The sequence below is a fragment of the Lithobates pipiens genome, unplaced genomic scaffold (assembly GCF_037356315.1).
Source record: "Lithobates pipiens isolate NorthernLeopardFrog02 unplaced genomic scaffold, aLitPip1_a1.2 Scaffold_10, whole genome shotgun sequence".
In the NCBI taxonomy this organism is placed as follows: Eukaryota; Metazoa; Chordata; class Amphibia; order Anura; family Ranidae; genus Lithobates; species Lithobates pipiens.
This window is the reverse complement of record NW_027507686.1, coordinates 100,468,953-100,606,780: the sequence shown is the minus strand read 5'-3', so window position 1 is coordinate 100,606,780 and position 137,828 is coordinate 100,468,953. Positions and strand designations below refer to the sequence as shown.

General features: G+C 47.1%; 23 pseudogenes; 21 read left to right on the top strand and 2 right to left on the bottom strand.

Annotated features, from left to right (window-relative positions):
* Positions 1 to 6,993: 6,993 nt before the first annotated feature.
* On the bottom strand, positions 6,994 to 7,112 carry LOC143943067 (5S ribosomal RNA; annotated as a pseudogene).
* Positions 7,113 to 15,809: 8,697 nt separating this feature from the next.
* LOC143951405 (5S ribosomal RNA) lies at positions 15,810 to 15,928 on the top strand (annotated as a pseudogene).
* A 322-nt stretch (positions 15,929 to 16,250) lies between these two features.
* Positions 16,251 to 16,369, top strand: LOC143954574 (5S ribosomal RNA; annotated as a pseudogene).
* Positions 16,370 to 17,117: 748 nt separating this feature from the next.
* Positions 17,118 to 17,236, top strand: LOC143948896 (5S ribosomal RNA; annotated as a pseudogene).
* A 2,011-nt stretch (positions 17,237 to 19,247) lies between these two features.
* Positions 19,248 to 19,366, top strand: LOC143955389 (5S ribosomal RNA; annotated as a pseudogene).
* A 7,357-nt stretch (positions 19,367 to 26,723) lies between these two features.
* On the top strand, positions 26,724 to 26,842 carry LOC143953262 (5S ribosomal RNA; annotated as a pseudogene).
* Positions 26,843 to 60,539: 33,697 nt separating this feature from the next.
* LOC143956616 (5S ribosomal RNA) lies at positions 60,540 to 60,658 on the top strand (annotated as a pseudogene).
* Positions 60,659 to 61,328: 670 nt separating this feature from the next.
* On the top strand, positions 61,329 to 61,447 carry LOC143954915 (5S ribosomal RNA; annotated as a pseudogene).
* Positions 61,448 to 62,012: 565 nt separating this feature from the next.
* Positions 62,013 to 62,131, top strand: LOC143945923 (5S ribosomal RNA; annotated as a pseudogene).
* A 974-nt stretch (positions 62,132 to 63,105) lies between these two features.
* Positions 63,106 to 63,224, top strand: LOC143948133 (5S ribosomal RNA; annotated as a pseudogene).
* Positions 63,225 to 63,324: 100 nt separating this feature from the next.
* LOC143955381 (5S ribosomal RNA) lies at positions 63,325 to 63,443 on the top strand (annotated as a pseudogene).
* A 321-nt stretch (positions 63,444 to 63,764) lies between these two features.
* LOC143946718 (5S ribosomal RNA) lies at positions 63,765 to 63,883 on the top strand (annotated as a pseudogene).
* Positions 63,884 to 63,983: 100 nt separating this feature from the next.
* Positions 63,984 to 64,103, top strand: LOC143946398 (5S ribosomal RNA; annotated as a pseudogene).
* A 98-nt stretch (positions 64,104 to 64,201) lies between these two features.
* On the top strand, positions 64,202 to 64,320 carry LOC143951383 (5S ribosomal RNA; annotated as a pseudogene).
* A 321-nt stretch (positions 64,321 to 64,641) lies between these two features.
* Positions 64,642 to 64,760, top strand: LOC143951108 (5S ribosomal RNA; annotated as a pseudogene).
* Positions 64,761 to 65,297: 537 nt separating this feature from the next.
* LOC143955374 (5S ribosomal RNA) lies at positions 65,298 to 65,416 on the top strand (annotated as a pseudogene).
* Positions 65,417 to 65,951: 535 nt separating this feature from the next.
* Positions 65,952 to 66,070, top strand: LOC143950830 (5S ribosomal RNA; annotated as a pseudogene).
* Positions 66,071 to 66,387: 317 nt separating this feature from the next.
* LOC143953649 (5S ribosomal RNA) lies at positions 66,388 to 66,506 on the top strand (annotated as a pseudogene).
* A 25,339-nt stretch (positions 66,507 to 91,845) lies between these two features.
* Positions 91,846 to 91,964, bottom strand: LOC143943065 (5S ribosomal RNA; annotated as a pseudogene).
* An 8,701-nt stretch (positions 91,965 to 100,665) lies between these two features.
* LOC143951372 (5S ribosomal RNA) lies at positions 100,666 to 100,784 on the top strand (annotated as a pseudogene).
* Positions 100,785 to 101,106: 322 nt separating this feature from the next.
* LOC143954563 (5S ribosomal RNA) lies at positions 101,107 to 101,225 on the top strand (annotated as a pseudogene).
* Positions 101,226 to 101,973: 748 nt separating this feature from the next.
* LOC143948884 (5S ribosomal RNA) lies at positions 101,974 to 102,092 on the top strand (annotated as a pseudogene).
* Positions 102,093 to 104,103: 2,011 nt separating this feature from the next.
* On the top strand, positions 104,104 to 104,222 carry LOC143955359 (5S ribosomal RNA; annotated as a pseudogene).
* The last annotated feature ends 33,606 nt before the right edge of the window (positions 104,223 to 137,828 follow it).

Here is a 137,828-nt window from a genome sequence, read left to right as displayed (position 1 = left end):
CGGGGGACTTCACTGATATTTTTTGGACCTGCCCGGCTATTGTCGACTATTGGAAGGAGATACTGAGGGTCATTGCACAGGCCACCTCCATATCGCTCCAGCCCTCCATAGAAATTTGCATACTGGGCCTGATAGATCATATTATTCCCACTGTGGCGCGACGCACCCTGGTTGGGCTTCTCCTGTTCTATGCCCGCAAGGTCATAGCCCTCAGCTGGCGTAAGCCAACTCCTCCTCCTCTCTCCCTGTGGAAAAAATTGGTCAACGGCAGCATGCCTCTTTACAAAGACTGCTATGTTAATAGGGGTTGCCCGCAAAAATATGACAAGGTCTGGTCCAGCTGGCTGGCCGACGCCTCCACAGCCTCTGACCCGCAGCCTACTTAACAAGTTACCTTTTGCTAGTAAACTGGAAACTGCACCAGTGGAAATGTTGTTTGTCTGAGTAGCATGTTTTAACTCCAAGTTGTCCTGCTGCACATGGAGTCAGCTATCTGTGGCCAATGAGGTGCCTTAGACTCTCCGTCATATTCTGTATGTACCAAACTGTCTTGTATTACAACTCTGTATACACCACGCCTGTAACTGTAGTCGTGACCAATGTATGTGTTCTTTTTTGTTTGTTAGTTTGCTTGCTGTTGTTTACTGCCTAAATCTTAATAAAAAGATTTGCAAAAAAAAGGGTATACAGAGAGGCTCGTGAATGCAGAAGACGGGCTTGTTTATACAGAGAGGCTAAAGTGTACAAAACACAGGCTAGTGTATATAGATAGGCTAGATTATACAGAACAACGTCCTAGGTATGCAGAGATGGAGGCTAAGGTATACAGAGAGAGAGGCTAGAGTATGCATACTTGCTAGTGTATACAGACGGACTAGTGTATACAGAAGACCTTTCTAGTTTATACAGAGAGGCTAATGTGTACAAAAGACAGGCTAGTTTATACAAATAGGCTAGATTATAGATAAGAAAGTCCTGGGTATGCAGAGATGGAGGCTAGGGTATACAGAGAGAGAGGCTGGGTTACACAAAGGCTAGTGTATGCAGACTTGCTAGTGTATACAGACGGACTAGTTAAGACTAGATAATGTATAAAGAGATGCTAGTGTATACAAAAGACAACCAAGAGTAGACAGTGAGGCTCGTGCATACAGAGGAACGGCTACAGAGAGGCTAATTTGTACAAAAGACAGGCTAGTTTATACAGATAGGCTAGATTATACAGAAAAACTTCCTGGGTATGCAGATATGGAGGCTAGGGTATACAGAGAGAGAGGCTGAGTTACACAGACTTGCTAGTGTATACAGACGGAATAGTGTATACAGAAGACCGGCTAGTTTATACAGAGAGGCTAATGTGTACACAAGACAGGAAGGTTAAACAGAGGTAGAGGCTTTTTTACACAGAGAGGCTAGTGTATGCAGACTTGCTAGAGTATACAGACAGACTAGTGTATACAGAGAGGCTATTTTATACAGAGAGACTAGGGAAAACAGAGAGGCTAGTGTACAGAGACAAGCTGACAGTGAGGCTGGGGTATAAAGAGAAGCTAGGTTATACAGTAGACAGGCTAGTTTATATAAACGACAAAATTGGGTAAACAGAATACAGGCTGGGGTATAATGAGAGGCAAGATTATACAGAGAGGATAGGGTACACAGAGAGGCTAGTGTATAAAGACGTATACACGAGACCTGGGTATACCGAGAGACTAGGTGTATAAAAGACAAGCTAGGGTATACATAAGACCGCCTGGGGTATACAGTGAGGCTATTATAATTGGAATGAGGCTGGGGTAATAAGAATGGTTCGGGTATACGGCGAAGTACAGCCTAGAAAAGAAACAGAAAACAGAAAAGTCAAACAAGGTAATACAGATAGGCTAATGTTATTCCCCTGAGCCTAGTGTATACAGAGAGGCTAGTGTGTACAGATAGGCTTGTGTATACAGAAGACAGTCTGGGGAATTCAGTGAGGCTAGCGTATGCAGAGAGGCTGGGACACCGAGACTATTGTAAAAAGAAGGCAGGCTAGTGTATATAGATTATGGGCACGGAGAGATTATTGTATACAGAAAGGCTAGCGTGTAAAGAAGACATGACTTTATTTTTTGCTAATGCAACTACTTCTGAATCATGTAAAGCGTTACAGTGCTTTTTTCATTCTTTGGTGCTGTTAAAAGTTCAGTGGTGTGTTGTCAGTGGTGATATCAATGTGACAGTTAATGTGGAGAACTACAAATATACAAAATAGAGCAAAAAAGTGCTAAGTTTATTTTGTTAAGTCATTGACTGATAGACGTTAAGTAATTGACCATTATTGGTTTGGCAGTACATTGTTTTTTGTTGTTCTGGTAGCACTGAGAAGATATTAGATGAGTGATACTATTGCAGAGATACCGGCTAATATCTTAATATGTGCTGCGTGTAAGGTAGAAATAAGATGGTTTTGTGTGAGTTGGTTTACCAGGATTTAGAGATAGTAATGTGTTTATTCTGATAATAAATATAGCAAAATTACTCAGATTAATATTGAGACAGATATACAGGTCGGGTTTAAGTGGAAATACACGAAATAACAGCAACGACGTGTGTAGGTTTTTATCAATCAGGTTCATTACGTGTCTTTAATCATGTAGTGAATATCCCCCACATATAGCATGAGAATGAGAAAGGATAATAACTGGCAGAGGATGACATGGCAAAAAGACAAACTGCATTAGAAATGTGAAAGTGAATTAGAGATGAAATGTCAATCCCCATTGGTTACTTACAGGTAACCATTAATACAGTTAACACGGCTACGTACAGAAAAGTGTGAGCTAAGCAGCTAAATATTACTTAATATTGCAGAGATTAAGTATTGCAGTTAAAAAGAGATCAAAAAGTTATCCCGGTAGCACAGAGTGGACTGATATTAGATGAGTGATCGTTGTAGTACAAATTCAGTTTCCTATAGCAGAGAGATACCAGATAATGTATAAAGAGATGCTAGTGTGTACAAAAGACAACCAAGAGTAGACAGTGAGGCTCGTGCGCGGAAGCCGCGGAACGGCTACAGAGAGGCTAATTTGTACAAAAGACAGGCTAGTGTATACAGATAGGCTAGATTATACAGAGGAAGGTCCTGGGTATGCACAGATGGAGGCTAGGGTACCCAGAGAGAGACTGTGTTACACAGAGTGGCTAGAGTATGCAGTATACACTAATACGTCTGTATACACTAGCAAGTCTGTGTAACCAAGCCTCTCTAGTGTATACAGACGGACTAGAGTATACAGAGGGCCGGCTAGTTGGTACAGAGAGGCTAATGTGTACAAAAGACAGGCTAATGTATACAGATAGGCTAGATTATACAGAAGAACTTCCTGGGTATGCAGAGCGCTCAGCTTTAAGGGATGGCCAACGTGAGTAATATAAGGGACACTACTCACCCCCCCCCCACATCTACTAGATCTGATTTTCATCCCCTTTCCCTCTCTGCCCCGGTCATCTGGTGGCAGTTTTATGGACTCCCTTGCCCCCACCCATTCATAATCCTTACCAACCTTTCCTTCCGCTGCTCACAGGAACACACTGGATGACTTGTCTAATTAACCAACTGTACAAGACAGCGCTATCATCCTGGAGGAGGCTTTACCCCTCACTGTTTGGGTGGTCCCTTCCTCCCCCTGGATGCTCCACATATACCCCGACGACATTGTCGGAGGGGCACCACTTGACAGGACATGGGGCTGTCATGCCAGTGGCATCTCCCATTGTAAGAAGGGATGATGGCCCCAACCCCTTAGCTGCAGGTTCTTTCATGTACAGACCAGGGCGGCTCATCTTCCCTTCTGGAATCTTGACCTTAGAGGGGGGGTTGCACTTTGGGGGGTCTGAGTGATACTTAGTGCGCTGTACTGGAAGGGCTTGACATTCCCGCATATGTGTCCCCAACCCCGGTTTGCGCCCCTCCCCCCCTCTGGCCCCCACCTACTCTTTGCCGACATTGCCTTCTGCAGCTTTCGGGAACACCCTGGATGACTTATTTATTGAGCCTATTGGTACGAGACACTGCTTCCCTCCAGTTTGACTCTGGACCCCCCTGGAGGATTTACCCCTTACTGTTTGGGCGGTCCCAGCCTCCCTCTGGATGCTCTACACAGCCCCCGATGGCGATGCAGGAGAGACACTAATTGGCGGGCCCCAGGACTGCTGCTCGGGTGAAGTCTCCCATTGGATGGAGGGACGGTGGCCCCAGCCCCTTGCCTGCCGGATTTTCCATGCACTAACCAGGGCTGCTCCTCTTTCATCTTGATGTGGTGACCATGGAGGGGAGGAGTTAAAATTTATGGGGTCCGGGTGGCTGCTGGTGTGAGTGCGCTAAAGGACTTGACATTTCCGCATGTTTGTCCCCTCTCCCTAGCTTCCCCGCCTTCCCTCCCCCCTTCCCCCCTCCCCCTCTTCCCCCCCTTCCCTCCTTCCATTCCCTCCCCTCCCTCCTTTCCCCCTTCCCTCCCCCCTTTCCCACCCCCTTTCACCCCTTCCCCCCGTTTTCCCCCCTTGCCTCCCCCTTTTCCCCCCGGGGCATGGACGGGGGAGAGGGGGTAAGGAGAGGACAATCTGCCAAAGGGAGAAATGCATTTGTTCGGGGGCTGCATGTACTTTTGGGGTATGGGACGGGGGTGGTGTATCCCATTCTGTGATGCCTTTTCTGTTGTGACGGGCTCCCTCGTGCATGCCTACGTTTAGGGCGAGCCAAGGAGACCCCTCAGTGCTGATAGTTATCTGCTCAACCTCGGTTTTGATTATACTATTGTTTTTTGGTTCTATGATGTTACTGATTGTCTTTTATTTGCATACCGGTATCAGACGTGACATTTACCACTGCCAGGACTGGGGGGACTGGGATCCGGGGGCTCCCTCTCCGACCTGTCTACCCACCAACCCAAGTAGGACGGCGCTTTAAACCCAGTGTACATCTGGTAAGCGCTATAGCATAATTGTGCTGTTTTAGTATACCCTTCCTGTACTGTTGAGTGCAGACAACCCTTAATTTCCCTCTCCCCCTGGGGTTGAGGTGCCCGGCCTCTTTTTCCCCTTACCTTTCCTTCCATTTGCCCTTCCTTTCTCCCCCTTAGTTCCCACCATCCATTATCTACCCAATACCTACCTTGGTTCAACTTTCTTTGCTTTTCTCTGACGTCCACCTCCCCCTCCCCGAGGAGCGATGGCAGACTCAGTCAAGGTCACCTCTCTAAACGTTAAGGGACTGAACTCCCCTGAAAAACGGCGGATCCTCCTGTGAGAACTGAAGACTTTCCGTACTGATGTGGCCTTTATACAAGAAACACATTTTAAAAATACTAGCCTCCCCTTTCTATGGTCGAGATCCTTCCCTCAGGCCGCGTACACACGCGGGGACTGTTCGCTCAACTTTGTCCGCTGAACAGTGTTTCGGCGCACAGTCCGCTCGTGTGTGGGCTTTCAGTGGACAGTTTCAGCGGACAGTCTGCTGAACAAAGTTTTTCGGAAATTCCGAAAAACTGTCCAGTCCCCTCGTGTGTAGGCTTGTTCGTCAAACTAAGTTCCGCGCATGCTCAGAAAGGATTTACACGCAGAAGTTTGCATTGCAGTGTATAGGACGTCGTTTTCTAGTCCCGTCGTACGTGCCGTTCACGTCATCGCGCACGGTTTCAGCGGACTGTTCGTTCGTCGTGTGTGGCCAAGTCCGTCCATGCTAATTTTGAGCGGACTGTCCGCTGTTTGACGGACAAAGTTGAGCGAACAGTCCCCGCGTGTGTACGCGGCCTAAGGTCTACCATTCTACTAACCCCTCCTCTAAGACCAAGGGAGTCTCCATTCTGATCTCTAGCAGGCTCCCCTGGGTTCTCCAGGATTCTCTGGTGGACCCTGGGGGTCGATATCTTTTTCTTAGGGGCCACATTGGAGAGCTCCTTTTTACATTTGCCACTGTGTACGCTCCCAATGATCACCAAGACACGTTCCTCAGAACTACCCTGCACAGATTATGTGACTTTCGGGAGGGCCAGTTGATATTAGGTGGGTTGACACTTCTGCCTCTTGCTCCTCGCTCCCCATTTCCTCTAGAAAGCAGATTACTAAGTGTTTATTGAATGACCAATTAGTTGATGTCTGGCGTCTGCAACACTCCGGGGAAAGGGACTACTCTTTTTGCTCTTCCCCTCACAAATCATACTTTAGGATAGACTTCTTCTTGATTCCACATGACCAACTGCACTTGGTGAGCTCTTCCTCCATCGGCCATATTACTTGGTCTGACCACGCTCTTGTAGCCCTTACCTACACCCTCTATAGGGCCATAGGTGATCTCTTTGGGCACTCTCAACCCTCTTGTTAAACACCAAGATGGTCACCTTGGGAAACAAGCGAAAATAAACAGGTCAACGCCAACAACATACACAGATGGTCTCCCATACAGGTATTAACCAGGCCGTACGCTGCTAGGCCTCTGAGATCAGATGAGATTGTACGCTTTCAGGGTGATGTGGCCAAAGGTGTTCTATTCAGACACTCTCAACCCTCTTGACAAATGATGGTCATCTTGGGAAACAAGTGAAAAAAAAACAGGTCAAAGCCAACAACATAGACCCTGGCGGTCTCCCATCTGGCCCTAACCCTGCTTAGCCTCTGAGATCGGGCGCTTTCAGGGTGATGTGGCCTTAGGCGACCGCTTCGGACATACTCAAAACTCTTGACAGATGCTAAAATGGTCACCTTGGGAAACAAGCGAAAAAAAAACAGGTCAAAGCCAACAATATAAAAAGATTCCTATAGCACCTGTAATTAGGTACTATCCAGGCCGGACCCTGCTTAGCCTCTGAGATCAGATGAGATCGGCGCTTTCAGGGTGATGTGGCCGTAGGAGATTTCTTTGGGCTCTCTCAGCCCTCTTGACAAATGCCAAGATGGTCACCTTGGGAAACAAGCGGAAAAAAAAACCATGTCAACGCCAACAACATAAAAAGAAGCCTACGGCACCTGGTATTCCCAGTCGTTCTCGCATCCAGTTACTAATCAGGCCCGACAATGCTTAGCCTCCGAGATCAGACAAGATCGGGCGCTTTCAGGGTGATTTGGCCGTAGGCACTTTCTTTGGGCACTCTCAACCCTCTTGACAAACGCCAAGATGGTCATCTTGGGAAAAAAGCAAAAAAAAAAACAGGTCAACGCCAACAACATTAAAAATAGGATTTTTATATACAGCTTACCTGTTAAATCCTTTACTTGAGAGTACATCACGGGACACAGGAGCTTCATTACATAGTGGGTTATATAGGCACCTCTGGTGATTGGACACTGGTTAACCCCCAATTAAGGAGAATTCCTCCCCTATATAACCCCTCCCATATGGGAGGCACCTCAGTTTTGTAGCAAAGCAATAGGAAACCACGTAAAATCCAAGAGGGACGGGAGCCCTGTGTCCCGTGATGTACTCTCAAGAAAAGGATTTTACAGGTAAGTTGTATATAAAAATCCTATTTTCTTGATCATACATCACGGGACACAGGAGCTTCATTACATAGTGGGATGTCCCAAAGCAATGCTCAGATTGAGGGGAGGGAGACAGAGATCATAATATATAGACCGCCAGGGGAGGGCTGGCAGCCTTAGGCCTGGGGGGCAAGTCTAGTCAAGTGGCCCATTAATCCACGAATCAGCTCACCATCAACAGTGCCCATCAATGCAGCCTCACCAATGCCCATCAATGCAGCCTCACCAATGCCCATCAATGCAGCCTTACTAGTGTCTATCAATGCAGCCTCATCATTGCTCATCAATGCAGCCTCACCAGTGCCCATCAGCTCAGCCTTGTCAGTGCCCATCAATGCAGCCTCACCATAGCCCATCAATGCAGTCTGTTCAGTGCATGGGGATTAGAGAGAGAAAAGCTGCTGGATAACACAGAGCGGAGATCTCCCGCTTACCCAGTGCGGCTTCTGTCATACGAAGTCGTGCCTCCTGGACCAGGTTCTATGATAGATGTCACCAGTGTGCTCTTTATCATAGGACATCCTTGGCTTCCTGGCGGTACACTGAGGTACACGTCACGAGGAGCCGATGCACGTACCCAGTTGCTGTGATGTCTGCCGGGCACCCGCAATCGCTCATGACAGAGCAGGAATGTGGATCTGTGTGTGTAAATACACAGATCCACATCCTGTCAGGGGAGAGGAGACAGATCGTATGTTCCTAGTATATAGGATTGGTCTCCTCCCTAGTCAGTCCCATCTCCCCCACAGTTAGAATCACTCCCTAGGTAACACATTTAACCCCTTGATTAACCCCTTCCCTGCCAGTGATATTTATACAGTAATCAGTGCATTTTTATAGCACTGATCGCTGTATAAAAGTCACTCGTCCCAAAATAGTGTCAAAAGTGTCCGATCTGTCCACCGCAATGTCACAGTCACAATAAAAATTGCAGCATTACTAGTAAAAAGAAAAAAATAATAAAAATTCCATAAATCAATAACTTATTACTGCTTATCGCAATTTTTTTTACCAAAAATATGTAGAAAATTACACATCAGCCTAAACTGTTAAGGCTTAAGTTGGCATATTATAGCAAAAAGTAAAAAATATTGTGTTTTTTTTAACCGGTTCCCGACCAGCGCACGCCGATGTACATCGGCACAATGGCACAGGCAGGCATATTGGCGTACAGGTACGTCCAATCTGGTTGGGACCCCTGTGAGTCCGGTCATGGGTCCCGCGGACTCAATCGCCGCGGGCATATCTGCGATCGTCTCACGGGGCGGCTGAACGGAGAGATGCCGTTGTAAACAGCATCTCCCCGTTCTGCCTAGCAACAAATTACGCTGATCTCTGCTCCGTGTGATTGGAGCAGAGATCAGTGTTCACTAAATGAAAGCCCAGCCCCCCCCCCCCACAGTTAGTAACACACCCCTAGGAACACTTAACCCCTACACTGCCACCCCCTGGTTAACCCCTCCACTGCCAGTGCCATTTACACAGGAATCACTGCATTTATATAGCAGTGATTGCTGTATAAATGACAATGGTCCCAAAAATGTGTCAAAAATGTCCGATGTGTCCGCCGTAATGTCGCAGTCACAATAAAAATCACTAATCGCTGCCATTACTAGTAAAAAAAAAATATTACTAAAAATGCCATAAAACTATCCCCTATTTTGTAAACGCTATAACTTTTGCGCAAACAAATCAATAATCGCTTATTGCGATTTTTTTAACCAAAAATATGTAGAAGAATACGTATCGGCCTAAACTGAGGGAAAATTTTTTTTTTTTATATATTTTTGGGGGATATTTATTATAACAAAAAGTAAAAAATAATGCGTTTTTTTCAAAATTGTCGCTCTATTTTTGTTTATAGCGCAAAAAATAAAAACCGCAGGGGTGATCAAATACCACCAAAAGAAAGCTCTATTTGTAGGAAAAAGAGAACGTCAATTTAGTTTGGGAGCCACGTCGCACGACCGCGCAATTGTCAGTTAAAGCGATGCAGTGCCGAATCGCAAAAAGTGGTCTGGTCTTTGGCCAGTAAAATGGTCCGGGGCTGAAGTGGTTAAAGTTGGCACTCTTTTTTTGTTTAAAGTGCAAATAATAAAAACCGCAGAGGTGATCAAATACCACCAAAAGAAAGCTCTATTTGTGGGAAAAAATTTATTTGGGTACAATGTTGCATGACCGCACAATGAAAACTGACCTGGGCAGGAAGGGATGAAAATGCCGGTAGTGTATTTCTTCCAAAAAAAATTGTATTTGAAAAACAGCTACATAAATACAGTGTGACGTAAAATATTGCAACAATTGGCATTTTATTCTCTAGGGTCTCTGCTAAAAAAAAAAAAAAAAATTATATATATAGTGTCAAAAAAGGTTTAGGCATGAAGGGGTTAATAATATCAGCTCCCAGCTTGAAACAATGGGAAAGAAGTGAGAAATCTTCATAGTGTAAGACTTTTCTTTTTAAGAAAAAATAAAAAAAACACATTCACCAAAAAACTTACATTATCTCTGCTCTGTCCTCAGGATCAGCCTCATGGGGTGACAGTCTGCTCCCCCGCAGCCTCTCGTTTGTTCTCTTCCTGTGGTCAGGCTAGGGAATTTTTTGCGCCCAGGAATTGCTATTAGGCCACCGGGACTACATGTCCCACAATGCTTTGCAGCTGCTGGAGGCTCTGATGGGCTCCCTCCCTCTACCAATGAGGAAGCAGGGGAGGGAACAGAGTGGGCGGACGCTCACACAGGCTGCAGTGTTCGGAGGAGAGGAGGGGGGGGGAATCCCCCACACGAACTGACAGGTCAGGTTGTCTCTCACTCCACTGTCAGTGGATTAGTGTGAGTGCGACCGACGGGAGGTGCAGGAACAGAGCGGCCTCCACTACATAAGTGAGTGTGAGTGTCTCTTGAGTTTCCGTGCCCCTCCCTCTGCCTCAGCTTGCAGCCCCTGCCCTGACCCGAAAAGGAAAAAAAATCGTGAGCAGTGGCCGCCAGCCATTATGCATATATTGTTAGGGCAGCCTAGGGGGAAATTGCCACCCTGCCCCCCGGCCCAGCCCGCCCCTGTAGACCGCCAAGGACCGGTGGACCTAAACTGCAGCCTGCAGTACACTGCACCCAAAGGTGATATCCTCTTGCCCTCTGACATCCACCTGATAGAATCTGGTGAATGTGTGGACTGATGACCAAGTTGCAGCCTTACAGATCTGAGCCAGGGAGGCCTGGTGATGCACTGCCCAAGAAGCACTTACAGCCCTAGTTGAGTGCGCTTTCACTTGAAAAGGAGGGATCTTCCCTTTAACACTATAGGCCTGAGAAATAATCTGTCTAATCCACCTTGAGAGAGTGGATTTTGATGCCTCCTGGCCCTTCCTAGGGCCTTCCGGCAAAATAAATAAGCAATCAGTTTTCCTTATCTGAGCAGTTGCCTGATGATAGATACTGATTGCCCTTACCACATGCAAAGTGTGCAAAGATTCTTATTCTGCGGACTGTGGGTCCGGAAAAAAGGATGGTAGGATTACATCTTGATTCAAATGGAATCCTGAAACCACCTTAGGCAGAAAGGACCTGTTGGGACGCATTACCACCCGGTCCTTATGAATAATTAGATACGGCTCTTTGCTGGAGAGAGCTGCTAGTTCTGACACTCTTCTAGTCGTGGATATGGCTACCAAGAAAACCAATTTTTTAGTCAAAAGAACTAACGAAGCCTGATGCAAAGGTTCAAAAGGTTGCCCCTGCAAAGCTGAGAAAACCAAATTCAGAACCCATGAGCACACCGGAGGTTTGACTGGCGGCCTTATCCGCATAGCCCCCTGGATGAAAGCCTGCACCAGGGAATGCGATGCAAGTGGCTTCTGAAAAAACACTGACAAGGCCGAAATCTGCACCTTGATAGTGCTTACGGCCAAATTCATTTCTAGGCCTGACTGGAGGAAGGCCAAGATCCTGCTAATGACATACTTTCTAGGATGCCATTCCCTGAGTTCACACCAGGAAACATATGCCCTCCAGATTTTGTAGTAAATAAGCCTGGAGGCCGGCTTTCTGGCATTGACCAGAGTAGAAAGGACTGGCCCCCAAAGCCCACGGTCTCTCAGAATGTGGGTCTCAGCAGCCAAACCGTCAAATTCAGACTGTGTAAAGCAGGATGGTAAATTGGACCATGTGAGAGCAGATCTGGCCGGAGAGGGAGGATCCACGGCCTGCCTACTGCCAACTTCATGATCTCTGCGTACCACGGTCGCCTGGGCCAAGCCGGGGCTACCAAAAGAACCAACTTTGTCTCCCTCTTGACTCTTCCCAGGAACCGCGACAGAAGCGGACACGGGGGGAAGGCATAAATCAAATTGTACTTATCCCAGGGAACTGTCAGAGCATCCGACCCCTGAGCGAGTGTATCTCTTGTCCTTGACACGACCTTGTCCAGTTTTCTGTTGAACCTGGACGCAAACAGATCTACGTCTGGAGTACCCCACCTGCGACATATGTTCCAAAATACGGCGCGGTGCAGATCCCATTCTTCTGGGCACAACTGCTGGTGGCTCAGAAAATCCGCCTGCCAATTTTCCACTCCTGGAATGAAGACTGCAGAAAGGCATGGTACATGCCTTTCTGCCCAGACAAGTATGCGATTCACCTCTTTTTGAGCAACCAGACTCCTGGTACCGCCCTGGTGATTGATATAGGCCACTGCAGTGGCATTGTCAGACTGAACCCGAACAGGGAGACCCCGTAGTCTGAAAGACCAGTTTATGAGAGCCATATAAACTGCCCGGATCTCCAAGACATTTATGGGCAATAGATTCTCGATCGCAGACCATTTCCCCTGCGAGCACGTCTCCTCCAACACTGCTCCCCAGCCTGTCAGGCTGGCATCTGTCGTAATAATCTTCCATGGAAGAGGAAGAAAAGTTTTGCTTTTCAGCGAATTCTCGTTTGTAACCACCAGACGACACTCTTGCGTGTCCCTGGGGATAGACGCATAGGAAGATCCAACGACTGGGGCTTCCTGTTCCAAGCCGCAAGGATGCATCTTTGCAGAGGCCTTCAGTGGAACTGGGCGAATGGAACGGCCTCGAAGGAGGCGACCATTTTCCCTAACAGTCTCATGCACAACCGAATGGGGGAAGATCATCTGCCCAGAATTAGGCGCACCAGATCCCCAATGGCCAAGGCTTTTGGCCTTGGTAGAAACACCTTGCCCTGAGCGGTGTCGATAACCATACCCAGGTATTCCAACCTGGTAGCAGGCTGTAGGGATGACTTTTTATAATCCAACCTAGACGTTCCAGGTGTTCTAGCGTTCTGGTAACACCGTGGTTCAGGAGCGCTACTGTTTTCTCTATGAGAAGCAAATCATCTAGATAAGCCACATGACACACAAAAATTGGCACATGGAGATATGCATCCTTGATGTCTATTGATGCCATAAACTCTCCCCCTTGCAGGGAGGAGACCACAGTGCGAATTGACTGCATTCGGAAGGACTGGATGCGTAAAAAACTGTTCAGATCCTTCAGATCCTGGATAGGTCTGACACTTCCATTTGGCTTTGGAACAGTGAAGAGATGCGAGTAAAACCCTGAACCCTGTTCTTTTGGGTCCACTTCTACTATCACCCCCTGGGATAGTAAGTGATCTAAGGCCAGAAATAGCGGTCTTTGCTTTACTGGGTCCCTGGGGATCCTTGACCTTAGAAAGCGAGAAGGTGGAATCTCCTGAAACTCCAGCTTGTAGCCCAGAGATACCGAAGAGACCACCCACTTGTCCCGGATCTCTTCCCGCCAGGCTTCCGCAAACTGCAGGAGCCTTCCTCCCACTCGGCCGAGCGGGGGCGCCCCTTCTCAAGGAAGCTTTTGGGCTCTGCTTGGCAGGCTTTTGCCCCCCGGATTTCTTCTGCGCCTGGGCCCGGCCTTGAGCCTTTCCTGTAGAGGGGGGTTGAGAAGACCGTCGCCACTGCTTAGAGCTTGATGCTCCGGGAGAGAGAGAACGCCTAAATGATGGACGTTTTGACTGCAAGGAGAGTAGATTTACCCCATGAAATTTTTTGGACGAATTTGTCTAATTCTTCTCCAAACAAACTTTCCCCTTTAAACGGGAACCCAATCAAATGCTTCTTGCATGATAGCTCAGCTGTCCAATTCTTTAGCCATAGGGCCCTTCACATGTGTACCAACAGGAGAGACAAACGAGATGCTTGTTGGACAGAATCCAAAATCGCATCAATCATGAAACACAGAATTTGAGGTATTTCTGCATAATTCTCCACTTCCTCACTGGGAAGGAGGCCAAGCATCTGCTTAACCTGTTCCTTGAGGAACTGACACAACCCCACAGCTGCGACTGTAGGTTGCACTACAGCGCCAGTCATGGAAAAGGAGGCTTTTAATAATGTTTCCAGCTTTTTATCAGTTGGATCTTTAAATACCTGAGCATTATCCAAAGGACAGGTCAGGTTTCTATTCACGCAAGAAACAGCCGTATCGACAGATGGGACCTCCCATTTCTTGGTGAAACTTTCCTCCAGAGAATAAAGCATAGAAAACCTTTTAGGAGGAGCAAACAGTTTATCGGGATGTTCCCAATCCTCATGCAACAATTTATCCATTAAGGGATGAATTGGAAAGGAAAAGGCAGTCTGTGGGATTTTCCTGACTCCCAGGGAAGAAACAGAGGACGTAGCGATCTCAGCAGCAGACATTCTGAATGTGGTACGCACCAATTCAGTATAATACTGCACCTGTTTTCTGAGCGCCTTGGAGGAGGGGACTCTCTCCTCTTCCTCTGGTTCATCCAACTGCTCAAGATCCCTGTCCCAAGCTAGGGATCTCTCCTCATTGTCAGAAGTGTCATCTGAAAGAGGAATCTCAGCAGAGGGAGGGGGTCTACCCCTTTTCCTGCTGTCTTTCAGGGAAGCTGAAACAATATGTTTCTCCCTTCAAAACCCTCCAATGTAGCCCTAAGGGAGTCCTCAGTGACGTATATCGGGGCTGAAATATTAGGAGAGGCTGCAAAACCTGACAGGGGCACTGACTCATCCTGTGAGGCTGGCTCCAGTCTTGCAGGAGGGGGGTGGTAACCTACAGGCATTTTTATAACCCCCTAGACCTAGGAAGTGACTTACCAGTGCCCTTGTATATCAAGAGGCTTCCGCGCTCTATGGCAAATAAGGTCAGAAGGCAAAATAACAACAGGAGCAGCAATCACTGTATGAGTTGGCTCTCAATGCTATATATACTTAAAACAGGGGGGGTTGTGTTGCGCTACCTTGAAAACCAAATAATATGAAAAATAAAAATAAATCATTAATACTAGCAAAAACGAGTATCGGTGCAACTGAGTTTGTAAACTAAAACAGTGCCAAGTGCTTAAAAGTTATATGAAAAGTGCATACATGCATTTATACATAAATTAACTATTTAAAGGTGTCTCTGTGCATCATCCAGGTGTCAAAAATTCAGGGTACATTGCTAAATGCAATAAAACACATATCACCAAATAAAAAAAAAAAAAAAAAAACAGTGTAAAATTGCAGTGTATATAAAATTAATTAAAACACGCAAAAAATAGACTAATTCCAACGGGAATCAATAGCAGCAAATTAGTGAGTTACGATAACATCAGTGAATCACACTAAAGTGTCCCATACATAGTCCAATCGTGCAATTTGAATGCAATAATCACAATCCAAAAATTAAAGTGCAATGTGCCAAACCAACTCTCTTCTGGTGATATTCCGTGCCAGTGATGCTTATGCTATATAATTACCTCGCAGCTGCAAGGTATGCAGCGAGAAACAAAGCAACTAAATTACAGAGAATGATCAAAGGGATGGCTGCAGAGCGGACTTCTGGAGATACCACAAACTCCTCCGATTTCCTCGTGGGTTATAAATGACAGGCAAGCTCAAAGGGATAAGTCAGAAAGGTCCACCATGGTGTAGTATTTCAAACCAACACTTTTATTTAAGATAAAACTTGTCTACTCACAAGAAAAACGGAACAGTACACAGTTATAACAATGGACCGGCGAGCGCCTTGCTCGGATGTAAACGTCACTTCCGGTTTCCTACGCGTTACGTCATCCAATGACTTCAACTGGGATCCCAGTTCTCATCTGATCTCAGAGGCTAAACAGGGTCGGGCCTTGTTAATACCCGGATGGGGGACCACCTGGGAATACTAGGTGTGGTAGACTTCTTCTTATGTTGTTGGCGTTGACTTGTTTTTTTTGTTTCCCAAGGTGACCATCTGGGCGTTTGTCAAGAGGGTGAAAAAGTGCCTGAAGAGATTGCCTACGGGCACATCACCCTGAAAGCACCCGATCTCGTTTGATGTTGGAGGCTAAGAAGAGTCAGGCCTGGTTAGTACCTGGATGGGAGACCACCTGGGAATACCAGTTATTGTAGGCTTCTTTTTATGTTGTTGGCGTTGATTTGTTTGTTTTTTTTCACTTGTTTCCCAAGGTGACCATCTTGGCATTTGTCAAGAGGGTTGAGAGTGCCCAAAGAGATCGCTTACAGCAGCAACACCCTGAAAGAGCCCTATCTCTTCTCATCTCTGAGGCTAAGAAGGGTTGGGCCTAGATAGTACCTGGATGGGAGACCGCCTGGGAATACCAGGTGTCGTAGGCTTCTTTTTATGTTGTTGGCGTTGACCTGTTTTTTTTTCGCTTGTTTCCCAAGGTGACCATCTTGGTGTTTGTCAAGAGGGTTGAGAGTGCCTGAAGAGATTGCCTATGGCCACATCACTCTGAAAGCACCCAATCTCATCTGATCTTGGAGGCTAAGAAGAGTCAGGCCTGGTTAGTACCTGGATGGGAGACCACCTGGGAATACCAGTTATTGTAGGCTTCTTTTTATGTTGTTGGCGTTGATTCGTTTGTTTTTTTCACTTGTTTCCCAAGGTGACCATCTTGGCATTTGTCAAGAGAGTTGAGAGTGCCCAAAGAGATCACTTACAGCAGCAACACCCTGAAAGAGCCCTATCTCTTCTCATCTCTGAGGCTAAGAAGGGTTGGGCCTAGATAGTACCTGGATAGGAGATGGCGTTGGAATACCAGGTGCCGTATTCTTCTTTTTATGTTGTTGACATTGACCTGTTTTTTTTTCGCTTGTATCTCAAGGTGATTTGTCAAGAGGGTTCAGAGTGCCCAAAGAGATTGCCTATGGGCACATAACCCTGAAAGCGCACAATCTCTTCTGATCTCAGAGGCTAAACAGGGTTGGGCCTTGCTAGTACCTGGATTGGAGACCACCTGGGAATACTAGGTGCCGTAGGCTTCTTTTTATGTTGTTGGCATTGACTTGTTTTTGTTTCGCTTGTTTCCCAAGGTGACCATCTTGGTGTTTGTCAAGAGGGTTGAGAGTGCCTGAAGAGATCGCCTACAGCCCCATCACCTTGAAAGTGCCCGATCGTGTCTGATCTCTGAGGCTAAGCATTGTCGGGCCTGATTAGTAACTGGATGGAAGACCGACTGGGAATACCAGGTGCCGCATGCTTATTTTTATGTTGTTGGCGTTGACTTGTTTTTGTTTTGTTTGTTTACCAAGGTGACCATCTTGTTGTTTGTCAAGAGGGTTGAGAGTGCCTGAAGAGTTCGCCTATGGCCACATAACCCTGAAAGCACCAGATCTCGTCTGATCTCAGAGACTAAACAGGGTCAGGCCTTGTTAATACCCGGATGGGAGGCCACCTGGGAATACTAGGTGCTGTAGACTTCTTCTTATGTTATAGAAACAATATGGTCCAACCTATCCAGTGACACCGTGCAGAGATAGGCACATCATCTCCTAATAAATATGAAAATTACAAAACGGGGAAGGGGGATGGGAAGGGGAAACAAGGGAGATTTTTAAGCGGTGCAATTATAAACACTAATAGAACGAAATATAATAAAAATTAATTTATTCATATACATTAAAAAGCACTATAGTGTCAAATATAGTACGTAGAAATACAAAGAACAATGTACGCATTTTTACTGGACTAGAGGGATCCCGGAAATGCAAGTTGAAAGACTGATAGCACTCGTTCCCAACATGTTTCGCAACAAGCTTCTTCAGGGGAATGTGCAACTAACGATAAATATAATATAGAATTAATATACAAAGTAACATAAATCTACAATGTAATTACAAAGATACATAGATAAATATAGATATATATAGCAACCCAGGCATATGTGATCTAAACAAAATGGCGCTTACCACCTATCGACCAGCAACCGCAAACCAGGAATCAACACTAGATGAAGATATGTGCAACCGGCGTCACCGGTGTCACCGGCGTCACCGGCGTCTGACGTCACCGGCTCGATGCGGACATTCTGGAGAGAACACCGCGCATGTGCAGAGCCAGTTACGCCGACTGCCAGACTACATTTCCCATCATGCCACTAAGCTGGAGGTGGAGCTTCCAGCTGGGCAGTTGCCAACAGGGTTAACAATAGAGAGATGGCCATAATGGGTCTCTGGTGTTATAGAGACGGAAGTAGACAAGCCTGTATGCAAACTAGCCCTATCCCCATAATAGGGGTAACAGCCAGTGATCCACCATAACGGGTGTCCCCAAAGTCAATGACTCAAGAGGCACCCTGGGTGTCCGTATGCCCCCCAACCAAAAGGAAAAGGCTAATGGACCCACTGATTTGTCCCAGCGATGCAAAAAAAAAGGTATCGATTAATCCCGGACACGGCGCTAGCGATCTGTGGAGCGCCGCCCTGTGAACGAGAGTCATAGTGAACAACAGAGATCCCAATGTTTGTGCAGCATGATCCGCGAACACAGATACAAACAAACCAGGGTACCATGATAACTAGTTTATTATTAGACACAAAAGGAGAAAAAAATATCAATTATAATTACAGCAATGATCAAGTCAATTCATATGGTGTTATAACAAATCCAATAATGAAATAATAAAAAAAAAAAAAAAAGGGGGAATGGGGGGAGGGGAGGAGGGGGAGAAAAAAAGAAGGAAATTTCTTCATCTAAGTCCTGTTGTCAGGGAAAACCCAGAATGGGGGTTAGGGGAAAAAGTGGAAAAGAACACTGTTATAAAAATGATCTAAAACTGATATTTTCATTGAACCCCGGGTACTGGGTATCTTTTAAAGTGAAAATCCATTTGGCCTCGGTTTGTAAAAGAAACTTGTCAACAGAACCACCTCGTGAATTCAAGGGTATATGTGCCAAAGCTGTAAAACGAATCCAATCAGGGTCAAAGGAATGGTAAGTCCCAATATGCCTACTTATGGCTGTGACTTATTTAGTATAGGTTTAATATAATCCTTAATGCGGATTGAAAACAGTCGTTTAGTCTTACCAACATAGAAGCCTCCGCATCGGCATTGCGCTAGAAATACGATGCCGGGGGTGGAACACGTAACATGAAACTTAGGAAAAAAACAACTACCATTGGGTAGTTTCACTTTACAAGAGTTATTAATATACGGACACGTGTCGCATTGACCACAGGAATATGTGCCGAATTGTTTCAAAGAAGTGGATAATGGATTGTCAATAAAATGACTTTTAACTAAACAATCTTTTAGAGATTGTGATCTCTTAAAAGTAATTGCAGGTGAGTCAGTTATGTATTGATTTACAATAGGGTCGGCCTGTAATAAAGGCCAAAATTGTTGCACGATGGTCCGAAAGCATTTTGTTTGTTTACCAAGGTGACCATCTTGGTGTTTGTCAAGAGGGTTGAGAGTGCCTGAAGAGATTGCCTATGGCCACATCACTCTGAAAGCACCCAATCTCGTCTGATCTTGGAGGCTAAGAAGAGTCAGGCCTGGTTAGTACCTGGATGGGAGACCACCTGGGAATACCAGTTATTGTAGGCTTCTTTTTATGTTGTTGACATTGATTCGTTTATTTTTTTTCGCTGGGCACATCACCCTGAAAGCACCCAATCTCCTCTGATCTCAGAGGCTAGAAAGGGTCGCGCCTTGTTAATACCTGGATGGGAGACCACCTGGGAATACTAGGTGCTGTAGGCTTCTTTTTATATTGTTGGCGTTGACTTGTTTTTTTTGTTTGTTTCCCAAGGTGACCATCTTGGCGTTAGTCAAGAGGGTTGAGAGTGCCTGAAGAAATCTCCTACGGCCACATCACCCTGAAAGAGCCCAATCTCATGTGATCTGAGAGGTTAAGCAGGGTTGGGACCAGTTTAGTACTTGGATGGGAGACCGCCTGGGATTTCCAGATGCCGTAGTCTTCTTTTTTTTTTTTTTCACATCAATAGCATTTATTGAAAATAAAGGTGAAACAATAACAGGAGTTATAACATTACAATTGCGTTTGGTGGTACATAAAAAATACTTTAAGAATCAGCGAAATCTTGTCCTCTTGGTACACCTATTTGCCAGAGGCTATAGCTTGTACAATAAAAGCTACTCGATCGTCTAAGGCAAACCCCCTTCGTCTAGTATTCTTAACCAGTGAGGAAAGAATGTGAGTAAGCTCGCAGGTGCCTAAACCGCCTGTACCATACAGCAAAATGAACTAATCCTCCAGATAAAATCTGTGATTAATAACTGAAAGAAAGATCATTCAGAGTTGAAGGGAGCAGAGAGGAAAGATAAAAGAGGAAAAGAGGAAAAAAGACAGAGAAGAAAAAAGAAAAAAAAAAACCAGAGAACAGAGGTGAGTAGTCTATGCAAGTATACCATGCCTCAGATGGTCTGGAGGATATCGGCATGTCTCTTAGAATATCTGAACACTACCCAAGGTGTTCAGGTGTCATGAAATTGGTCCACCACCTCATGGGCCTGAGCCACCGTTTCTTCCATTGCATAGGTATCAGCTACCTTAATCAACCATTCTTTCACCGTGGGGACTCTGGGGGAACGCCAGTGCAGCGGCACCAGTGCTTTAGCAGCATTCAGCAGATGTTTGAGCAACGAATTTTTATACCTCTTCCGAGGTATGTCGGTGATGTGCAGGAGACAACAAGCCACGTCCAATGTAATGGAGGTACGTGTCATTTGAGTGATTAATGATCTCACCTCATCCCAGTAGGGAGTTAACTTGGGGCAGCTCCACCAGATATGTGTAAGTGTCCCCACATCGCTTTGGCATCTCCAACACATCTCCGACACCTGTGGGAACCATCTGTGAAGTTTGTCTGGAGTGTGGTACCATTTTATCAGTAGTTTGTAGCATAACTCTTGGGTGGAAGCGCTAATTGAACATTTATGGGCCAATGCACAAGCGTCCCCCCACTGCGAGTCCGTAATATTTCTTTGGAGTTCCAGAGACCACTTAATCTTACAGTTGTCCTCAGAGTGCTTAGTTAGATTCTGCAGCCAGGAATACGCTACAGAGGTAGTCTTAATCTGTCACTCACCAGACGCACAGACCGACTCAAAATCCGTCAAGGGTCTATGAAATGCTTCCTTATGTCTCGGGGAATTAACAAAGCTCCTGAGTACGAAGTACGTCCAAAGGGGGATTTTGGGGGCTTCCCAGTCTCTCCTAAGTGTGTTCAGGTCTTTCATTCTGCCATGGGTGAAACAGTCCTTCACCAGCCTCGGGGCTTCGGAAGTCGCGTTATAGAAGAAAGTGTTTCCCGTCCCCGGAATAAAGTCCGGGTTGTCTCGTAGTGGAGTCAGGGGGCCATATGGGGTTGTTACAGCAAAATATTTTGTCGTCGCGTGTAGCAGTGCCAGTGTTGTCTCAGTCAGGGGGTTCAGGCTAATCTCTTCTTTTAGTCTGTTCAGGGGAATCAATGGAGAGAATCTTAATCTATTCTCAGACAGCATGTCTTCCAATCCCACCCAGTCCTTATCGCTCTTATGGCATTGCCAATCGACTATCCTGGTCAGGTGGGCCGCTAACTGGTATTTCTTGAAGTCCGGAAGCCCCAGCCCTCCCTTGACCTTGGGTTTCGTCAGAAGGGCGAATCTAATCCTCGCCCTCTTTTTGTTCCATAAGAAATTCAACACCAGTGAATTTAATTTATGGAAGAAGCTTCTCGGAATCCGGACCGGTAGCGTCCTGAATAGGTAAATCAGTCTAGGTAATATTGACATCTTCAGAATAGCGGCCCGTCCAAACCAGGAGAACCACCGCGCACCCCATGAACGCAAGTCTTCTTCAATTGTTTTTAGCAACGGGGGAAAGTTAAGATCAAAAACTTTACCAATGTCTGGCGCCACCCACACCCCTAGGTATTTAAGCGCTACCTTCTCCCAGCGGAACGGGCAGTTCCCTTCAAATCTAGTTAGGTCTTCAGGGTTTAAGTTTATATTTAAAGCTTCAGATTTGGAGAAGTTGATTTTTAAATTTGATATGTAACCAAAGTTCGTAAAGGCCTTAAGTAAATTGGGGATCGGCGTGTGTGGGTCCACTAGGTAAAACATCAGGTCATTGGCGTAAGCCGCTACTTTAAACTCCCTATCTCGAACCCTGAACCCTCTGATCGAGTCCTCCCCTTTGATCGTTCTAATAAACGGCTCAAGGGAGAGTATGAATAAAAGTGGGGACAGGGGGCATCCCTGTCTGGTCCCATTTGCGATAGTCACCGGATCCGACAAGGAACCATTAACCCTGACTCTAGCCAAGGGATTTTGGTATATCGCCGAGAGCCACGACATCATCCGCTCTCCCATTCCTACCCATCTGCATGAGGCCAGCATGTAATCCCACGCAACTCGGTCGAAGGCCTTCTCCGCATCCGTGGACAGGAGAAGGCCTCCGAGCTGCCCTGCACGAGCGGCCTGAGTCAGCAGAAGCGTTTTAATAATGTTGTCTTTTTCCTCCCTCCCCTGCATGAAGCCTACCTGCTCCGGACCAATCAGGTCCGATAGTAGGGGGCACAGTCTGCAAGCTAGGATTTTTGTCAGTATTTTTAGATCTAAATTTAGTAGCGATATCGGCCTGTAGCTCGAGCATAGGGAAGGGTCTTTATTGGGTTTGGGCAGCACCGCTATATGTGCTGATAGGAAGTCGGGGGTGACCTGTCTGGGTATGGACAGGGAGTTCAAGGCTTTCTTAAGGGGAACCGAAAGGATATTCAGGAATGTTTTATAATAAATGGCCATGTAGCCATCTGGCCCAGGGCTCTTCCCAGTCTTCAGTTCGTTAACAGCCCTTTTAATCTCTTCATCAGAAATCTGTTCGTCAAGGAGAGCTAGGTCTTGGTCCCCAAGAGATGGGAGTCCACTTTTTAGTAAGAAGTCCGTGATAATTTGGGATCTGTTGCCGTCCAGGTCGGGTGGTCTATGTTGTGGGGTAGGTTATATAACCCCATATAGTAGTCGTGAAAGTGTGCAGCTATAGTTTCGTTGTTGACCGCTAAGGAACCGTCCGCATTCCGAATCCCATTGATGGTCTGTCCTGAGTGGTGTTCCCGAAGGGCTGTGGCAAGCAGTCGGCCAGATTTGTTGCCCCCTTCATAATAAATATTTTTTTTGAAAAATAACATACGTTTGGATTTAATGAGAAGCAAGTCATGTAGGTGTTTCCTGGTTTCCAACAAGTCTGTGGCCGTTCGTTCGCATAGTGTGCGTTTGTGCAAAGTTTCAAGTCTATTTATTTTTTCCAATAGGCCCCTCGTCTCCTCTTCCTGAGCTCGCTTGCGTCTCAAACCTAATTTGATTAGTACCCCCCTAACAGTGCATTTATGTGCTTCCCAGAGTACCAGTGGGTCCGTGTCGGGTAAGTCGTTGGTCAAGAAATATTATTTAATCGCTTCCTCAATTTGAGGTAGAGTGTGGGGGTCTGTCAGGAGGGATGAATTTAATCTCCAGGTGTCGGATTTCTGTCTATGCAAATTAAGGTCCAGGGTCACCGCTATTGGAGCATGGTCTGAGATAACTTGTGTGCCTATTTTGGCGGCACTGATGACTGATAAATCGCGTTGGGACACAAACAGGTAATCTATGCGGGAATATTTTTTATGAGGTGCAGAGAAGTGTGTGTAGTCTCTACCCTCTGGATTCAATAAACGCCACGAATCTACGAGTTGTAAGGATTGCAGAAGCTTCTTGATCTGTCTCAGTACCTGAAACTGGACACATGACTTCCCCGTCGAGGTATCCGCTAGTGGGTCTAAGGGGATATTAAAATCCCCGCCCAAAATGATGCAACCTGACACGAAACCCTGTAATTCCTGCATTAGTTTTTTGCAAAATTGTAAGTGGTTCCTATTGGGAAAGTAAGTGTTGGCCAGGGTAAGAGGCCTGCCCTTGTAGGAGCCTTTTAGGAAAATATAACGTCCCCCCGGGTCGGAGACCGTCTCGGATACTTCAAATGGAGTATCTTTACCCAGAAGAATTGAAACCCCCTTTGTCTTGGATAAGGGATTAGTAGCATGGAAAGCTCTTTTAAAGAATCTATTAGTCAGTCTGTGCGTCTGGCGCGAGAGAAAATGCGTCTCCTGAAGGAAAACGCATTGTGGCCTACCTTTTTGCAGTTCTCTGAGGACCGTGGTTCTTTTTTCCGGAATGTTCAATCCCTGTATATTGTGGGAGACCACCAGGGGCGTGGAGCCCAACGTTGAGTATGCCATTCAAGAAATTCCTTAGGCCTATAACCCCAGGCTTGTGTTCAGACTGGTCTCGCCCTCTGTGGTCTGGAGATCTAGGAAATCAATAAAATAAAGGTAGAACTAAAAGAAAAAGAAAAGAAAAAAAAAACCCTCGGGTTATGGACAAAGTACGAAACTGTTGTACCCTTTAATAAAGCAAGTCAACGCGTGGGAGGTATTAGAATCTAGTAACAGATAGGAAAGAACAGTGGAGAAAGAAGGAGAGGGAGGAATGAATGAAGAGCTGAAAGGAATGAAAAAGAGGTAGGGAACAGCAGACAGAAGATAGCTGTCCCCGAGTGTAAGTGAACAGATATTTAACCTCTGTGAGCTGTACTCAGCCCACAGGATTACAAATTAGCCTCTCGCTGAATCCGGCAAAGCGCCCGATCCTGGAGGGCTTGGTAGGGTCGTGGGTCAGTCCAGAAAGCGTATCGCTTTTTCTGGAGTGCTGACCTGAATAAGCGACTAACCAGGACACTGTAAAAAAAAACAGAAAAATCAAAACAGAAGAAAATAAAGAACACAGTGTCTAAGAACAATCAATTAAACAGCACGCTGAAATGGGATAGAGAGTCAGCAATAATAAACCAATTATTTGTAAAAGAAAAAGCAAAAAAAAAAAGTCTGTCATCTTCGTTCTTCTTAACCTATAAAAGGAGAATACATTAAGGCCATCTAGGCAAGAGTCCGTGGGTCATCCTTCGTCTGACATTGTCTCCTCTGGGGTATGAACTTACATTACAATACCGGGTAGGGTCACGGCCACCTCTTGTTGGACCATCACTGCCCTGATAGAAGCTGTACAAAGTAATTGCTCACTGAGCACGAGGATAGACCAGTCTGTGGGTATGCTGGGGGCAAACAGTGAAGGAGATGCACACTAAAAAAGCCAGATGCACAGAGTTAGCCGGGAAACAAAGTTCATGCAATCCTCGAGGGGGCTGATGAGTGTGAAGCGTGTCCAAGCTTTACCCGCCTAAGACAGAAAGTGCAGCAATCCTCCCCCAGACTCCTGTGCCATGCCAAATCCTTCAAATAACTGGCTCTGCAAGGTTGCGCTCTAGGTACATGGACACAATAACACTGCTTGGGTAGTGGAAATTTCTAATATCGTCTTATCGAGTCATTACCTACCCACTAGTTGCACCCCAACCACAAAACAAGAGAGTTAGTATTTCACAGTATGAAAGGCGAGGTGTTCATTACCAGGGGTGGGCTAATGTGTGTCTTCCATAACATCAATCTCTAGCCCGCCCAAGACATACCCCTCGAAGCCATACGTTTTGCAGGGGTGACCCAAAGAATTCCCACGTAGAGCACACTGTGGGATAGAACAAATCAATCTAACCCTGGTCCCCCTCTCTAGCTCTAGAAGGGGCACGGCGGGAGTCAGGGGTTCCCATGGCTGAGTGATTCCCTGGGTTGTTCCTCATGTGCTTCGGGAGGTGTTTTTCCGGCGTTGAACAAGCTGAACCAGGGGGCTCCTGGGGCCCTACCGATGGCAAGAACTCCTGGTACCAGTCCGGTAGTGACAGTGGTTCTATGTGCAGGGCCTCGCAGAATTCCGGAAGGTCTTGCGGGGTACGCAGGGAAAGCTTCTTACCTCCGTGTGTGACTACCAAAGCGAATGGGAAGCGCCAGGTATAGCGAATCTCCCTCATCCTGAGGACATCTAATAGAGGGCGCAGGGCTCTCCTATTGCGCAGTGTGATTTGTGATAGGTCTTGGAAAAGCATGATGGCTGCTCCGTTAAAGACAATGCAGTCATTCCTCCTGGCTCTTCTCATTATATCCTCCTTAAGGGGGAAGCTCTGAAGACAGCAGATTATGTCCCTGGGGGGGGCAGAGTCCGGTCCCTTCGCTCTGAGTGCTCTGTGGGCCCGTACAAAATCTATGGCGGTGTCTTCCTGTCTATCCAAGAGGCTATTAAAAAGTCTTCGTAGAGCAGGGACTATTTGATCCGGTTCCACCGACTCTGGGATCCCCCGTACCCTAATGTTATTCCTCCTCCCCCTATTGTCCAGGTCCTCTAAATGACGGTTCATTTCTATGAAATGTGAAGAGTGGGCCACCGCCACTGATTCCAGTGCACGGATGTCTTTGTCTCTCCGTTTCCCTGCCGCCTCTGCTGCTGTGATATTCTCTGTGAGAACCAGCAGGTTGGTTTTTAAGTCCGTAATGGCCGCTGAAAATGTGGACTTAATGTCTGCAGCAAAGCCCGACATGTGGTCGTATGTGAGGGGTTTGGAGGAGTGAAAACGACTCCTACCTGTGTCCTCCGGAGCGGACTGAGAGTCCTCGCTAAAATCTTCCTCCTCGCCATGCGCCCGCGCCATCTTGTCTGGGCCGCCGGTCCTCAGCATGGATTGAGATTTGAAGATTTCGGTGATATTCCTGGCTGCTCCGCCACTTGGGTTCCGCCGGGCACTCGAGTGAGGGGTGAGCTGTGTTTTCTTGCCCATCTCGAGCTGCTGGTGTGGGACAGACTGTGCTTTTTGCCGACTCTCTCCCCGGAGCTCAGCTAGTGCGCCGCCATCCTCGCTGCTGGCCAAGCCACGCCCCCAGTCTTCTTTTTATGTTGTTGTCGTTGACCTATTTTTTTCCGCTTGTTCCCAAGGTGACCATCTTGGCGTTTGTCAAGAGAGTTGAGAGTGCTTGAAGATATTGTCTACGGCCACATCACCCTGAATCTGTTCCATCTCGTCTGATCTTGGAGGCTAAGCAGGTTCGGGCCTGGTTAATGCCTGGATGGGAGACCGCCTGGGAATACCAGGTGTCGTAGGCTTCTTTTTTTTTTCAAATATAATTTTTTCTCCAAACGGGAAGATGGTCCCCCGAGTACATAATGCAACAGAGAAATACAGAGCAAAAAGCAGCTGAACAATACTTGATACTGGTATATTTGCAACTGTGAGTCTGCCTTCCATCAATCATAATGATTCGAGGCACGGATGAAGTACTGTACCAAGATCCAGGGTCACACAAACCCCAGGTCCCTCCGGCATAATCCATCCAGAGGGGGGTGTGGGGCCGTCATTCCCAATTTTCCACTTTTTCCAAAAGAGAGAGGGGGTGGAGGGGGTGAGAGATAGGGGAGGAAGGCAGAAAAGAGAAGGGGTGAAAGATCAGGAAAGGAGAAGAGGGGACAAGACACGATGGCAGCCACTGCCCAAGGGGCCAGTCAAAGAAAGCTCAGAGCACTAAGGCGATAGCAGGCTACATCCTTCCAGCGAGAATATAAAGGTATTCCAGATGTCCCAGGTTTGTTTAAAAAATTCTTGTTTACCTTGTGATGTGAGTCCTCCATTTTTATTTTTTTTATTTTTTTTCAAATAACAATTTATTTGGTTTTCGTGGTCGCATAACAAAAGTAATAGCACAGGCATACAGCAGTGGTAACATGGCTTCCAAAACACAGGAGGCCCATTGTAAATAGACAGTGCAGAAGAATACAGTACCGGGAAATGCAGCGGGATCAGACCAACCGACCCAGGGTGCACAGCAGGACGGAAGACACCAAAAGTCAGTTATCCGTGCTGGAAACCAAAAGGCCACCCAGGGCCTGCTGCCTAGCTTATATGCCAAACTTAAAACAAAACAAGGACCATCAGTAGTATGAGCGAGAAGAGTGGAAAAGAGAAGAGGAGAGAGAAGGAAAGAAAGAGGGAAAGACATAGAAAAGGGAATAGAGTGCCAACGGTCCACATCACCATGTCCACACCGGTTCACCATCAGTCCTCCAGCAGCCGCCATCTCCCCCAGACCAGGTCATGCTCCTCAAGCCTGTCCCTCACCCTGGCAGTCATTTTCTCCATGAGCTCAACATCCTTGATCCTGGAGTAAAGGGCCTCCCTAGACGGGGGCAATGGATTTTTCCAGTTAAGGGCTATCAGGCAGCGGGCCGCTGTCAGGATGTGCCTAAGGAGCTTCCGGCCCGGCCTAGTCAGAGCGGGTTGGGACCGGCCCATCAAGAAAAATTTGGGGGAGTGGGGCACAGGAACGTCGAATAGACGCTGGAGCAGCCTACGAGTCGTAAGCCAGTATGGGGCAATCAGGGGACAGGCCCAGTAGATATGGAACAGGGAGCCCCGCTCCCTCAGACATCGCCAGCAGCGATCCGAGGTAGAGGGGTATATCCTGTGGAGAATATCCGGGGTCTGGTACCAGAAGAAAATAATTTTGTAGAAATTCTCTTTGTACAATGTACACAGAGAAGATTTGGCTGCCTGGCGCCACACCCCCTGCCAGGTCTCAAGGGGGAGCTCCTCACCCAATTCCCCCTCCCAGCGTTTCATGTAGGAGTGCTTCCCCTTCGTTTGAAAGTGGTATGCGTTGAGGACGCGATAAATGTCTGAAATCAACCCTCTGCGATTCCATCCTGCCAGGATTATCAGTTCAAAGGGAGAGGGCGGGGAGAACCGTAGGTGAGGGGCCCTAGATTGTGCAAAGTGCCTAATTTGTAGGTAGCTGTAGAACGTCTGATGGGGGAGGTCATGCTTAGCCTGGAGCTCCGAGAAGGACAACAGCCGTCGTGTTCTGGGGTCCACCAGGTGCCCCAAGTGGAACAGGTCACGCGAGGCCCAAGGCCAGGACATCTGGTGGGTCAAGCTGGTCGGTAGAGTCGGGTTGTAGAGGAAGGAGGTCAGTAGGGAGAACTCAGAGTGGAGACTGTGGTCGCGGGAGAGCTTCCGCCAGAGGAGACGAAGCTGGGCCATCAGCCCCAGTAGTCGACCCGAATCTATATCGAACTTCGCTTCCCATAAGAAACTGTTCGGGTGTACAGGAGCCAGCCAGATCTTTTCAATCTCTGACCATCTATTATAAGACTTCTGCGGAAACCTGGAGGCTATGGCCCGCAGCTGACCAGCCTGGTAGTAGCGGACTAAGTCGGGGAACGCCAAACCGCCGTCAGAGCGCAAGGCCGTCAGGACAGAGCTCGGGACCCGGTGTTTTCTGTAGTTCCATACGAATTTCAACAGATCCTTCTGGAGCCCGCGTAACTGTGCATACGGGACCGGGATTGGCAGTGCCTGGAACAGATACAGGAGCTTGGGGAGGATCACCATTTTAATAGACGTGATCCGTCCTATGAGTGATATGTGGTAGGCCTTCCATTTACGTAGTAATTCCCTAATCGCCCGAAAGAGAGGGGGGAAATTAGCCTGATATAGGGAGTGGAATGATGGCGTAAGGAGGACCCCCAAATATTTAAGGGAAGAGCTTTCCCATTTGTATGGGAAAGCGGCGCGTAGGCGGGTCGTCTCAGTCGCCCCCATGTTTAGTGGGAGGACCACCGATTTGGACGGGTTAATTTTGTAGCCGGAAAGTTCCCCATATCGGTCTAGCTTGGAGTGGAGGTTGGGGAGTGAGATCCCGGGCTGAGCCAAGGTGAGGATAACGTCATCTGCGAAGAGCGAAATCTTGAATTCCTTGCCCCTGACCGGGATCGCCCGAATATCGGGGTTGCTTCTAACGGCAGCCGCCAGAGGCTCCACACATAGAGCAAAAAGGAGAGGAGAGAGCGGACAGCCCTGGCGGGTGCCATTAGTGATAGAGAAAGTTGAGGACGTGGCGAAGGGGGTTTTAACCTGCGAGGAGGGGGTGGTGTAGAGGTGCCGCACCGCTCGCAGATATGGGCCCCGGAAGCCCATGCGGTGTAACGTGGCCTCCATAAAGGGCCAGCTGAGGCGGTCAAACGCCTTCTCGGCGTCTAAACTGAGAACCAAAGATCCTAGGTTATCCCTATTCGCCACGTCAATAAGATCAATGATCTTTCTAGTGTTATCCCCTGCCTGTCTCAAGGGGACAAATCCCACTTGATCCTTGTGTATTAGGGAAGGGAGGATTGTGTTAAGGCGATTCGCTAGCAGCTTCGTAAAAAATTTTAGGTTATAGGTCGGTAACTAGCGCAAACAGTCGGGTCTTTGTCTGGCTTGGGAATAAGGGAAATAAACGAGCCTAGCATGTCGGTCGGGACCGGGGTCTGTTGGAGAAAGGAGTTAAAAAGCTTGGTCATGTGCGGGCTTAAGAGGGGTATAAACGCCTTGTAGTATTCGTAGGGGAGCCCGTCTGGTCCCGAGGACTTGTGGGCAAGGAGGGTCCTCACAGTCTCCAAGAGCTCCTCTTCAGTGACAGAGGCGTTCAGTTCTCGGAGGTCCGCGTCTTGCAGTCGGGGTAGAACTATATTGTCCAAGTACTGGGTAATGCGGGCGGACTGGTCCGAGGTTGGGGGATTGTGGGGGATGTCCGGTCTGTTGTACAAGTCAGTATAATAGTCCGCGAACGCATCCACCATCGCTTGGGGGTGGGTCAAAAGGTCCCCCCCTTATTTTTAATTTGGGCGGGGGCAGAGGTCGCCGTACGGTCCGCCAGTTTCCGGGCCAATAGTGACTGTGCTTTGTTCCCTTTGTCATAGTACAGTTGTCGTAAGCAGACTAGAGCTTTCTCAACCGATCCCAACGCCAGGTCCCGAAGTGTCTGCCTAGTCTGGACGATTTGCTTAAGGGTGGGGACGGAGGGGGAGACCAAGAGACGGGCCTCAAGGGTCTTAAGTCGTTTTTCAGCCAGTAACCTGGCGGTCCGTGCGTCCCACTTTAAGGCTGAAGACAGAGCTATACAGCGCCCCCAGATGACAGCCTTGTGGGCGGCCCAGAGGGTAGTGAGGGAGACGTCTGGAGTGTCGTTCTCAACAAAATAGTGCCGGAGCGAAGACTCCAGCTCCGCCTTTGCCGGAGCATGCTGCAGGAGATAGTTATTCAGCCTCCAGGTGCAGGGCTTATAAAGGGGGGAGTCCAGTGCTAGAGTTAGAGTTATGGGGGCGTGATCTGACCAGGAGATGGGGAGTATATTTGCAGATTGGACCGCCCGCAGTGTCGCGTTGTTAACAAAAAGTGATCGATGCGCGAGTGTGTGCCGTGGGGAGCGGAGAAGAAGGTGTACTGGCGGTCTTGCGGGTGCAGAGCTCGCCAGGCGTCAAAAAGACCCCGCCTTCTGGTAATTTGGCGGAAGAGCCTGGAGTCTCTCAAGGTCCTAGCCTGAGGCATCCGGAGGCCCACTGCTAGGCGATCTCGGAGTGTGGACTGAGTAAGGTTAAAATCTCCCCCTATCACCAGGAGCCCGGGGGGCGTCTTAAACAAACGGGAAAACACCTTAGACAAGAATTTATGTTGATGGACATTGGGGGCATAGAGGACGCATAAGGTCAGTGCCTGCGTACGCCACAGACCACGGAGTATAATGTAGTGGCCCCGTGGATCTAGGTGCACGGAGGTACAAGTAAAGGGGACTCCCCGCCGGAAAAGAATGGCCACTCCCGCTCTCTTCCGTGGGTTGAAGGCCTGATAAACCTGAGGGAAATGCCTGGAGGCAAACGCAAAGGAGTCTCCCCGGTTGAAATGTGTCTCCTGAACCATTACTATATCCGCCCCCGCCTGTCGGAACTCCCTAAGTGCCAGGTGCCGCTTTTTGTTGGAGTTTAGGCCATGAACGTTAAGGGACAGGATCCTAGCCATGGTCAAGTAGGGGTGGAGCATAGGGCATACTTAGCTCGGTCCATTGGAGGCCCAGGTGCCTCGGGAGGAGCAGCGACCACTGGAGGAGATACGGCAACCGGGAGAACCACTGGCATAGCACTTCTGAGGAGGCAAGAAGAGGAAAAAGCCTAGAAAGAGAGGAAAAAAGAGAAACAAAAACACAGTACAAGATAAAAGAAAACATTATCAAGTAACAGGTCCGGAGGTCCTATAGGGACACCGGATCTGTACGGTTCCTTATCGACTCCCCAACCCAAAAAGAAAAAAAAAAAAATCGGGTTAGGGAGGCACCAACAGTCCACTCCACCAAAGGAACCAACAAGTGCAAAACCACAGGGGGGGCAGTAACCCGGGAGTCGATCAGGTTCGAGACTCAACCTAGGCCAGCCCGAGGAAGAAAAACTGGTAAAATATGTAGCTCCGGCAATCGGGGGGAAAAAAAGTAACAAAACCCCAAAAATAGGGGAAAAGAAAAAACTGTAGAGGGGAGACGTCCGTTGGACAGGGCCAGTGCTTCAGTCACGCTTGGGTGACCCACGGTGGGGATCCGGGCCTCTGCGCCATTTGGCTGAAGGGACTTTCTGCCAGAGCACCGGCATCGGAGGGGGAGAGGCGACCAGATCCCAATCAGGCAGCTGAGGGACAGGAATGTCAAGAGTGTCACAAAAGGGGACAAGATCTTCCGGGTAGCGGAGAGTTGCCGACTTTCCTTGATGTCTCGCGGTCAGGCTGAAGGGGAAGCCCCATCTGTAGAGAACGTGCTTATCTTGCAGGGCTCGGAGAAGAGGCTGCAACAGCCTCCGTTTCTGAAGCGTGATCCAGGAAAGGTCCGGGTAAAGCTGAATCGGTGAGTTATCGAAGGCCAGATTTCGGATGGCGCGGGACTTGCGCATAATGTCTTCCTTAAGCGGGAAGGAGTGAATTCTGCAAATAACGTCCCTGGGTTTGGAGGCCGGGCCTTTGGGTCTCAGGGCCCGATGGGCTCTATCCATTTCAATGTGCTTGTCCGGATCTTCCCCCAACATCTCGTTGAATAGCGTTTGCAGTGAAGACTGAAGGTCCTCGGCGCCCTCCGACTCAGGCAGACCGCGAATGCGGATGTTGTTTCTGCGACCTCTATTGTCGAGGTCTTCCACGTGGCGTTGCATATCCCGTAGCAAGAGGCGGTGGTCAGAGGTCTCCACCTGAGCACGATGGACCGCCAGCTTGGTCTCCTGGACCTCCTCTTCCACCATCTCCACACGGTCAGATAGATGTTTGAGGCCAGTGTGCAGGGACTGGATCTCAGCGCGGCAAGTGGCCTGTACCTCCGTGATAAGCTGTTTAAAGTCCTCTTTCGTCTGCATAGATTGCAGGTACATCTGCCAGTCAGGGCGAACGGCCTCATGGCATCGGGTAGGGGAGGGGGGCCACGATGGCAAAGGTCCCCTGGGGTCAGCCCAGGAGGTAGCATGGGGGGGGCAGGGTGAGGGGTCCAGTTGGGCAGTTCCTCGGAGGCGGCCAGGGGCCCGGGCCACCTGGGCATAGGAGGGGATGGCATCTGAGCGGTCCCTGACTTCACTAGAGTCCCGAGAACGGGGGGGCCTCTGCGCCTTAGGGGAGGCAGGCTGCGGCCATGCCACCGGAGCCCCCCCACAGCCGCCAGGGGCGTTCCAGCATCCCCACTAGGGAGACAGTCCGAGCGCTCCCGAGAGTCCTCCATAACGCCCAAGGATGTGGGGGACAAGGAAGAGCTGAGGGCCTTGCTCGGGAGAGGAGCTGAGCGGAGAAGGCGGGGGAAGGTCTCTGAGCACTGGGTATGCAGCAGGGAAGGTGGTGGATCCATGGCCTGCTCCCCCCAGAGCACAGAGGGGGGGAGGGAGATGGGGAACCCTGGGTGGCCTCTCCAGAAGGTTGCCTGCCCTGCAAAAGGTCCTGGGAGAAGGCAGACAGGGACAGGGGCTGTGCAGTTGCAGGCAGGGGGGAGGGCTGGCATACCTGAGAGGACGCTGGGCGCCCGATCCGCGCCATCTTGCCGTTGCGGCCTAGCGCAAGGAGAGGATCCCTGGCCGGCCCATCCGGGGCCTCCTGGCAGTCCAAAGCAGGGTCCGGGGGGTGGTAGAAGGCATCCCGCTCCCCCGCAATCTCCGGGGGGAGCAGGGGCTGATATGCAACATCCGTCCGGAGGTCAGAGGGCGCCGAAGGAGGCCGTCTGTGAGGCTCCGCGCCGTCCGGTGCCATCTTGCTTCCTCCGCCCGGCAAGGCCTCGGGCGGCTGGAAGTAGCTTTTGAAGGCCGCGGCGGGTCCCGGCGGAGGCTGAGGCGTTCCCCGGAGTGAGGAGGAACGAGTGGCCCGTGATCTCCCCATGAGGTGCAGGTGGGGTCCCCGATTCAAGGCCTTGTAGCGGCGGGCTGGAGGAGAGCACTCACACTGTGCGTCCTTCCAGGTCGGCTGCCGGACACGCCCCCTATTTTTTTTTTTTTTAAACTTCTTTTTTTTTATTATTAGTAATTGGTACAGACAGGTATGATATAACAGACATTGTACATCAGGGTGTAATACAAACAGGACATCATGTATAGTATCAAGTCTTACGTTTTTAGCTTCCCTGTGCTTCATTTATTCAGTAAGTGTGTACTTTTTCTCCCCCCCCCTAAACCCCAACAACAATAAACAAACATACAAACAAACTGTTGCACGCATATGTAAGATAGTCAGGTGGCAAAAAGTTCGAAGCACAAACCCATTCCTCTGAGGTCAAGAGAGTCTCATGGTAGTATTCTCATATAATGTTAGGTTCACAATTCAGCAGTTCCACATGTTTCTACCTTTTCCACCCAATCTCCCCATATTTTAAGAAACTTTCCTGCCCTTCCCCTTGCCTCATATGTTATTTTGTATATCGGTATGTCCTGATTAATCAAGGCTTTCCATCTGTTTAAGGAGATCATTGCGGTTTGTGTCCATTGTAAGAGTACAGTCTTCCTAGCATAATATAGCAGAAAGCGCAAAAATTGCTTACGGTAACTACTAAGATCTACCTCCTCAAATACCGAGAGGAGACACCATTTAGGACTACATATATTGGGCAGGTCAAAAGTGACCGCAGCAAAGTGGGTCATCTGAGACCAAAATGGTCTTATCTTCTCACAGTCCCATAGCATATGTAACAAGTTTCCCTCCCCTCTACCACACTTATGACACACTGGGGTAGGTATTTTCCGCATACGAAAAAGACGTAGAGGAGTGTAGTATATCCTGTGAAAAATACGTATCTGTATCATTCTATCTCTGGCGGAGATAGCAGTGCTAAAATACGTATCCAGGAGTTCCTCCCAGTTACCCTCTGAAAGCTCAGGTATATCCCTCGTCCATTGTTGTTTCAGGATTTGTAATCTAGTAGCTCTAGGTTCATTCAGTACCTTGTAATAAGTGGAAACAAGTTTAACATGCTCTGGTCGTGCTAGCGCTCCCTCTAATGTAGAATTCTGAAAGAAAACATCCCTGAGTCCAAACTGAGAATCAGATGCGTGTTTCAGTTGTAAATATCTAAATCTCCAGGACTCAGGTATATCCAGCTCCTGTCGCAACGTTGGGAATGTTTTAAAGCCCCCCTCCTCGTACAGTTGGTGAACGTATTTTAAGCCTCTTTCAGCCCATCTGCCTGCAGCAGGTAAATCTCGAAAGTGTGGGAATGAAGGGTTGTTCCATATGGGCTGATTGGGTGATATCGTAGGGTGGGCTTCAGGCACCAGTGTCTGACATACTTTAAAGATTTTGAGAGAGACCTTGATCATGTCTGTACCACTCCTCCCAGCAACTCCCCCCCTAAATACAACGTTCGATAGTGCCTCATAGGAGGAAAGCAATGCTGCCTCTGCCGCAGTCGCAGCATTATTCAATTGTGGGAACAGCCACCAATGTACATATACCAATTGTGAGGCATAGTAGTACAGTCTCAGGTTTGGTAGTGCCAGCCCCCCCTTATTTATGGGTAATTGCAGAGTAGTCATTGCTATCCGTGGGTTTTTAGGAGACCACAGAAATGTGGATACTAAAGAGTCAATCTCTTGAAAAATCGCCTTGGGCACATATACCGGGCAGTTTGCTAAGATGTATAATAGTTTGGGAAAAAACACCATTTTAAATAAATTAGCCCTCCCCATCAACGTAAGGGGTAAGTTAACCCAGTTATTAAGTTTAACCTTAAGGGAAGCTATACAAGGGAGAAGATTATCTGGGATGTACTTTGAGATTGGTAGCCGAACCACCACCCCTAAGTATTTAAACTTTGTGGCAATCTGCAGAGGACAGTTTTGTGGTAATTGATCAGGGGAATCTGAGTCTATTGGGAATATAATGGATTTGATCCAATTAATCTTCAGCCCTGAATATGCGCCAAAAGCAGTGATCAACTGCAGCAACCTGGGAATCGTACATTTAGGATTCGACAAATAAAGCAGCACGGCATATAGTGATATACGCTCTTCCAACAGCCCTATCCACATGCCCTGTAGCTCCGCGGAACCCCTTAACAACCTTGCCAGAGGCTGCACTGCCAACGCATATAGAAGGGGTGACAGAGGACAACCCTGCCGGGTGCCTCTATGAATTCTAAAGGGTTTAGAAATTACACCATTAAGCCGAAGGCGTGCTATGGGTTGGTCATACAATATTCTAATCCAGGTAATAACATTGTGTCCGAAGCCAAATTTTTCCGTAACATATAGGAGATAAGGCCATTCCACTGAATCAAACGCCTTATGGGCATCCAGAGACACAATTGCTCTAGGGACTGTTATGCTGCGTACACACGAGCGGACTTTTCAACATCCAAAGTCCGGCGGACTGATTCCGTCAGACTATTCGATCGTGTGTGGGCTGCAACGGACTTTTGATTCGCCAAAGTCTGACGGACTTTAGAATATGGAACATGCTTCAAATTTTTCAGACGGAACTCCGCCGGACCCGGTCCCTTCAAAAAATTTGCTCGTGTGTATGCTATTCCGACGGACTAAAACCGACACTAGGGCAGCTATTGGCTACTGGCTATGAACTTCCTTATTCGAGTCCAGTCGTACGTCATCACGTTCGAATCCGTCGGAGTTTAGTGTGATTGTGTGTGGCCAAGTCCGCTCATTCGAAAAGTCCGTCAGAACTCTGTCGGAACTCTGGCAGAACTCCTTCGGAAGTCTGTCGGACATAAGTCCTCTCGTGTGTACGGGGCTTTAGTGGATTGGGGGTCTGTAGATTGGTATATAATCTGCGAACGTTACTATAGGTAGATCTTCCGGAGATAAAGCCGGTCTGATCCGGGTTAATTAGGGTGCTAATTATAGAATTTAATCGAGTGGCTAGAATTTTAGATAAAATTTTCAGGTCCGTATTAATTAACGAGATTGGTCTGTATGATTCACAGTAATGCGGGTCTTTGTTGGGTTTGGGAATTAATACAATAAGTGCTTCTTTCATGGATGGGGGTAGGCAGCGCTGTGCAAAAATGGTTGAAAAAAGTTTACACAGTCTGGGCACTGGATATCCTGATATTCTAGATACCATTCAATGGGGAATCCATCTGGACCCGGGGTCTTGTGTTTAGCAAAGTTTTTAATGGTGAGCGTTATCTCCTCAGCAGAAATGGGCGATTCCAGGGACATCTTCTGTTCTAGGGGCAACACTGGGAAGTCAATCGTATCAACATATTCATATAGTTCAGGAATGGTATAGTGGGCCTGGGAACGATATAAGTTTGTGTAGAAGCTTTGGAAAATCTCCATAATCTCATCCTGTGTATCTTTGAGTGTATTCAAAGTATCATAGACACAAGGGATGAAAATGGGGTCAGGGAGCGGTGCAGCCAAAAACGCCAGCAGTTTCCCGCTCCTATCGCCCATTTCAAAAATCCGCTGACGTTGGTATAGGGCTTTTTTTTGGGTCTTTGAAAGAAGTGCAAGTTCATATTCTCTACTAATGCTCTGTAAGTTCTGATAACAGAGGGGAGAGGGATCCCTGACATAGGAATCCTCCGCCAACTTTAGCTGAGAGGCCAACTTTCGTAGGCGCTCCCCATTTGCCCTCCTCAGATCCAGTACCCCCTTCATGTAGGCCCCTCTAGAAACCACCTTAAAAGCATCCCAAGTTATTAGTTCGGGGACCTCATCCCTGTTTTCCTGCCAAAAGTGTGTCACTGCGTCTTTGCAGGTATATGTCACCATGGGCTCCTGCAGCCAATATGAGCTCATCCGCCACACCCGGTCGCCCAAGGCAGTGCATGTTCTCATAGTCAATTGCAGGGGTGAGTGATCCGATATTGCCCTCGGTAAGTAGGAAATCTCCTCTACTCCGGGAAACGCAGCCCCAGAGAGGAAAAACATATCCAGTCTAGAAAGAGATCTATAGGATGCCGATGCACAAGAGAACTCCCACAACTCCGGGTGCTTCCAACGCCATACCTCCTTAAGGTCATAGGAAGCGGCCCAATCACTCAACACTGTGGACGACGGTCTAGTGCATCGGAGCCTATCTCGATCTGCGCTCATAACCTGGTTAAAATCTCCTCCTATAAGGAGGTGACCTTGTAACATGGGAAGCACCACCTTCATACAGGCCCTCAGCCTTTGCAAGTCAAACGGCGGCGGCATATACATATTTACTAAAGTATACAACACTCCTAGGTATTGTAAAACTACCACAACATAGCAGCCCTGCGGGTCAGTCTTGACTTCCAGTATCTGGACTGGTAGAGATCTCAGTATAAGTATAGACACACCTCTAGAGTAATTTGAATAAGTTGCATGAAAAGCATGTGCAATGTATCTCTTTTTTAGGGCCATGACCCGTGATCCCACCAGGTGAGTTTCTTGGAGCATAAGTATTTGCGCCTTAGTACGCTTTAAGTAATCAAAGACGAGTGATCTCTTAATCTTTGAATTTAGTCCTCTGACATTCCAAGTAATACAATTAAAACTCATCGGTGGGATGTAGAGCCCATATAACAGAAAAGGGGAGAGAGGACAGGCCAGAAAAAAACTAGCCCCCATCTCCCCCCCTCTACCAACATATCATGAACATTGTGTAAGGAATTCAAAAATCGATCATGTCTATTCCACCAGTATTTTCGTTGCCAGTTTGTGCGTGCATTGTCTATGCAAGAAAAACAGAACAAACAACCCAACCTTAACCATCCAGGTTCCCCCCTCCCCCCTCCCTGCTCATTGTCCCCAACTGTAACGAGCTTCATCCCAAAAACCAAAAAGGAAAAACAGTTCAGTCTAGGGAGTGACCAGACGTAGCTCCCAGGTTCAGTTAGTAGTAAAACCTTGTCAGGTCAGTTAAGGGGAATCTTGGGCATCCCCCGGCAAATCATAGCAAATAAAAGGCACCTGATGTTGTAACAAAATGAAAAAGTGCGCATCCTATGTTGGGTTATGGGCACCAAATCTAGGTCCGCCAGGTAAACGTGAGGGTAACTCAGCATTAAACATAACTCCTGGGTAGGAAAACACAGAGATACCTCACACGATGTTCGCCCCAGCCCGTAAACAACAAATCCATCCGTAATAATAGGTAAGGGCAATCTCCGCGATGTCTGTGCAATGCCTTAGAAAGATAGGTTTATTGCAGTCCATCTAACCATTCCGAAGCTTCTGTGGGTGAAAGAAAAAATTGTACTCTGCCTTCATTAACCACTCTCAGCTTAGCAGGATACATCATGCTTTAAGGAAGGTGTTTCTCTCGTAGACGCTTCTTAACGTGGAGGAAAGCTGCTCTTTGTTTTTGGGTGTTTGCAGAAAAATCAGGGAAAATGGAGATCTTCTTTCCGTTATATTGTATATCTTGTAAGTTCCAGGCAGTAAGCATAATGCATTCTTTGTCCCGAAAGTGGAGCAACTTTGCCAGGATGGGACGTGGGGGCGCTCCAGGGGGCATAGGGCGCATAGGTACCCTATGAGCCCGTTCAATCGCAAACAAGGGTGACAGGGCCTCCCGCCCCAGCAAAGTACCCAGCCATTGCTCCAGGAATTGCTCTGTGTCCCTGCCTTCCGGGAACCCCACGAATCGCAGATTGTTCCTGCGCATTCGGTCTTCAAGGTCTCCCAAATTAGTGGCATGCTCTTTAAGCTCCTGTTGGTGCATGCGGATAGTAGCAGACATAGGTTGTATACTGTCCTCCATATCACTGATTCTTTGCTCTGCAGTAGATATCCTAGAGCAAATCTTCTGCATGTCATGTTTAACAATGGATAAATCCAGTCTGACTGTTTCGATCTGTGTGGTTAGTGTAGTCTGGCATTGATGTATAGCCTCCATCACATGTTTTAAAGTAAGCTCTTCCTCTCCCTCCACCGTCCCCTCAGCCTCCATCCCCCGGTCCGCCCATGGTGTGGGATCGCCAGGGTCACTATCCTTTTTCCAGGCCCCATCCTCCTCCCATGGCTCCATGTCCTCCTCCGCCTGTGGCATCACCGGCGGAGGGGTATGCTGACTGTGCGGGGAGTCCGCAAAATGTTCCTTAATGGTCGTCGGGGGCTTAGGTTTAATGCCATTGCTAGAGGATGTTTGTGTACCGGCCGAGGGGCCGGATTCGTCTGCGGCTTGCATTTCGGCGGCTTACCATTAGAGGAGGATGCGCCGGCGTCATCTTTGGCCTTGTTCCCCGCCTGTGAGGCCGCTCGCTCCGCGGCGGATTTATGACTCGCCGGGCCATTCCGACCCATTCTAACGGGTCCTGGCGAAGGCGGTGGGTGTTCCGGTGGTGTCTGCGAGACAGGGACAGTGTCGGTGTGGTCGGATGCTGTGCAGGATTCTTTGGTGCCGGAGGAGCTCTCAAGACACGCTGTCTACATGTCCGCCGCTGGCCACGCCCCCATCCATTTTTTTTAATGTCCTCTATTTTCCTAAGCCAGTGAGTAATGAAAGGGGGGGGACATTTTTTCCAATAGAGAGGGATTCAGGATTTCGCCGCATTTATCACATGCCGTAAAATTGTACTTCTTAATGGGAATCTGTGAATGGTGCAAGAGAAAGAATGCAGCCTCTTCCGGGATGGAGAAGTCTGTGAATTTTTTTGTTATGCATCGGATCTCTGTCCAGAAGTCCACCAAGCTGGGGCAGGACCAAAAATGTGGAGCAACGTGCCCTCTTCTTCTCCAAACCTCCAGCATATGTTCGAGGAAGAGGGGAAACATTTATGCAGCTTTGATGGTGTCAAATACCACCCGGTGAGAAGTTTAAAATTTGTCTCCTGTATCTTCATGCACAGTGAGGTTTTGAGAGCCAAAGTGATAATGCGTTGTCTCTGTGCTGGGGAAAACGAGCAATTAAGGTCCTTTTCCCAGTTGGACAGACAGGTTAAGTGTGGGTGATCTGTTTGAGAGAGAATGTGGGCCAAAGGGTCTTCGCTCCTGCATAGAGTCTCAAACTCCGTCTGAGGGCGGGCGAAAGTTTGAGGATTGGGGATGGAATGGAGAAAATGATGTCGTTGCGCCGCTCTCCAAAAAGGCAGTTGGAAAAGCCCTGTCGGATCTCTTAGGGTTGAGAAAGAAGGCCATTTCCCATCAATGACGAATTTAGACGCATGGTCTAGGTTGGAATTTCTAAGTGGGTCCCCAGTTCAAAGTTCGGATGGCCACGTATAGGGAATAGGGGGAAAGTCAAAGACGTGAGTGTGTTTTGGGTAGCGATCAGGTGACTGACTTTCAACGAAGCCCATATAGTGGGATGTGACGTCAATTCTGTGGGTAAATCCATATAGCACCACATGGCGCTTCTTAGCAGAATTCGGGAGTGAGATTGTCCTAGTTGCACCCAGAGCTTAGAAAGTTTGTTTCAATGCCAGTCCAATACACGCCCCAGATGGGAGGCCAGGTAGTAGCGTCGCAAGTCAGGGAGAACCAACCCTCCCTGTTGTTTAGACAATGTCAGCTGTGACCGCTTAAGTCTGGGATTTTTGTGGGCCCAGTTAAATTGAGTGAGCAGGGATTGAGCTTGCTTAAAAAATGGGACTGGAATCTGGATCGGGAGAGCTTGGAAAAAATAGGTAAATTTAGGGAGTATGTTCATTTTAATGAGATTGCATCTCCTGAACCAGGAATGGAGGCCAGAATGCCACCCGGGAAGCAAACTGCGGATCTTACTGACAAGGGGTGGGGGGAAGTTCAACATAAACGAACGCGTGATGTCCAGTGGAATGTAAGTACCTAAGTACTTAAGGGCTGTATGGGTCCATTTAAAATGAAAATTGGACTGCAAGTCTAGTAATGTTTGCGGGGGGACTGCAAACCCCTTGGCCTCTAATTTCAAGAAGTATCCCGTATATCTGGAATTCCCGAAGGAGATTTGGCAAGGAAACTCTGGGATTCGTCAGCGAGAACAGCATGTCATCCACGTAGGCAGATATATCTTGCACTCAATAGTACCCATTAGGAGTCCCGTTATGTCTGAGTTTTGTCAAATTGTGGAGAAAAAGGGTTCCAATGACAGTGCGAATAATAGGGGCGACAGGGGGCAACCCTGTCTGGTCCCATTCCCGATGTCAAGGGGAGATGAGAGCACCCCATTCGCTTTGACTTGAGCTGAAGGGCGTGAGTATATCTTACTTATCCATGCCAGCATCCGTTCACTCAGACCTTTATGACGAAGGACCGAGAACATCCATTTGGATCAAAAGCCTTCTCGGCATCAGTACTCACGAAAAGACAAGGGGTCCCAGATGACTTTACTTTATGGACCAGGGTAAGCACCTTAATGGTGTTGTCCCAATCTTCCCTGGTGGGAATAAAACCTAACTGGTCAATCTGTATAAGGGACTGCAAGTGCTGTGCCAATCACGTGGCGAGGATTTTAGAGAATAGTTTTAGGACCGAATTTAGGAGGGAAATGGGTCTGTAGCTCCCACATAGGCCCGGGTCTTTGCCCTCCTTAGGTATCAACGAGATCTGGGCTCTAAGGGTAAATCCCCATTCGAGCTCAGAGTATTAAATAAATTCACCAAGCGCGGGCCGAGAATAGGGAGGAAGGTCTTATAGTATTGTGCGATATATCCGTCAAGGCCCGGAGGCTTACCCACCTTTGGAGGTCCCACGGCCGTCTGGACTTCTTCCAGTGTAATCGGGTCCTCCAAGTACTCCCGTGATTCCGATGAGAGGGTTGGTAGACCAGAAACGGTTACATATCTGTCTATATTGTCCTGTCCGGACCCTGAATCGGGCAGGTTGTAGAGATCAGAGTAAAATTTTTCAAAGACTTCGGCTATTTGGGTTGGGGTAGAGGCCCTCTGGCCATTCTCATCTATCAACTGTGGTATGTAAGAGGCAGATTTCAACTCCTTTACCGACCTGGCTAAGATTTTTCCGCATTTGATCCCTGACTCCTACGTCAGTTTACGACAAAACTGGAGTGCCGCTTTCGCTTTATAGTGGAGTAGGTCAGTAATCTGGGTACGGAATGTCCCCAATTCAATCTCTAAGGTCCGTGAGGGGGCATGTTTATGTTTCGCTTCCACAGAGGCAAGTTCACGAAACAGATTAGCAAGCTGTTCCTTCCGTGTTCGTTTGATGCGCGCCCCGTGCCTGATAAGTACCCTGCGGAATACTGACTTGTGAGCCTCCCAAATTATCCCCGGGTCGCAGTCCTGCGTTTAGTTTTCTTGGAAATAAAAGTCCAATTCCCTGGTCACATCTGCTAAAACTTCCGGTATCTGGAGGAGGCTCTCATTAAGGTGCCAGAATAGAGACCCAGGTGAGGGGTTCCTAGAGAGGGTGTAGGTAAGGGCTACAGGAGCGTGGTCGGACCAAGTAATATGGCCAAAGGAGAAAGAGCTCACCAAGTGCAGTTGGTCATGTGGAATCAAGAAGAAGTCTATCCTTAAGTATGATTTGTAAGGGGAAGAGCAAAAAGAGTAGTCCCTTTCCCCGGAGTGTTGCAGACGCCAGACATCAACTAATTGGACATTCAGTAAACACTTAGTAATCCGCTTTCTAGAGGAAATGAGGAGCGAGGAGCAAGAGGCAGAAGTGTCAACCGATGGCGAAAGGGGACATTAAAGTCCCCACCTAATATCAACTGGCCCTCCCGAAAGTCACATAATCTTTGCAGGGTAGTTCTGAGGAACGTGTCTTGGTGATCATTGGGAGCGTACACAGTGGCAAATGTAAAAAGGAGCTCTCCAATGTGGCCCCTAAGAAAAAGATATCGACCCCCAGGGTCCACCAGAGAATCCTGGAGAACCCAGGGGAGCCTGCTAGAGATCAGAATGGAGAATACCTTGGTCTTAGAGGAGTGGTTAGTAGAGTGGTAGACCTCAGGGAAGGATCTCGACTGTAGAAAGGGGAGGCTAGTATTTTTAAAATGTGTTTCTTGTATAAAGGCCACATCAGTACAGGAAGTCTTCAGTTCTCACAGGAGGATCCACCGTTTTTCAGGGGAGTTCAGTCCCTTAACGTTTAGAGAGGTGACCTTGACTGAGTCTGCCATCGCTCCTCGGGGAGGTATTGGGTAGGTAATGGATGGCGGGAACTAAGGGGGAGAAAGGAAGGGCAAATGAAAGGAAAGGTAAGGGGAAAAAGAGGCCGGGCACCTCAACCCCAGGGGGAGAGAGAAATTAAGGGTTGTCTGCACTCAACAGTACAGGAAAGGTATACTAAAACAGCACAATTATGCTATAGCGCTTACCAGATGTACACTGGGTTTAAAGCGCCGTCCTACTTGGGTTGGTGGGTAGACAGGTCGGAGAGGGAGCCCCCGGATCCCAGTCCCCCCAGTCCCGGCAGTGGTAAATGTCACGTCTGATACCGGTGTGCAAATAAAAGACAATCAGTAACATCATAGAACCAAAAAATAATAGTATAATCAAAACCGAGGTAGAGCATATAACTATCAGCACTGAGGGGTCTCCTCGGCTCGCCCTAAATGTAGGCATGCACGAGGGAGCCCGTCACAACAGAAAAGGCATCACAGAATGGGATCCACCACCCCCCGTCCCATACCCCAAAAGTACACATGCAGCCCCCGAACAAATGCATTTCTCCCTTTGGCAGATTGTCCTCTCCTTACCCCCTCTCCCCCGTCCACGCCCCAGGGGAAAAGGGGGAGGGAAGGGGGGAAAAAGGGAGGAAGGGGCAAAAGGGGGAGGGAAATGGGGAGGGAAGGGAAGGAGGGAAGGGGGAAGGGGGGAGGGGCATCTAGGGAGAGGGGACAAACATACGGAAATGTCAAGTCCTTTAGCGCACTCACACCAGCAGCCACCCGGACCCCATAAATTTCAACTCCTCCCCTCCATGGTCACCACATCAAGATGAAAGAGGAGCAGCCCTGGTCGATGCATGGAAAATCAGGCAGGCAAGGGGCTGGGGCCACCATCCCTCCATCCAATGGGAGACTTCACCCGAGCAGCAGTCCTGGGGCCCACCAATTAGTGTCTCTCCTGCATCCCCATCGGGGGCTGTGTAGAGCATCCAGAGAGAGGCTTGGACCGCCCAAACAGTAAGGGGTAAATCCTCCAGGGGGGTCCAGAGTCAAACTGGAGGGAAGCAGTGTCTCGTACCAATAGGCTCAATAAATAAGTCATCCAGGGTGTCCCCGAATGCTGCAGAAGGCAATGTCGGCAAAGAGTAGGTGGAGGCCAGAGGGGGGGGACGAGGGGCGCAACCAGGGGGAGGGGACACATATGCGGGAATGTCAAGCCCTTCCAGTACAGCGCGATAGGTATCACTCAGACCCCCCAAAGTGCAACTCCCCTTACACAGAGAGGCTGGTTTATGCAGACTTGCTAGTGTATACAGATGGACTAGTGTATACAGAGAGGCTTGGGTATACAGAGAGCTAATGTATAAAGAGAAGCTAGTGTATACAAAAGACATTCAAGGGTATACAGAGAGGCTCGTGTATGCAGAAGACGGGCTAGTTTATACAGAGAGGCTAAAGTGTACAAAACACAGGCTAGTGTATATAGATAGGCTAGATTATACAGAAGAACGTCCTGGGTATGCAGAGATGGAGGCTAAGGTATACAGAGAGAGAGGCTAGAGTACGCATACTTGCTAGTGTATACAGACGGACTAGTGTATACAGAAGACCTTTCTAGTTTATACAGAGAAGGTAATGTGTACAAAAGACAGCCTAGTGTATACAAATAGGCTAGATTATAGATAAGAACGTCCTGGGTATACAGAGATGGAGGCTAGGGTATACAGAGAGAGTGGCTGGGTTACAAAGAGAGGCTAGTGTATGCAGACTTGCTAGTGTATACTGACGGACTAGTGTATACAGTAGACCAGCTAGTTTATACAGGGAGGCTAAAGAAGACCGGCTAGTGTATACAGATAGGATAGATAATAGAGAAGAACGTCCTGGGTATGCAGAGATGGAGGCTAGGGTATACAGAGAGAGAGGCTGGGTTACAAAGAGAGGCTAGTGTATGCAGACTTGCTAGTGTATGCAGGCGGACTAGTATAAACAGAGAGGCTTGGGTATACAGAGAGATAATGTATAAAGAGATGCTAGTGTATACAAAAGACAACCAAGAGTAGACAGTGAGGCTCGTGCATACAGAGGAACGGCTACAGAGAGGCTAATTTGTACAAAAGATAGGCTAGTTTATACAGATAGGCTAGATTATACAGAAAAACTTCCTGGGTATGCAGATATGGAGGCTAGGGGACTTGCTAGTGTATACAGACGGAATAGTGTACACAGAAGACCGGCTAGTTTATACAGTGAGGCTAATGTGTACAAAAGACAGGCTAGATTATATAGAAGAACGTCCTGGGTATGCAGAGATGGAGGCTAGGTTATACAGAGGGAGAGGCTGTTTTACACAGAGAGGCTAGTGTGTGCAGACTTGCTAGAGTATACAGACAGACTAGTGTATACAGAGAGGCTATTTTATACAGAGAGACTAGGGAAAACAGAGAGGCTAGTGTACAGAGACAAGCTGACAGTGAGGCTGGGGTATAAAGGTTATACAGTAGACAGGCTAGTTTATATAAAAGACAAAATTGGGTAAACAGAATACAGGCTGGGGTATAATGAGAGGTAAGATTATACAGAGAGGCTAGGGTACACAGAGAGGCTAGTGTATAAAGATGTATACATAAAGGCCTGGGTATACCGAGAGACTAGGTGTATAAAAGACAAGCTAGGGTATACATAAGACCGCTTGGGGTATACGGTGAGGCTATTATAATTGGAATGAGGCTGGATTAATAAGATTGGCTCGGGTGATACGGCGAGGTACACCCTAGAAAAGAAACAGAAAAGTCAAACAAGGTAATACAGATAGGCTAATGTTATTCCCCTGAGCCTAGTGTATACAGAAGAATGGCTAGTGTATACAGAGAGGCTAGTGTGTACAGATAGGCTTGTGTATACAGAAGACAGTCTGGGGAATTCAGTGAGGCTAGTGTATGCAAAGAGGCTGGGACACCGAGACTATTGTAAAAAGAAGGCAGGCTAGTGTATATAGATTATGGGCACGTGTATACAGAAGACAGAGAGGCTAGTCTATATAGAGAGGCTGGTGTACACAGAGAGATTAATGTATACAGAAAGGCTAGCGTGTAAAGAAGACCGGACTCCAATGACTCCAATTATTGGACACCCGCAATTTGCTCCAGGCATGGTAGACCAGTCCTTTCGCCTCATTCCAGACCAGGATCTGATCATAGTTTCCCACTTCTTGGGCCCGAGGGCATGGAAGAGTGTCCTGACTGTTGATGAGCAGTTGGGGCACACTGCCCTGGGCAGGTGGAAACTGGCCCAATTCTCTCACTTTTTGAAGTCCTTGCCCAACAGTGAGAGCTTTCGCAGACCGTTAACTCCGTTCAAAGACCTGTGCTTGGGTGAGGGGCCGATCCGTGGGTCTCTTTCCCAATCGTATGGGATCTTAATGGACCTTCTATCTCGGGGAGACCCGACGTTTATAGGAAAGTGGAAGAGGGACCTTGATGTCAGGTTCTCAACGGAACAAAAGGCTCGAGTGCTTCTGTTTGCACACAAGTGCAGCAAGTATCAGGAAATCACATATAAGATCTTGACCCGCTGGTACAGGACTCCCACAGTCCTAGCAGTCATGTTCCCGGGACATAGCCCTGGGTGTTGGAGATGCAGTGCACATGCAGGTACTCTGCTCCATATATTTTGGGAATGCCCGCAATTGTCCCATTTCTGTGGGCAAGTTCTCAAGATTATACTTGATCTCACAGCTGTCGATCTTAGGAATGACCCAGCGGCAATCTTTCTTAACCTGACTCCACTTTCTGGTAAGAGGTTTCGTAAGTCACTTTTAAAACACCTTTTGAACGCAGCCAGGGCATGCATACCCAGTATGTGGAAGCAGCAGGCCGCCCCGACGGTGTCTCAATGGTTTGCGAGAGTTTGCGACATCTATCGAATGGAACAGCTTACAGCGTCCCTGCATGATAGAGAGGAGGAACACACCGCTCGATGGATGCCCTGGAGCCTGTTTAGGTATTCTGATGCATACAGAACTTACTTGTGATACTTGGCATGGGAATAGAAAGACAGTTCCGGTATGGGCTCACCACCGGGATCACCACAGTCTGTACCTCCACCTGAGGACCGTTAGGGTCCACACCACCCCCCCTTATTCCCCTTATACCTTTTAACCCAATTTAACACCCCCTCTTTTCTTCCTGTTCCTTAGCCTCCCCGCCCCCCACCCCACTTCCATTCCCTCTTCCACTCCCCACAATCTCGATAAAAATAACTAGTGATTGCGAGGGCTTTACCACGCTATTTACCCAGTTTTCTTTCTAAATGGCTGCTGGCCGTGGGAGTGGCCCCGACTGGGCTTCCCATTCTGCGAGTGACCCCAAGCTATTAACGAAGACCCCTCGGGGTCGGCCTAGAAGGGACCACCCCATGTGCCGCATTACTATAAAAGGAAGTACCGAGCGGGAGACTCAAAGAACCCAGTAAGGGTTGGGGCCTTGGCTACTCTAGGTCTGCTACAGATGTACTGTGATAAACTATCAAATGCTCCCCACCATGTACTGAATGTATTATTTGATGTAATGAGACGACTGGGCGTCTATTGTTTCTTTTACAGTTTGCTTCTGTATTACCTGCAATCCATAAATAAAGAATTAAAAAAAAAAAAGAAGACAGGACTTTATTTTTTGATAATGCAACTACTTCTGAATCATGTAAAGCGTTACAGTGCTTTTTTCATTCTTTGGTGCTGTTAAAAGGTCAGTGGTGTGTTGTCAGTGGTGATATCAATGTGACAGTTAATGTGGAGAACTACAAATATACAAAATAGAGCAAAAGCGTGCTAAGTTTATTTTGTTAAGTCATTGACTGATAGACGTTAAGTAATTGGCCGTTATTGGTTTGGCAGTACATTGTTTATTTTGTTCTGGTAGCACTGAGAAGACTGATATTAGATGAGTGATCTACACATTTCGTTTACTATTGCAGAGAGATACCGGCTAATATCTTAATATTTGCTGCGTGTAAGGTAGAAATAAGATGGTTTTGTGTGAGTTGGTTTACCAGGATTTAGAGATAGTAATGTGTTTATTCTAATAATAAATATAGCAAAATTACAAAGATTAATATTGAACCAGTATATACAGGTCGGGTTTAAGTGGAAATACACGAAATAACAGCAACGACGTGTGTAGGTTTTTATCAATCAGGTTCATTACCTGTCTTTAATCATGTAGTGAATATACCCAAAATATAGGATAAGGATGAGAAAGGATAATAACTGGCAGAGGATGACATGGCAAAAAGACAAACTGCATTAGAAATGTGAATGTGAATTAGAGATGAAATGTCAATCCCCATTGGTTACTTACAGGTAACCATTACTACAGTTAACACGGCTACGTACAGCAAAGCGTGAGCTAAGCAGCTAAATATTACTTAATATTCAGAGATTAAGTATTGCAGTTGAAAAGAGATCGGAAGCGTTAGTTGCTTCAAAATGACTGAGAAATCATTTCATTACTCTAAATGTAAAATCCCGGTAGCACTGAGTGGACTGATGATCAGTGATCGTTGTAGTACAAATTCAGTTTCCTATAGCAGAGAGATACGAGCTAAATGTGAGAAGAGCAATTAAACTGTTCACATCGGTAGCATTGTATTACTCTTAATATGTGCAGCGTGTAAAGCAGCAATAAGATGGTTTTGTATTATCCTATATAATTTTGTTACGCACGAAGACGGCTTACACTGACTGGTTATCGGCATAATGTATCAGTAACCCTGAATATTAATAGTGATAGACATTATGATGTATGCTTGATGTGAATGTAAAATAGTTGCATTATGTGTTATTAAATGTAATCAAACTTTATTGCTATCCTTTGCTACTGCAACCACTACTACAACAAGTAAACCGTCCCACTGCTTTTCTCACATTTTGCTGCTGTTAAAAAATGTGTTGCCAGTGTTATGTGTTACAAAAGGTTATCAGTGTGACAGTTAATGTGGAGAAGAAGTAATACACAAAATAGAGTCAGAAAGACAATCCTATTGCATAGAGGTAGCGAGAGATGGTTGCATTACTCTTAATGTGCAGTGTGTAAAAGGTTTTAAAAAGATGGTTTTGTGTGAATTTTGCTTTAACGTAAAATTAGCTGTAGACATTATAACTATGGTTAGTTTTACAATGATTTAGGAATAGCAATCTCTATAATATAATAATAAGTATAGCAAAACAAATTAGGAAAATATTGAGGCAGTATATATAGGTCGAGATAAAGTGAATACACAAAAGGGATCAAGGGATAGTTGCAAAGTAATATCCTCATTAAGGCAGAATGTCGGAATAGCAATGAGATTAAATGGTTGCAACATAACACGAAATATGAGCACGGCTAAAATACAGAAAAACAGTACATAATTTAAGAGTACAGTAGAATATAGTATAAATTATTTAAGATTAAATTGATTTAGCTTGAAAAAATCTATGTTTAAATCTTTGAGTAAATCGTACATTTATCAGATAAGTTAGCTCTGAGATTATGATTAATTTGACAGTTCAATTACGCGGTCCTTTTCCACTGGTATAATCATTATGTAATATCAGTTATTGCTATCAGTAAATGTTAAAATTGTAAGACGGTTTACATTAGGATGTGGAATTGATATGGATTTAAAAGCTAATTACTTTTCTGAAGCATATGTCAGAAAGACGGCTTAAACTGCTTTTCTCACATTTTGCTGCGGTAAAAAGAAATGTTTTGTCACTGTGTTTTAACTGTGAGAGTTAAGGTGGAGAAAAATTGTAATACAGAAAATAGAGTCAAACAGTGGAAACGTTTATTTGCTTGTGTAATGACAGCTGATACTGGTTGAGCAATAAAACTGTTTTATTAAGATGTAAGACTAGTTTTCTCTACATATATACTTTTCAGAGAGTTGTATAATATAGGCGACCAACAGGACATTTAAATGGCTTAATGTTGCAGGGAGAAAGTATCGCTGTTTCAACGGTAAGAGATTGAAAGCTTAGCTTGAGAATGGCAGAAAATAGTTGCGTTAGTCTAAATTTAAAGGATATGCCGGTACCATTGAGAAAGCTTATATTAGACTAGTTTGATCTTTGCATTACACAATCCTATTATTATTATTATTATTATTATTATTACAATCCTAGTGCAGAGAGATACTCAGTTAATGTCAGAGATACTCGGTTAATGTCAGAAAAGCAAAAAAAAATGTTTACATCGTTAGCAGCATGTCTGGTAGCAATTGGATGGTTTTGTGAACATTTTACATTAACGTACAATTAGCGGTAGACCTCATCGAAGTGAATAGATTTAACCGGATTTTGAGATAGTATTTCTAATAATAAATAAAGCAAAATAAGTCAGGATGGTGTGTCGTCAGTGGTTATATTAATGTGACAGTTGATGTGGAGAATTAAAAATATGCAAAATAGAGCATTAGAACATTAGTCTCTCTGTATAAACTAGCATCTCTATATACACCATCCTGTCTTCTGTACCCACTAGACTCTCTGTATACACTGTCAGCTTTGATGTATACCCAAGCCTGTCTTCTGTATACACTAGTTTCTCTATATGCACTGTCCTATCTGTATACCCCAGCCTCACTTTTTACTCTAGCATCTCTGTTTACTCAAGCCTATCTGCATACATGAGTCTGTATTCTGTATTCACTAGCCTTTCTTCTGTATACTGTAGTCTTCTATATATACTAGCTTCTCTGTATACCCTTGCATCTCTGTAAACACTGTGTAAATTAGCCAGTCTTATGTATACACTCGCCGACTGTATACACTAGACTCTCTGAATACACTAGACCCTCTGTATACCACAGCCTGTCTTCTGTATACACTAGCCTGTAAAAACTAGCTAGAATACACCAGCTTGTCTTCTGTACCCACTATACTCTCTGTATACACTACCCAGTCTTCTGTATACACTGTCAGCTTTGATGTATACCCAAGCCTGTCTTCTTTATACACTAGTTTCTCTATATGCACTGTCCTTTCTGTATACACTCGACCCACTCTATACACTAACCTCTCTATATACACTAACATCTTTGTATATACTAGCCTCTCTTTAAACTAGCCTCTCTGTGTACCGCAGCCTATACTGTTTACTCTAGCATCTCTGTATACTCAAGCCTATGCATACATGAGTCTGTATTCTGTATTCACTAGCCTTTCTTCTGTATGCTGTAGTCTTCTATGCATACCGGCTTCTCTGTACACCCTTGCATCTCTGTAAACACTGTGTAAACTAGCCAGTCTTATGTATACACTCACCGACTGTATACACTAGACTCTCTGAATACACTAAACCCTCTGTATACCACAGCCTGTCTTCTGTATACACTAGACTGTAAAAACTAGCTAGAATACACCAGCCTGTCTTCTGTACACACTAGACTCTCTGTATACACTACCCAGTCTTCTGTATACACTGTCAGCTTTGATGTATACCCAAGCCTGTCTTCTGTATACAATAGTTTCTCTATATGCATTGTCCTTTCTGTATACACTTGACTCTCTCTATACACTAACCTCTCTATATACACTAACATCTTTGTATATACTAGCCTCTCTTTAAACTAGCCTCTCTGTGTACCCCAGCCTCACGGTTTAATCTAGCATCTCTGTATACTCAAGCCTATCTGCATACATGAGTCTGTATTCTGTATTCACTAGCCTTTCTTCTGTATGCTGTGGTCTTCTATATATACCAGCTTCTCTGTACACCCTTGCATCTCTGTAATCACTGTGTAAACTAGCCAGTCTTATGTATACACTCGCCGACTGTATACACTAGACTCTCTGAATACACTAAACCCTCTGTATACCACAGCCTGTCTTCTGTATACACTAGACTGTAAAAACTAGCTAGAATACACCAGCCTGTCTTCTGTACCCACTAGACTCTCTGTATACACTACCCAGTCTTCTGTATACACTGTCAGCTTTGATGTATACCCAAGCCTGTCTTCTGTATACACTAGTTTCTCTATATGCACTGTCCTTTCTGTATACACTCGACTCTCTCTATACACTAACCTCTCTATATTTACTAACATCTTTGTATATACTAGCATCCCTTTAAACTAGCCTCTCTGTGTACCCCGGCCTCACTGTTTACTCTAGCATCTCTGTATACTCAAGCCTATCTGCATACATGAGTCTGTATTCTGTATTCACTAGCCTTTCTTCTGTATGCTGTAGTCTTCTATATATACCAGCTTCTCTGTACACCCTTGCATCTCTGTAAACACTGTGTAAACTAGCCAGTCTTATGTATACACTCGCCGACTGTATACACTAGACTCTCTGAATACACTAAACCCTCTGTATACCACAGCCTGTCTTCTGTATACACTAGACTGTAAAAACTAGCTAGAATACACCAGCCTGTCTTCTGTACCCACTAGACTCTCTGTATACACTACCCAGTCTTCTGTATACACTGACAGCTTTGGTGTATACCCAAGCCTGTCTTCTGGATACACTAGTTTCTCTATATGCACTGTCCTTTCTGTATACACTTGACTCTCTCTATACACTAACCTCTCTATATACACTAACATCTTTGTAAATACTAGCCTCTCTTTAAACTAGCCTCTCTGTGTACCCCAGCCTCACTGTTTACTCTAGCATCTCTGTATACACTAGCATTTCTGTATGCATCCCCCTATCTGTATTCACTAACCTCTCTGTATACCCCAGCCTGCCTCTCTATATACACTAGCTTTTCTTCTGAATATAAAAGTCTCAGTCTCTCTCTATAACCAAGCCTGTTTTCTGTATACATTAGAATGTGTCCTGTATACACTAGCCTGTCTTCTTTATTCTCTAGCCTCTCTGTATACAATAGCCTGCCATCTAAATAAAATACATACTTTGTATTCCCAACCTGTTTTCTGTATAATCTAGCCTACCTTCTGTATACCTTTAGCCTCTCTGTATAAACTAGCCTTCCTTCTATATACACTGCCATTTATGAGGTAAACAAGAAGTGTAGTGTACATAAATGAATGGCTAGAGTATAAAGAGAGGATAGGGTATACAGAAGAAAGCCTAGTGTATACAGAACACAGGCTAGTACCCTGAGCCTGGGTGAGAGAGGATGAGGAGCATTAGGAGGGCTTGGTCTTCCACATCCGACCAAGTGTTCGGCATGATGTGGCTCAACACGTCCAGCTGCCGAAAATAAGGACAAGAGTGGGAGGCACACAACACCCACTGTAACAGTGCTAGGTTCCTGTATTACAGAACCAGAACACCAGCAATAAGGGGTATCTTCAGGTTTATACTGTGCAGGAGGCACACAACACCCACTCTAACTTCTGCACCGCAGATGCCTGTATTGCAGAAATTGAACACCAGTAATAAAGGGTAGCTTCAGGTGTGTACTGTGCAGGAGGCACATAACACCCACTGTAACAGGTTTCCAAGAAGTAAAGACACTGTCCCTGACTATCGTCCTCTTTCCCTGACCGCCGCAATACACTATACAAGGCCGCCTGAGATATAATTGGCCACAGGAATCCTCCCTGTGGTCAATTGTGGCTCTCCTCTCAGAGGATGTCACATCTGTTCTTATTATATAGAACTTATTATGCTCCTCGTACACTTTTTCAATTTGGCCGAACGGCCGGACGCAAGTTGCCCCCGGTGCGGGAACATGGGGGGAGACATGATGCACATGTTTTGGAGATGCACGAAGTTGATCCGCTACTGGACGGAGGTCACAGGAACCATTGATCGAGTGTTTGGAACCTCCACCAGCATGGAGGCAAAGTATTGTCTCCTGGGATTAGTTGAAGGAGTTGGAAACCCGGGAAGCAGCCAGATGGCAGTTCTGAGATGCCTATTTCAGGCAAGGAAACTGATTGCCCAACCCTGCTTAGCCTCCAATGTTGGCAATGACTTGTTTTTTTTCGTTTGTTTCCCAAGATGACCATATTGGCGTTTGTCAAGATGGTTGAGAATGCCCGAAGAGATCGTCTATGGCCCCATCACCTTGAAAGTGCCAGATCTTGTCTGATCTCGGAGGCTAAGCATTGTCGGGCCTGATTAGTAAGTGGATGGAAGACCGACTGGCAATACCAGGTGCCGTTTGCTTATTTCTTGATCATACATCACGGGACACAGGAGCTTCATTACATAGTGGGTTATATAGGCACCTCTGGTGATTGGACATTGGTTAACCCCCAATTAAGGAGAATTCCTCCCCTATATAACCCCTCCCATATGGGAGGCACCTCAGTTTTCTCGCCAGTGTCTATGGTGGTTGGTCACGTAAAACATGTGCTATGAAGAAAGCTCTGTGCAGGTCCCTGCGGGGGCCTAAGGGCTACAACAAACCGGATCCATATCTCGGGCCGATATTTTGACTCCCAAGATGATATGGTACCCGGGCCTCATCATCCGAAGAAACAAGGTTTTGCCTGTAAGTCCTCTCCTATTGGAAGACTGGGCTCTGGGAAAACCAGACTTGGTGTACTATTTACATAGTGGCACGAAAATTTCTGGCAGAGTCTTTTACAAGGTCCAGGTAGGAGGTTCTTCTGAGAAGGAACCCCAAAAAAACCCTGAAGCTTTCCACAACTCTGCCCGCTGTGATGGGTGAAGGCTGGAATCTGTCTGTTTTCAGCAATTCCTGCGATGAGGACAGGTAAGGGAAGTTAATCCTCTATAAATTATATTATGGATTTCTTCATTGAGTAGTTGTATGTCTTACCTGGTTTCCACCACTAGAGGGAGTAAGAGCAGCCTGATGCATACTTACATGCCTTTCAGATACACACGCTCAGTGAAGCCTGGTTCTCCCAGATGATTCACGTCTCCACTGCAATCTCTGCCACAATGAAGGTAATACAGGGGTCCCACGTAGTCTAGGGGTCCCACGCAGCTCCGATGGCAATTCCCTTCCCCCCTGGATAGCGGCGGTCATCGTGCATGCGCGCTGAGCGCGCTCCCGTGCTAATGGAGGAGGGGGAGTGTGGTTGCGAGCCGTGCACGTCGGTGTGGCACCAGGCACCAGGCGGCAGTTTTAAAAAGCCCAGAGCGTCAGGGGGCTGTAAGTGGAGACACAGGAGCTGTGGGCAGTAAGCATCCCAAGGGATTGGATCCAGGCAAATCTAAGACACCTACTCAGCATCAGGTTGTGCAGTTTAAGCATATATATTTATTGTAAGACTTTAAGCACAACAGTGATTGCACTTTGTACTAGTACCTCTGCTTTGTAGCTTATGACTATGTCTCCTCGTAAGAGGGTCTCAGTGGGAGGTAACAAGGGCACTGGTAAGTCACCGCCTAGGTCTAGGGGTTCTAAAAATGCCTGTAGGTTACCATCCCCCCCTGCAAGACTGGAGCCAGCCTCACAGGATGAGTCAGTGCCCCTGTCAGGTTTTGCAGCCTCTCCTAATTTTTCAGCCCCGATATACGTCACTGGGGACTCCCTTAGGGCTACATTGGAGGGTTTTGAAGGGAGAATCATGAATTTTATTTCAGCTTCCCTGAAAGATAGCAGGAAATGGGGTAGATCCCCTCCCTCTGCTGAGATTCCTCTTTCAGATGACACTTCTGACAATGAGGAGAGATCCCTATCTTGGGACAGGGATCTTGAGCAGTCGGATGAATAAGAGGAAGAGGAGAGAGTCCCCTCCTCCCAGGCGCTCAGAAAACAGGTGCAGTATTATACTGAATTGGTGCGGACCACATTCAGAATGCCTGCTGCTGAGATCGCTACATCCTCTGTTTCTTCCCTGGGAGTCAGGAAAATCCCACAGACTGCCTTTTCCTTTCCAATTCATCCCTTAATGGATAAATTGTTGTATGAGGATTGGGAACATCCTGATAAACTGTTTGCTCCTCCTAAAAGGTTTTCTATGCTTTATCCTCTGGAGGAAAGTTTCACCAAGAAATGGGGGGTCCCATTTGTCGATGCGGCTGTTTCTTCTACGGCCTTCTCAACCCCCCTCCACAGGAAAGGCTCTATGCCGGGCTCAGGGGCAGAAGAAATCCTGGGGGCGAAAGCCTGCCAAGCAGAGCCCAAAAGCTTCCTTGTGAAGGGGCGCCCCCACTCGGCCGAGTGGGAGGAAAGCTCCTGCAGTTTGCGGAAGCCTGGCGGGAAGAGATCCGGGACAAGTGGGTGGTCTCTTCAGTATCTCTGGGCTACAAGCTGGAATTTCAGGAGATTCCACCTTCTCGCTTTCTAAGGTCAAGGATCCCCAGGGACCCAGTAAAGCAAAGACCGCTATTTCTGGCCTTAGATCACTTACTATCCCAGGGGGTGATAGTAGACGTGGACCCAAAAGAACAGGGTTGAGGGTTTTACTCGAATCTCTTCACCGTTCCAAAGCCAAATGGAAGTGTCAGACCTATCCTGGATCTGAAGGATCTGAACCGGTTTTTACGCATCCGGTCCTTCCGAATGCAGTCAATTCGCACTGTGGTCTCCTGCCTGCAAGGGGGAGAGTTTATGGCATCAATAGACATCAAGGATGCATATCTCCATGTGCCAATTTTTCCCGCACACCAAAATTATCTAAGGTTCGCGGTAGAGCGGCGCCATTTTAAATTTCTGGCCTTGCCGTTCGGGCTCGCTACAGCCCCTCGAGTCTTCACAAAGATTCTGGACCCTCTCTTGGCAAACCTAAGAGCTCAGGGTATAGCCGTCATGGCTTATCTAGACGATTTGCTTCTCATAGAGAAAACAGTAGCGCTCCTGAACCACAGTGTTACCAGAACGCTAGAACACCTGGAACAACTAGGTTGGATTATAAACCTAGAAAAGTCGTCCCTACAGCCTGCTACCAGGTTGGAATACCTGGGTATGGTTATCGATACCGCTCAGGGCAAGGTGTTTCTACCAAGGCCAAAAGCCTTGGCCATTGGGGATCTGGTGCGCCTAATTCTGGGCAGAAGATCTTCCCCCATTCGGTTGTGCATGAGACTGTTAGGGAAAATGGTCGCCTCCTTCAAGGCCGTTCCATTCGCCCAGTTGCACTCAAGGCCTCTGCAAAGATGCATCCTTGCGGCTTGGAACAGGAAGCCCCAGTCCTTGGATCTTCCTATGCGTCTATCCCCAGGGACATGCAAGAGTCTCATCTGGTGGTTACAAACCGAGAATTTGCTGAAAGGCAAAACTTTTCTTCCTCTTCCATGGAAGATTATTACAACAGATGCCAGCCTGACAGGCTGGGGAGCAGTGTTGGAGGAGACGTGCTTGCAGGGGAAATGGTCTGCGATCGAGAAGCTATTGCCCATAAATTTCTTAGAGATCCGGGCAGTTTATATGGCTCTCATAAACTGGTCTTTCAGACTACGGGGTCTCCCTGTTCAGGTTCAGTCTGACAATGCCACAGCAGGTGCCTATATCAATCACCAGGGCGGTACCATGAGTCTGGTTGCGCAAAAAGAGGTGAATCGCATACTTGTCTGGGCAGAAAGGCATGTTCCATGCCTTTATGAAGTCTTCATTCCAGGAGTGGAAAATTGGCAGGCGGATTTTCTGAGCCACCAGCAGTTGTGCCCAGGAGAATGGGCTCTGCACCCCGACGTGTTTTGGAACATATGTCACAGGTGGGGTACTCCAGACATAGATCTGTTTGCGTCCAGGTTCAACAGAAAACTAGACAAATTCGTGTCAAGGACAAGAGATACACTCGCTCAGGAGTCGGATGCTCTAACAGTTCCCTAGGATCAGTACAATTTGTTTTATGCCTTTCCCCTGTGCCCGCTTCTGTCGCGGTTCCTGGGAAGAGTCAAGAGGGAGACAAAGTCGGTTCTTTTGGTAGCCCGGCTTGGCCCAGGTGACCGTGGTATGCAGAGATCATGAAGTTGGCAGTAGGCAGGCCGTGGATCCTCCCTCTCCGGCCAGATCTGCTCTCACAGGGTCCAATTTACCATCCTGCTTTACACAGTCTGAATTTGATGGTTTAGCTGCTGAGACCCACATTCTGAGAGACCGTGGGCTTTCGGGGCCAGTCCTTTCTACTCTGGTCAATGCCAGAAAGCCGGCCTCCAGGCTTATTTACTACAAAATCTGGAGGGCATATGTTTTCTGGTGTGAACTCAGGGAATGGCATCCTAGAAAGTATGTCATTAGCAGGATCTTGGCCTTCCTCCAGTCAGGCCTAGAAATTAATTTGGCCGTAAGCACTATCAAGGTGCAGATTTCGGCGTTCTCAGTGTTTTTTCAGAAGCCACTGGCATCGCATTCCCTGGTGCGGGCTTTCATCCAGGGGGCTATGCGGATAAGGCCGCCGGCCAAACCTCCGGTATGCCCATGGGATCTGAATTTGGTTCTCTCAGCTTTGCAGGGGCAACCTTTTGAACCTTTGCATCAGCCTTCGTTAGTTCTTTTGACTAAAAAATTGGTTTTCTTGGTAGCCATATCCACGGCTAGAAGAGTGTCAGAACTAGCAGCTCTCTCCAGCAAAGAGCCGTATCTAATTATTCATAAGGACCGGGTGGTAATGCCTCCCAACAGGTCCTTTCTGCCTAAGGTGGTTTCAGGATTCCATTTGAATCAAGATGTAATCCTACCATTACTTTTTCAGGACCAACAGTCCGCAGAAGAAGAATCTTTGCACACTTTGCATGTGGTAAGGGCAATCAGTATCTATCATCAGGCAACTGCTCAGATAAGGAAAACTGATTGCTTATTTATTTTGCCGGAAGGCTCTAGGAAGGGCCAGGCGGCATCAAATTCCACTCTCTCAAGGTGGATTAGACAGATTATTTCTCAGGCCTATAGTGTTAAAAGGAAGATCCCTCCTTTTCAAGTGAAAGCGCACTCAACTAGGGCTGTATGTGCTTATTGGGCAGTGCATCACCAGGCCTCCCTGGCTCAGATCTGAAAGGCTGCAACTTGGTCATCAGTCCACACATTCACCAGATTCTATCAGGTGGATGTCAGAGGGCAAGAGGATATCGCCTTTGGGCGCAGTGTACTGCAGGCTGCAGTTTAGGTCCTCCGGTCCTTGGCGGTCTATATATTATGATCTGTGTCTCCCTCCCCTCAATCTGAGCATTGCTTTGGGACATCCCACTATGTAATGAAGCTCCTGTGTCCCGTGATGTATGATCAAGAAAATAGGATTTTTATATACAGCTTACCTGTAAAATCCTTTTCTTGAGAGTACATCACGGGACACAGAGCTCCCGCCCCTCTTGGGTTTTACGTGGTTTCCTATTGCTTTGCTACAAAACTGAGGTGCCTCCCATATGGGAGGGGTTATATAGGGGAGGAATTCTCCTTAATTGGGGGTTAACCAGTGTCCAATCACCAGAGGTGCCTATATAACCCACTATATAATAAAGCTCCTGTGTCCCGTGATGTACTCTCAAGAAAAGGATTTTCCAGGTAAGCTGTACATAAAAATCTTATTTTTTATGTTGTTGGCGTTGACCTGTTTTTTTTCGCTTGTTTCCCAAGATGACCATCTTGGCGTTTGTCAAGAGGGTTGAGAGTGCCCAAAGAAAGTGCCTACGGCCAAATCACAAGTAAAGTGCCCGATCTTGTCTGATCTCGGAGGCTAAGCATTGTCGGGCCTGATTAGTAACTGGATGGGAGATCGACTGGGAATACCAGGTGCCGTAGGCTTCTTTTTATGTTGTTGGCGTTGACATGTTTTTTTTTTTCCCACTTGTTTCCCAAGGTGACCATCTTGGCATTTGTCAAGAGGGCTGAGAGAGCCCAAAGAAATCTCCTACTGCCACATCACTGATCTCAGAGGCTAAGCAGGGTCCGGCCTAAATAGTATATAATTACAGGTGCCATAGGAATCTTTTTATATTGTTGGCTTTGACATGTTTTTTTTTCCGCTTGTTTCCCAAGGGGACCATTTTAGCATCTGTCAAGAGTTTTGAGTATGTCCCGAAGCGTTAGCCTAAGGCCACATCACCCTGAAAGCGCCCGATCTCAGAGGCTAAGCAGGGTCAGGGTCAGATGTGAGACCGCCAGGGTCTATGTTGTTGGCGTTGACCTGTTTTTTTTTCACTTGTTTCCCAAGATGACCATCTTGGCATTTGTCAAGAGGGTTGAGAGTGTCTGAATAGAACACCTATGGCCACATCACCCTGAAAGCTCTCATCTGATCTCGGAGGCCTAGCAGTGTACTGCCTGGTTAATACCTGTATGGGAGACCATCTGTGAATACCAGGTCCCGTAGGCTTCTTTTTATGTTGTTGGCATTGACCTGTTTATTTTCACTTGTTTCCCAAGGTGACCATCTTGGTGTTTAACAAGAGGGTTGAGAGATCCCAAAGAGATCACCTATGGCCTCATCACCCTGAAAGCACCCGATCTCATCTGATCTCAGAGGCTAAGCAGTGTCGGGCCTGGTTAGTACCAGGATGGGAGAACGTCTGGGAATAACAGGTGCCGTAGGCTTCTTTTTATGTTGTTGGCCTTGACCTGTTTTTTTTTTTCACTTGTTTCCCAAGGTGACCATCTTGGCGTTTGTGAAGAGGGTTGAGAGTGCCCCAAGAGATCACCTATGGCCCCATCACCCTGAAAGTGCCCAATCTCATCTGATCTGGGAGGCTAAACAGTGTCGGGCCTGGTTAGTACCTAGCTTCTTTTTATGTTGTTGGCTTTGACCTGTTTTTTTTCGCTTGTTTCTCAAGGCGACCATATTGGCGTTTGTCAAGAGGGTTGGGCATTTCTTGAAGAGAACACTTACGGCCACATAACCCTGAAAGCACCCGATCTCGTCTGATTTCAGAGGCTAAACAGCGTCAGGCCTGGTTAGCACCTGGATGGGAGACTGCCTGGGAAGACCAGGTGCCATAGAAGGATCTGGCCTGGTTAGTGTCTTGATTGGGAGATCGCCTGGGAATACCGGATGCCGTAGGCTTTTTTTTATATTGTTGGCTTTGACCTGCTTTTTTTAGCTTGTTTCCCAAGGTGACCATCTTGGCCTTTGTCAAGAGGCTTCAGAGTGCCCAAAGAGAGTGCCTACGGCCAAATCACCCTGAAAGAGCCCAATCTCATCTGATCTCAGAGGATAAGCAGCGATGGGCCTGGTTAGTACCTGGATGGGAGATAGCCTGGGAATACCAGGTGCCGTAGGCTTCTCATTATGTTGTCGGCGTTGACCTATTTTTTTTCCCTTGTTTCCCAAGGTGACCATCTTGGCATTTGTCAAGAGGGTTGAGAGCGCACAAAGAAATTGCTTATGGGCACAACACCCTGAAAGCGCCCAATCTCGTCTGGTCTCAGAGGCTAAGCAGGGTTGGGCCTGGTTTGTACCTGGATGGGAGACCGCATGGGTTTTCCAGATGCCGCAGGCTTCTTTTTATGTTGCTGGTGTTGACCTGTTTTTTTTCGCTTGTTTCCCAAAGTGATCATCTTGGCATTTGTCAAGAGGGTTGAGAGTGCCTAAAGAGATCGCTTACAGCCACATCACCCTGCAAGCATCCTATCTCTTCTGATCTCGGAGGCTAAGAAGGGTTGGGCCTAGTTAGTACTTGAATGGGAGACGGGCTTGGAATACCAGGTGCCGTATTCTTCTTTTTATGTTGTTGGCGTTGACCTGTTTTTTTTCGCTTGTTTTCCAGGGTGACTATCTTGGCATTTTTCAAGAGGGATGAGAGTGCCCAAAGAGATTGCCTATGAGCACATCACCCTGAAAGTGCCCAATCTCCTCTGATCTCAGAGGCTAGAAAGGTTCGCGCCTTGTTAATACCTGGATGGGAGACCGCCTGGGAATATTAGGTGTTGTAGGCTTCTTTTTATGTTGTTGGCGTTGACTTGTTTTTTTTGTTTGTTTCCCAAGGTGACCATCTTGGCGTTTGTCAAGAGGGTTGAGCGTGCCTGAAAAAAATCTACTATGGCCGCATCACCCTGAAAGAGCCCAATCTCATTTGATCTCAGAGGCTAAGCAGGGTTGGGACCTGGTTAGTACCTGGGTGGGAGACCGCCTGGGATTTCTCAATGCCATAGGCTTTTTTTTTAAGTTGTTGGCATTGACTTATTTTTTTTTTGCTTGTTTCCCAAGGTGACCATCTTGGCGTTTGTCAAGAGGGTTGAAAGTGCCTGAAGACATTGCCTACGGGCACATCACCCTAAAAGCACCCGATCTCGTTTGATGTTGGAGGCTAAGAAGAGTCGGGCCTTGTTAGTACCTGGATGGGAGACCGCCTGGGAATACCAGGTGTCGTAAGCTTCTTTTAATGTTGTTGGCGTTGACCTGTTTTTATTTCGCTTGTTTCCCAAGGTGACCATCTTGGTGTTTGTCAAGAGGGTTGAGAGTGCCTGAAAAGATTGCCTATGGCCACATCACTCTGAAAGCACCCAATCTCGTCTGATCTTGGAGGCTAAGAAGAGTCAGGCCTGGTTAGTACCTGGATGGGAGACCACCTGGGAATACCAGTTATTGTAGGCTTCTTTTTATGTTGTTGACGTTGATTCGTTTGTTTTTTTTCGCTTGTTTCCTAAGGAGACCATCTTGGCATTTGTCAAGAGGGTTGAGAGTGCCCAAAGAGATCGCTTACAGCAGCAACACCCTGAAAGAGCCCTATCTCTTCTCATCTCGGAGGCTAAGAAGGGTTTGGCCTAGTTAGTACTTGGATAGTAGATGGCGTTGGAATACCAGGTGCCGTATTCTTCTTTTTATGTTGTTGACATTGACCTGTTTTTTTCCGCTTGTATCTCAAGGTGACTATCATGGCATTTGTCAAGAGGGTTGAGAGTGCACAAAGAGATTGCCTATGGGCACATAACCCTGAAAGCGCCCGATCTCCTCTGATCTCAGAGGCTAAACAGGGTTGGGCCTTGCTAGTACCTGGATTGGAGACCACCTGGGAATACTAGGTGCCGTAGGCTTCTTTCTATGTTGTTGGCGTTGACTTGTTTTTGTTTTGTTTGTTTACCAAGTTGACCATCTTGGTGTTTGTCAAGAGGGTTGAGAGTGCCTGAAGAGCTCGCCTATGGCCACATAACCCTGAAAGCACCAGATCTCGTCTGATCTCAGAGGCTAAACAGGGTCTGGGCCTTGTTAATACCCGGATGGCAGACCACCTGGGAAGACTAGGTGCTGTAGACTTCTTCTTATGTTGTTGGCGTTGACTTGTTTTTTTTGTTAGTTTCCCAAGGTGACCATCTTGGCGTTTGTCAAGAGGGTTAAAAGTGCCAGAAGAGATTGCCTACGGGCACATCACCCTGAAAGCACCCGATCTCGTTTGATGTTGGAGGCTAAGAAGAGTCAGGCCTGGTTAGTACCTGGATGGGAGACCACCTGGGAATACCAGTTATTGTAGGCTTCTTTTTATGTTGTTGACGTTGATTCGTTTGTTTTTTTTCGCTTGTTTCCCAAGGAGACCATCTTGGCATTTGTCAAGAGGGTTGAGAGTGCCCAAAGAGATCGCTTACAGCAGCAACACCCTGAAAGAGCCCTATCTCTTCTCATCTCGGAGGCTAAGAAGGGTTGGGCCTAGTTAGTACCTGGATGGGATATGGCGTTGGAATACCAGGTGCCGTATTCTTCTTTTTATGTTGTTGACATTGACCTGTTTTTTTTCGCTTGTATCTCAAGGTGACTATCTTGGCATTTGTCAAGAGGGTTGAGAGTGCACAAAGAGATTGCCTATGGGCACATAACCCTGAAAGCGCCCGATCTCCTCTGATCTCAAAGGCTAAACAGGGTTGGGCCTTGCTAGTACCTGGATTGGAGACCACCTGGGAATACTAGGTGCCGTAGGCTTCTTTCTATGTTGTTGGCGTTGACTTGTTTTTGTTTTGTTTGTTTACCAAGTTGACCATCTTGGTTTTTGTCAAGAGGGTTGAGAGTGCCTGAAGAGCTCGCCTATGGCCACATAACCCTGAAAGCACCAGATCTTGTCTGATCTCAGAGGCTAAACAGGGTCTGGGCCTTGTTAATACCCGGATGGCAGATCACCTGGGAATACTAGGTGCTGTAGACTTCTTCTTATGTTGTTGGCGTTGACTTGTTTTTTTTGTTAGTTTCCCAAGGTGACCATCTTGGCGTTTGTCAAGAGGGTTAAAAGTGCCAGAAGAGATTGCCTACGGGCACATCACCCTGAAAGCACCCGATCTCGTTTGATGTTGGAGGCTAAGAAAAGTCAGGCCTTGTTAGTACCTGGATGGGAGACCGCCTGGGAATTCCAGGTGTCGTAGGCTTCTTTTTATGCTGTTGGCGTTGACCTGTTTTTATTTCGCTTGTTTCCCAAGGTGACCATCTTGGTGTTTGTCAAGAGGGTTGTGAGTGCCTGAAGAGATTGCCTATGGCCACATCACTCTGAAAGCACCCAATCTCGTCTGATCTTGGAGGCTAAGAAGAGTCAGGCCTGGTTAGTACCTGGATGGGAGACCACCTGGGAATACCAGTTATTGTAGGCTTCTTTTTATGTTGTTGGCGTTGATTAGTTTTTTTCGCTTGTTTCCCAAGGTGACCATCTTGGCATTTGTCAAGAGGCTTGAGAGTGCCCAAAGAGATCGCTTACAGCAGCAACACTCTGAAAGAGCCCTATCTCTTCTCATCTCGGAGGCTAAGAAGGGTTGGGCCTAGTTAGTACCTGGATAGGAGATGGCGTTAGAATACCAGGTGCCGTATTCTTCTCTTTATGTTGTTGACATTTACCTGTTTTTTTTCGCTTGTATCTCAAGGTGACTATCTTGGTATTTGTCAAGAGGGTTGAGAGTGCCCAAAGAGATTGCCTATGGGCACAAAACCCTGAAAGCGCCCGATCTCCTCTGATCTCAGAGGCTAAACAGGGTCGGGCCTTGCTAGTACCTGGATTGGAGACCACCTGGGAATACTAGGTGCAGTAGGCTTCTTTTTATGTTGTTGGCGTTGACTTGTTTTTGTTTTGTTTGTTTACCAAGGCGACCATCTTGGTGTTTGGCAAGAGGGTTGAGAGTGCCTGAAGAGCTCGCCTATGGCCACATAACCCTGAAAGCACCAGATCTCGTCTGATCTCAGAGACTAAACAGGGTCGGGCCTTGTTAATACCCGGATGGGAGGCCATCTGGGAATACTAGGTGCTGTAGACTTCTTCTTATGTTGTTGGCGTTGACTTGTTTTTTTTTGTTTGTTTCCCAAGGTGATCATCTTGGCGTTAGTCAAGAGGGTTGAGAGTGCCTGAAGAAATCTCCTATGGCCACATCACCCTGAAAGAGCCCAATATCATCTGATCTCAGAGGCTAAGCAGGGTTGGGACCAGTTTAGTACCTGGATGGGAGACCGCCTGGGATTTCCAGATGCCGTAGTCTTCTTTTTATGTTGTTGCCGTTGACCTATTTTTTCCCGCTTGTTCCCAAGGTGACCATCTTGGCGTTTGTCAAGAGAGTTGAGAGTGCCTGAAGATATTGGCTACGGCCACATCACCCTGAATCTGTTCCCTCTCATCTGATCTTGGAGGCTAAGCAGGGTCGGGCCTGGTTAATGCCTGGATGGGAGACCACCTGGGAATACCAGGTGTCGTAGGCTTCTTTTTATTTTTTCAAATATAATTTTTTCTCCAAACAGGGGAAGGCGGTCCCCCGAGTACATAATGCAACAGAAAAATACAAAGCAAAAAGCAGCTGAACAATACTTGATACTGGTATATTTGCAACTGTGAGTCTGCCTTCCATCAATCATAATGATTCGAGGCACGGATAAAGTACTGTACCAAGATCCAGGGTCACACAAACCCCAGGTCCCTCCGGCATAATCCATCCAGAGGGGGGTGTGGGGCCGTCATTGCCAATTTTCCACTTTTTCCAAAAGAGGGGGTGAGAGATAGGGGAGGAAGGCATAAAAGAGAAGGGGTGAAAGATCAGGAAAGAAGAAAATGGGACGAGACACGATGGCAGCCACTGCCCAAGGGGCCAGTCAAGGAAAGCTCAGAGCACTAAGGCGATAGCAGGCGACATCCTTCCAGCGAGAATATAAAGGTATTCCAGATGTCCCAGGTTTGTTTGAAATGTAATGAAAGGGGGGGGAACATTTTTTCCAATAGAGAGGGATGCAGGATTTTGCCACATTTATCACATGCTGTAAAATTGATTTTTTGTACTTCTTAATGGGAATCTGTGAATGGTGCAAGAGAAAGAATGCAGCCTCTTCCGGGATGGAGAAGTCTGTGAATTTTTGTGTTATGCATCGGATCTCTGTCCAGAAGTCCACCAAGCTGGGGCAGGACCAAAAAATGTGGAGCAACGTGCCCTCTTCTTCTCCACACCTCCAGCATATGTTCGAGGAAGAGGGGAAACATTTATGCAGCTTTGATGGTGTCAAATACCACCTGGTGAGAAGTTTAAAATTCGTCTCCTGTATCTTCGTGCACAGCGAGGTTTTGAGAGCCAAAGTGATAATGCGTTGTCTCTGTGCTGGGGAAAACGAGCAATTAAGGTCTTTTTCCCAGTTGGACAGACAGGTTAAGTGTGGGTGATCTGTTTGAGAGAGAATGTGGGCCAAAGGGCCTTCGCTCCTGCATAGAGTCTCAAACTCCATCTGAGGGCGGGCGAAAGTTTGAGGATTGGGAATGGAATGGAGAAAATGATGTCATTGCGCGCTCTCCAAAAAGGCTGTTGGAAAAGCCCTGTCGGATCTCTTAGGGTTGAAAAAGAAGGCCATTTTCCATCAATGGCGAATTTAGACGCATGGTCTAGGTTGGAATTTCTAAGTGGGTCCCCGGTTCAAAGTTCGGATGGCCACATATAGGGAATAAGGGGGAAGTCAAAGACGTGAGTGTGTTTTGGGTAGCGATCAGGTGACTGACTTTCAACGAAGCCCCTATAGTGGGATGTGACGTCAATTCTGTGGGTAAATCCTTATAGCACCACATGGCGCTTCTTAGCGGAATTCGGGAGTGAGATTGTTCTAGTTGCACCCAGAGCTTAGAAAGTTTGTTTCGATGCCAGTCCAATACACGCCCCAGATGGGAGGCCAGGTAGTAGCGTCGCAAGTCAGGGAGAACCAACCCTCCCTGTTGTTTAGACAATGTCAGCTGTGACCGCTTAAGTCTGGGATTTTTCTGGGCCCAGTTAAATTGAGTGAGCAGGGATTGAGCTTGCTTAAAAAATGGGACTGGAATCTGGATCGGGAGAGCTTGGAAAAGATAGGTAAATTTAGGGCGTATGTTCATTTTAATGAGATTGCATCTCCTGAACCAGGAATGGAGGCCAGAATGCCACCCGTGAAGCAAACTGCAGATCTTACTGACAAGGGGTGGGAGGACGTTCAACATAAACGTACGCGCGATGTCCGGTGGAATGTAAGTACCTAATATGGGTCCATTTAAAATGAAAATTGGACTGCAAGTCTAGTAACGTTTGCGGGGGGACTGCAACCCCCATGGCCTCTGATTTCAAGAAGTATCCCGTATATCTGGAATTCCCGAAGGAGATTTGGCAAGGAAACTCTGGGATTCGTCAGCGAGAACAGCATGTCATACGCGTAGGCAGATACCTTGCACTCAAAAGTACCCGTTATGTCTGAGTTTTGTCGAATTGTGGAGAGAAAGGGTTCCAATGACAATGCGAATAATAGGGGTGACAGGGGGCAAACCTGTCTGGTCCCATTCCCGATGTCAAGGGGAGATGAGAGCACCCCATTCGCTTTGACTTGAGCTGAAGGGCGTGAGTATATCTTACTTATCCATGCCAGCATCCGTTCACTCAGACCTATATGGCGAAGGACCGAGAACATGAATGTCCATTTGACCCGATCAAAAGCCTTCTCGGCATCAGTACTCACGAAAAGACAAGGGGTCCCAGATGACTTTACTTTATGGACCAGGGTAAGCACCCTAATGGTGTTGTCCCTATCTTCCCTGGTGGGAATAAAACCTAACTGGTCAATCTGTATAAGGGACTGCAAGTGCTGTGCCAATCACGTGGCGAGGATTTTAGAGAATAGTTTTAGGACCGAATTTAGGAGGGAAATGGGTCTGTAGCTCCCACATAGGCCCGGGTCTTTGCCCACCTTAGGTATCAACGAGATGTGGGCTCTAAGGGTATCCTCAGGAAAATCCCCATTCGAGCTCAGAGTATTAAATAAATTCACCAAGCGCGGGCCGAGAATAGGGAGGAAGGTCTTATAGTATTGTGCGGTATATCCGTCAGGGCCCGGAGGCTTACCCACCTTCGGAGGTCCCACGGCCGTCTGGAGTTCTTCCAGTGTAATCGGGTCCTCCAAGTACTCCCGTGATTCCGATGAGAGGGTTGGTAGACCAGAAACGGTTACATATCTGTCTATATTGTCCTGTCCAGACCCTGAATCGGGCAGGTTGTAGAGATCAGAGTAAAATTTTTCAAAGACTTCGGCTATTTGGGTTGGGGTAGAGGCCCTCTGGCCATTCTCATCTCTCAACTGTGGTATGTAAGAGGCAGATTTCAACTCCTTTACCGACCTGGCTAAGATTTTTCCGCATTTGTCCCCTGACTCCTACGTCAGTTTACGACAAAACTGGAGTGCCGCTTTCGCTTTATAATGGAGTAGGTCAGTAATCTAGGTATGGAGTGTCCCCAATTCAATCTCTAAGGTCCATGAGGGGGCATGTTTATGTTTCGCTTCCACAGAGGCAAGTTCACGAAACAGATTAGCAAGCTGTTCCTTCCGTGTTTGTTTGATGCGCGCCCCATGCCTGATAAGTACCCTGCAGAATACTGACTTATGAGCCTCCCAAATTATCCCCGAGTCGCAGTCCTGCGTTTAGTTTTCTTGGAAATAAAAGTCCAATTCCCTGGTCACATCTGCTAAAACTTCCGGTATCTGGAGGAGGCTTTCATTAAGGTGCCAGAAGAGAGACCAAGGTGAGGGGTTCCTAGAGAGGGTGTAGGTAAGGGCTACAGGAGCGTGGTCAGACCAAGTAATATGGCCGATGGAGAAAGAGCTCACCAAGTGCAGTTGGTCATGTGGAATCAAGAAGAAGTCTATCCTAAAGTATGATTTGTGAGGGGAAGAGCAAAAAGAGTAGTCCCTTTCCCCAGAGTGTTGCAGACGCCAGACATCAACTAATTGGTCATTCAGTAAACACTTAGTAATCCGCTTTCTAGAGGAAATGAGGAGCGAAGAGCAAGAGGCAGAAGTGTCAACCCACCTAATATAAACTGGCCCTCCCGAAAGTCACATAATCTGTGCAGGGTAGTTCTGAGGAACGTGTCTTGGTGATCATTGGGAGCGTACACAGTGGCAAATGTAAAAAGGAGCTCTCCAATGTGGCCCCTAAGAAAAAGATATCGACCCCCAGGGTCCCCCAGAGAATCCTGGAGAACCCAGGGGAGCCTGCTAGAGATCAGAATGGAGACTCCCTTGGTCTTAGAGGAGGGGTTAGTAGAGTGGTAGACCTTAGGGAAGGATCTCGACCATAGAAAGGGGAGGCTAGTATTATTAAAATGTGTTTCTTGCATAAAGGCCACATCAGTACGGGAAGTCTTCAGTTCTCACAGGAGGATCAGCCGTTTTTCAGGGGAATTCAGTCCCTTAACGTTTAGAGAGGTGACCTTGACTGAGTCTGCCATCGCTCCTCAGGGAGGGGGAGGTGGACGTCAGAGAAAAGCAAAGAAAGTTGAACCAAGGTAGGTATTGGATAGGAAATGGATGGCGGGAACTAAGGAGGAGAAAGGAAGGCCAAATGAAAGGAAAGGTAAGGGGAAAAAGAGGCCGGGCACCTCAACCCCAGGGGGAGAGAGAAATTAAGGGTTGTCTGCACTCAACAGTACAGGAAGGGTATACTAAAACAGCACAATTATGCTATAGCGCTTACCAGATGTACACTGGGTTTAAAGCGCCGTCCTACTTGGGTTGGTGGGTAGACAGGTCAGAGAGGGAGCCCCCGGATCCCAGTCCCCCCAGTCCTGGCAGTGGTAAATGTCACGTCTGATACCGGTATGCAAATAAAAGACAATCAGTAACATCATAGAACCAAAAAACAATAGTATAATCAAAACCGAGGTAGAGCATATAACTATCAGCACTGAGGGGTCTCCTCGGCTCGCCCTAAACGTAGGCATGCATGAGGGAGCCCGTCACAACAGAAAAGGCATCACAGAATGGGATCCACCACCCCCCGTCTGATACCCCAAAAGTACACATGCAGCCCCCGAACAAATGCATTTCTCCCTTTGGCAGATTGTCCTCTCCTTACCCCCTCTCCCCCGTCCACACCCCAGGGGATAAGGGGGAGGGAAGGGGGGAAAAAGGGAGGAAGGGGCAAAAGGGGGAGGGAAATGGGGGAGGGAAGGGGGAAAGGAGGGAGGGAAGGGAAGGAGGGAAGGGGGGGAAGGGGGGAGGGAAGGAGGGGCATCTAGGGAGAGGGGACAAACATACGGAAATGTCAAGTCCTTTAGCGCACTCACACCAGCAGCCACCCGGACCCCATAAATTTCAATTCCTCCCCTCCATGGTCACCACATCAAGATGAAAGAGGAGCAGCCCTGGTCGGTGCATGGAAAATCCGGCAGGCAAGGGGCTGGGGCCACCATCCCTCCATCCAATGGGAGACTTCACCCGAGCAGCAGTCCTGGGGCCCGCCAATTAGTGTCTCTCCTGCATCCCCATTGGGGGCTGTGTAGAGCATCCAGAGGGAGGCTGGGACCACCCAAACAGTAAGGGGTAAATCCTCCAGGGGGGTCCAGAGTCAAACTGGAGGGAAGCAGTGTCTCGTACCAATAGGCTCAATAAATAAGTCATCCAGGGTGTCCCCAAAAGCTGCAGAAGGCAATGTCGGCAAAGAGTAGGTGGGGGCCAGAGGGGGGGGAAGAGGGGCGCAACCAGGGGGAGGGGACACATATGCGGGAATGTCAAGCCCTTCCAGTACAGCGCACTAGGTATCACTCAGACCCCCCAAAGTGCAACTCCCCCCTCTAAGGTCAAGATTCCAGAAGGGAAGATGAGCGGAACTGGTCTGTACATGAAAGAACCTGCTGCCAAGGGGTTGGGGCCATAATCCCTTCCTCCAATGGGAGATGCCACTGGCATGACAGCCCCATGTCCTGTCAAGTGGTGCCCCTCCGACAATGTCGTCGGGGTATATGTGGAGCATCCAGGGGGAGGCAGGGACCACCCAAACAGTGAGGGGTAAAGCCTCCTCCAGGAGGATAGCGCTGTCTTGTACAGTTAGTTAATTAGACAAGTCATCCAGTATATTCCTGTGAGCAGCGGAAGGAAAGGTCGGTAAGGATTATGAATGGGTGGGGGCCAGGGAGTGCATAAAACTGCCACCAGATGACCGGGGCAGAGAGGGAAAGGGGATGAAAGGTGGTAGGTGGGGGGGTGAGGAGTGTCCCTCATATTACTCACGTCGGCCATTCCTTGAATCTGAGCGCTCTGCATACCCAGGACGTTCTTCTGTATAATCTAGCCTATCTGTATACATTAGCCTGTCTTTTGTACACATTAGCCTCTCTGTATCAACTAGCAGGTCCTCTGTATACACTAGTCCGTATGTATACACTAGACAGGCTTGGTTACACAGACTTGCTAGTGTATACAGACGTACTAGTGTATACAGAGGACCGGCTAGTATATATAGACAAGCTAGTGTATACAGATAGACTAGATTATACAGAAGAACGTCCTGGGTATGCAGAGATGGAGGCTAGGGTATACAGAGAGAGAGAGGCTAGAGTATGCTAGTGTATACAGACGAACTAGTGTATACAGAAGACTGGCTAGTTTATATAGAGAGGCTAATGTGTGCAAAAGAAAGGCTAGTGTATACAAATAGGCTAGATTATAGAGAAGAACGCCCTGGGTATGCAGAGATGGAGGCTAGGGTATACAGAGAGCGAGGCTGGGTTACACAGAGAGGGTGGTTTATGCAGACTTGCTAGTGTATACAGACGGACTAGTGTATATAGAGAGGCTTGGGTATACAGAGAGCTAATGTATAAAGAGAAGCTAGTGTATACAAAAGACATCCAAGGGTATACAGAGGGGGGCGTGTCCGGATGCGAAAGGCGACGGACGTCTAAGTGGAGAACTCCTGACATCCTGAACTCAATCCTTCTCAATCCTTCTTTTTCAAAGCCCTAAAACGGCCGGAGGCCCTACCTCCTTGCTCTGCTCCGTGGCCTGCTGCAGTCCGTGGCTCCATTGGGCGGATTCTGACCCGCGATCGGCTGGGAGCCTGCGTGCTAGTGGCAGCCGCCATCTTCCAGGCCTGTGCTCTGCAAGCAGCTCCTTTCCTGGACCAGCGGTGCGGTAAGGGACCCCCCCTTGTCCTCCAGCCAGCTTCCCTGCACCTCCGGTGGGGCCTCGTGGCCTGCGGGACCCCCAGTGCCGCCTGTCAAGGCCGCGGCCTGGTGGGGCCTAGTGCGGCCTAGTAGAGCCTCCAGCCTACCGGATTTTCCTACACCACCGGCCGCCGGACAGCGGCCGGCGTCGGTTGCTGGGACACGATCGCTGCCACCCTGCCAACCCTCCATCCTCCTGCTCCAACCGCTGTTTTGCTGGGCCTAGTCTTGGGCCCTGCACCCGGTCCGGCAGCCATCTTGGTACAACCGGCTGCGGCCTGGAATCCACCCCTAGCCTCCTGGACACCCTGGGCCTGTTCTCAGCTTCTTAGCCTCCCTCAGTGCCATAACCCCTCTGCAGCCCGTGCTTTGGCCCTCCTGCACAGCGCTCTGTGGCTCCGGCCGGACACTTGGCGGCCATCTTGCTACACCCGGGGGATCTCCTGCCTCCTCTGCACTTGCTCCGGACTCCTTCTAAGGACACCCTGGCCTGCCCGCAGTGCTGGGCATCAGCCTCCACTTCCAGACCTTTTGTGGCCTTCCTCCCTGACTCCGGTGCCACGTGCAGTGTCCATCTTGCTCCACCCAGCCGTACTGTGCACAATCCTGATCCCCCTGACTCCTCCCCTTGTAGCTCACTGCCACCAGAGCTGCCCCCCCGGCTGGACTGCCGCCCGCAACATCTACAACTGAGGCTCCGCCCCCCTTTTTTTTGGATTCACCAGGACATTGTCCGCACTGCCAGCCTTGCACGTAGCAGCCATATTACTACGCCATAATACCAACTGCTGGCCCTCCTGTCTCCACAGTCCCCGTCTCTTGCTTTGCTCCGGCTACAGAGATCTGCTGCCGGTCGAGAGCCCTATGATGCCTTCAAAGAAGCCTCCAAAGACTGTGCAACAGCCCAGGACACCGGCTGCAGCCCCATCCCCCCGCGGGGACCCCGCCTTACTCCAGAAACTGCAGGCCTTGTTGGTTGACATGGAGGACGGTCCCCTGGCTGACATTCCCACGCCCTCCTCACCCCAGCCTCCCACAGGTGACACCAACATGATCTTAGCAGCAATCGAAAGCAGCAGGACATCTGTATTGGTACGGATCGATCACCTGGCAGAGGAGTGCAACCTTATCCGCAACGATCTGGATAAAATACGGGGGCGTCTCTCGGAATCTGAACACCGGATCTCGGAGGTGGAGGATCGAACGGGACAACATGCCGACCAACTCACCGACCTACACAACACGATTAAAGCTTTAGTGGCGAAGTCAGATGATGCCGAAAACCGAATGCGTCGTAACAATGTTCTGGTCCTGGGCCTTCCTGAAGGATCGGAGGGAGACCACCCGGCAGACTTTGCAGAAACCTTCTTCAAAGATCTACTTGGTCTGACCGATATCCCCCCTACGTATGTGGCAGAACGTGCTCATCGGGTTCCGATGGGTCGACCTATCTCGGGTGCACCCCCACGTGCCTTCCTGGTGCGTTTCCTCAACTACCGTGATCGAGATCGCATACTCGCTGAGGCCAGGAAGCACCCGAATCTGCAATATGGTAATGCACGCATCATGCTGTTCCCCGATTTCTCCCCGGATCTACAGAGAAGACGACAGACCTTCACTGATGTTCGGCGCAGACTACGAGACCGCAACATTAAATATGGAATGCTCTATCCTAGTCGCCTGCGGGTCCAGCACGAGGGCACTGTCAAATTTTTCGACACGCCGGCCGAGGCGGATGCCTGGCTTACTGGGCAGTGCTGAGGTGGCGTGTATTACTCCATCGTGGGGGCCCGGGGGTTGTCTGGGGCTCACTGGGGGAAGGCAATGAACATGAATGGACACACTGAACTCTTATGTTATTTCAGGCCCAAGTATCGGCCCATCATCCTTACATGTCTGCGAACTCCTATGTTGAGTGAGCTATCCACACGGAACTTTACAAGATAAGTTGTTGCTCCCCCCCCTTCTGGCTTGTCTCGGTGACGATTGTAGCTGTGCCTGGGATATACCTCTCCATCCCGGCTGGAATACACCGTGGAAGCTATATTTCCCCCTTGTTTTGGGGGGGTTTTGTATTTTGTTTTCTGTTCCCCTTCTTCTCCCTTTTTTTTTGTTCTCTAAGTCGCACTCGAGGTACTCGGGTTAGCACGGAGTGTTGCTGCTAACCTGCAGCGGACTTCCCCCTGGAGGACTTTTACACGTTCTTACACGCGGCATTGCACTGTTGCCGTGCACAGTTTAAGGGGTTAAATTGTTATTTTTTGGGTATAGGCCCGATCTGATCGCTCCCCAGTTTCCAGGGATGCCACCAGATATGGGCAGGGTTGACCCCTGGCGGTCACCAAGGGTACTTTTGTTTTTTGTCTATGTATTTACTTTTTTGTTTGTATGGTTAATGTTTGGTCATGACTCTTTCTACAATGGGCTCTCTGGGTCTAGGCGGCTCTTGGTACATGATATTAACACACATGGGCGTCTCCTTGCAATATTAACGGAACCATCTGATGGCCACACGTGACATGTCCTCTTTTAATATCCTATCCTGGAATGTCCGGGAGCTCAATTCTAAATTTAAAAGAGCAGTTCTGTTTAAATATCTTAAATTGCACTCCCCCCATATGATACTGCTCCAGGAGACACACCTCATGGGCAGCAAACTGTTGGCACTAAAGAAGCCGTGGATCCAGAGAGCCTTTCATGCCTCCTATTCTACCTATGCCAGGGGGGTCTCGGTGCTGATCAGCAAATCCTTTCCCTGTGCAGTGGAGCAGATTCACACCGACTCTCAGGGCAAATACGTGATAGTAGTTTTCACAGTTTGGGGTACGAGATATATTGTGGTAAATGTATACCTGCCTCCTCCCTTTTCAGCATCCACCTTATACACTATCCTGGAAAAGGTTACTCCATACTGCCCCGCTAGGCTGCTACTTATGGGCGATTTTAACGCTATTCTAGCCCCAGACTTATACAGGCCGGTCCCCCCCAAACAATGATCCTCAGACCTACCCAATTGGGCACAGGCCATGGGAGTGACGGAGGTCTGGAGGTGGAAACACCCCTCGACTAGGGCCTACTCCTGCTTTTCCACCACCTATAAAACGTCCTCACGCATCGACTTAGCTTTTGCCAATCCAGCCATGCTATCATACATGCTAGACGCCACGTATTTGCCCAGCGGGCTGTCGGACCACTGCCCCCTCCTCCTTAATGTCCGCTCCCCCACTTCCCGAACCTCAGCCCTTTGGCGCCTGGGAACCCACTGGCTCTCCCACGCCGATTTGACCAACACTATCCCGCCCGCCTTGCCGAATACTGGCAAATTAATGCAGGGTCCTCCTCCCCAGGGGTTACTTGGGACGCATTCAAGGCCTTCAGTAGAGGTCATTATATTTCCTCCATAGCTGGGATCCGTAGAGAGCAAGCTGCCACCACGACTGAGCTACAGAGCAAGGTAGATACCCAGACTGAGGCCTACACAGCTGACCCCACCGACTCTAGTTTTGAAGCCCTTAATGCGGCGAAACGAGAATTACACCTCCACCTCACAGAGCTTACCAGACTGGATCTTTACCGCAATAAGCAAAGATTTTTCGAGCAGGGGGACCGGAACGGTCGCCTCCTGGCAATGTTAGCTCAACACGACCTGCCCATGACGGTGATACTAGGGTGTGGTGTCCCCTTCGGGTGAATCGGTCTCCTCTCTCCCAGACATATTGGACGCATTTCGGCAATACTATGGTTCCCTTTATACCTCTGTGCTTCCCTCGGATCTCATGCCACAGGACCTGGCGCCTTGGCTGGACCCCCTGGCACTCGGCTGGCTCTCGGACGCCGAGAGAAAAAATTTGGTGAAGCCCATTACCCCGGAGGAGGTACAGAGGGCAATTTGCTCCTTTCCTGCAGGAAAATCCCCGGGTCCAGATGGTCTCCCTATGGAGTTCTACAAAACCCACGGGGCCCTTCTTGCCCCCCAGCTGGCCCAGCTCTATACTCACTGTCTGGCAGAGGGCACCCTTCCCACCTCCATGAGCCATGCACACATAATACTAATCCATAAAGCCCCTAAGGACCCCACATCCTGCGCCTCATATAGGCCTATCGCCCTCCTAAATGCAGACTTCAAAATCCTTACCAAATTGCTCACTACGAGACTACAGCCCCTACTGCCATCTGTGATAGAGACGGACCAGACCGGTTTTATTTTTTTTATTTTTTTTTTTTAAAACATTTTATTGGGGGAAACAAGGGAAGTAACATAGGCATACAAGAAAGTACAGGACATTCCATCATATCTTACGGAAACACATATCTAGAGGCCGTAAAGCAACAAATAACATGAACAGTTATCAAAGTTAACAAATGAACACTTACATGCACAATCGAGAAAAAAAAAAAAAAAACAGACCTCAATTACTTAGTAGGTGTGGTGTAGCCAGATCGTGTGTGGTACTCGGGGAGGGGTAAGTCTAATCTCTTTACGTAGTTGGAATATCTTCCCCAGACAACTTTCAAAGAAGCCCGGTCTAATGGTGACAGGTAAAGAGTAAATAGTATCATGGTATAGAGTACACTACCTAAACTACTCCTGATAAGCTATCACCTTAGAGTTCTTCAGACGTACTTAATATAGAAATGTATCCGGTTTCCGTATTTTACACAGTGAGATGCACGTTTCCATATTCTCAGGAATGACTAAGTGTGGGATAGGTGAAGGGAGGGGGTAGGCAAAGGATTGGAGGTAGAAGAGGGGAGAGAAGGAAAGAGAGAAAGAAAAAAAAAAAAAAAAAGGGGGGGGGGGAGGGGGGAAGCCTGCACGCACTCAGGGGCAAACATAAAAGAGTAGGATGGTACAACCTTAAGGTGTGGAGAAGAATGTCGCTTTCTGCTACACCATCATTTCTGCCACTTCCCCCAACTCAGAGGCTGCTTTAATATGTTCGTGAAATAAACCAAGAAATGGCAGACCGGTTTTATGCCTAATAGAGCCACTGACATCAACTTAAGACGCCTGTTTACCAACATCCATGCACAACACTTCAATGAGGGTTCCCGGGTGGTGGCCTCCCTGGACATAGAGAAGGCCTTCGACACTGTGGAGTGGCCTTTTCTGTGGGAAGTCCTCCGTAGAATGGGGTTCCCCTTGGTATTTATTGCGTGGTTACAGACGCTCTACCAGCACCCCACATCAGCCATTAAGCTGGGGGGGGGTCTCTCACGGTCCTTCCCTCTGTCCAGGGGCACGAGACAGGGCTGCCCTCTTTCTCCGGCCCTGTTCGCCATCGCAATGGAACCCCTGGCGGAGGCCTTACGTACCTCCCTGCACATTAGGGGCCTGCGTGTTGGCTGGCTGGAGGAGAGGGTCACCCTGTATGCGGGCGACCTCCTTCTCTTCCTTAACGACGCAGACTCCTCTCTCAGAGGGGCATTACAAATTCTGAACTCATTCTCCACGATCACGGGCCTTAAGGTTAACTGGTCAAAATCACTTCTGTTCCCTATAGACCCAGCAGCCAGTGACACCGCCCCCCCCCCCCCCCCGATATACCTCTACAGTGGGTGGAGAGCTTCAAGTACCTTGGGGTGGTGGTCTCGAGGCTTCGGACTTCTTACCTCTGAATCTATCCCCAGTGGTTCAGGAGACACGGCTGCGACTGAAGGCATGGGAATCTCTACCCCTATCATTGCTAGGGCGGATAAACCTGATAAAAATGAAAATCCTGCCCAAATTTCTCTACCTACTTCGCCAATCCCCACAATGGATCCCTAAATCATTTTTCTCCCGACTGCATAGCCTTTTTACCTCCTTTATCTGGGGGGGCCAGTCCCCCAGGTATGGATGGTAAACGCTTACGCGTCAGTCCTCCCAGGGAGGACTGGCGTGCCCTGACCTGTACAAATATTTTTTAGCCACCCAGCTGGTTACTGCGGCTTGGTGGCTCACTCCTGATAGGACGAACCCTGCCACCTTGGTTGAGGCGGCGGTGGTGAAGTCACTGGAAGCGCTGAAATTTTTACTGTATCGTGGCCCAAAAGCAACATACCCGCTGACCCCCTCCATGCGCACCACGTTGCGTGCATGGGGGGCAGGACTTAAACTTGAAAAATACCCTGCCAATGCACTTTCTCCAGCTGCCCCCTTGTGGTTGAACCTCACCCTAGAGCAGTTTTACAAACTACCTGAACCCCATGCTTGGACTAAGTTTAACGTTAAAACAGCGGACCAAATAATTTCCGACCAATCGCTGGCCCCATTCCCCAAGTTGATTTCTGACTTCAACGTCCCGCATTTTTTTAGATATCTACAACTCTCCCATGCCTTCAGATGCCAGTTCTCCGGGTCTCCCCCCCAGGTTGTCCAGTCCGGACCTCCTCACGTCCAGATGTGAAAATAAGCCCACCTCGAAACTTTACTCCCATTTGATAACGACCTAGCTCCCTACCTTGGGAAAACTCAGAGACAAATGGGTGCGTGACATTCCCACCATTGATAATGATGATTGGGATGACATGTGGGACTTCCCTTTCAGATCCCTGGTCTCCCTGAGAGACCGGCTAATACAGTTTAAGATGGTCCACCGAGCATATTTCACCCCATATAGATTGCACAAAATGAACCCCGCTTCCCCCCCGGGGTGTTGGCGTTGTGGGACAATACCGGGGGACTTCACTGATATTTTTTGGACCTGCCCGGCCATTGTCGACTATTGGAAGGAGATACTGAGGGTCATTGCACAGGCCACCTCCATATCGCTCCAGCCCTCCATAGAAATTTGCATACTGGGCCTGATAGATCATATTATTCCCACTGTGGCGCGACGCACCCTGGTTGGGCTTCTCCTGTTCTATGCCCGCAAGGTCATAGCCCTCAGCTGGCGTAAGCCAACTCCTCCTCCTCTCTCCCTGTGGAAAAAATTGGTCAACGGCAGCATGCCTCTTTACAAAGACTGCTATGTTAATAGGGGTTGCCCGCAAAAATATGACAAGGTCTGGTCCAGCTGGCTGGCCGACGCCTCCACAGCCTCTGACCCGCAACCTACTTAACAAGTTACCTTTTGCTAGTAAACTGGAAACTGCACCAGTGGAAATGTTGTTTGTCTGAGTAGCATGTTTTAACTCCAAGTTGTCCTGCTGCACATGGAGTCAGCTATCTGTGGCCAATGAGGTGCCTTAGACTCTCCGTCATATTCTGTATGTACCAAACTGTCTTGTATTACAACTCTGTATACACCACGCCTGTAACTGTAGTCGTGACCAATGTATGTGTTCTTTTTTGTTTGTTAGTTTGCTTGCTGTTGTTTACTGCCTAAATCTTAATAAAAAGATTTGCAAAAAAAAAAAAAGGGTATACAGAGAGGCTCGTGAATGCAGAAGACGGGCTTGTTTATACAGAGAGGCTAAAGTGTACAAAACACAGGCTAGTGTATATAGATAGGCTAGATTATACAGAACAACGTCCTAGGTATGCAGAGATGGAGGCTAAGGTATACAGAGAGAGAGGCTAGAGTATGCATACTTGCTAGTGTATACAGACGGACTAGTGTATACAGAAGACCTTTCTAGTTTATACAGAGAGGCTAATGTGTACAAAAGACAGGCTAGTTTATACAAATAGGCTAGATTATAGATAAGAAAGTCCTGGGTATGCAGAGATGGAGGCTAGGGTATACAGAGAGAGAGGCTGGGTTACACAAAGGCTAGTGTATGCAGACTTGCTAGTGTATACAGACGGACTAGTTAAGACTAGATAATGTATAAAGAGATGCTAGTGTATACAAAAGACAACCAAGAGTAGACAGTGAGGCTCGTGCATACAGAGGAACGGCTACAGAGAGGCTAATTTGTACAAAAGACAGGTTAGTTTATACAGATAGGCTAGATTATACAGAAAAACTTCCTGGGTATGCAGATATGGAGGCTAGGGTATACAGAGAGAGAGGCTGAGTTACACAGACTTGCTAGTGTATACAGACGGAATAGTGTATACAGAAGACCGGCTAGTTTATTCAGAGAGGCTAATGTGTACACAAGACAGGAAGGTTAAACAGAGGTAGAGGCTTTTTTACACAGAGAGGCTAGTGTATGCAGACTTGCTAGAGTATACAGACAGACTAGTGTATACAGAGAGGCTATTTTATACAGAGAGACTAGGGAAAACAGAGAGGCTAGTGTACAGAGACAAGCTGACAGTGAGGCTGGGGTATAAAGAGAAGCTAGGTTATACAGTAGACAGGCTAGTTTATATAAACGACAAAATTGGGTAAACAGAATACAGGCTGGGGTATAATGAGAGGCAAGATTATACAGAGAGGATAGGGTACACAGAGAGGCTAGTGTATAAAGACGTATACACGAGACCTGGGTATACCGAGAGACTAGGTGTATAAAAGACAAGCTAGACCGCCTGGGGTATACAGTGAGGCTATTATAATTGGAATGAGGCTGGGGTAATAAGAATGGTTCGGGTATACGGCGAAGTACAGCCTAGAAAAGAAACAGAAAACAGAAAAGTCAAACAAGGTAATACAGATAGGCTAATGTTATTCCCCTGAGCCTAGTGTATACAGAGAGGCTAGTGTGTACAGATAGGCTTGTGTATACAGAAGACAGTCTGGGGAATTCAGTGAGGCTAGTGTATGCAGAGAGGCTGGGACACCGAGACTATTGTAAAAAGAAGGCAGGCTAGTGTATATAGATTATGGGCACGGAGAGATTATTGTATACAGAAAGGCTAGCGTGTAAAGAAGACATGACTTTATTTTTTGCTAATGCAACTACTTCTGAATCATGTAAAGCGTTACAGTGCTTTTTTCATTCTTTGGTGCTGTTAAAAGTTCAGTGGTGTGTTGTCAGTGGTGATATCAATGTGACAGTTAATGTGGAGAACTACAAATATACAAAATAGAGCAAAAAAGTGCTAAGTTTATTTTGTTAAGTCATTGACTGATAGACGTTAAGTGATTGGCCATTATTGGTTTGGCAGTACATTGTTTTTTGTTGTTCTGGTAGCACTGAGAAGATGTTAGATGAGTGATACTATTGCAGAGATACCGGCTAATATCTTAATATGTGCTGCGTGTAAGGTAGAAATAAGATGGTTTTGTGTGAGTTGGTTTACCAGGATTTAGAGATAGTAATGTGTTTATTCTAATAATAAATATAGCAAAATTACTCAGATTAATATTGAGACAGATATACAGGTCGGGTTTAAGTGGAAATACACGAAATAACAGCAACGACGTGTGTAGGTTTTTATCAATCAGGTTCATTACGTGTCTTTAATCATGTAGTGAATATCCCCCACATATAGCATGAGAATGAGAAAGGATAATAACTGGCAGAGGATGACATGGCAAAAAGACAAACTGCATTAGAAATGTGAAAGTGAATTAGAGATGAAATGTCAATCCCCATTGGTTACTTACAGGTAACCATTAATACAGTTAACACGGCTACGTACAGAAAAGTGTGAGCTAAGCAGCTAAATATTACTTAATATTACAGAGATTAAGTATTGAAGTTGAAAAGAGATTTGAAGCGTTAGTAGCCTCAAAATGACTGAGAAATCATTTCATTACTCTAAAATGTAAAAGTTATCCCGGTAGCACTGATTGGACTGATATTAGATGAGTGATCGTTGTAGTACAAATTCAGTTTCCTATAGCAGAGACTGTTTTCCGTTTCTACTGGTTATCGGCATAATGTAACAGTAACCCTGAACATTAATAGTGATAGACATTAGGATGTATGCTTGATGCTTTATTACAGAAATGCAAGGGTGTACAGAGAAGCTGGTATATATAGAAGACTACAGCATACAGAAGAAAGGCTAGTGAATACAGAATACAGACTCATGTATGCAGATAGGCTTGAGTATACACAGAGAGGCTAGTTTAAAGAGAGGCTAGTATATACCAAGATGTTAGTGTATACAGATAGGACAGTGCATATAGAGAAACTAGTGTGTACATAAAACAGGCTTGGGTATAAATCAAAGACTACAGACTGTATACAGAAGTATACAGTAGTATACAGAGAGTCTAGTGGGTACAGAAGACAGGCTGGTGTATACAGAGGTGTTAGTTTATACAGAGAGACTATTGTTCTAGTGCTCTATTTTGCATATTTGTAATTCTCCACATCAACTGTCACATTGATATAACCACTGACCACACACCATTCTGACTTATTTTGCTTTATTTATTATTAGAAATACTATCTCAAAATCCGGTTAAATCTATTCACTTTGATGAGGTCTACCGCTAATTGTACGGTAATGCAAAATTTTCACAAAACTATCCATTTGCTACCAGACAAGCTGTACATACGAAGAGCAATGTAAATATCGCTCGCTAAACAGTTTTATGGCTTTTCTGACATTAACTGAGTATCTCTGACTTTAACTGAGTATCTCTCTGCACTAGGATTGTAATAATAATAATAATAATAGAATTGTGTAATGCAAAGATCAACTAGTCTAATATAAGCTTTCTCAATGGTACCGACTTATCCTTTAAATTTAGACTAACGAAACAATTTTCGGCCATGCTCAAGCTAAGCTTTCAATCTCCTACCGTTGAAACAGCGATACTTCCTCCCTGCAACATTAAGCCATTTAAATGTCCTATTGGTCGCCTATATTATACAACTCTCTGAAAAGCATATATATAGCGAATAAAACTAGTCTTACATCTTAATAAAACAGTTTTATTGCTCAACCAGTATCAGCTGTCATGACACAAGCAAATAAACGTTTTTATTTCACTGTTTGACTCTCTTTTCTGTATTACTTCTTTTTCTCCACCCTAACTGTCACAGTTAAAACACAGTGACAAAACATTCCTTTTTACCGCAGCAAAATCTGAGAAAAGCAGTGTAAGCCGTCTTTCTGCCATATGCTTCAGAAAATTAATGTACCGCTTTAAAATCCATATCAATGCCACATACTAATGTAAACCATCATACAATTTTAACATTTACTGATATTAGATTACGATTATACTAGTGGAAAAGGACCGTATAATGGAACTGTCAAATTAATCATAATCTCATTGATTAATAATCTCATCAATCAGACGAGATGACACATCTGATAAATTTACGATTTTCTCAACGATTTACTCAACGATTTAAACTTAGATTTTTTCAAGCTAAATCAATTTAATCTTAAATAATTTATACTATATTCTACTGTACTCTTAAATAATGTACTGTTTTTCTGTATTTTAGCCGTGCTCATATTTCGTGTTATGTTGCAACCATCTAATCTCATTGCTATTCCGACATTCTGCCTTAATGATACTTTGCAACTATCCCTTGATCCCTTTTGTGTATTCACTTTATCTCGACATATATATATACTGCCTCAATATTTTCCTAATTTGTTTTGCTATACTTATTATTCTATTATAGAGATTACTATCTCTAAATCGTTGTAAACCTAACCATAGTTACAATGTCTACAGCTAATTTTACGTTAACGCAAAATTCACACAAAACCATCTTTTAAAAACGTTTTACACACTGCACATTAAGAGTAATGCATCCATCTCTCGTTACCTCTATGAAATGGGATTCTCTTTCTGACTCTATTTTGTGTATTACTTCTTCTCCACATTAACTGTCACACTGATAACTTTTTGTAACACATAACACTGGCAATATATTTTTTAACAGCAGCAAAATGTGAGAAAAGCAGTGGGACGGTTTACTTGATGTAGTAGTGGTTGCAGTAGCAAAGGATAGCAATAAAGCTTGATTACATTTAATAACACATAATGCAACTATTTTACATTCACATCAAGCATACATCCTAATGTCTATCACTATTAATGTTCAGGGTTACTGATATGCCGATAACCATTAGAAACGGAAAACAGTCAGTGTAAGCCGTCTTCGTGCGTAACAAAATTTATGGAACGATTTACACGTTGGAATTTTCAAGCTACAACAATTGACTCTTAAACAATGTATACCCTTTAGCTGCTTAGCTCACGCTTTGCTGTATGTAGCCACGTTAACTGTATTAATGGTTACATGTAAGTAACCAATGGGGATTGACATTTCAAGTCTATCTCACATCTCTAATGCAATTTGTCTCTTTGCCATGTCATACTTTGCCAGTTATTACACTTTCTCATCCTTAAAGACACGTAAGGATCCTGAAAAAAGATAGAAACCTAGTCACGTCGTTGCTGATATTTCATGATTACAGCAATCATCTCATCTAATTGCTATTCCGACATTCTACCTTGGTATCACTTTGCAACGCTCTATTGAACAATGTAAAGGTAAGCTAGATACTTTGTATATTTCCACTTAAACTCGACCTGTATATACTGTCTCAATATTATCCTTTCTAATTTTGCTAAATTCGATTATAGAGTTTGCTATGTCTAAATCCAGGTTACCTACTCACCTTTATTACGTATTCTGCAAATTTTAAGATAATACAAAACAATCTTATTGCTTCTTTACACGCCGCACATATTAGGAGTAATACAATGCTACCGATGTGAACAGTTTAATTGCTCTTCTCACCTTTATCTGGTATCTCTCTGCTATAGGAAACTGAATTTGTACTACAACGATCACTCATCTAATATCAGTCCACTCTGTGCTACCGGGATAACTTGTTGATCTCTTTTTAACTGCAATACTTAATCTCTGCAATATTAAGTAATATTTTGCTGCTTAGCTCACACTTTGCTGTACGTAGCCGTGTTAACTGTATTAATAGTTACCTGCAAGTAACCAATGGGGATTGACATTTCATCTCTAATTCACATTCACATTTCTAATGCCAGTTATTATCCTTTCTCATCCTTATGCTCTATTTGGGGTATATTCACTACATGATTAAAGACACGTAATGAACCTGATTGATAAAAACCTAAACACGTCGTTGCTGTTATTTCGTGTACTTCCACTTAAACCCGACCTGTATATACTGTCTCAATATTAATCTGAGTAATTTTGCTATATTTATTATTAGAATAAACACATTACTATCTCTAAATCCTGGTAAACCAACTCACACAAAATCATCTTATTTCTACCTTACACGCAGCACATATTAAGATATTAGCCGGTATCTCTCTGCAAAAGTAAACGTAATGTGTAGATCACTCATCTAATATCAGTCTTCTCAGTGCTAGCAGAACAAAAAAAACAATGTACTGCCAAACCAATAACGGCCAATTACTTAACGTCTATCAGTCAATGACTTAACAAAATAAACTTAGCACTCTTTTGCTCTATTTTGCATATTTGTAGTTCTCCACATTAACTGTCACATTGATATCACCACTGACAACACACCACTGACCTTTTAACAGCACCAAAGAATGAAAAAAGCATGAATGAAAAAAGCGCTTTACATGATTCAGAAGTAGTTGCATTAGCAAAAAATAAAGTCCTGTCTTCTTTACACGCTAGCTTTTCTGTATACATTAATCTCTCCGTGCCCATAATCTATATACACTAGCCTGCCTTCTTTTTTACAAATAGTTTCGTTGTCCCAGCCTCTCTGCATACAATAGCCTCACTGAATTCCCCAGACTGTCTTCTGTATACACAAGCCTATCTGTACACATTAGCCTCTCTGTATACACTAGCCATTCTTCTGTATACACTAGGCTCTATTATCTATCCTATCTGTATACACTAGCCGGTCTTCTGTAGACATTAGCCTCCCTGTATAAACTAGCTGGTCTACTGTATACACTAGTCCGTCTGTATACACTAGCAAGTCTGCATACACTAGCCTCTCTGCATACCCAGCACGTTCTTATCTATCATCTAGCCTCTCTGTATACACTAGCCATTCTTTTGTATAAACTAGGCTCTATTATCTATCCTATCTGTATACACTAGCCTGTCTTTTGTACTCATTAGCCTCTCTGTATAAACTAGCCGGTCCTCTGTATACTCTAGTCCGTCTGTATACACTAGAGAGGCTTGGTTACACAGACTTGCTAGTGTATACAGACGTATTAGTGTATACTGCATACTCTAGCCACTCTGTGTAACACAGTCTCTCTCTGGGTACCCTAGCCTCCATCTGTGCATACCCAGGACCTTCCTCTGTATAATCTAGCCTATCTGTATACACTAGCCTGTCTTTTGTACAAATTAGCCTCTCTGTAGCCGTTCCGCGGCTTCCGCGCACGAGCCTCACTGTCTACTCTTGGTTGTCTTTTGTACACACTAGCATCTCTTTATACATTATCTCTCTGTATACCCAAGCCTCTCTGTATATACTAGTCCGCCTGCATACACTAGCAAGTCTGCATACACTAGCCTCTCTTTGTAACCCAGCCTCTCTCTCTGTATACCCTAGCCTCCATCTCTGCATACCCAGGACGTTCTTCTCTATTATCTATCCTATCTGTATACACTAGCCGGTCTTCTATAGACATTAGCCTCCCTGTATAAACTAGCTGGTCTACTGTATACACTAGTCCGTCTGTATACACTAGCAAGTCTGCATACACTAGCCTCTCTGTATACCCTAGGTTCCATCTCTGCATACCCAGCACGTTCTTATCTATCATCTAGCCTATTTGTATACACTAGCCTGTCTTTTGTACACATTAGCCTCTCTGTATAAACTAGAAAGGTCTTCTGTATACACTAGTCCGTCTGCATACACTAGCAAGTATGCGTACTCTAGCCTCTCTCTCTGTATACCTTAGCCTCCATCTCTGCATACCCAAGACGTTCTTCTGTATTAATCTAGCCTATCTGTATACACTAGCCTGTGTTTTGTACACTTTAGCCTCTCTGTATAAACTAGCCCGTCTTCTGCATTCACAAGCCTCTTAAACCCTTTTTTAGCCGTCTGTGTAACCAAGCCTCTCTAGTGTATACAGACGGACTAGAGTATACAGAGGGCCGGCTAGTTGGTACAGAGAGGCTAATGTGTACAAAAGACAGGCTAATGTATACAGATAGGCTAGATTATACAGAAGAACTTCCTGGGTATGCAGAGCGCTCAGCTTTAAGGGATGGCCAACGTGAGTAATATAAGGGACACTACTCACCCCCCCCCCACATCTACTAGATCTGATTTTCATCCCCTTTCCCTCTCTGCCCCGGTCATCTGGTGGCAGTTTTATGGACTCCCTTGCCCCCACCCATTCATAATCCTTACCAACCTTTCCTTCCGCTGCTCACAGGAACACACTGGATGACTTGTCTAATTAACCAACTGTACAAGACAGCGCTATCATCCTGGAGGAGGCTTTACCCCTCACTGTTTGGGTGGTCCCTTCCTCCCCCTGGATGCTCCACATATACCCCGACGACATTGTCGGAGGGGCACCACTTGACAGGACATGGGGCTGTCATGCCAATGGCATCTCCCATTGTAAGAAGGGATGATGGCCCCAACCCCTTAGCTGCAGGTTCTTTCATGTACAGACCAGGGCGGCTCATCTTCCCTTCTGGAATCTTGACCTTAGAGGGGGGGTTGCACTTTGGGGGGTCTGAGTGATACTTAGTGCGCTGTACTGGAAGGGCTTGACATTCCCGCATATGTGTCCCCAACCCCGGTTTGCGCCCCTCCCCCCCTCTGGCCCCCACCTACTCTTTGCCGACATTGCCTTCTGCAGCTTTCGGGAACACCCTGGATGACTTATTTATTGAGCCTATTGGTACGAGACACTGCTTCCCTCCAGTTTGACTCTGGACCCCCCTGGAGGATTTACCCCTTACTGTTTGGGCGGTCCCAGCCTCCCTCTGGATGCTCTACACAGCCCCCGATGGCGATGCAGGAGAGACACTAATTGGCGGGCCCCAGGACTGCTGCTCGGGTGAAGTCTCCCATTGGATGGAGGGACGGTGGCCCCAGCCCCTTGCCTGCCGGATTTTCCATGCACTAACCAGGGCTGCTCCTCTTTCATCTTGATGTGGTGACCATGGAGGGGAGGAGTTAAAATTTATGGGGTCCGGGTGGCTGCTGGTGTGAGTGCGCTAAAGGACTTGACATTTCCGCATGTTTGTCCCCTCTCCCTAGCTTCCCCGCCTTCCCTCCCCCCTTCCCCCCCTCCCCCTCTTCCCCCCCTTCCCTCCTTCCATTCCCTCCCCTCCCTCCTTTCCCCCTTCCCTCCCCCCTTTCCCACCCCCTTTCACCCCTTCCCCCCGTTTTCCCCCCTTGCCTCCCCCTTTTCCCCCCGGGGCATGGACGGGGGAGAGGGGGTAAGGAGAGGACAATCTGCCAAAGGGAGAAATGCATTTGTTCGGGGGCTGCATGTACTTTTGGGGTATGGGACGGGGGTGGTGTATCCCATTCTGTGATGCCTTTTCTGTTGTGACGGGCTCCCTCGTGCATGCCTACGTTTAGGGCGAGCCAAGGAGACCCCTCAGTGCTGATAGTTATCTGCTCAACCTCGGTTTTGATTATACTATTGTTTTTTGGTTCTATGATGTTACTGATTGTCTTTTATTTGCATACCGGTATCAGACGTGACATTTACCACTGCCAGGACTGGGGGGACTGGGATCCGGGGGCTCCCTCTCCGACCTGTCTACCCACCAACCCAAGTAGGACGGCGCTTTAAACCCAGTGTACATCTGGTAAGCGCTATAGCATAATTGTGCTGTTTTAGTATACCCTTCCTGTACTGTTGAGTGCAGACAACCCTTAATTTCCCTCTCCCCCTGGGGTTGAGGTGCCCGGCCTCTTTTTCCCCTTACCTTTCCTTCCATTTGCCCTTCCTTTCTCCCCCTTAGTTCCCACCATCCATTACCTACCCAATACCTACCTTGGTTCAACTTTCTTTGCTTTTCTCTGACGTCCACCTCCCCCTCCCCGAGGAGCGATGGCAGACTCAGTCAAGGTCACCTCTCTAAACGTTAAGGGACTGAACTCCCCTGAAAAACGGCGGATCCTCCTGTGAGAACTGAAGACTTTCCGTACTGATGTGGCCTTTATACAAGAAACACATTTTAAAAATACTAGCCTCCCCTTTCTATGGTCGAGATCCTTCCCTCAGGCCGCGTACACACGCGGGGACTGTTCGCTCAACTTTGTCCGCTGAACAGTGTTTCGGCGCACAGTCCGCTCGTGTGTGGGCTTTCAGTGGACAGTTTCAGCGGACAGTCTGCTGAACAAAGTTTTTCGGAAATTCCGAAAAACTGTCCAGTCCCCTCGTGTGTAGGCTTGTTCGTCAAACTAAGTTCCGCGCATGCTCAGAAAGGATTTACACGCAGAAGTTTGCATTGCAGTGTATAGGACGTCGTTTTCTAGTCCCGTCGTACGTGCCGTTCACGTCATCGCGCACGGTTTCAGCGGACTGTTCGTTCGTCGTGTGTGGCCAAGTCCGTCCATGCTAATTTTGAGCGGACTGTCCGCTGTTTGACGGACAAAGTTGAGCGAACAGTCCCCGCGTGTGTACGCGGCCTAAGGTCTACCATTCTACTAACCCCTCCTCTAAGACCAAGGGAGTCTCCATTCTGATCTCTAGCAGGCTCCCCTGGGTTCTCCAGGATTCTCTGGTGGACCCTGGGGGTCGATATCTTTTTCTTAGGGGCCACATTGGAGAGCTCCTTTTTACATTTGCCACTGTGTACGCTCCCAATGATCACCAAGACACGTTCCTCAGAACTACCCTGCACAGATTATGTGACTTTCGGGAGGGCCAGTTGATATTAGGTGGGTTGACACTTCTGCCTCTTGCTCCTCGCTCCCCATTTCCTCTAGAAAGCAGATTACTAAGTGTTTATTGAATGACCAATTAGTTGATGTCTGGCGTCTGCAACACTCCGGGGAAAGGGACTACTCTTTTTGCTCTTCCCCTCACAAATCATACTTTAGGATAGACTTCTTCTTGATTCCACATGACCAACTGCACTTGGTGAGCTCTTCCTCCATCGGCCATATTACTTGGTCTGACCACGCTCTTGTAGCCCTTACCTACACCCTCTATAGGGCCATAGGTGATCTCTTTGGGCACTCTCAACCCTCTTGTTAAACACCAAGATGGTCACCTTGGGAAACAAGCGAAAATAAACAGGTCAACGCCAACAACATACACAGATGGTCTCCCATACAGGTATTAACCAGGCCGTACGCTGCTAGGCCTCTGAGATCAGATGAGATTGTACGCTTTCAGGGTGATGTGGCCAAAGGTGTTCTATTCAGACACTCTCAACCCTCTTGACAAATGATGGTCATCTTGGGAAACAAGTGAAAAAAAAACAGGTCAAAGCCAACAACATAGACCCTGGCGGTCTCCCATCTGGCCCTAACCCTGCTTAGCCTCTGAGATCGGGCGCTTTCAGGGTGATGTGGCCTTAGGCGACCGCTTCGGACATACTCAAAACTCTTGACAGATGCTAAAATGGTCACCTTGGGAAACAAGCGAAAAAAAAACAGGTCAAAGCCAACAATATAAAAAGATTCCTATAGCACCTGTAATTAGGTACTATCCAGGCCGGACCCTGCTTAGCCTCTGAGATCAGATGAGATCGGGCGCTTTCAGGGTGATGTGGCCGTAGGAGATTTCTTTGGGCTCTCTCAGCCCTCTTGACAAATGCCAAGATGGTCACCTTGGGAAACAAGCGGAAAAAAAAACCATGTCAACGCCAACAACATAAAAAGAAGCCTACGGCACCTGGTATTCCCAGTCGTTCTCGCATCCAGTTACTAATCAGGCCCGACAATGCTTAGCCTCCGAGATCAGACAAGATCGGGCGCTTTCAGGGTGATTTGGCCGTAGGCACTTTCTTTGGGCACTCTCAACCCTCTTGACAAACGCCAAGATGGTCATCTTGGGAAAAAAGCAAAAAAAAAAAAACAGGTCAACGCCAACAACATTAAAAATAGGATTTTTATATACAGCTTACCTGTTAAATCCTTTACTTGAGAGTACATCACGGGACACAGGAGCTTCATTACATAGTGGGTTATATAGGCACCTCTGGTGATTGGACACTGGTTAGCCCCCAATTAAGGAGAATTCCTCCCCTATATAACCCCTCCCATATGGGAGGCACCTCAGTTTTGTAGCAAAGCAATAGGAAACCACGTAAAATCCAAGAGGGACGGGAGCCCTGTGTCCCGTGATGTACTCTCAAGAAAAGGATTTTACAGGTAAGTTGTATATAAAAATCCTATTTTCTTGATCATACATCACGGGACACAGGAGCTTCATTACATAGTGGGATGTCCCAAAGCAATGCTCAGATTGAGGGGAGGGAGACAGAGATCATAATATATAGACCGCCAGGGGAGGGCTGGCAGCCTTAGGCCTGGGGGGCAAGTCTAGTCAAGTGGCCCATTAATCCACGAATCAGCTCACCATCAACAGTGCCCATCAATGCAGCCTCACCAATGCCCATCAATGCAGCCTCACCAATGTCCATCAATGCAGCCTTACTAGTGTCTATCAATGCAGCCTCATCATTGCTCATCAATGCAGCCTCACCAGTGCCCATCAGCTCAGCCTTGTCAGTGCCCATCAATGCAGCCTCACCATAGCCCATCAATGTTCAGTGCATGGGGATTAGAGAGAGAAAAGCTGCTGGATAACACAGAGCGGAGATCTCCCGCTTACCCAGTGCGGCTTCTGTCATACGAAGTCGTGCCTCCTGGACCAGGTTCTATGATAGATGTCACCAGTGTGCTCTTTATCATAGGACATCCTTGGCTTCCTGGCGGTACACTGAGGTACACGTCACGAGGAGCCGATGCACGTACCCAGTTGCTGTGATGTCTGCCGGGCACCCGCAATCGCTCATGACAGAGCAGGAATGTGGATCTGTGTGTGTAAATACACAGATCCACATCCTGTCAGGGGAGAGGAGACAGATCGTATGTTCCTAGTATATAGGATTGGTCTCCTCCCTAGTCAGTCCCATCTCCCCCACAGTTAGAATCACTCCCTAGGTAACACATTTAACCCCTTGATTAACCCCTTCCCTGCCAGTGATATTTATACAGTAATCAGTGCATTTTTATAGCACTGATCGCTGTATAAAAGTCACTCGTCCCAAAATAGTGTCAAAAGTGTCCGATCTGTCCACCGCAATGTCACAGTCACAATAAAAATTGCAGCATTACTAGTAAAAAGAAAAAAATAATAAAAATTCCATAAATCAATAACTTATTACTGCTTATCGCAATTTTTTTTACCAAAAATATGTAGAAAATTACACATCAGCCTAAACTGTTAAGGCTTAAGTTGGCATATTATAGCAAAAAGTAAAAAATATTGTGTTTTTTTTAACCAGTTCCCGACCAGCGCACGCCGATGTACATCGGCACAATGGCACAGGCAGGCATATTGGCGTACAGGTACGTCCAATCTGGTTGGGACCCCTGTGAGTCCGGTCATGGGTCCCGCGGACTCAATCGCCGCGGGCATATCTGCGATCGTCTCACGGGGCGGCTGAACGGAGAGATGCCGTTGTAAACAGCATCTCCCCGTTCTGCCTAGCAACAAATTACGCTGATCTCTGCTCCGTGTGATTGGAGCAGAGATCAGTGTTCACTAAATGAAAGCCCAGCCCCCCCCCCCCCCCCACAGTTAGTAACACACCCCTAGGAACACTTAACCCCTACACTGCCACCCCCTGGTTAACCCCTCCACTGCCAGTGCCATTTACACAGGAATCACTGCATTTATATAGCAGTGATTGCTGTATAAATGACAATGGTCCCAAAAATGTGTCAAAAATGTCCGATGTGTCCGCCGTAATGTCGCAGTCACAATAAAAATCACTAATCGCTGCCATTACTAGTAAAAAAAAAATATTACTAAAAATGCCATAAAACTATCCCCTATTTTGTAAACGCTATAACTTTTGCGCAAACAAATCAATAATCGCTTATTGCGATTTTTTTTACCAAAAATATGTAGAAGAATACGTATCGGCCTAAACTGAGGGAAAACATTTTTTTTTTATATATTTTTGGGGGATATTTATTATAACAAAAAGTAAAAAATAATGCGTTTTTTTCAAAATTGTCGCTCTATTTTTGTTTATAGCGCAAAAAATAAAAACCGCAGGGGTGATCAAATACCACCAAAAGAAAGCTCTATTTGTAGGAAAAAGAGAACGTCAATTTAGTTTGGGAGCCACGTCGCACGACCGCGCAATTGTCAGTTAAAGCGATGCAGTGCCGAATCGCAAAAAGTGGTCTGGTCTTTGGCCAGTAAAATGGTCCGGGGCTGAAGTGGTTAAAGTTGGCACTCTTTTTTTGTTTAAAGTGCAAATAATAAAAACCGCAGAGGTGATCAAATACCACCAAAAGAAAGCTCTATTTGTGGGAAAAAATTTATTTGGGTACAATGTTGCATGACCGCACAATGAAAACTGACCTGGGCAGGAAGGGATGAAAATGCCGGTAGTGTATTTCTTCCAAAAAAAATTGTATTTGAAAAACAGCTACATAAATACAGTGTGACGTAAAATATTGCAACAATTGGCATTTTATTCTCTAGGGTCTCTGCTAAAAAAAAAAAAAAAAATTATATATATAGTGTCAAAAAAGGTTTAGGCATGAAGGGGTTAATAATATCAGCTCCCAGCTTGAAACAATGGGAAAGAAGTGAGAAATCTTCATAGTGTAAGACTTTTCTTTTTAAGAAAAAATAAAAAAAACACATTCACCAAAAAACTTACATTATCTCTGCTCTGTCCTCAGGATCAGCCTCATGGGGTGACAGTCTGCTCCCCCGCAGCCTCTCGTTTGTTCTCTTCCTGTGGTCAGGCTAGGGAATTTTTTGCGCCCAGGAATTGCTATTAGGCCACCGGGACTACATGTCCCACAATGCTTTGCAGCTGCTGGAGGCTCTGATGGGCTCCCTCCCTCTACCAATGAGGAAGCAGGGGAGGGAACAGAGTGGGCGGACGCTCACACAGGCTGCAGTGTTCGGAGGAGAGGAGGGGGGGGGAATCCCCAACACGAACTGACAGGTCAGGTTGTCTCTCACTCCACTGTCAGTGGATTAGTGTGAGTGCGACCGACGGGAGGTGCAGGAACAGAGCGGCCTCCACTACATAAGTGAGTGTGAGTGTCTCTTGAGTTTCCGTGCCCCTCCCTCTGCCTCAGCTTGCAGCCCCTGCCCTGACCCGAAAAGGAAAAAAAATCGTGAGCAGTGGCCGCCAGCCATTATGCATATATTGTTAGGGCAGCCTAGGGGGAAATTGCCACCCTGCCCCCCGGCCCAGCCCGCCCCTGTAGACCGCCAAGGACTGGTGGACCTAAACTGCAGCCTGCAGTACACTGCACCCAAAGGTGATATCCTCTTGCCCTCTGACATCCACCTGATAGAATCTGGTGAATGTGTGGACTGATGACCAAGTTGCAGCCTTACAGATCTGAGCCAGGGAGGCCTGGTGATGCACTGCCCAAGAAGCACTTACAGCCCTAGTTGAGTGCGCTTTCACTTGAAAAGGAGGGATCTTCCCTTTAACACTATAGGCCTGAGAAATAATCTGTCTAATCCACCTTGAGAGAGTGGATTTTGATGCCTCCTGGCCCTTCCTAGGGCCTTCCGGCAAAATAAATAAGCAATCAGTTTTCCTTATCTGAGCAGTTGCCTGATGATAGATACTGATTGCCCTTACCACATGCAAAGTGTGCAAAGATTCTTATTCTGCGGACTGTGGGTCCGGAAAAAAGGATGGTAGGATTACATCTTGATTCAAATGGAATCCTGAAACCACCTTAGGCAGAAAGGACCTGTTGGGACGCATTACCACCCGGTCCTTATGAATAATTAGATACGGCTCTTTGCTGGAGAGAGCTGCTAGTTCTGACACTCTTCTAGTCGTGGATATGGCTACCAAGAAAACCAATTTTTTAGTCAAAAGAACTAACGAAGCCTGATGCAAAGGTTCAAAAGGTTGCCCCTGCAAAGCTGAGAAAACCAAATTCAGAACCCATGAGCACACCGGAGGTTTGACTGGCGGCCTTATCCGCATAGCCCCCTGGATGAAAGCCTGCACCAGGGAATGCGATGCAAGTGGCTTCTGAAAAAACACTGACAAGGCCGAAATCTGCACCTTGATAGTGCTTACGGCCAAATTCATTTCTAGGCCTGACTGGAGGAAGGCCAAGATCCTGCTAATGACATACTTTCTAGGATGCCATTCCCTGAGTTCACACCAGGAAACATATGCCCTCCAGATTTTGTAGTAAATAAGCCTGGAGGCCGGCTTTCTGGCATTGACCAGAGTAGAAAGGACTGGCCCCCAAAGCCCACGGTCTCTCAGAATGTGGGTCTCAGCAGCCAAACCGTCAAATTCAGACTGTGTAAAGCAGGATGGTAAATTGGACCATGTGAGAGCAGATCTGGCCGGAGAGGGAGGATCCACGGCCTGCCTACTGCCAACTTCATGATCTCTGCGTACCACGGTCGCCTGGGCCAAGCCGGGGCTACCAAAAGAACCAACTTTGTCTCCCTCTTGACTCTTCCCAGGAACCGCGACAGAAGCGGACACGGGGGGAAGGCATAAATCAAATTGTACTTACCCCAGGGAACTGTCAGAGCATCCGACCCCTGAGCGAGTGTATCTCTTGTCCTTGACACGACCTTGTCCAGTTTTCTGTTGAACCTGGACGCAAACAGATCTACGTCTGGAGTACCCCACCTGCGACATATGTTCCAAAATACGGCGCGGTGCAGATCCCATTCTTCTGGGCACAACTGCTGGTGGCTCAGAAAATCCGCCTGCCAATTTTCCACTCCTGGAATGAAGACTGCAGAAAGGCATGGTACATGCCTTTCTGCCCAGACAAGTATGCGATTCACCTCTTTTTGAGCAACCAGACTCCTGGTACCGCCCTGGTGATTGATATAGGCCACTGCAGTGGCATTGTCAGACTGAACCCGAACAGGGAGACCCCGTAGTCTGAAAGACCAGTTTATGAGAGCCATATAAACTGCCCGGATCTCCAAGACATTTATGGGCAATAGATTCTCGATCGCAGACCATTTCCCCTGCGAGCACGTCTCCTCCAACACTGCTCCCCAGCCTGTCAGGCTGGCATCTGTCGTAATAATCTTCCATGGAAGAGGAAGAAAAGTTTTGCTTTTCAGCGAATTCTCGTTTGTAACCACCAGACGACACTCTTGCGTGTCCCTGGGGATAGACGCATAGGAAGATCCAACGACTGGGGCTTCCTGTTCCAAGCCGCAAGGATGCATCTTTGCAGAGGCCTTCAGTGGAACTGGGCGAATGGAACGGCCTCGAAGGAGGCGACCATTTTCCCTAACAGTCTCATGCACAACCGAATGGGGGAAGATCATCTGCCCAGAATTAGGCGCACCAGATCCCCAATGGCCAAGGCTTTTGGCCTTGGTAGAAACACCTTGCCCTGAGCGGTGTCGATAACCATACCCAGGTATTCCAACGTGGTAGCAGGCTGTAGGGATGACTTTTTATAATCCAACCTAGACGTTCCAGGTGTTCTAGCGTTCTGGTAACACCGTGGTTCAGGAGCGCTACTGTTTTCTCTATGAGAAGCAAATCATCTAGATAAGCCACATGACACACAAAAATTGGCACATGGAGATATGCATCCTTGATGTCTATTGATGCCATAAACTCTCCCCCTTGCAGGGAGGAGACCACAGTGCGAATTGACTGCATTCGGAAGGACTGGATGCGTAAAAAACTGTTCAGATCCTTCAGATCCTGGATAGGTCTGACACTTCCATTTGGCTTTGGAACAGTGAAGAGATGCGAGTAAAACCCTGAACCCTGTTCTTTTGGGTCCACTTCTACTATCACCCCCTGGGATAGTAAGTGATCTAAGGCCAGAAATAGCGGTCTTTGCTTTACTGGGTCCCTGGGGATCCTTGACCTTAGAAAGCGAGAAGGTGGAATCTCCTGAAACTCCAGCTTGTAGCCCAGAGATACCGAAGAGACCACCCACTTGTCCCGGATCTCTTCCCGCCAGGCTTCCGCAAACTGCAGGAGCCTTCCTCCCACTCGGCCGAGCGGGGGCGCCCCTTCTCAAGGAAGCTTTTGGGCTCTGCTTGGCAGGCTTTTGCCCCCCGGATTTCTTCTGCGCCTGGGCCCGGCCTTGAGCCTTTCCTGTAGAGGGGGGTTGAGAAGACCGTCGCCACTGCTTAGAGCTTGATGCTCCGGGAGAGAGAGAACGCCTAAATGATGGACGTTTTGACTGCAAGGAGAGTAGATTTACCCCATGAAATTTTTTGGACGAATTTGTCTAATTCTTCTCCAAACAAACTTTCCCCTTTAAACGGGAACCCAATCAAATGCTTCTTGCATGATAGCTCAGCTGTCCAATTCTTTAGCCATAGGGCCCTTCACATGTGTACCAACAGGAGAGACAAACGAGATGCTTGTTGGACAGAATCCAAAATCGCATCAATCATGAAACACAGAATTTGAGGTATTTCTGCATAATTCTCCACTTCCTCACTGGGAAGGAGGCCAAGCATCTGCTTAACCTGTTCCTTGAGGAACTGACACAACCCCACAGCTGCGACTGTAGGTTGCACTACAGCGCCAGTCATGGAAAAGGAGGCTTTTAATAATGTTTCCAGCTTTTTATCAGTTGGATCTTTAAATACCTGAGCATTATCCAAAGGACAGGTCAGGTTTCTATTCACGCAAGAAACAGCCGTATCGACAGATGGGACCTCCCATTTCTTGGTGAAACTTTCCTCCAGAGAATAAAGCATAGAAAACCTTTTAGGAGGAGCAAACAGTTTATCGGGATGTTCCCAATCCTCATGCAACAATTTATCCATTAAGGGATGAATTGGAAAGGAAAAGGCAGTCTGTGGGATTTTCCTGACTCCCAGGGAAGAAACAGAGGACGTAGCGATCTCAGCAGCAGACATTCTGAATGTGGTACGCACCAATTCAGTATAATACTGCACCTGTTTTCTGAGCGCCTTGGAGGAGGGGACTCTCTCCTCTTCCTCTGGTTCATCCAACTGCTCAAGATCCCTGTCCCAAGCTAGGGATCTCTCCTCATTGTCAGAAGTGTCATCTGAAAGAGGAATCTCAGCAGAGGGAGGGGGTCTACCCCTTTTCCTGCTGTCTTTCAGGGAAGCTGAAACAATATGTTTCTCCCTTCAAAACCCTCCAATGTAGCCCTAAGGGAGTCCTCAGTGACGTATATCGGGGCTGAAATATTAGGAGAGGCTGCAAAACCTGACAGGGGCACTGACTCATCCTGTGAGGCTGGCTCCAGTCTTGCAGGGGGGGGGGGGGTGGTAACCTACAGGCATTTTTATAACCCCCTAGACCTAGGAAGTGACTTACCAGTGCCCTTGTATATCAAGAGGCTTCCGCGCTCTATGGCAAATAAGGTCAGAAGGCAAAATAACAACAGGAGCAGCAATCACTGTATGAGTTGGCTCTCAATGCTATATATACTTAAAACAGGGGGGGTTGTGTTGCGCTACCTTGAAAACCAAATAATATGAAAAAATAAAAATAAATCATTAATACTAGCAAAAACGAGTATCGGTGCAACTGAGTTTGTAAACTAAAACAGTGCCAAGTGCTTAAAAGTTATATGAAAAGTGCATACATGCATTTATACATAAATTAACTATTTAAAGGTGTCTCTGTGCATCATTCAGGTGTCAAAAATTCAGGGTACATTGCTAAATGCAATAAAACACATATCACCAAATAAAAAATAAAAAAAAAAAACAGTGTAAAATTGCAGTGTATATAAAATTAATTAAAACACGCAAAAAATAGACTAATTCCAACGGGAATCAATAGCAGCAAATTAGTGAGTTACGATAACATCAGTGAATCACACTAAAGTGTCCCATACATAGTCCAATCGTGCAATTTGAATGCAATAATCACAATCCAAAAATTAAAGTGCAATGTGCCAAACCAACTCTCTTCTGGTGATATTCCGTGCCAGTGATGCTTATGCTATATAATTACCTCGCAGCTGCAAGGTATGCAGCGAGAAACAAAGCAACTAAATTACAGAGAATGATCAAAGGGATGGCTGCAGAGCGGACTTCTGGAGATACCACAAACTCCTCCGATTTCCTCGTGGGTTATAAATGACAGGCAAGCTCAAAGGGATAAGTCAGAAAGGTCCACCATGGTGTAGTATTTCAAACCAACACTTTTATTTAAGATAAAACTTGTCTACTCACAAGAAAAACGGAACAGTACACAGTTATAACAATGGACCGGCGAGCGCCTTGCTCGGATGTAAACGTCACTTCCGGTTTCCTACGCGTTACGTCATCCAATGACTTCAACTGGGATCCCAGTTCTCATCTGATCTCAGAGGCTAAACAGGGTCGGGCCTTGTTAATACCCGGATGGGGGACCACCTGGGAATACTAGGTGTGGTAGACTTCTTCTTATGTTGTTGGCGTTGACTTGTTTTTTTTGTTTCCCAAGGTGACCATCTGGGCGTTTGTCAAGAGGGTGAAAAAGTGCCTGAAGAGATTGCCTACGGGCACATCACCCTGAAAGCACCCGATCTCGTTTGATGTTGGAGGCTAAGAAGAGTCAGGCCTGGTTAGTACCTGGATGGGAGACCACCTGGGAATACCAGTTATTGTAGGCTTCTTTTTATGTTGTTGGCGTTGATTTGTTTGTTTTTTTTCACTTGTTTCCCAAGGTGACCATCTTGGCATTTGTCAAGAGGGTTGAGAGTGCCCAAAGAGATCGCTTACAGCAGCAACACCCTGAAAGAGCCCTATCTCTTCTCATCTCTGAGGCTAAGAAGGGTTGGGCCTAGATAGTACCTGGATGGGAGACCGCCTGGGAATACCAGGTGTCGTAGGCTTCTTTTTATGTTGTTGGCGTTGACCTGTTTTTTTTTCGCTTGTTTCCCAAGGTGACCATCTTGGTGTTTGTCAAGAGGGTTGAGAGTGCCTGAAGAGATTGCCTATGGCCACATCACTCTGAAAGCACCCAATCTCATCTGATCTTGGAGGCTAAGAAGAGTCAGGCCTGGTTAGTACCTGGATGGGAGACCACCTGGGAATACCAGTTATTGTAGGCTTCTTTTTATGTTGTTGGCGTTGATTCGTTTGTTTTTTTCACTTGTTTCCCAAGGTGACCATCTTGGCATTTGTCAAGAGAGTTGAGAGTGCCCAAAGAGATCGCTTACAGCAGCAACACCCTGAAAGAGCCCTATCTCTTCTCATCTCTGAGGCTAAGAAGGGTTGGGCCTAGATAGTACCTGGATAGGAGATGGCGTTGGAATACCAGGTGCCGTATTCTTCTTTTTATGTTGTTGACATTGACCTGTTTTTTTTTCGCTTGTATCTCAAGGTGATTTGTCAAGAGGGTTCAGAGTGCCCAAAGAGATTGCCTATGGGCACATAACCCTGAAAGCGCACAATCTCTTCTGATCTCAGAGGCTAAACAGGGTTGGGCCTTGCTAGTACCTGGATTGGAGACCACCTGGGAATACTAGGTGCCGTAGGCTTCTTTTTATGTTGTTGGCATTGACTTGTTTTTGTTTCGCTTGTTTCCCAAGGTGACCATCTTGGTGTTTGTCAAGAGGGTTGAGAGTGCCTGAAGAGATCGCCTACAGCCCCATCACCTTGAAAGTGCCCGATCGTGTCTGATCTCTGAGGCTAAGCATTGTCGGGCCTGATTAGTAACTGGATGGAAGACCGACTGGGAATACCAGGTGCCGCATGCTTATTTTTATGTTGTTGGCGTTGACTTGTTTTTGTTTTGTTTGTTTACCAAGGTGACCATCTTGTTGTTTGTCAAGAGGGTTGAGAGTGCCTGAAGAGTTCGCCTATGGCCACATAACCCTGAAAGCACCAGATCTCGTCTGATCTCAGAGACTAAACAGGGTCAGGCCTTGTTAATACCCGGATGGGAGGCCACCTGGGAATACTAGGTGCTGTAGACTTCTTCTTATGTTATAGAAACAATATGGTCCAACCTATCCAGTGACACCGTGCAGAGATAGGCACATCATCTCCTAATAAATATGAAAATTACAAAACGGGGAAGGGGGATGGGAAGGGGAAACAAGGGAGATTTTTAAGCGGTGCAATTATAAACACTAATAGAACGAAATATAATAAAAATTAATTTATTCATATACATTAAAAAGCACTATAGTGTCAAATATAGTACGTAGAAATACAAAGAACAATGTACGCATTTTTACTGGACTAGAGGGATCCCGGAAATGCAAGTTGAAAGACTGATAGCACTCGTTCCCAACATGTTTCGCAACAAGCTTCTTCAGGGGAATGTGCAACTAACGATAAATATAATATAGAATTAATATACAAAGTAACATAAATCTACAATGTAATTACAAAGATACATAGATAAATATAGATATATATAGCAACCCAGGCATATGTGATCTAAACAAAATGGCGCTTACCACCTATCGACCAGCAACCGCAAACCAGGAATCAACACTAGATGAAGATATGTGCAACCGGCGTCACCGGTGTCACCGGCGTCACCGGCGTCTGACGTCACCGGCTCGATGCGGACATTCTGGAGAGAACACCGCGCATGTGCAGAGCCAGTTACGCTGACTGCCAGACTACATTTCCCATCATGCCACTAAGCTGGAGGTGGAGCTTCCAGCTGGGCAGTTGCCAACAGGGTTAACAATAGAGAGATGGCCATAATGGGTCTCTGGTGTTATAGAGACGGAAGTAGACAAGCCTGTATGCAAACTAGCCCTATCCCCATAATAGGGGTAACAGCCAGTGATCCACCATAACGGGTGTCCCCAAAGTCAATGACTCAAGAGGCACCCTGGGTGTCCGTATGCCCCCCAACCAAAAGGAAAAGGCTAATGGACCCACTGATTTGTCCCAGCGATGCAAAAAAAAAGGTATCGATTAATCCCGGACACGGCGCTAGCGATCTGTGGAGCGCCGCCCTGTGAACGAGAGTCATAGTGAACAACAGAGATCCCAATGTTTGTGCAGCATGATCCGCGAACACAGATACAAACAAACCAGGGTACCATGATAACTAGTTTATTATTAGACACAAAAGGAGAAAAAAATATCAATTATAATTACAGCAATGATCAAGTCAATTCATATGGTGTTATAACAAATCCAATAATGAAATAATAAAAAAAAAAAAAAAAGGGGGAATGGGGGGAGGGGAGGAGGGGGAGAAAAAAAGAAGGAAATTTCTTCATCTAAGTCCTGTTGTCAGGGAAAACCCAGAATGGGGGTTAGGGGAAAAAGTGGAAAAGAACACTGTTATAAAAATGATCTAAAACTGATATTTTCATTGAACCCCGGGTACTGGGTATCTTTTAAAGTGAAAATCCATTTGGCCTCGGTTTGTAAAAGAAACTTGTCAACAGAACCACCTCGTGAATTCAAGGGTATATGTGCCAAAGCTGTAAAACGAATCCAATCAGGGTCAAAGGAATGGTAAGTCCCAATATGCCTACTTATGGCTGTGACTTATTTAGTATAGGTTTAATATAATCCTTAATGCGGATTGAAAACAGTCGTTTAGTCTTACCAACATAGAAGCCTCCGCATCGGCATTGCGCTAGAAATACGATGCCGGGGGTGGAACACGTAACATGAAACTTAGGAAAAAAACAACTACCATTGGGTAGTTTCACTTTACAAGAGTTATTAATATACGGACACGTGTCGCATTGACCACAGGAATATGTGCCGAATTGTTTCAAAGAAGTGGATAATGGATTGTCAATAAAATGACTTTTAACTAAACAATCTTTTAGAGATTGGGATCTCTTAAAAGTAATTGCAGGTGAGTCAGTTATGTATTGATTTACAATAGGGTCGGCCTGTAATAAAGGCCAAAATTGTTGCACGATGGTCCGAAAGCATTTTGTTTGTTTACCAAGGTGACCATCTTGGTGTTTGTCAAGAGGGTTGAGAGTGCCTGAAGAGATTGCCTATGGCCACATCACTCTGAAAGCACCCAATCTCGTCTGATCTTGGAGGCTAAGAAGAGTCAGGCCTGGTTAGTACCTGGATGGGAGACCACCTGGGAATACCAGTTATTGTAGGCTTCTTTTTATGTTGTTGACATTGATTCGTTTATTTTTTTTCGCTGGGCACATCACCCTGAAAGCACCCAATCTCCTCTGATCTCAGAGGCTAGAAAGGGTCGCGCCTTGTTAATACCTGGATGGGAGACCACCTGGGAATACTAGGTGCTGTAGGCTTCTTTTTATATTGTTGGCGTTGACTTGTTTTTTTTGTTTGTTTCCCAAGGTGACCATCTTGGCGTTAGTCAAGAGGGTTGAGAGTGCCTGAAGAAATCTCCTACGGCCACATCACCCTGAAAGAGCCCAATCTCATGTGATCTGAGAGGTTAAGCAGGGTTGGGACCAGTTTAGTACTTGGATGGGAGACCGCCTGGGATTTCCAGATGCCGTAGTCTTCTTTTTTTTTTTTTTCACATCAATAGCATTTATTGAAAATAAAGGTGAAACAATAACAGGAGTTATAACATTACAATTGCGTTTGGTGGTACATAAAAAATACTTTAAGAATCAGCGAAATCTTGTCCTCTTGGTACACCTATTTGCCAGAGGCTATAGCTTGTACAATAAAAGCTACTCGATCGTCTAAAGCAAACCCCCTTCGTCTAGTATTCTTAACCAGTGAGGAAAGAATGTGAGTAAGCTCGCAGGTGCCTAAACCGCCTGTACCATACAGCAAAATGAACTAATCCTCCAGATAAAATCTGTGATTAATAACTGAAAGAAAGATCATTCAGAGTTGAAGGGAGCAGAGAGGAAAGATAAAAGAGGAAAAGAGGAAAAAAGAAAGAGAAGAAAAAAGAAAAAAAAAAACCAGAGAACAGAGGTGAGTAGTCTATGCAAGTATACCATGCCTCAGATGGTCTGGAGGATATCGGCATGTCTCTTAGAATATCTGAACACTACCCAAGGTGTCCAGGTGTCATGAAATTGGTCCACCACCTCATGGGCCTGAGCCACCGTTTCTTCCATTGCATAGGTATCAGCTACCTTAATCAACCATTCTTTCACCGTGGGGACTCTGGGGGAACGCCAGTGCAGCGGCACCAGTGCTTTAGCAGCATTCAGCAGATGTTTGAGCAACGAATTTTTATACCTCTTCCGAGGTATGTCGGTGATGTGCAGGAGACAACAAGCCACGTCCAATGTAATGGAGGTACGTGTCATTTGAGTGATTAATGATCTCACCTCATCCCAGTAGGGAGTTAACTTGGGGCAGCTCCACCAGATATGTGTAAGTGTCCCCACATCGCTTTGGCATCTCCAACACATCTCCGACACCTGTGGGAACCATCTGTGAAGTTTGTCTGGAGTGTGGTACCATTTTATCAGTAGTTTGTAGCATAACTCTTGGGTGGAAGCGCTAATTGAACATTTATGGGCCAATGCACAAGCGTCCCCCCACTGCGAGTCCGTAATATTTCTTTGGAGTTCCAGAGACCACTTAATCTTACAGTTGTCCTCAGAGTGCTTAGTTAGATTCTGCAGCCAGGAATACGCTACAGAGGTAGTCTTAATCTGTCACTCACCAGACGCACAGACCGACTCAAAATCCGTCAAGGGTCTATGAAATGCTTCCTTATGTCTCGGGGAATTAACAAAGCTCCTGAGTACGAAGTACGTCCAAAGGGGGATTTTGGGGGCTTCCCAGTCTCTCCTAAGTGTGTTCAGGTCTTTCATTCTGCCATGGGTGAAACAGTCCTTCACCAGCCTCGGGGCTTCGGAAGTCGCGTTATAGAAGAAAGTGTTTCCCGTCCCCGGAATAAAGTCCGGGTTGTCTCGTAGTGGAGTCAGGGGGCCATATGGGGTTGTTACAGCAAAATATTTTGTCGTCGCGTGTAGCAGTGCCAGTGTTGTCTCAGTCAGGGGGTTCAGGCTAATCTCTTCTTTTAGTCTGTTCAGGGGAATCAATGGAGAGAATCTTAATCTATTCTCAGACAGCATGTCTTCCAATCCCACCCAGTCCTTATCGCTCTTATGGCATTGCCAATCGACTATCCTGGTCAGGTGGGCCGCTAACTGGTATTTCTTGAAGTCCGGAAGCCCCAGCCCTCCCTTGACCTTGGGTTTCGTCAGAAGGGCGAATCTAATCCTCGCCCTCTTTTTGTTCCATAAGAAATTCAACACCAGTGAATTTAATTTATGGAAGAAGCTTCTCGGAATCCGGACCGGTAGCGTCCTGAATAGGTAAATCAGTCTAGGTAATATTGACATCTTCAGAATAGCGGCCCGTCCAAACCAGGAGAACCACCGCGCACCCCATGAACGCAAGTCTTCTTCAATTGTTTTTAGCAACGGGGGAAAGTTAAGATCAAAAACTTTACCAATGTCTGGCGCCACCCACACCCCTAGGTATTTAAGCGCTACCTTCTCCCAGCGGAACGGGCAGTTCCCTTCAAATCTAGTTAGGTCTTCAGGGTTTAAGTTTATATTTAAAGCTTCAGATTTGGAGAAGTTGATTTTTAAATTTGATATGTAACCAAAGTTCGTAAAGGCCTTAAGTAAATTGGGGATCGGCGTGTGTGGGTCCACTAGGTAAAACATCAGGTCATCGGCGTAAGCCGCTACTTTAAACTCCCTATCTCGAACCCTGAACCCTCTGATCGAGTCCTCCCCTTTGATCGTTCTAATAAACGGCTCAAGGGAGAGTATGAATAAAAGTGGGGACAGGGGGCATCCCTGTCTGGTCCCATTTGCGATAGTCACCGGATCCGACAAGGAACCATTAACCCTGACTCTAGCCAAGGGATTTTGGTATATCGCCGAGAGCCACGACATCATCCGCTCTCCCATTCCTACCCATCTGCATGAGGCCAGCATGTAATCCCACGCAACTCGGTCGAAGGCCTTCTCCGCATCCGTGGACAGGAGAAGGCCTCCGAGCTGCCCTGCACGAGCGGCCTGAGTCAGCAGAAGCGTTTTAATAATGTTGTCTTTTTCCTCCCTCCCCTGCATGAAGCCTACCTGCTCCGGACCAATCAGGTCCGATAGTAGGGGGCACAGTCTGCAAGCTAGGATTTTTGTCAGTATTTTTAGATCTAAATTTAGTAGCGATATCGGCCTGTAGCTCGAGCATAGGGAAGGGTCTTTATTGGGTTTGGGCAGCACCGCTATATGTGCTGATAGGAAGTCGGGGGTGACCTGTCTGGGTATGGACAGGGAGTTCAAGGCTTTCTTAAGGGGAACCGAAAGGATATTCAGGAATGTTTTATAATAAATGGCCATGTAGCCATCTGGCCCAGGGCTCTTCCCAGTCTTCAGTTCGTTAACAGCCCTTTTAATCTCTTCATCAGAAATCTGTTCGTCAAGGAGAGCTAGGTCTTGGTCCCCAAGAGATGGGAGTCCACTTTTTAGTAAGAAGTCCGTGATAATTTGGGATCTGTTGCCGTCCAGGTCGGGTGGTCTATGTTGTGGGGTAGGTTATATAACCCCATATAGTAGTCGTGAAAGTGTGCAGCTATAGTTTCGTTGTTGACCGCTAAGGAACCGTCCGCATTCCGAATCCCATTGATGGTCTGTCCTGAGTGGTGTTCCCGAAGGGCTGTGGCAAGCAGTCGGCCAGATTTGTTGCCCCCTTCATAATAAATATTTTTTTTGAAAAATAACATACGTTTGGATTTAATGAGAAGCAAGTCATGTAGGTGTTTCCTGGTTTCCAACAAGTCTGTGGCCGTTCGTTCGCATAGTGTGCGTTTGTGCAAAGTTTCAAGTCTATTTATTTTTTCCAATAGGCCCCTCGTCTCCTCTTCCTGAGCTCGCTTGCGTCTCAAACCTAATTTGATTAGTACCCCCCTAACAGTGCATTTATGTGCTTCCCAGAGTACCAGTGGGTCCGTGTCGGGTAAGTCGTTGGTCAAGAAATATTATTTAATCGCTTCCTCAATTTGAGGTAGAGTGTGGGGGTCTGTCAGGAGGGATGAATTTAATCTCCAGGTGTCGGATTTCTGTCTATGCAAATTAAGGTCCAGGGTCACCGCTATTGGAGCATGGTCTGAGATAACTTGTGTGCCTATTTTGGCGGCACTGATGACTGATAAATCGCGTTGGGACACAAACAGGTAATCTATGCGGGAATATTTTTTATGAGGTGCAGAGAAGTGTGTGTAGTCTCTACCCTCTGGATTCAATAAACGCCACGAATCTACGAGTTGTAAGGATTGCAGAAGCTTCTTGATCTGTCTCAGTACCTGAAACTGGACACATGACTTCCCCGTCGAGGTATCCGCTAGTGGGTCTAAGGGGATATTAAAATCCCCGCCCAAAATGATGCAACCTGACACGAAACCCTGTAATTCCTGCATTAGTTTTTTGCAAAATTGTAAGTGGTTCCTATTGGGAAAGTAAGTGTTGGCCAGGGTAAGAGGCCTGCCCTTGTAGGAGCCTTTTAGGAAAATATAACGTCCCCCCGGGTCGGAGACCGTCTCGGATACTTCAAATGGAGTATCTTTACCCAGAAGAATTGAAACCCCCTTTGTCTTGGATAAGGGATTAGTAGCATGGAAAGCTCTTTTAAAGAATCTATTAGTCAGTCTGTGCGTCTGGCGCGAGAGAAAATGCGTCTCCTGAAGGAAAACGCATTGTGGCCTACCTTTTTGCAGTTCTCTGAGGACCGTGGTTCTTTTTTCCGGAATGTTCAATCCCTGTATATTGTGGGAGACCACCAGGGGCGTGGAGCCCAACGTTGAGTATGCCATTCAAGAAATTCCTTAGGCCTATAACCCCAGGCTTGTGTTCAGACTGGTCTCGCCCTCTGTGGTCTGGAGATCTAGGAAATCAATAAAATAAAGGTAGAACTAAAAGAAAAAGAAAAGAAAAAAAAAACCCTCGGGTTATGGACAAAGTACGAAACTGTTGTACCCTTTAATAAAGCAAGTCAACGCGTGGGAGGTATTAGAATCTAGTAACAGATAGGAAAGAACAGTGGAGAAAGAAGGAGAGGGAGGAATGAATGAAGAGCTGAAAGGAATGAAAAAGAGGTAGGGAACAGCAGACAGAAGATAGCTGTCCCCGAGTGTAAGTGAACAGATATTTAACCTCTGTGAGCTGTACTCAGCCCACAGGATTACAAATTAGCCTCTCGCTGAATCCGGCAAAGCGCCCGATCCTGGAGGGCTTGGTAGGGTCGTGGGTCAGTCCAGAAAGCGTATCGCTTTTTCTGGAGTGCTGACCTGAATAAGCGACTAACCAGGACACTGTAAAAAAAAACAGAAAAATCAAAACAGAAGAAAATAAAGAACACAGTGTCTAAGAACAATCAATTAAACAGCACGCTGAAATGGGATAGAGAGTCAGCAATAATAAACCAATTATTTGTAAAAGAAAAAGCAAAAAAAAAAAGTCTGTCATCTTCGTTCTTCTTAACCTATAAAAGGAGAATACATTAAGGCCATCTAGGCAAGAGTCCGTGGGTCATCCTTCGTCTGACATTGTCTCCTCTGGGGTATGAACTTACATTACAATACCGGGTAGGGTCACGGCCACCTCTTGTTGGACCATCACTGCCCTGATAGAAGCTGTACAAAGTAATTGCTCACTGAGCACGAGGATAGACCAGTCTGTGGGTATGCTGGGGGCAAACAGTGAAGGAGATGCACACTAAAAAAGCCAGATGCACAGAGTTAGCCGGGAAACAAAGTTCATGCAATCCTCGAGGGGGCTGATGAGTGTGAAGCGTGTCCAAGCTTTACCCGCCTAAGACAGAAAGTGCAGCAATCCTCCCCCAGACTCCTGTGCCATGCCAAATCCTTCAAATAACTGGCTCTGCAAGGTTGCGCTCTAGGTACATGGACACAATAACACTGCTTGGGTAGTGGAAATTTCTAATATCGTCTTATCGAGTCATTACCTACCCACTAGTTGCACCCCAACCACAAAACAAGAGAGTTAGTATTTCACAGTATGAAAGGCGAGGTGTTCATTACCAGGGGTGGGCTAATGTGTGTCTTCCATAACATCAATCTCTAGCCCGCCCAAGACATACCCCTCGAAGCCATACGTTTTGCAGGGGTGACCCAAAGAATTCCCACGTAGAGCACACTGTGGGATAGAACAAATCAATCTAACCCTGGTCCCCCTCTCTAGCTCTAGAAGGGGCACGGCGGGAGTCAGGGGTTCCCATGGCTGAGTGATTCCCTGGGTTGTTCCTCATGCGCTTCGGGAGGTGTTTTTCCGGCGTTGAACAAGCTGAACCAGGGGGCTCCTGGGGCCCTACCGATGGCAAGAACTCCTGGTACCAGTCCGGTAGTGACAGTGGTTCTATGTGCAGGGCCTCGCAGAATTCCGGAAGGTCTTGCGGGGTACGCAGGGAAAGCTGCTTACCTCCGTGTGTGACTACCAAAGCGAATGGGAAGCGCCAGGTATAGCGAATCTCCCTCATCCTGAGGACATCTAATAGAGGGCGCAGGGCTCTCCTATTGCGCAGTGTGATTTGTGATAGGTCTTGGAAAAGCATGATGGCTGCTCCGTTAAAGACAATGCAGTCATTCCTCCTGGCTCTTCTCATTATATCCTCCTTAAGGGGGAAGCTCTGAAGACAGCAGATTATGTCCCTGGGGGGGGCAGAGTCCGGTCCCTTCGCTCTGAGTGCTCTGTGGGCCCGTACAAAATCTATGGCGGTGTCTTCCTGTCTATCCAAGAGGCTATTAAAAAGTCTTCGTAGAGCAGGGACTATTTGATCCGGTTCCACCGACTCTGGGATCCCCCGTACCCTAATGTTATTCCTCCTCCCCCTATTGTCCAGGTCCTCTAAATGACGGTTCATTTCTATGAAATGTGAAGAGTGGGCCACCGCCACTGATTCCAGTGCACGGATGTCTTTGTCTCTCCGTTTCCCTGCCGCCTCTGCTGCTGTGATATTCTCTGTGAGAACCAGCAGGTTGGTTTTTAAGTCCGTAATGGCCGCTGAAAATGTGGACTTAATGTCTGCAGCAAAGCCCGACATGTGGTCGTATGTGAGGGGTTTGGAGGAGTGAAAACGACTCCTACCTGTGTCCTCCGGAGCGGACTGAGAGTCCTCGCTAAAATCTTCCTCCTCGCCATGCGCCCGCGCCATCTTGTCTGGGCCGCCGGTCCTCAGCATGGATTGAGATTTGAAGATTTCGGTGATATTCCTGGCTGCTCCGCCACTTGGGTTCCGCCGGGCACTCGAGTGAGGGGTGAGCTGTGTTTTCTTGCCCATCTCGAGCTGCTGGTGTGGGACAGACTGTGCTTTTTGCCGACTCTCTCCCCGGAGCTCAGCTAGTGCGCCGCCATCCTCGCTGCTGGCCAAGCCACGCCCCCAGTCTTCTTTTTATGTTGTTGTCGTTGACCTATTTTTTTCCGCTTGTTCCCAAGGTGACCATCTTGGCGTTTGTCAAGAGAGTTGAGAGTGCTTGAAGATATTGTCTACGGCCACATCACCCTGAATCTGTTCCATCTCGTCTGATCTTGGAGGCTAAGGTTCGGGCCTGGTTAATGCCTGGATGGGAGACCGCCTGGGAATACCAGGTGTCGTAGGCTTCTTTTTTTTTTCAAATATAATTTTTTCTCCAAACGGGAAGATGGTCCCCCGAGTACATAATGCAACAGAGAAATACAGAGCAAAAAGCAGCTGAACAATACTTGATACTGGTATATTTGCAACTGTGAGTCTGCCTTCCATCAATCATAATGATTCGAGGCACGGATGAAGTACTGTACCAAGATCCAGGGTCACACAAACCCCAGGTCCCTCCGGCATAATCCATCCAGAGGGGGGTGTGGGGCCGTCATTCCCAATTTTCCACTTTTTCCAAAAGAGAGAGGGGGTGGAGGGGGTGAGAGATAGGGGAGGAAGGCAGAAAAGAGAAGGGGTGAAAGATCAGGAAAGGAGAAGAGGGGACAAGACACGATGGCAGCCACTGCCCAAGGGGCCAGTCAAAGAAAGCTCAGAGCACTAAGGCGATAGCAGGCTACATCCTTCCAGCGAGAATATAAAGGTATTCCAGATGTCCCAGGTTTGTTTAAAAAATTCTTGTTTACCTTGTGATGTGAGTCCTCCATTTTTATTTTTTTTATTTTTTTTCAAATAACAATTTATTTGGTTTTCGTGGTCGCATAACAAAAGTAATAGCACAGGCATACAGCAGTGGTAACATGGCTTCCAAAACACAGGAGGCCCATTGTAAATAGACAGTGCAGAAGAATACAGTACCGGGAAATGCAGCGGGATCAGACCAACCGACCCAGGGTGCACAGCAGGACGGAAGACACCAAAAGTCAGTTATCCGTGCTGGAAACCAAAAGGCCACCCAGGGCCTGCTGCCTAGCTTATATGCCAAACTTAAAACAAAACAAGGACCATCAGTAGTATGAGCGAGAAGAGTGGAAAAGAGAAGAGGAGAGAGAAGGAAAGAAAGAGGGAAAGACATAGAAAAGGGAATAGAGTGCCAACGGTCCACATCACCATGTCCACACCGGTTCACCATCAGTCCTCCAGCAGCCGCCATCTCCCCCAGACCAGGTCATGCTCCTCAAGCCTGTCCCTCACCCTGGCAGTCATTTTCTCCATGAGCTCAACATCCTTGATCCTGGAGTAAAGGGCCTCCCTAGACGGGGGCAATGGATTTTTCCAGTTAAGGGCTATCAGGCAGCGGGCCGCTGTCAGGATGTGCCTAAGGAGCTTCCGGCCCGGCCTAGTCAGAGCGGGTTGGGACCGGCCCATCAAGAAAAATTTGGGGGAGTGGGGCACAGGAACGTCGAATAGACGCTGGAGCAGCCTACGAGTCGTAAGCCAGTATGGGGCAATCAGGGGACAGGCCCAGTAGATATGGAACAGGGAGCCCCGCTCCCTCAGACATCGCCAGCAGCGATCCGAGGTAGAGGGGTATATCCTGTGGAGAATATCCGGGGTCTGGTACCAGAAGAAAATAATTTTGTAGAAATTCTCTTTGTACAATGTACACAGAGAAGATTTGGCTGCCTGGCGCCACACCCCCTGCCAGGTCTCAAGGGGGAGCTCCTCACCCAATTCCCCCTCCCAGCGTTTCATGTAGGAGTGCTTCCCCTTCGTTTGAAAGTGGTATGCGTTGAGGACGCGATAAATGTCTGAAATCAACCCTCTGCGATTCCATCCTGCCAGGATTATCAGTTCAAAGGGAGAGGGCGGGGAGAACCGTAGGTGAGGGGCCCTAGATTGTGCAAAGTGCCTAATTTGTAGGTAGCTGTAGAACGTCTGATGGGGGAGGTCATGCTTAGCCTGGAGCTCCGAGAAGGACAACAGCCGTCGTGTTCTGGGGTCCACCAGGTGCCCCAAGTGGAACAGGTCACGCGAGGCCCAAGGCCAGGACATCTGGTGGGTCAAGCTGGTCGGTAGAGTCGGGTTGTAGAGGAAGGAGGTCAGTAGGGAGAACTCAGAGTGGAGACTGTGGTCGCGGGAGAGCTTCCGCCAGAGGAGACGAAGCTGGGCCATCAGCCCCAGTAGTCGACCCGAATCTATATCGAACTTCGCTCCCCATAAGAAACTGTTCGGGTGTACAGGAGCCAGCCAGATCTTTTCAATCTCTGACCATCTATTATAAGACTTCTGCGGAAACCAGGAGGCTATGGCCCGCAGCTGACCAGCTTGGTAGTAGCGGACTAAGTCGGGGAACGCCAAACCGCCGTCAGAGCGCAAGGCCGTCAGGACAGAGCTCGGGACCCGGTGTTTTCTGTAGTTCCATACGAATTTCAACAGATCCTTCTGGAGCCCGCGTAACTGTGCATACGGGACCGGGATTGGCAGTGCCTGGAACAGATACAGGAGCTTGGGGAGGATCACCATTTTAATAGACGTGATCCGTCCTATGAGTGATATGTGGTGGGCCTTCCATTTACGTAGTAATTCCCTAATCGCCCGAAAGAGAGGGGGGAAATTAGCCTGATATAGGGAGTGGAATGATGGCGTAAGGAGGACCCCCAAATATTTAAGGGAAGAGCTTTCCCATTTGTATGGGAAAGCGGCGCGTAGGCGGGTCGTCTCAGTCGCCCCCATGTTTAGTGGGAGGACCACCGATTTGGACGGGTTAATTTTGTAGCCGGAAAGTTCCCCATATCGGTCTAGCTTGGAGTGGAGGTTGGGGAGTGAGATCCCGGGCTGAGCCAAGGTGAGGATAACGTCATCTGCGAAGAGCGAAATCTTGAATTCCTTGCCCCTGACCGGGATCGCCCGAATATCGGGGTTGCTTCTAACGGCAGCCGCCAGAGGCTCCACACATAGAGCAAAAAGGAGAGGAGAGAGCGGACAGCCCTGGCGGGTGCCATTAGTGATAGAGAAAGTTGAGGACGTGGCGAAGGGGGTTTTAACCTGCGAGGAGGGGGTGGTGTAGAGGTGCCGCACCGCTCGCAGATATGGGCCCCGGAAGCCCATGCGGTGTAACGTGGCCTCCATAAAGGGCCAGCTGAGGCGGTCAAACGCCTTCTCGGCGTCTAAACTGAGAACCAAAGATCCTAGGTTATCCCTATTCGCCACGTCAATAAGATCAATGATCTTTCTAGTGTTATCCCCTGCCTGTCTCAAGGGGACAAATCCCACTTGATCCTTGTGTATTAGGGAAGGGAGGATTGTGTTAAGGCGATTCGCTAGCAGCTTCGTAAAAAATTTTAGGTTATAGGTCGGTAACTAGCGCAAACAGTCGGGTCTTTGTCTGGCTTGGGAATAAGGGAAATAAACGAGCCTAGCATGTCGGTCGGGACCGGGGTCTGTTGGAGAAAGGAGTTAAAAAGCTTGGTCATGTGCGGGCTTAAGAGGGGTATAAACGCCTTGTAGTATTCGTAGGGGAGCCCGTCTGGTCCCGAGGACTTGTGGGCAAGGAGGGTCCTCACAGTCTCCAAGAGCTCCTCTTCAGTGACAGAGGCGTTCAGTTCTCGGAGGTCCGCGTCTTGCAGTCGGGGTAGAACTATATTGTCCAAGTACTGGGTAATGCGGGCGGACTGGTCCGAGGTTGGGGGATTGTGGGGGATGTCCGGTCTGTTGTACAAGTCAGTATAATAGTCCGCGAACGCATCCACCATCGCTTGGGGGTGGGTCAAAAGGTCCCCCCCTTATTTTTAATTTGGGCGGGGGCAGAGGTCGCCGTACGGTCCGCCAGTTTCCGGGCCAATAGTGACTGTGCTTTGTTCCCTTTGTCATAGTACAGTTGTCGTAAGCGGACTAGAGCTTTCTCAACCGATCCCAACGCCAGGTCCCGAAGTGTCTGCCTAGTCTGGACGATTCGCTTAAGGGTGGGGACGGAGGGGGAGACCAAGAGACGGGCCTCAAGGGTCTTAAGTCGTTTTTCAGCCAGTAACCTGGCGGTCCGTGCGTCCCACTTTAAGGCTGAAGACAGAGCTATACAGCGCCCCCGGATGACAGCCTTGTGGGCGGCCCAGAGGGTAGTGAGGGAGACGTCTGGAGTGTCGTTCTCAACAAAATAGTGCCGGAGCGAAGACTCCAGCTCCGCCTTTGCCGGAGCATGCTGCAGGAGATAGTTATTCAGCCTCCAGGTGCAGGGCTTATAAAGGGGGGAGTCCAGTGCTAGAGTTAGAGTTATGGGGGCGTGATCTGACCAGGAGATGGGGAGTATATTTGCAGATTGGACCGCCCGCAGTGTCGCGTTGTTAACAAAAAGTGATCGATGCGCGAGTGTGTGCCGTGGGGAGCGGAGAAGAAGGTGTACTGGCGGTCTTGCGGGTGCAGAGCTCGCCAGGCGTCAAAAAGACCCCGCCTTCTGGTAATTTGGCGGAAGAGCCTGGAGTCTCTCAAGGTCCTAGCCTGAGGCATCCGGAGGCCCACTGCTAGGCGATCTCGGAGTGTGGACTGAGTAAGGTTAAAATCTCCCCCTATCACCAGGAGCCCGGGGGGCGTCTTAAACAAACGGGAAAACACCTTAGACAAGAATTTATGTTGATGGACATTGGGGGCATAGAGGACGCATAAGGTCAGTGCCTGCGTACGCCACAGACCACGGAGTATAATGTAGTGGCCCCGTGGATCTAGGTGCACGGAGGTACAAGTAAAGGGGACTCCCCGCCGGAAAAGAATGGCCACTCCCGCTCTCTTCCGTGGGTTGAAGGCCTGATAAACCTGAGGGAAATGCCTGGAGGCAAACGCAAAGGAGTCTCCCCGGTTGAAATGTGTCTCCTGAACCATTACTATATCCGCCCCCGCCTGTCGGAACTCCCTAAGTGCCAGGTGCCGCTTTTTGTTGGAGTTTAGGCCATGAACGTTAAGGGACAGGATCCTAGCCATGGTCAAGTAGGGGTGGAGCATAGGGCATACTTAGCTCGGTCCATTGGAGGCCCAGGTGCCTCGGGAGGAGCAGCGACCACTGGAGGAGATACGGCAACCGGGAGAACCACTGGCATAGCACTTCTGAGGAGGCAAGAAGAGGAAAAAGCCTAGAAAGAGAGGAAAAAAGAGAAACAAAAACACAGTACAAGATAAAAGAAAACATTATCAAGTAACAGGTCCGGAGGTCCTATAGGGACACCGGATCTGTACGGTTCCTTATCGACTCCCCAACCCAAAAAGAAAAAAAAAAAATCGGGTTAGGGAGGCACCAACAGTCCACTCCACCAAAGGAACCAACAAGTGCAAAACCACAGGGGGGGCAGTAACCCGGGAGTCGATCCGGTTCGAGACTCAACCTAGGCCAGCCCGAGGAAGAAAAACTGGTAAAATATGTAGCTCCGGCAATCGGGGGGAAAAAAAGTAACAAAACCCCAAAAATAGGGGAAAAGAAAAAACTGTAGAGGGGAGACGTCCGTTGGACAGGGCCAGTGCTTCAGTCACGCTTGGGTGACCCGCGGTGGGGATCCGGGCCTCTGCGCCATTTGGCTGAAGGGACTTTCTGCCAGAGCACCGGCATCGGAGGGGGAGAGGCGACCAGATCCCAATCAGGCAGCTGAGGGACAGGAATGTCAAGAGTGTCACAAAAGGGGACAAGATCTTCCGGGTAGCGGAGAGTTGCCGACTTTCCTTGATGTCTCGCGGTCAGGCTGAAGGGGAAGCCCCATCTGTAGAGAACGTGCTTATCTTGCAGGGCTCGGAGAAGAGGCTGCAACAGCCTCCGTTTCTGAAGCGTGATCCAGGAAAGGTCCGGGTAAAGCTGAATCGGTGAGTTATCGAAGGCCAGATTTCGGATGGCGCGGGACTTGCGCATAATGTCTTCCTTAAGCGGGAAGGAGTGAATTCTGCAAATAACGTCCCTGGGTTTGGAGGCCGGGCCTTTGGGTCTCAGGGCCCGATGGGCTCTATCCATTTCAATGTGCTTGTCCGGATCTTCCCCCAACATCTCGTTGAATAGCGTTTGCAGTGAAGACTGAAGGTCCTCGGCGCCCTCCGACTCAGGCAGACCGCGAATGCGGATGTTGTTTCTGCGACCTCTATTGTCGAGGTCTTCCACGTGGCGTTGCATATCCCGTAGCAAGAGGCGGTGGTCAGAGGTCTCCACCTGAGCACGATGGACCGCCAGCTTGGTCTCCTGGACCTCCTCTTCCACCATCTCCACACGGTCAGATAGATGTTTGAGGCCAGTGTGCAGGGACTGGATCTCAGCGCGGCAAGTGGCCTGTACCTCCGTGATAAGCTGTTTAAAGTCCTCTTTCGTCTGCATAGATTGCAGGTACATCTGCCAGTCAGGGCGAACGGCCTCATGGCATCGGGTAGGGGAGGGGGGCCACGATGGCAAAGGTCCCCTGGGGTCAGCCCAGGAGGTAGCATGGGGGGGGCAGGGTGAGGGGTCCAGTTGGGCAGTTCCTCGGAGGCGGCCAGGGGCCCGGGCCACCTGGGCATAGGAGGGGATGGCATCTGAGCGGTCCCTGACTTCACTAGAGTCCCGAGAACGGGGGGGCCTCTGCGCCTTAGGGGAGGCAGGCTGCGGCCATGCCACCGGAGCCCCCCCACAGCCGCCAGGGGCGTTCCAGCATCCCCACTAGGGAGACAGTCCGAGCGCTCCCGAGAGTCCTCCATAACGCCCAAGGATGTGGGGGACAAGGAAGAGCTGAGGGCCTTGCTCGGGAGAGGAGCTGAGCGGAGAAGGCGGGGGAAGGCCTCTGAGCACTGGGTATGCAGCAGGGAAGGTGGTGGATCCATGGCCTGCTCCTCCCAGAGCACAGAGGGGGGGAGGGAGATGGGGAACCCTGGGTGGCCTCTCCAGAAGGTTGCCTGCCCTGCAAAAGGTCCTGGGAGAAGGCAGACAGGGACAGGGGCTGTGCAGTTGCAGGCAGGGGGGAGGGCTGGCATACCTGAGAGGACGCTGGGCGCCCGATCCGCGCCATCTTGCCGTTGCGGCCTAGCGCAAGGAGAGGATCCCTGGCCGGCCCATCCGGGGCCTCCTGGCAGTCCAAAGCAGGGTCCGGGGGGTGGTAGAAGGCATCCCGCTCCCCCGCAATCTCCGGGGGGAGCAGGGGCTGATATGCGACATCCGTCCGGAGGTCAGAGGGCGCCGAAGGAGGCCGTCTGTGAGGCTCCGCGCCGTCCGGTGCCATCTTGCTTCCTCCGCCCGGCAAGGCCTCGGGCGGCTGGAAGTAGCTTTTGAAGGCCGCGGCGGGTCCCGGCGGAGGCTGAGGCGTTCCCCGGAGTGAGGAGGAACGAGTGGCCCGTGATCTCCCCATGAGGTGCAGGTGGGGTCCCCGATTCAAGGCCTTGTAGCGGCGGGCTGGAGGAGAGCACTCACACTGTGCGTCCTTCCAGGTCGGCTGCCGGACACGCCCCCTATTTTTTTTTTTTTTTAAACTTCTTTTTTTTTATTATTAGTAATTGGTACAGACAGGTATGATATAACAGACATTGTACATCAGGGTGTAATACAAACAGGACATCATGTATAGTATCAAGTCTTACGTTTTTAGCTTCCCTGTGCTTCATTTATTCAGTAAGTGTGTACTTTTTCTCCCCCCCCCTAAACCCCAACAACAATAAACAAACATACAAACAAACTGTTGCACGCATATGTAAGATAGTCAGGTGGCAAAAAGTTCGAAGCACAAACCCATTCCTCTGAGGTCAAGAGAGTCTCATGGTAGTATTCTCATATAATGTTAGGTTCACAATTCAGCAGTTCCACATGTTTCTACCTTTTCCACCCAATCTCCCCATATTTTAAGAAACTTTCCTGCCCTTCCCCTTGCCTCATATGTTATTTTGTATATCGGTATGTCCTGATTAATCAAGGCTTTCCATCTGTTTAAGGAGATCATTGCGGTTTGTGTCCATTGTAAGAGTACAGTCTTCCTAGCATAATATAGCAGAAAGCGCAAAAATTGCTTACGGTAACTACTAAGATCTACCTCCTCAAATACCGAGAGGAGACACCATTTAGGACTACATATATTGGGCAGGTCAAAAGTGACCGCAGCAAAGTGGGTCATCTGAGACCAAAATGGTCTTATCTTCTCACAGTCCCATAGCATATGTAACAAGTTTCCCTCCCCTCTACCACACTTATGACACACTGGGGTAGGTATTTTCCGCATACGAAAAAGACGTAGAGGAGTGTAGTATATCCTGTGAAAAATACGTATCTGTATCATTCTATCTCTGGCGGAGATAGCAGTGCTAAAATACGTATCCAGGAGTTCCTCCCAGTTACCCTCTGAAAGCTCAGGTATATCCCTCGTCCATTGTTGTTTCAGGATTTGTAATCTAGTAGCTCTAGGTTCATTCAGTACCTTGTAATAAGTGGAAACAAGTTTAACATGCTCTGGTCGTGCTAGCGCTCCCTCTAATGTAGAATTCTGAAAGAAAACATCCCTGAGTCCAAACTGAGAATCAGATGCGTGTTTCAGTTGTAAATATCTAAATCTCCAGGACTCAGGTATATCCAGCTCCTGTCGCAACGTTGGGAATGTTTTAAAGCCCCCCTCCTCGTACAGTTGGTGAACGTATTTTAAGCCTCTTTCAGCCCATCTGCCTGCAGCAGGTAAATCTCGAAAGTGTGGGAATGAAGGGTTGTTCCATATGGGCTGATTGGGTGATATCGTAGGGTGGGCTTCAGGCACCAGTGTCTGACATACTTTAAAGATTTTGAGAGAGACCTTGATCATGTCTGTACCACTCCTCCCAGCAACTCCCCCCCTAAATACAACGTTCGATAGTGCCTCATAGGAGGAAAGCAATGCTGCCTCTGCCGCAGTCGCAGCATTATTCAATTGTGGGAACAGCCACCAATGTACATATACCAATTGTGAGGCATAGTAGTACAGTCTCAGGTTTGGTAGTGCCAGCCCCCCCCTTATTTATGGGTAATTGCAGAGTAGTCATTGCTATCCGTGGGTTTTTAGGAGACCACAGAAATGTGGATACTAAAGAGTCAATCTCTTGAAAAATCGCCTTGGGCACATATACCGGGCAGTTTGCTAAGATGTATAATAGTTTGGGAAAAAACACCATTTTAAATAAATTAGCCCTCCCCATCAACGTAAGGGGTAAGTTAACCCAGTTATTAAGTTTAACCTTAAGGGAAGCTATACAAGGGAGAAGATTATCTGGGATGTACTTTGAGATTGGTAGCCGAACCACCACCCCTAAGTATTTAAACTTTGTGGCAATCTGCAGAGGACAGTTTTGTGGTAATTGATCAGGGGAATCTGAGTCTATTGGGAATATAATGGATTTGATCCAATTAATCTTCAGCCCTGAATATGCGCCAAAAGCAGTGATCAACTGCAGCAACCTGGGAATCGTACATTTAGGATTCGACAAATAAAGCAGCACGGCATATAGTGATATACGCTCTTCCAACAGCCCTATCCACATGCCCTGTAGCTCCGCGGAACCCCTTAACAACCTTGCCAGAGGCTGCACTGCCAACGCATATAGAAGGGGTGACAGAGGACAACCCTGCCGGGTGCCTCTATGAATTCTAAAGGGTTTAGAAATTACACCATTAAGCCGAAGGCGTGCTATGGGTTGGTCATACAATATTCTAATCCAGGTAATAACATTGTGTCCGAAGCCAAATTTTTCCGTAACATATAGGAGATAAGGCCATTCCACTGAATCAAACGCCTTATGGGCATCCAGAGACACAATTGCTCTAGGGACTGTTATGCTGCGTACACACGAGCGGACTTTTCAACATCCAAAGTCCGGCGGACTGATTCCGTCAGACTATTCGATCGTGTGTGGGCTGCAACGGACTTTTGATTCGCCAAAGTCTGACGGACTTTAGAATATGGAACATGCTTCAAATTTTTCAGACGGAACTCCGCCGGACCCGGTCCCTTCAAAAAATTTGCTCGTGTGTATGCTATTCCGACGGACTAAAACCGACACTAGGGCAGCTATTGGCTACTGGCTATGAACTTCCTTATTCGAGTCCAGTCGTACGTCATCACGTTCGAATCCGTCGGAGTTTAGTGTGATTGTGTGTGGCCAAGTCCGCTCATTCGAAAAGTCCGTCAGAACTCTGTCGGAACTCCGGCAGAACTCCTTCGGAAGTCTGTCGGACATAAGTCCTCTCGTGTGTACGGGGCTTTAGTGGATTGGGGGTCTGTAGATTGGTATATAATCTGCGAACGTTACTATAGGTAGATCTTCCGGAGATAAAGCCGGTCTGATCCGGGTTAATTAGGGTGCTAATTATAGAATTTAATCGAGTGGCTAGAATTTTAGATAAAATTTTCAGGTCCGTATTAATTAACGAGATTGGTCTGTATGATTCACAGTAATGCGGGTCTTTGTTGGGTTTGGGAATTAATACAATAAGTGCTTCTTTCATGGATGGGGGTAGGCAGCGCTGTGCAAAAATGGTTGAAAAAAGTTTACACAGTCTGGGCACTAGGATATCCTGATATTCTAGATACCATTCAATGGGGAATCCATCTGGACCCGGGGTCTTGTGTTTAGCAAAGTTTTTAATGGTGAGCGTTATCTCCTCAGCAGAAATGGGCGATTCCAGGGACATCTTCTGTTCTAGGGGCAACACTGGGAAGTCAATCGTATCAACATATTCATATAGTTCAGGAATGGTATAGTGGGCCTGGGAACGATATAAGTTTGTGTAGAAGCTTTGGAAAATCTCCATAATCTCATCCTGTGTATCTTTGAGTGTATTCAAAGTATCATAGACACAAGGGAGGAAAATGGGGTCAGGGAGCGGTGCAGCCAAAAACGCCAGCAGTTTCCCGCTCCTATCGCCCATTTCAAAAATCCGCTGACGTTGGTATAGGGCTTTTTTTTGGGTCTTTGAAAGAAGTGCAAGTTCATATTCTCTACTAATGCTCTGTAAGTTCTGATAACAGAGGGGAGAGGGATCCCTGACATAGGAATCCTCCGCCAACTTTAGCTGAGAGGCCAACTTTCGTAGGCGCTCCCCATTTGCCCTCCTCAGATCCAGTACCCCCTTCATGTAGGCCCCTCTAGAAACCACCTTAAAAGCATCCCAAGTTATTAGTTCGGGGACCTCATCCCTGTTTTCCTGCCAAAAGTGTGTCACTGCGTCTTTGCAGGTATATGTCACCATGGGCTCCTGCAGCCAATATGAGCTCATCCGCCACACCCGGTCGCCCAAGGCAGTGCATGTTCTCATAGTCAATTGCAGGGGTGAGTGATCCGATATTGCCCTCGGTAAGTAGGAAATCTCCTCTACTCCGGGAAACGCAGCCCCAGAGAGGAAAAACATATCCAGTCTAGAAAGAGATCTATAGGATGCCGATGCACAAGAGAACTCCCACAACTCCGGGTGCTTCCAACGCCATACCTCCTTAAGGTCATAGGAAGCGGCCCAATCACTCAACACTGTGGACGACGGTCTAGTGCATCGGAGCCTATCTCGATCTGCGCTCATAACCTGGTTAAAATCTCCTCCTATAAGGAGGTGACCTTGTAACATGGGAAGCACCACCTTCATACAGGCCCTCAGCCTTTGCAAGTCAAACGGCGGCGGCATATACATATTTACTAAAGTATACAACACTCCTAGGTATTGTAAAACTACCACAACATAGCAGCCCTGCGGGTCAGTCTTGACTTCCAGTATCTGGACTGGTAGAGATCTCAGTATAAGTATAGACACACCTCTAGAGTAATTTGAATAAGTTGCATGAAAAGCATGTGCAATGTATCTCTTTTTTAGGGCCATGACCCGTGATCCCACCAGGTGAGTTTCTTGGAGCATAAGTATTTGCGCCTTAGTACGCTTTAAGTAATCAAAGACGAGTGATCTCTTAATCTTTGAATTTAGTCCTCTGACATTCCAAGTAATACAATTAAAACTCATCGGTGGGATGTAGAGCCCATATAACAGAAAAGGGGAGAGAGGACAGGCCAGAAAAAAACTAGCCCCCATCTCCCCCCCTCTACCAACATATCATGAACATTGTGTAAGGAATTCAAAAATCGATCATGTCTATTCCACCAGTATTTTCGTTGCCAGTTTGTGCGTGCATTGTCTATGCAAGAAAAACAGAACAAACAACCCAACCTTAACCATCCAGGTTCCCCCCTCCCCCCTCCCTGCTCATTGTCCCCAACTGTAACGAGCTTCATCCCAAAAACCAAAAAGGAAAAACAGTTCAGTCTAGGGAGTGACCAGACGTAGCTCCCAGGTTCAGTTAGTAGTAAAACCTTGTCAGGTCAGTTAAGGGGAATCTTGGGCATCCCCCGGCAAATCATAGCAAATAAAAGGCACCTGATGTTGTAACAAAATGAAAAAGTGCGCATCCTATGTTGGGTTATGGGCACCAAATCTAGGTCCGCCAGGTAAACGTGAGGGTAACTCAGCATTAAACATAACTCCTGGGTAGGAAAACACAGAGATACCTCACACGATGTTCGCCCCAGCCCGTAAACAACAAATCCATCCGTAATAATAGGTAAGGGCAATCTCCGCGATGTCTGTGCAATGCCTTAGAAAGATAGGTTTATTGCAGTCCATCTAACCATTCCGAAGCTTCTGTGGGTGAAAGAAAAAATTGTACTCTGCCTTCATTAACCACTCTCAGCTTAGCAGGATACATCATGCTTTAAGGAAGGTGTTTCTCTCGTAGACGCTTCTTAACGTGGAGGAAAGCTGCTCTTTGTTTTTGGGTGTTTGCAGAAAAATCAGGGAAAATGGAGATCTTCTTTCCGTTATATTGTATATCTTGTAAGTTCCAGGCAGTAAGCATAATGCATTCTTTGTCCCGAAAGTGGAGCAACTTTGCCAGGATGGGACGTGGGGGCGCTCCAGGGGGCATAGGGCGCATAGGTACCCTATGAGCCCGTTCAATCGCAAACAAGGGTGACAGGGCCTCCCGCCCCAGCAAAGTACCCAGCCATTGCTCCAGGAATTGCTCTGTGTCCCTGCCTTCCGGGAACCCCACGAATCGCAGATTGTTCCTGCGCATTCGGTCTTCAAGGTCTCCCAAATTAGTGGCATGCTCTTTAAGCTCCTGTTGGTGCATGCGGATAGTAGCAGACATAGGTTGTATACTGTCCTCCATATCACTGATTCTTTGCTCTGCAGTAGATATCCTAGAGCAAATCTTCTGCATGTCATGTTTAACAATGGATAAATCCAGTCTGACTGTTTCGATCTGTGTGGTTAGTGTAGTCTGGCATTGATGTATAGCCTCCATCACATGTTTTAAAGTAAGCTCTTCCTCTCCCTCCACCGTCCCCTCAGCCTCCATCCCCCGGTCCGCCCATGGTGTGGGATCGCCAGGGTCACTATCCTTCTCCCAGGCCCCATCCTCCTCCCATGGCTCCATGTCCTCCTCCGCCTGTGGCATCACCGGCGGAGGGGTATGCTGACTGTGCGGGGAGTCCGCAAAATGTTCCTTAATGGTCGTCGGGGGCTTAGGTTTAATGCCATTGCTAGAGGATGTTTGTGTACCGGCCGAGGGGCCGGATTCGTCTGCGGCTTGCATTTCGGCGGCTTACCATTAGAGGAGGATGCGCCGGCGTCATCTTTGGCCTTGTTCCCCGCCTGTGAGGCCGCTCGCTCCGCGGCGGATTTATGACTCGCCGGGCCATTCCGACCCATTCTAACGGGTCCTGGCAAAGGCGGTGGGTGTTCCGGTGGTGTCTGCGAGACAGGGACAGTGTCGGTGCGGTCGGATGCTGTGCAGGATTCTTTGGTGCCGGAGGAGCTCTCAAGACACGCTGTCTACATGTCCGCCGCTGGCCACGCCCCCATCCATTTTTTTTAATGTCCTCTATTTTCCTAAGCCAGTGAGTAATGAAAGGGGGGGAACATTTTTTCCAATAGAGAGGGATTCAGGATTTCGCCGCATTTATCACATGCCGTAAAATTGTACTTCTTAATGGGAATCTGTGAATGGTGCAAGAGAAAGAATGCAGCCTCTTCCGGGATGGAGAAGTCTGTGAATTTTTTTGTTATGCATCGGATCTCTGTCCAGAAGTCCACCAAGCTGGGGCAGGACCAAAAATGTGGAGCAACGTGCCCTCTTCTTCTCCAAACCTCCAGCATATGTTCGAGGAAGAGGGGAAACATTTATGCAGCTTTGATGGTGTCAAATACCACCCGGTGAGAAGTTTAAAATTTGTCTCCTGTATCTTCATGCACAGTGAGGTTTTGAGAGCCAAAGTGATAATGCGTTGTCTCTGTGCTGGGGAAAACGAGCAATTAAGGTCCTTTTCCCAGTTGGACAGACAGGTTAAGTGTGGGTGATCTGTTTGAGAGAGAATGTGGGCCAAAGGGTCTTCGCTCCTGCATAGAGTCTCAAACTCCGTCTGAGGGCGGGCGAAAGTTTGAGGATTGGGGATGGAATGGAGAAAATGATGTCGTTGCGCCGCTCTCCAAAAAGGCAGTTGGAAAAGCCCTGTCGGATCTCTTAGGGTTGAGAAAGAAGGCCATTTCCCATCAATGACGAATTTAGACGCATGGTCTAGGTTGGAATTTCTAAGTGGGTCCCCAGTTCAAAGTTCGGATGGCCACGTATAGGGAATAGGGGGAAAGTCAAAGACGTGAGTGTGTTTTGGGTAGCGATCAGGTGACTGACTTTCAACGAAGCCCATATAGTGGGATGTGACGTCAATTCTGTGGGTAAATCCATATAGCACCACATGGCGCTTCTTAGCAGAATTCGGGAGTGAGATTGTTCTAGTTGCACCCAGAGCTTAGAAAGTTTGTTTCAATGCCAGTCCAATACACGCCCCAGATGGGAGGCCAGGTAGTAGCGTCGCAAGTCAGGGAGAACCAACCCTCCCTGTTGTTTAGACAATGTCAGCTGTGACCGCTTAAGTCTGGGATTTTTGTGGGCCCAGTTAAATTGAGTGAGCAGGGATTGAGCTTGCTTAAAAAATGGGACTGGAATCTGGATCGGGAGAGCTTGGAAAAAATAGGTAAATTTAGGGAGTATGTTCATTTTAATGAGATTGCATCTCCTGAACCAGGAATGGAGGCCAGAATGCCACCCGGGAAGCAAACTGCGGATCTTACTGACAAGGGGTGGGGGGAAGTTCAACATAAACGAACGCGTGATGTCCAGTGGAATGTAAGTACCTAAGTACTTAAGGGCTGTATGGGTCCATTTAAAATGAAAATTGGACTGCAAGTCTAGTAATGTTTGCGGGGGGACTGCAAACCCCTTGGCCTCTAATTTCAAGAAGTATCCCGTATATCTGGAATTCCCGAAGGAGATTTGGCAAGGAAACTCTGGGATTCGTCAGCGAGAACAGCATGTCATCCACGTAGGCAGATATATCTTGCACTCAATAGTACCCATTAGGAGTCCCGTTATGTCTGAGTTTTGTCAAATTGTGGAGAAAAAGGGTTCCAATGACAGTGCGAATAATAGGGGCGACAGGGGGCAACCCTGTCTGGTCCCATTCCCGATGTCAAGGGGAGATGAGAGCACCCCATTCGCTTTGACTTGAGCTGAAGGGCGTGAGTATATCTTACTTATCCATGCCAGCATCCGTTCACTCAGACCTTTATGACGAAGGACCGAGAACATCCATTTGGATCAAAAGCCTTCTCGGCATCAGTACTCACGAAAAGACAAGGGGTCCCAGATGACTTTACTTTATGGACCAGGGTAAGCACCTTAATGGTGTTGTCCCAATCTTCCCTGGTGGGAATAAAACCTAACTGGTCAATCTGTATAAGGGACTGCAAGTGCTGTGCCAATCACGTGGCGAGGATTTTAGAGAATAGTTTTAGGACCGAATTTAGGAGGGAAATGGGTCTGTAGCTCCCACATAGGCCCGGGTCTTTGCCCTCCTTAGGTATCAACGAGATCTGGGCTCTAAGGGTAAATCCCCATTCGAGCTCAGAGTATTAAATAAATTCACCAAGCGCGGGCCGAGAATAGGGAGGAAGGTCTTATAGTATTGTGCGATATATCCGTCAAGGCCCGGAGGCTTACCCACCTTTGGAGGTCCCACGGCCGTCTGGACTTCTTCCAGTGTAATCGGGTCCTCCAAGTACTCCCGTGATTCCGATGAGAGGGTTGGTAGACCAGAAACGGTTACATATCTGTCTATATTGTCCTGTCCGGACCCTGAATCGGGCAGGTTGTAGAGATCAGAGTAAAATTTTTCAAAGACTTCGGCTATTTGGGTTGGGGTAGAGGCCCTCTGGCCATTCTCATCTATCAACTGTGGTATGTAAGAGGCAGATTTCAACTCCTTTACCGACCTGGCTAAGATTTTTCCGCATTTGATCCCTGACTCCTACGTCAGTTTACGACAAAACTGGAGTGCCGCTTTCGCTTTATAGTGGAGTAGGTCAGTAATCTGGGTACGGAATGTCCCCAATTCAATCTCTAAGGTCCGTGAGGGGGCATGTTTATGTTTCGCTTCCACAGAGGCAAGTTCACGAAACAGATTAGCAAGCTGTTCCTTCCGTGTTCGTTTGATGCGCGCCCCGTGCCTGATAAGTACCCTGCGGAATACTGACTTGTGAGCCTCCCAAATTATCCCCGGGTCGCAGTCCTGCGTTTAGTTTTCTTGGAAATAAAAGTCCAATTCCCTGGTCACATCTGCTAAAACTTCCGGTATCTGGAGGAGGCTCTCATTAAGGTGCCAGAATAGAGACCCAGGTGAGGGGTTCCTAGAGAGGGTGTAGGTAAGGGCTACAGGAGCGTGGTCGGACCAAGTAATATGGCCGATGGAGAAAGAGCTCACCAAGTGCAGTTGGTCATGTGGAATCAAGAAGAAGTCTATCCTTAAGTATGATTTGTAAGGGGAAGAGCAAAAAGAGTAGTCCCTTTCCCCGGAGTGTTGCAGACGCCAGACATCAACTAATTGGACATTCAGTAAACACTTAGTAATCCGCTTTCTAGAGGAAATGAGGAGCGAGGAGCAAGAGGCAGAAGTGTCAACCGATGGCGAAAGGGGACATTAAAGTCCCCACCTAATATCAACTGGCCCTCCCGAAAGTCACATAATCTTTGCAGGGTAGTTCTGAGGAACGTGTCTTGGTGATCATTGGGAGCGTACACAGTGGCAAATGTAAAAAGGAGCTCTCCAATGTGGCCCCTAAGAAAAAGATATCGACCCCCAGGGTCCACCAGAGAATCCTGGAGAACCCAGGGGAGCCTGCTAGAGATCAGAATGGAGAATACCTTGGTCTTAGAGGAGTGGTTAGTAGAGTGGTAGACCTCAGGGAAGGATCTCGACTGTAGAAAGGGGAGGCTAGTATTTTTAAAATGTGTTTCTTGTATAAAGGCCACATCAGTACAGGAAGTCTTCAGTTCTCACAGGAGGATCCACCGTTTTTCAGGGGAGTTCAGTCCCTTAACGTTTAGAGAGGTGACCTTGACTGAGTCTGCCATCGCTCCTCGGGGAGGTATTGGGTAGGTAATGGATGGCGGGAACTAAGGGGGAGAAAGGAAGGGCAAATGAAAGGAAAGGTAAGGGGAAAAAGAGGCCGGGCACCTCAACCCCAGGGGGAGAGAGAAATTAAGGGTTGTCTGCACTCAACAGTACAGGAAAGGTATACTAAAACAGCACAATTATGCTATAGCGCTTACCAGATGTACACTGGGTTTAAAGCGCCGTCCTACTTGGGTTGGTGGGTAGACAGGTCGGAGAGGGAGCCCCCGGATCCCAGTCCCCCCAGTCCCGGCAATGGTAAATGTCACGTCTGATACCGGTGTGCAAATAAAAGACAATCAGTAACATCATAGAACCAAAAAATAATAGTATAATCAAAACCGAGGTAGAGCATATAACTATCAGCACTGAGGGGTCTCCTCGGCTCGCCCTAAATGTAGGCATGCACGAGGGAGCCCGTCACAACAGAAAAGGCATCACAGAATGGGATCCACCACCCCCCGTCCCATACCCCAAAAGTACACATGCAGCCCCCGAACAAATGCATTTCTCCCTTTGGCAGATTGTCCTCTCCTTACCCCCTCTCCCCCGTCCACGCCCCAGGGGAAAAGGGGGAGGGAAGGGGGGAAAAAGGGAGGAAGGGGCAAAAGGGGGAGGGAAATGGGGAGGGAAGGGAAGGAGGGAAGGGGGAAGGGGGGAGGGGCATCTAGGGAGAGGGGACAAACATACGGAAATGTCAAGTCCTTTAGCGCACTCACACCAGCAGCCACCCGGACCCCATACATTTCAACTCCTCCCCTCCATGGTCACCACATCAAGATGAAAGAGGAGCAGCCCTGGTCGATGCATGGAAAATCAGGCAGGCAAGGGGCTGGGGCCACCATCCCTCCATCCAATGGGAGACTTCACCCGAGCAGCAGTCCTGGGGCCCACCAATTAGTGTCTCTCCTGCATCCCCATCGGGGGCTGTGTAGAGCATCCAGAGAGAGGCTTGGACCGCCCAAACAGTAAGGGATAAATCCTCCAGGGGGGTCCAGAGTCAAACTGGAGGGAAGCAGTGTCTCGTACCAATAGGCTCAATAAATAAGTCATCCAGGGTGTCCCCGAATGCTGCAGAAGGCAATGTCGGCAAAGAGTAGGTGGAGGCCAGAGGGGGGGGACGAGGGGCGCAACCAGGGGGAGGGGACACATATGCGGGAATGTCAAGCCCTTCCAGTACAGCGCGATAGGTATCACTCAGACCCCCCAAAGTGCAACTCCCCTTACACAGGGAGGCTGGTTTATGCAGACTTGCTAGTGTATACAGATGGACTAGTGTATACAGAGAGGCTTGGGTATACAGAGAGCTAATGTATAAAGAGAAGCTAGTGTATACAAAAGACATTCAAGGGTATACAGAGAGGCTCGTGTATGCAGAAGACGGGCTAGTTTATACAGAGAGGCTAAAGTGTACAAAACACAGGCTAGTGTATATAGATAGGCTAGATTATACAGAAGAACGTCCTGGGTATGCAGAGATGGAGGCTAAGGTATACAGAGAGAGAGGCTAGAGTACGCATACTTGCTAGTGTATACAGACGGACTAGTGTATACAGAAGACCTTTCTAGTTTATACAGAGAAGGTAATGTGTACAAAAGACAGCCTAGTGTATACAAATAGGCTAGATTATAGATAAGAACGTCCTGGGTATACAGAGATGGAGGCTAGGGTATACAGAGAGAGTGGCTGGGTTACAAAGAGAGGCTAGTGTATGCAGACTTGCTAGTGTATACTGACGGACTAGTGTATACAGTAGACCAGCTAGTTTATACAGGGAGGCTAAAGAAGACCGGCTAGTGTATACAGATAGGATAGATAATAGAGAAGAACGTCCTGGGTATGCAGAGATGGAGGCTAGGGTATACAGAGAGAGAGGCTGGGTTACAAAGAGAGGCTAGTGTATGCAGACTTGCTAGTGTATGCAGGCGGACTAGTATATACAGAGAGGCTTGGGTATACAGAGAGATAATGTATAAAGAGATGCTAGTGTATACAAAAGACAACCAAGAGTAGACAGTGAGGCTCGTGCATACAGAGGAACGGCTACAGAGAGGCTAATTTGTACAAAAGACAGGCTAGTTTATACAGATAGGCTAGATTATACAGAAAAACTTCCTGGGTATGCAGATATGGAGGCTAGGGGACTTGCTAGTGTATACAGACGGAATAGTGTACACAGAAGACCGGCTAGTTTATACAGTGAGGCTAATGTGTACAAAAGACAGGCTAGATTATATAGAAGAACGTCCTGGGTATGCAGAGATGGAGGCTAGGTTATACAGAGGGAGAGGCTGTTTTACACAGAGAGGCTAGTGTGTGCAGACTTGCTAGAGTATACAGACAGACTAGTGTATACAGAGAGGCTATTTTATACAGAGAGACTAGGGAAAACAGAGAGGCTAGTGTACAGAGACAAGCTGACAGTGAGGCTGGGGTATAAAGGTTATACAGTAGACAGGCTAGTTTATATAAAAGACAAAATTGGGTAAACAGAATACAGGCTGGGGTATAATGAGAGGTAAGATTATACAGAGAGGCTAGGGTACACAGAGAGGCTAGTGTATAAAGATGTATACATAAAGGCCTGGGTATACCGAGAGACTAGGTGTATAAAAGACAAGCTAGGGTATACATAAGACCGCTTGGGGTATACGGTGAGGCTATTATAATTGGAATGAGGCTGGATTAATAAGATTGGCTCGGGTGATACGGCGAGGTACACCCTAGAAAAGAAACAGAAAAGTCAAACAAGGTAATACAGATAGGCTAATGTTATTCCCCTGAGCCTAGTGTATACAGAAGAATGGCTAGTGTATACAGAGAGGCTAGTGTGTACAGATAGGCTTGTGTATACAGAAGACAGTCTGGGGAATTCAGTGAGGCTAGTGTATGCAAAGAGGCTGGGACACCGAGACTATTGTAAAAAGAAGGCAGGCTAGTGTATATAGATTATGGGCACGTGTATACAGAAGACAGAGAGGCTAGTCTATATAGAGAGGCTGGTGTACACAGAGAGATTAATGTATACAGAAAGGCTAGCGTGTAAAGAAGACCGGACTCCAATGACTCCAATTATTGGACACCCGCAATTTGCTCCAGGCATGGTAGACCAGTCCTTTCGCCTCATTCCAGACCAGGATCTGATCATAGTTTCCCACTTCTTGGGCCCGAGGGCATGGAAGAGTGTCCTGACTGTTGATGAGCAGTTGGGGCACACTGCCCTGGGCAGGTGGAAACTGGCCCAACTCTCTCACTTTTTGAAGTCCTTGCCCAACAGTGAGAGCTTTCGCAGACCGTTAACTCCGTTCAAAGACCTGTGCTTGGGTGAGGGGCCGATCCGTGGGTCTCTTTCCCAATCGTATGGGATCTTAATGGACCTTCTATCTCGGGGAGACCCGACGTTTATAGGAAAGTGGAAGAGGGACCTTGATGTCAGGTTCTCAACGGAACAAAAGGCTCGAGTGCTTCTGTTTGCACACAAGTGCAGCAAGTATCAGGAAATCACATATAAGATCTTGACCCGCTGGTACAGGACTCCCACAGTCCTAGCAGTCATGTTCCCGGGACATAGCCCTGGGTGTTGGAGATGCAGTGCACATGCAGGTACTCTGCTCCATATATTTTGGGAATGCCCGCAATTGTCCCATTTCTGTGGGCAAGTTCTCAAGATTATACTTGATCTCACAGCTGTCGATCTTAGGAATGACCCAGCGGCAATCTTTCTTAACCTGACTCCACTTTCTGGTAAGAGGTTTCGTAAGTCACTTTTAAAACACCTTTTGAACGCAGCCAGGGCATGCATACCCAGTATGTGGAAGCAGCAGGCCGCCCCGACGGTGTCTCAATGGTTTGCGAGAGTTTGCGACATCTATCGAATGGAACAGCTTACAGCGTCCCTGCATGATAGAGAGGAGGAACACACCGCTCGATGGATGCCCTGGAGCCTGTTTAGGTATTCTGATGCATACAGAACTTACTTGTGATACTTGGCATGGGAATAGAAAGACAGTTCCGGTATGGGCTCACCACCGGGATCACCACAGTCTGTACCTCCACCTGAGGACCGTTAGGGTCCACACCACCCCCCCTTATTCCCCTTATACCTTTTAACCCAATTTAACACCCCCTCTTTTCTTCCTGTTCCTTAGCCTCCCCGCCCCCCACCCCACTTCCATTCCCTCTTCCACTCCCCACAATCTCGATAAAAATAACTAGTGATTGCGAGGGCTTTACCACGCTATTTACCCAGTTTTCTTTCTAAATGGCTGCTGGCCGTGGGAGTGGCCCCGACTGGGCTTCCCATTCTGCGAGTGACCCCAAGCTATTAACGAAGACCCCTCGGGGTCGGCCTAGAAGGGACCACCCCATGTGCCGCATTACTATAAAAGGAAGTACCGAGCGGGAGACTCAAAGAACCCAGTAAGGGTTGGGGCCTTGGCTACTCTAGGTCTGCTACAGATGTACTGTGATAAACTATCAAATGCTCCCCACCATGTACTGAATGTATTATTTGATGTAATGAGACGACTGGGCGTCTATTGTTTCTTTTACAGTTTGCTTCTGTATTACCTGCAATCCATAAATAAAGAATTAAAAAAAAAAAGAAGACAGGACTTTATTTTTTGATAATGCAACTACTTCTGAATCATGTAAAGCGTTACAGTGCTTTTTTCATTCTTTGGTGCTGTTAAAAGGTCAGTGGTGTGTTGTCAGTGGTGATATCAATGTGACAGTTAATGTGGAGAACTACAAATATACAAAATAGAGCAAAAGCGTGCTAAGTTTATTTTGTTAAGTCATTGACTGATAGACGTTAAGTAATTGGCCGTTATTGGTTTGGCAGTACATTGTTTATTTTGTTCTGGTAGCACTGAGAAGACTGATATTAGATGAGTGATCTACACATTTCGTTTACTATTGCAGAGAGATACCGGCTAATATCTTAATATTTGCTGCGTGTAAGGTAGAAATAAGATGGTTTTGTGTGAGTTGGTTTACCAGGATTTAGAGATAGTAATGTGTTTATTCTAATAATAAATATAGCAAAATTACAAAGATTAATATTGAACCAGTATATACAGGTCGGGTTTAAGTGGAAATACACGAAATAACAGCAACGACGTGTGTAGGTTTTTATCAATCAGGTTCATTACGTGTCTTTAATCATGTAGTGAATATACCCAAAATATAGGATAAGGATGAGAAAGGATAATAACTGGCAGAGGATGACATGGCAAAAAGACAAACTGCATTAGAAATGTGAATGTGAATTAGAGATGAAATGTCAATCCCCATTGGTTACTTACAGGTAACCATTACTACAGTTAACACGGCTACGTACAGCAAAGCGTGAGCTAAGCAGCTAAATATTACTTAATATTCAGAGATTAAGTATTGCAGTTGAAAAGAGATCGGAAGCGTTAGTTGCTTCAAAATGACTGAGAAATAATTTCATTACTCTAAATGTAAAATCCCGGTAGCACTGAGTGGACTGATATTAGATCAGTGATCGTTGTAGTACAAATTCAGTTTCCTATAGCAGAGAGATACGAGCTAAATGTGAGAAGAGCAATTAAACTGTTCACATCGGTAGCATTGTATTACTCTTAATATGTGCAGCGTGTAAAGCAGCAATAAGATGGTTTTGTATTATCCTATATAATTTTGTTACGCACGAAGACGGCTTACACTGACTGGTTATCGGCATAATGTATCAGTAACCCTGAATATTAATAGTGATAGACATTATGATGTATGCTTGATGTGAATGTAAAATAGTTGCATTATGTGTTATTAAATGTAATCAAACTTTATTGCTATCCTTTGCTACTGCAACCACTACTACAACAAGTAAACCGTCCCACTGCTTTTCTCACATTTTGCTGCTGTTAAAAAATGTGTTGCCAGTGTTATGTGTTACAAAAGGTTATCAGTGTGACAGTTAATGTGGAGAAGAAGTAATACACAAAATAGAGTCAGAAAGACAATCCTATTGCATAGAGGTAGCGAGAGATGGTTGCATTACTCTTAATGTGCAGTGTGTAAAAGGTTTTAAAAAGATGGTTTTGTGTGAATTTTGCTTTAACGTAAAATTAGCTGTAGACATTATAACTATGGTTAGTTTTACAATGATTTAGGAATAGCAATCTCTATAATATAATAATAAGTATAGCAAAACAAATTAGGAAAATATTGAGGCAGTATATATAGGTCGAGATAAAGTGAATACACAAAAGGGATCAAGGGATAGTTGCAAAGTAATATCCTCATTAAGGCAGAATGTCGGAATAGCAATGAGATTAAATGGTTGCAACATAACACGAAATATGAGCACGGCTAAAATACAGAAAAACAGTACATAATTTAAGAGTACAGTAGAATATAGTATAAATTATTTAAGATTAAATTGATTTAGCTTGAAAAAATCTATGTTTAAATCTTTGAGTAAATCGTAAATTTATCAGATAAGTTAGCTCTGAGATTATGATTAATTTGACAGTTCAATTACGCGGTCCTTTTCCACTGGTATAATCATTATGTAATATCAGTTATTGCTATCAGTAAATGTTAAAATTGTAAGACGGTTTACATTAGGATGTGGAATTGATATGGATTTAAAAGCTAATTACTTTTCTGAAGCATATGTCAGAAAGACGGCTTAAACTGCTTTTCTCACATTTTGCTGCGGTAAAAAGAAATGTTTTGTCACTGTGTTTTAACTGTGAGAGTTAAGGTGGAGAAAAATTGTAATACAGAAAATAGAGTCAAACAGTGGAAACGTTTATTTGCTTGTGTAATGACAGCTGATACTGGTTGAGCAATAAAACTGTTTTATTAAGATGTAAGACTAGTTTTCTCTACATATATACTTTTCAGAGAGTTGTATAATATAGGCGACCAATAGGACATTTAAATGGCTTAATGTTGCAGGGAGAAAGTATCGCTGTTTCAACGGTAAGAGATTGAAAGCTTAGCTTGAGAATGGCAGAAAATAGTTGCGTTAGTCTAAATTTAAAGGATATGCCGGTACCATTGAGAAAGCTTATATTAGACTAGTTTGATCTTTGCATTACACAATCCTATTATTATTATTATTATTATTATTATTACAATCCTAGTGCAGAGAGATACTCAGTTAATGTCAGAGATACTCGGTTAATGTCAGAAAAGCAAAAAAAAATGTTTACATCGTTAGCAGCATGTCTGGTAGCAATTGGATGGTTTTGTGAACATTTTACATTAACGTACAATTAGCGGTAGACCTCATCGAAGTGAATAGATTTAACCGGATTTTGAGATAGTATTTCTAATAATAAATAAAGCAAAATAAGTCAGGATGGTGTGTCGTCAGTGGTTATATTAATGTGACAGTTGATGTGGAGAATTAAAAATATGCAAAATAGAGCATTAGAACATTAGTCTCTCTGTATAAACTAGCATCTCTGTATACACCATCCTGTCTTCTGTACCCACTAGACTCTCTGTATACACTGTCAGCTTTGATGTATACCCAAGCCTGTCTTCTGTATACACTAGTTTCTCTATATGCACTGTCCTATCTGTATACCCCAGCCTCACTTTTTACTCTAGCATCTCTGTTTACTCAAGCCTATCTGCATACATGAGTCTGTATTCTGTATTCACTAGCCTTTCTTCTGTATACTGTAGTCTTCTATATATACTAGCTTCTCTGTATACCCTTGCATCTCTGTAAACACTGTGTAAATTAGCCAGTCTTATGTATACACTCGCCGACTGTATACACTAGACTCTCTGAATACACTAGACCCTCTGTATACCACAGCCTGTCTTCTGTATACACTAGCCTGTAAAAACTAGCTAGAATACACCAGCTTGTCTTCTGTACCCACTATACTCTCTGTATACACTACAGTCTTCTGTATACACTGTCAGCTTTGATGTATACCCAAGCCTGTCTTCTTTATACACTAGTTTCTCTATATGCACTGTCCTTTCTGTATACACTCGACCCACTCTATACACTAACCTCTCTATATACACTAACATCTTTGTATATACTAGCCTCTCTTTAAACTAGCCTCTCTGTGTACCCCAGCCTCACTGTTTACTCTAGCATCTCTGTATACTCAAGCCTATCTGCATACGTGAGTCTGTACTCTGTATTCACTAGCCTTTCTTCTGTATGCTTTACTCTTCTATATATACTAGCTTCTCTGTACACCCTTGCATCTCTGTAAACACTGTGTAAACTAGCCAGTCTTATGTATACACTCGCCGACTGTATACACTAACATCTTTGTATATACTAGCCTCTCTTTAAACTAGCCTCTCTGTGTACCGCAGCCTATACTGTTTACTCTAGCATCTCTGTATACTCAAGCCTATCTGCATACATGAGTCTGTATTCTGTATTCACTAGCCTTTCTTCTGTATGCTGTAGTCTTCTATGTATACCGGCTTCTCTGTACACCCTTGCATCTCTGTAAACACTGTGTAAACTAGCCAGTCTTATGTATACACTCACCGACTGTATACACTAGACTCTCTGAATACACTAAACCCTCTGTATACCACAGCCTGTCTTCTGTATACACTAGACTGTAAAAACTAGCTAGAATACACCAGCCTGTCTTCTGTACACACTAGACTCTCTGTATACACTACCCAGTCTTCTGTATACACTGTCAGCTTTGATGTATACCCAAGCCTGTCTTCTGTATACAATAGTTTCTCTATATGCACTGTCCTTTCTGTATACACTTGACTCTCTCTATACACTAACCTCTCTATATACACTAACATCTTTGTATATACTAGCCTCTCTTTAAACTAGCCTCTCTGTGTACCCCAGCCTCACTGTTTAATCTAGCATCTCTGTATACTCAAGCCTATCTGCATACATGAGTCT